This window comes from Dipodomys spectabilis, unplaced genomic scaffold, assembly GCF_019054845.1.
Source record: "Dipodomys spectabilis isolate Male_0828 unplaced genomic scaffold, ASM1905484v1 ptg000104l, whole genome shotgun sequence".
NCBI lineage: Eukaryota > Metazoa > Chordata > Mammalia > Rodentia > Heteromyidae > Dipodomys > Dipodomys spectabilis.
In genome coordinates this window covers 456,590-600,768 of record NW_024870781.1, presented here as the reverse complement: position 1 = coordinate 600,768, position 144,179 = coordinate 456,590, and the positions used below count along the sequence as shown (strand labels likewise).

Sequence of the window (144,179 nt, the reverse complement as noted above, 5' to 3'; positions counted from 1 at the left end):
GTTTGTTAATACTAATTGTGCATCTACATTTCAGTAACTCAGCAATCTATGATATTTGAGGCACTGTTGAAGAACAAGGTCTATGACTCAGTTTCCTTACCTTCTCCTGTTCTCAGATTAATAATGGTTAAAGGCACCAACATTGCTACATAGGACATACATGGTACTTATTTTGAGTGACTTCTAGAATAGTTGAGAGCTTGTTTAGAAGTCATGCCATTATTACTGCTTCAGTTACTATCTAGAAAGTTCTATGAAACCATGCAGGGCTTCTTTTTCTTTCTTTTTTGCTGGTCCTGGAGCTTTAACTTGAGGTCTGGGTGCTGCTGTTCCTGAGTTGCTTTTTTGAGGGGGATGTCAAGGCTAGCACCCTACCACTTGAGACACAATTCCACTTCTAATTTTTTGGTAGTTAGAGATAAGAGTCTCATGGACTTTCTTATCAAAGCTGGCTTTGAACTGTGATCTTGGATCTCAGTCTTCTGACTAGCTAGTATTACAGGACTAAACACTGGTGCTTGGCAGAACTTTTTTTTTTTATGATAGGCTTACAACAGAAGCTGTCAAAGATGATGCCTTTGTTCTAAGAACTCGTCAAAGAAATCTGCAAAGCAATGTATACAGTTTGTCAGTATCTCTCACTGTAAAAAATACCTGAGACGATCCATTTATAAAGAGAATGGGTTTATTTTGGCTCACAGTTTGGGGGTTTTAGTTTATGAGCAGATGGAACCATTGCTTTCAGGCCTATAATATGGGCATTGGTAGAGCAAAACTTTCACCTTATGGTTGCAAATGAATGAGGAAGAGACAGGATGAAGCCAAGGCCTCACAATCCTCTACAAGGCCACACTCCCAATGGCCTAAAATCTCCCAATAAGTCCCACTTCTTGAAGTCTCCACCACCTTCTAATAGCATTCACCACTCTGGGGCTTTAGCCTTTAACACAGACAGAGGCCTTTGGGAAACAATCCAGATGCAAACCACGGTGCCATTTGTTCACTGAAAGGAACAGTGAAACAGTTAATACAACTGTGAGATCTTCAAAACAAGTCCAGTCGCCTGGCTGTTCTCACCTGCCTTTCTGAATGACCAAACCTATGCTTTGAAAATAAGACTGTGTCAACCACAGAAAGGATGATTTATATGACTGTCAAATCTCGCCCTGCTACACAATCCTGTGTTTGTTTCTAAGAGTGACAGAAAACAAATCAATTTTCTCCTCAAGATGAGGTGGTGGCACTAACTTAAAAAAAAAAAAGCTAAGCATTCTTTACATGATCCAGAAATAAATTTCCTGGCTAATTTAAGGCTACTGTGTTAATGGCATGTGTGACTAGGAAATCACATGGGCTGGGCTGCTCCATCTCCTTTTCCTTGTCTGAGTCTGCCAGGCAGGGAGGTGTGGGGGTGGTCCCTGACTTCAGAGTGTGTCTGGCTCTCTGGGGCACCCTGCCTGTTATCTCTGTCTGGCAAGCCAAAGAACTTCAGAGCCTTTCAGAACACCGATGATAAGTTATTCTCAGCCTACCGTGCCAAGAGTTTTCTTGGCTGAGGGACTGAGGATGAGGAAGACCATTGTTGTGGCTGGATGTTATCTCCTGCCCCAACTCCACTTGGCAGAGGTGCAAGTCCATCTCTGGGGTGTGGAAACATGGCACTGAACGCTGGAGGAGCCAACACATTAATAAACAAGAGGCATGGAGGAAATAGCAACCAGTCTTGTAAAGAAAAGAAAGAAACATTTTGAAGTTTATTGGATGCTGAGATGTTTGTTCTTCATAGCTCAACTCGGCTGGGCCTTTATCGGACTCCACAGCCTTCCTATCAGAGAAATGGGGAAGTTGACAGTTTATCAAAAGTGAATTGGCTGTACTGTTTATGCTTGACTGACATAGCATGGAAAGTATTTTTTGGTGCTTGGGGGTACTGTTTTCACTCACTGAAAATTTCCCTCTTTGTCATCCATCTCTCTCTTGCTCTTTTTTTTTTTTTTTGTCGGTTGTGGGGCTTGAACTCTGGGCCTGGGCGCTGTCCCTGCGCTCTTGAGCTCAAGGCGAGTGCTCTACCATGTAAGCCACAGTGCCACTTCCGGTTTTCTAGTGGTTTATTGGAGATAAGAATCTCACGGCCTTTCCTGCCTGTGAACCTCAGATCTCAGCCTCCTGAGTAGCTAGGATTACAGACGTGAGCCACCCGGCACATCCATCTCTTTTTGTCAGACTCCATATTCTAGGAAATTCCTGGTCTGCCCAGATGTTTTGAGTGTCCCCAAGTAATTTCCCCAAGCCCTCAGAAGATGCTGCAGTTTCTCTCTCCCTCTCCCCCCTCTCTCTTTCTCTCTCTTTTCCTCTCTCTCTCTCTCTCTCTCTCTCTCTCACACACACACACATTCCTCTTTGTCACCCCCCCATCTCTTTATTGGGGTTGAACTCAGGGTTTCATGTTCTCACTCAGCTTTTTCCACTCAAGGCTTTCACTTCCAGCATTTTGCTGTTTGATTGGAGATGAGTCTCTGTCCCAGCTGGCTTTGAACTGTGATTCTCAGATCTCTGTCTCCCTAGTAGCTAGGATTCAGGCATGAGCTGTACCTGCTGTATGTGCAATTTCCACATACATGAAAACTGTATCTCCTAACATTCATGGAGCCCTGATGAGCATGTAGCTTTAGCTTCAAAGCAGACACCCTGGGTGAAGTGGGGAGCCAGCTCTACCAAGCATGAGTTATTGTAAACACCTGGGACCTGCACCTGCAGCTGCCCTGCTGCTCAGCCTTGCAGGCCACTGGTCTGGCCACAACACGAAGGCCAAATACAAGAACCAAGGGGCCCTTATGAGATGAGAACTCAACTGATGAGAAAGCATTAACACTGTTGGGGGGACTTACAAAAAGGCAGGGGAATTATTATATGGCAATTCTATCAGTGAGATACAAAGAAGCCACACTATGAGTGGTCAAATAGGGAGTCTATTACAAAGCTGGTGACTGCAAAAACCCTGCAGCCTCCATGCAGTTAATACAAAGCTTATAAAGGCAAAAAAAAACCCACACATGATTGGCATAAGGAACCTAAACCTAGCAAAAACATGTTTACAGAAGTAAAGCAAGTGAGGTGGAAGAATCAGTATTTAGGGCAAGAATTCCCTAGAGCAAGACTTGCCTGGAGCTTAACCACCCTTGACATACTGGACTTTCACCCAAAATGGGTGAAAAGTCCCCATCATCTATTAAGACACCAACATGGTGGTGAAGAAGGACAAGATGGCATTACTTAGACCCGGTATCCATATTTCAGAGGAAGCTGATTGCAGTTCTGGGGGCCCCTTCTCTCCCAATAAGAGCACGTCAGGACAATGCAATGTGTATATACACACTGCACCCAAGACTGGTCCTAGGAGAGATGGGCCTACTGAGGACGAGTCAAGGACATCTCATAACACTGCGGTGACAGTTGCAGGCTATGGTTTCTATCATGGAATTCATATTGGCAACCCCCTCTTTCATACTCCACAGTGTCTTCGTTGGGATGATAAATGGGCTCTTGGACAGTCCGTACCCTAACGGAGCTAAAGAAGAACTTAATCAACAGATGGCTGCACTATGTGGGCCACAAGCTACTATCTTGGGCTTGCTCTTAATATGGCTCCCATAAACACTTGTCAGTGTCATGAAGCATCATCCTGCCTGTGTGCTCCACAAAGAACATGAACATGATGAATCTCACTACCGGCCCCTGTGTAGTTAGAGAAACAGAGACATGGGTAGACAATCACAGGGATGTGTGATCAGGACCATAGAGAATGCATAAAATAAGTAGGTGCCTGAACTCACAATGCCTCCCTTAATGACAGTGTAGTGTAAATTGAGAATGCCATAAGGGGAGGTCCCAGGTATCACATGCAGGAGAGGTGCTGGTACTAGCAGTGAGAGCAGATTCCAACACACCATGCACAAGGCCTGCTGCTTCCTACATTTCAGGAAGCAGGGTCAGCCTCAGGAAGCAGAGCCCAGTGTAAGTGGGCTTTTCCCTCTAAAGAGAGGCCCACATTTTAATTGTTCTTATTCGGTTTTAGACGATATCTCATATGTAAAAGTAGATCTTTCTAAAGCTAAGATTCAAGTGTTCTGCTCCTTTCAGGTTTGCCAGAACAAACTACTTGGTGACTGTGAATAGAAAAATGACTTTTTCAGTTCAGGAGGCTAGAAGTTAAAAATGAAGGAAGGTGCTGGCAGAGTTGGTGTCTGGTGAGAGCTTGTTTCCCGGCCCCTAGTGGTGCCTTCTTGCTATGTTCCCACATGTGGAAGGGGCAGAAGGCTCCCTTGGGTCTTCTCTTTTATAAGGGCACTAATCCCACTCTTGAGGAATCCACCCTGATGACCTAATCACCTCTCAAAGCTCCCTCTTCCTGATTCCCTCATCTTAGGGGTTAGAATTTTCACATACGAGTTCTGGAGGACACAGACATGTGGTCCAAAGCACTAAGCTCTGAGTTTAGGATTAACAAGGAAAATGTCATGATTCTATGTCTAGGAGTGTATGCTGGAAACTGGCCAGTCTCCCAGAAGTCTTCTCAGTAGTCCTTAACGCTGATGTCATGTGTGTGGAGTTTTCTCATGATTTATTTAGTGGCTAAGTGGATGTGCCCGTGCTACCAGCTTTGTTTATGTCCATCTACTTTCCACCTACAACATCCTTGTCTCCATTTTCTAAGAGCCAATCATACTTCAAGCCCAACTCACATGGAAACTCGTTAAGATAAACCAATCCTATGCCTTCAGGTATTGATCCTTGAGACCTTTAGTTCTATGTTACAGAAGCTTGTCTATGCATCATTATCTATGGCTACACTGAGATTTCAGACATTCTACTCTCTGTGATTTGCCTTTCCATTTCATCTTCAGTAGAGGAAATGGTAAATGCTAGTTTGCTAGGCAGGCACTCTACTATGTGAGCCACACCTCCAGCCCTGTAAAATTCTAGTTAGCATAAACAATCATACTCTTTTTGCATCTTTTTGAAAAAGTGTATTTATCAGTAACTTATCTGTCACCAGATCTAAGAATTAGAAAATGATATACACTTAGGGATTTCCACCTCCCCAAAGATAATTACTATTTTTACTTCTATCACAACAGGCATTAGATTTGCTGGTTTGAACATTATATAAACAGAATCTGCAGGCCACTGGGGGCTCATAACTGTAATCCTAGATAATCAGAAGGCTGAGATCTGAGGATAGAGGTTCAAAGCCATCCTGGACAAGAAAGTCTCTGTGATTCTTAGCGTCAATTAACCAACAAAAAGCCAGAGGTGGAGGTATGGCTCAAGTGGTAGAGTACCAGCCTTGTGTGAAAAAGGTAAGTGACTGTGCCAGGCCCTGAGTACTGGCACAAAATAGTGGGAGGAGGCTCATATAATTTTATATTTAACTTCTTTCAACATTATGATTCTAAGAATACTGCTGGCTTACACCTATAATCCTAGCTACTCAGAAGGCTGAAATATGGAGAGGTTCAAGGCAGCTCAGGCAGAGAAGTTTGCTAGACTGCATCTCTAAAATAATGTGCAAACCAACAGGATAGGAGGTATGGCTCAAGTGGTAGAGTTCCAGCCTAACAACCACAAAGCACTGAGTTCAACCCCACTACTGCTCCGCCCCCCCCCCCAATGAAACTAACATTGATCATAAGAATCATCAATGCTATTGTAGGTAGCTGAGTAAGCTCATTTGAGGAAGCTGTAGAATATCCCACCATAATGTATCTTTCCACTCTACTGCTGATGGATCTGTGGGTTATTTCCAATTCGAGGCCCCTAAAAATGAGCTCTTACTATATAGTATTATAAGGGTCTTAAAGCACACACAAGGGCACACACGGGTGTACATTTCTGTTGGAAACAGTGGTGATAGGTCTGCCCAGAAATCTATGTTAAGCCTTAGTAAATAGTTCCAACTTCTCCCCAAAAGGTACCAAGTTATACTTCCAGCTATGCTATATAAAATTTTCAGTTTTTTTTTTTTTAGTTAGTCATGGGGCTTGAACTCTGAGCTTGGATGCTGTCCCTGCGCTCTTCAGCTCAAGGCTAGCGCTCTACTGCTTGAGCCACAGTGCCACTTCCGGTTTTCTAGTGGTTAATTGGCGATAAGAGTCTCATGGACTTTCCTGCCTGGGCTGGCTTTGAACTGTGATCCTCAGATCTCAGCTTCCTGAGTAGCTAGGATTACAGGCGTGAGCCACTGGTGCCCGGCTATGCTATATAAATTTTAAAGATCATTAAAAATTAGATTTATATTTTTAATAAAATCATTACCTCCTCTTAAAAAATCGGAATAGTTACACAGGAGGCTTCATTTCCATATATGCGTACAAGATACCTCGCCTACTTTACCCTATCACTTCTCTCATGTCCCTGACTCTTCTTCTTAATTTCAACAGGTTTAGTGATGTTTTCACATATTAGATGATGCATTTTGACCATATTCATGGTCATACCTGTACTATATAAATTTTTATTGCTCACATGTTTTTGTGGTTTGGGCTAGCCTGGAACTTGATAGGTAGCCTATGATCTTGAACTCTTCCTCTCCTCCTGCCTCAACCTTCTTCTTTCTTCTTTTTAAATTAGCCTCAAGTAGTTGTACAAAGGGGGTTTAACATATCCATCTAGGTATAGACATCTTAATCAGAGTTACCCCTCCACCATTCTCTCTCCTTCCCCTTTCCCTTCCCAGACTAGGCTCATCAAGTTCCCTTGTACCATTTTCACACATGTACAAGGAGTGTGTTAATTAGTCACCTTCCTTTCCCCTCTCAATGCATCTACCCCTAGTACCCACAGTACTTTCAAGATGTTTCAACTTCCTAATATATATGACATATAAACGATGGTAATTGCTAATTGTAGTTCACAATGGTATCTCCCACCTGTGTACATAATGCTTTAGTCAGATTGATACACACACACACACACACACACACACACACACACACACAAATATGAGCCCACTGATCAGGTGGAGAGGCTCAGGGCTCATTCTGGCAAGTGATGAAGACAGTAGACAGGAATAGGAAAAGTCATCCTGTCAAAGATTCTGATATGAGGAGGGGGTCTTCTGTGTCACTTAATATATGTGAACATATACTACAGTGACTACTACACTGGAGTTAGGGAGGCAGCCGACGATGCCAAGTGTCTGCCCATGTAGTAGTGAGACACAGGACAAGATGAGAAAGAATGGCCTGAGAAAGATGCTGCCCTAAGTAGTAAATCAATGTAATAGAAGTAAAACCTGTGTGGAAAATGGAGGGTTTAGTCTGGACCCACTGACTTCATAAGCACTGGGCACCCATTCATAGTAATAGGTGAGATTACAGTTATTTTACATCTGTTCTACCAGCCCAAGACTTTGTTACACATATTATATGTTGTATCATCTGTCTATTCATAACTGTCGGGTGGGCATTCACTCTAAGGAGCGAGGTCTCCAGTATTCTATTACCAGCTTCACTTCTGAGCCACTAATTCAGTCATGCAAGACAAGCACATTTAGCTCAGTGCCAGAGTCTCATGCCTGAGATCTGAGAATCGCAGTTCAAAGCCAGCCCAGGTTAAAAAATTAAAAAAAAGCTCATGAGACTCCATCCCTAAAATAATTAGCAAAAAGCTAGGCTGTGACCTAAGTGGTAGAGCATCAGTTCATCCATGAGCAAGAAAACCAACTGAATGAGTGTGAGTCCCTGAGTTCTAGCTCCAGTATTGGAAAAAAAAAACCCACAAAAAAAAGAAAAAGAGAGGGAGAAGCACTTTAAAAATTTACAGTAAGAACTAAGGAAATAGATAAAGGACAAGATTGCTGCTGCCGAGAAGTTGTTTGGCCTACCGTTGGAATTTCCTGGTAACCCCATGTATGTTGCTCTTGGCTTTGCAAAATTTAGATTTAAAAATTTTAGGTTACACCATTTAGAGAGAGGAAAAGATCTCATTCTGTTTGCAGAGTGAGGTTATCATCAAGGTATCAGGACAGTGTCTGAGAGACTGCTGCCATACAGAATGACACGCTGGTGTCATTTTTCCTACTAATGAGAGCAGCAAAACTATATTTTAAGACAATGGACAATGTTCTGTCCAGGAAGGAAGTATACGGTGATGTCACCTCTGAATGTTTGCTAGATGCTGGTGATAGCTCAGATGACATTGCTGTTTACAAATGAATTAACATGAAGTCACCTGAGACATTCAGTTCATTGGTCACACCAGCTGCATCCCAAGTGCTCAGCAATGACACATGAACAGCACTACCCCATTACTGGACAGCACATCATGGACATCCCTATCACTGCAGAAGAGTCTAGTGGATAACCTGGAAGCATAATGACTCTTCTGTAAAGACTAGACACAGAAACAATAGATTTTAGGCAGCAAAAGGAAAAGTTGTGACAAATTATATAAGTAAATGTAAGAGATTTTTTTTAAAGTGCAGTAAGTCAGACAAAAATGATAGAATCAAGCTAAGCACTGGTAACTCATACTTGGACTTAGAAAGTTGAAATCTGAGGATCACAGTTCAAAGCCAGCCTGGGCAGGAAGATCTATAAGACTCTTATCACCAATTAACCACTGAAAAACTAGAAGTAGATGTGTTGACTCAAGTGGTAGAGTGCCAACCTTGAGTGAAAAAGTTAAGGGACAGTGCCCAGGCCCCAAGTTCAAGTCCCAGTACCAACACAGACACACACAGACACACACAGACACAGACACACACACACACACACACACACACACACGATTTTCTCCTGGCACTTTGGGTGCCAAGATGGCTGCTCTGAATCATGTCTGTGGGACGTCCAAAATGTTGTGCAGCCTTTAGAAGGATAGCCAGAGACAATTGTATTGTCCCTGTCATTAGAAAAGGGGACATGGTACCCTCTACACAAATTTGTATGCACATAAACATGCCTATCTGCCCGCTACTGGTTTCCTTCCTCTCCACCCCCACCCCCACCCCCAGGTGCTGGGGCTTAAACCCAGCATCTGGGCACTGTCCCTTATATATTTTTCCCTTAAGGCTGGTGCTCTACTACTTGATCCATACCTCCACTTCTGGCTTTGTGGTGGTTAAAGATGAGTTTCTCAGACTTTTTGGCCTGGGCTGGCTTTGAACCATGATCTTCAGATCTGAGCATCCTGAGCAGCTAGGTTTACAGGCGTGAGCCACAATCATCCCAATCTGGCTTCCATTTTATGCAGAAATCTTTCTAAAAATAGTCCTCTTATTCATGTGGGACACTCCAAGGTTTTCCCTTGGCTTGGTCAGGTGTGAAGGGTGGAGGTAGGTAGGTGGCAGTCATTTTGCAGTGAGGGTGATCTTGCTGATGTTGACACTATGCTAATCTTTGCTCCATTTACTTGCTCAAATGCAAGTCAATTAAATACTTCCTCCAAACATAAGATACAAGAACATGGGTGCAGTATTTCTTGGGTCACAGGGATGAATGAGACCTGAAACCATGTCAAACCTATTACTAGGGCTAAATGAGATTGGTGCACACTGGTATGTTTCTTTTATGTCTTCTGCCTACCCCCTGGTGGAGGGATTCATTACTATAGTAGGAGCCAAAGAAAGAAAGAGAAGCATGAATAACTTCCCGAATGTCCATTCAGTCCCTCTGTAATCTACTGTTGTTTATATGAGATTGCCAACTCAACAGGAGAAGAACTGAAACCCACTATTGCACTTTGAACATATTATTTCCCGGGAGCGGTTGGAGAATCCAAGCAGCGGGAAGGCTGTCCTACTCAATCCTGAACTCTGAAATCAAGGGGCTGTCACTGTTGAGTGAAAAAAAGGTTTAAAAAACAAAACAAAAAAAAAAAAGCATGAGCTTTGCTGCTGGGGCAGGCCTGGAATTCTCCCCTTGGCTGTGGATCATACCTAGTGATTCAGAGCAAGGACTGTCAGCTCTTCAAAGCAGGCCTAACTCATTGTGTAATGTTATTCTGGGGCAGTGGGAGAAGCCAAAAAAAGAAGGGAGGCTGGGGAGAAATTCCTTCCGCTACCATGATCGGCATACATCCTGCACTATCAGATTTGATTATCCTTATCTTTTCTTGCATAACTACAAATGTTATGACTGGTCATAGTCACCAGACTTCCAAGAAAAAAAAATGCAGCCACAATATTTGACCGCCTGTGATGGCAAATTCCTTAGACAAGCGGCTCGCCGGGAACAAAGCTTGGCCCTCTGATGAATTCACTTACCAGCTCTCAACTCCATTAGGGACCCTTTGTGCTCACATTAGAGAGGCCAAGGAAATAAGGAAACAGTCTGCTTCGTTTGCATCATCCTCTTTCATTTAGGTAATTTAATCTAACCCTGTAACCTGTAGAGTAATAAAAAAAATAAACCCCTTTTCAAAACTAACATAAAAAATCCTGACCAAGTAATACAAGGACCTGACTCAACTATTTAGACAGTCTGATAAATAAAGTAAATATCCCTCTCGATTAGTGGCTCCAAGGCTGTACCCTGAGACAGTCATTAGTACCAGTATCCAAGCCCACAGAGGTGTTCATTTATCTTTTCAATCACTTTTTAGGGGACAGCAATGAGGTTTGAACTCAGGGCCTGGTCCACAGTGAGCAGGCCTCCAGTTCATTTTTTTTTGAGATAGTCTCTCCAACTTTTCTGCCTGGGTGGGTCTCAAATTGCAGGCCTTCTGCTTCCAAGCATCCCAAGTAGCCAGCATGACCAGCGGAAGCCACTGGCACCCAGCACGCCTTGATTTTTTCCATATATGAACATGCCTTAGAGATCATTCTGTATTACCTGGTACCTTAGGCACCTGGACTGAAGTTTTTTTTTTTTTTTTTTTTTATTTTAATTGAGAACATACTGTACAGAGGGGTTACAATTACATGGGCAGGAAAATGCATACATTTCTTACCAAGCACTGCAGCCTCCTCCTTTGTTTACCCTTGGACTGAAGTTCTTGTGTCCTAGATAATTAGCCGCCATCTGCATCAGCTACGCAATTTTTATAACCTCGCTAATCCAACCCATCATATATGAAAGGGGCTTGGGCAGGCCATCTGCTTATTCGTTCATTCCTTCCTTCCTTCCTTCTTTCCCTTCCTTCCTTCCTTCCCTCCCTCCCTTTCTTCTTTCTTTTCCTTTCTTCTCTTTCTTTTCCTTTCTTCTCTTTCTTTCTTTCTTCCTTCCTTCCTTTCTTTCTTCCTCTTTCTTTCTCCCTTCCTTCCTTCCTTCCTTCCTTTCTTTCCTCCCTCCCTCCCTCCCTCTCTCTCTCCTTCCTTCCTTCCTTTCTTTCTTTCTTTCTTTTTCTTTTGCCAGGCCTTTTTGTCAGGGCCTGCACACTGTCACTAAGCTCTGCTCAAGGCTAGCACTCTACCACCTGAGCCACAGTGTCACTTCTGGCTTTTTCTGTGTATGTGGTACTGAGGAATCAAACCCAGGGCTTCATGCATGTAGGCAAGCACTCTACCACTAAGCCACATTCCCAGCCCCAGCCACATTCCCAGCCCTCATCTGCTTGTTCTTGTTCTCCTATCTAGAATCTTCTACTGTTCCCTCTATAGGATAAACTCACACAACGAATGTATATAGACAGGGGAGTTTGACAAGACAGAGCTTTGCCTCTTGATCAAATTTTCTCTTTATATGAACTATTTTCAACATTTATTGAATGGTTACTATAGGCTATAGACTGTGCTAATTCTTTGTTTCATCAAATAGTTTGTTTGACCCACAAACCTGTGAGGTAGAATTTATTATTTTTCTTATTGTACAGATAAAAAAATCAAAGCACAAAGAAATGAAGCAAAGCCAAATCAGAAGAGCTGGATCCATGTCTCAAACTATCAAGAATTCAAAACCAATCAATAATGTTTTCTTATTTTGCACTACTAGGGATTGAAGCTAGAGCTGTATCACCAGTCCAGAGCCAATAACATTAATGGTTGTTTATTAGCATCATCAGTTGCATGAATTTGAGAAAGCTGCTTGATCTCTCTGACCCTTCATTGTCCCACGGATGAACAGAAATATAAATATCTACACTGCAGAATTAATGCATATATAATTAATATATGTATATAAAGCTACTATCAATGAGACACATTCAAAAGAGACTCCGTAAGTGTTTGTCTCCTTTCACTCTGTCTCCTTTCATTCCTGTCTTCTTTCATTCCCTATCTGCAATAGCCTATTTTAGCCTACATGATTTAACTTTAGATTGATTTCCAACTATTTCATTTAAGTTTTACCCTTTGCCTTCACAACTAAAGTGTTCCACCAGCCAGCAGCCACATGTCATATTTCATTTATGTCACCTGTGCATAGAAAACACAGTAAGAACTAGATAAATGTTGACTGGTTTAGTAATTCAGCCTCTTAAATGCAATTTAAAATATTCCTTCTTTTTGGGCACTATGGGAGTTTGAATTCAGGACGTATGCTTGTTTGGCTAGTACTCTATAGCTTGAACCACTCCACAACACTGATTTTTTGCTGTTTATTTTGGCGATGGATTCTCATTGACTTTTCTGCCCAGGCTGGTCTCAAACTGTGATCCTCCAGATCTTAGCCTCCTGTATAGCTAGGATTATAAACATGTACCACTGGCATTTGCCTAAAAACTATACTTCTTTAGAAAAATTTCATCTTGTGTTTAAAAATGCTTATAAGTATATGGTAAATACAGATTCATAGTCTACCATCTATTCAGAAAAAGTAAAAATGAATTAGGCATAAGGTAAAACATCTTAACTTTCTTGCCTGTGATCTACCTAGTTACTTAAGCTAGCAGACTCTTGTACTTGTTTATAAAGCTGTACTGTAATAAATTGTATTACCCAGGAAACAATATCTGTCCTGAAAGTAACGTCTAAACCATGGCAGCCTATTAAGAGTTAAGTTTCATAGACACATTGATTATTCATGGCTGGTATTTTCCCTTTGGTTAAGTTATAAAGTTATCCATATAATTGCTAATATGTCTATCATTTAAAGAAAGTGCTAATTATTGTTAAGTTAATGCCAATGTATGAGCCAACATAAGAAATCCAAAACTGATTCCAGTGACACAAATGAGAACCAAACAATGACAACAGATTTAAAGTCCAGACACAATTAGTTTTCAAGTTTTTAGCTGGGCCTAGACACCTGACACCTAGATCCAGCATATTCCACAGAGCAAGTGAAACACCAAGACTCTGAGTTTGGCCTTCCACTATCCTGAAGGACTACTGTAATCACAATCCCAGAAGTGTCCACTGTCCACTTTCTGTCCAATCATGTGTGGACACACAAAATCTACTTCTGAGTTTAGATTGTGCCACTGACTCTTAGATGTTCTCAAATTTACCTATCACTTGCTAAGCAAATCATACTGACCCATTTCCGCACACAGTTTCTCAACTTGAGTTTCTTGGGTTGAGAAGAGTGGATGGGAATCAAAATGTCAATATCAAATGGGGAGGAATTCTCTACTATAGACTTGTAGCCATGGTCAGATCAGGAAGAACCTGCCTAAATGAAGAGATCTTAAATGAAGAAACCTCAGGTTAACTATTGTGTTAGTTTTCTGTCCCCATAACAAAAAAATCTGAGACAATTCATTTATAAAAATTAAGGACTCAGTATGGAGGTTCCTCAAAAGACTTCACATAGAACTCCCCTATGACCCAGCAATCCCACTTTTGGGCATTTACCCTAATGTTTACAAAAAAGACCACACTAAAGCTACCAGCACAACTATGTTTATTGCAGCATTATTTACCATAGCTAAGATATGGAACCAACCCAGATGCCCCTCAATAGATGAATGGATCAAGAAAATGTGGTATATATACACAATGGAATTCTATGCCTCCATCAGAAAGAATGACATTTCCCCATTTGTTAGGAAATGGAAAGGCTTGGAAAAAATTATATTAAGTGAAGTAAGCCAGGCCCAAAGAAACATAGGTCCCATGGTTTCCCTTATTTGCAATATCTAGTATAGGTATGAGTCAAGCGGAAAAAGTCAGAGAATGTGATGTTAGGAAAATGAACCCTCAAATATGTATTTTAATGTTTTTGTTTCTTTCATGCATGTGTTTCTAACGCATTTATAAGATTATTTCTTGGTTGCTTTGTATGTCCCTCCCCCACAGTGTAACCCCTGCTTTCACTATATTTGATGTCAGTATAACATGTGGAGGAGATGGGGACAAACAAGTCGTTTAAGGATTCAGGTGGACCTGTTGCAACAATGAGAAGTACAAAATGTCATGTCAAAACCAGCTTTTCAATGTCGGAGGGGGGGGGAGGGGGGGTATGATTGGGTGGGGGGGAGGGGGGAGGCTGGGAAGGGAGGTGAAGGGTAAACAAAGGAGGAGGCTGCAATGCTTGGTAAGAAATGCATGCATTATCCTGACCATGTAATTGTAACCCCTCTGTACAGTATGTTCTCAAATAAAATAAAATAAAATTTAAAAAAAAAAAAATTAAGGACTATCTTGGCTTGGGGTTTTAGAGGTTCTAGTCCATAGTAGATTGACCGGGTCTCTTTGGTCCTGTGGTAATGCAGCACATCATGGCAGGCAAAACTACCACCCTATGGCCAGAAAGCAAAAGTGACAAAGAGATAGGGATCAGGATGCAGCCAACTCCCTCAGTGACCTAAGCACCTCCTATTAGGATCTGCCACCTAAAGGCCCCACCACCTTTAGGGGACCAAAGTGCCAGACTGAGAACCAAGCCTTTATAAAGCACTTGGTGCACCAAGTGACACTTATCCAAAACATAGCAATTATTTCCAAGACTTAGGAAGAACTGGCTAGTTTCCGATATAATCAGAAATAAACATTTTTAGATATCAATGTCACATAATACCTCTAAAGGTGATTTATCTCATTCAAGACATCAGGTAAGTTGATCCTGACAAATCATAATGAAAAGATATAAAATCAATATCTAAGCTTCCAGATATGGAGATTTATGACTAGTTCAGAAGGCAGACTGAAACCAATCTCTCCATGCAAGGACGTCAGTCTGTGGAGCTTCCCTAAGTAATACTGCAGTGTCTCAAGTTTATCTTCAATCTGGTTTAATGCCCCATCCTGTGATACTTACACAAAATATATTTATTTGGTCAACACAAAGTCAAATAGTCACATGAAACCTAGAACTGCTAGAAGTTCAACAACAGCTTTAATAGTCGGCATTGGAAAGACCCAGCAACCACATGACTGCTCCCAACTTTTTCCCCAAGGCATCAAGAAAAATCAGATGACCTGGTGTTGGTGGCTCACACCTATAATGCTAGCTACTCAGGAGGTTGAAATATGAGGATCCCAGTCTAAAGCCAGCCCAGGCAGGAAAGTCTATGAGCCTCTTATCTTCAATTAACCAGAAAAAGCTGGAAGTAGAGTTATGGCTCAAGTGGTAGAATGTCAGCATTGAGCAAAACAGTTAAAGGACAGCACCAGGCCCTGAGTTCAAACCTTAGCACTGGTACAAAACAAAAACAAAAAAATCAGATGAGAACTACAGAAGGCAATGTCTAAATATTAGTGATCTTGTTTTTTGCCTTGACTACCAGAGGCAGTCTTAGTGATATTTAAATCATGAAGGATCACCAAGAAGACAACATTTGGGAACATCAACTACTCTACACTCAAAAGCCAAAGAGTTAATAAAAGCTCTCAGAATTCTAAAACAAAACATGCTTTACCAAAATGGACCTTCATTTTTTTTTTTCTAGAAACTGTACATTTCTTATCTGAAATATCTGGAACAGAAGTCCTGAGTTTTCTTTAGGAACAATGGGAAAACAATGCCATAAAATAAGTACAATTTAATATACTGTAAGTCATCTCTGGAGTGGCAACTAAAAGTGGACAAAAAGGAAGTCTGGGCCTTCATCTCACAGAGCCACAAGGCAGCCACCTCAGCCAGAGCCCCTCTCAGTAACACCAAGTGGTTAGTGAATTCCTACCTCTGCTCACTGGATCCCCATGAAAGAGACTGGAATGTCATACCTTCATTCACAACACCATCTCATGGAATTATTTTTTCCGGATTCCTTAGGAAGTTAAAGTATTTGAGAAGAATATCAGGAACTGTTGTTTCAGCCTGTTTTGTGAGCAGATAATTGCCTTCCAATTCCATTATTTCAGGAAGTGATGTGTGCTGCTTTGTTCCTAGATGGGGGAGGCAATGTGTCTTAGCAGGACGCATACTACACGCACAGTGAAACAAAACAAAACAGTTTTAATTCCCTGCCCTGAAGTCAGACTGCTTGAATCTGGTCTCTAGATAAGAGGTTGGCCCCAGACAACCTGCCCACATACCAATCAGATTTTTCTCAAAGGGTGTAAGCACAAACTTGTTTTTAGAAATGAGACGTTCCACCAAAAGTACTAAATGCGGTCATAAATAACTTGGGTAAAGTAAGTGCTATTGAAATGAGTTCTGCAGAGATCTACTTGAAAGGCCACACGTTGCTCTAATTTGGGTCTGAATCAAAACCCAGCCTGGGTACTAGAAGTACAACACATTTCATCCTGAGAAGTTCCTTTGATTCCATGGAATATATTAGCCGATCTTCCTGAAAAGTGACATCATTTGTGGTGCCAGCTGGGAGGGTGTGCCATCTAAGGATTTACAAAACGAGTATTTCTTTGGCTTTCATGTGTATTTTAAGACCACAGAAAGCAGTCTAATCCAGCTAAGAGCTCCAAGGGGAACTGTTACAGATTTCAATTTAAGAAGTTTAAAGGTCTTACAATCATGACCTATCAACCGGTTTTTATGGTTGCTTATGCCAAGAAATTCCCACATGGACACTGAAAATCAATGGCGATGATGATGATAGTGAAATTGTGACAAAGCAAACATTAAATATAACACAATGTCTGGTCTTTTAAGTGTATTGTATATATTAACTCATTTAACATTCAAAACAACTTTGGTTAATTTTTGGTACTTTTACATCCCTACTTTACCAATGAAAAAATTGAGACAGCGAGAAGTTCCTTAACTTGCCCATGGCCAACCAGCTAAATAAGGAGCAGCACTAGAATGGGAAGTCCTAGCAAACACGCTTATCCACTCTGAGTGTCTCATGATTGTCAGCCAATTTTGTCTTGATTCAGCAATGATACAATTATCATATCTCCTCTCAATAGAGGGAACAAAATGAAAAGTACTTAATTTCTTCAGCATCGAAATATTTTTATAGAAACAGTTCTATTATGACTCAGCATTTCTTTTTCCTTTCTTTTCTTTTCTGTTTCCCTCCCTCCCTCCTTCCCTTCCTTCCTTCCTTCCTTGCTTCCCTCCCCTCCCATCTCTCCTCTCTTCCTCCCTTCCCTCCCCTCTCCTCTCTCTCCTTCCTTTTGCTGCTACTGGGCTTGACTTGGGGGTTTCACACTTTCACTGGACTTTTTACTCACAACTGGTGCTCTATCATTCGGGCCACACCTTCACTTCCTTAAAACTAATTTCTAATAATTGCTGTAGAGAAGTTTTATTTTCCCATTGACCAGTATGCCCTATGAAATGCTACTTTAATACAGAGAGAATTACTTTTTGGAATATTTATGTCTAACATTGTCACTCAATAGTTTAAAGCTGTATTATTTTAAACGTTTTTTAAATGCTTTTAAAAATCCATTAGGTGGACTATTGAGATCTGCTTCAATTCTATCATAGTATGCCTAAAAATACCAGGTGGAAAGCAATTCAGGTGGAGAGAGGGCTCAAATGCAGAATACTCCTCTCCCCATCCACCCACCTACTTGCCCAACCTCCCATATGTCCTGTCAGTTCCATGTGCCAGGAACTGAGAACAAACAAGGTTCTTGCTCTCATATAGCTTGTATTTCAACAAGGGAAACATTGAATAAAAATAAAAGAGCACTATTTTAGATGGAGGAGCCAGGAAAGATCTCTCCAAGGAGGTGACATTTGTAAAGAGAAGGAATCTTAATGGAGCCTGGAAGGAAAACAAGGGTGGCCCAGACTCCCAGGGGAAAATAAGCTGAGGTATGTTTGGAGATCAAGAAAGCCAGCGTGGTGAGCTAAAACTCAGGAAGTGTAGTGTGAGGTCTGCCCACAGAACAGCCCCTGCCTACTTCCTGTTCACCTGCCTGAAACCAGTTATCACTTGACTGTCAATCACCTTACTGTGAGTCAGCAAAGGACCCCAGACTCTGAGGTCACTTCCTCATCTCTGAGGTCATTTCCTGAACCTCCCTGATCACGCCTCCCTCCTGCAGTGAGAGGTTCCCCAGGTTCTGAGCTCACTTCCACATCCGATATGGTCCCACCTCTGGCCTTTCCCTATATAATCCAGCTCAACATGAGTTCCCCCTCCTTTTTCCCTCATTTTTTTTTCTTCCCCTATGAGCACCTCCATCTCAGGCAGGCAGGCAGTTTGCTCTGCCCCAATAAACTCTTTTCTGCCTGAACCATGTGGCTGGTTTCCTTTACAGCAAACCTTACATACATGGCAAGAGATGAGCCGTGAGATAGGACCTCAGAGGCCAGGACATGGAGTTTAGATTCCACTGGGTGGAAGAGGAAGTCATTTGGGCATTTTAAGCAAGTGAATGGCATGATATGCTTGGGCCTTCTAAAGGATATTGTATAAACATGGATTCCACAGCAAGAGTGAAAGCCAGGAGGCTGGTTAAGAGAGTTGGCAGGATTGGAGCCATGGAGTTGGTAGGAATTGGTGGTTCCATTTGGGAACTATGGTGAAGGCAAGGGCAACTTGGGTAACAGATGCAGATGCAATCAATGGGGATGGAGAAGGGAGAATCAGTAGGATTCCTACTGACCCAAGCAAAGGGTAAATGTTGGTGCTATCCATTGTGAAGGGGAAGATGGGCAGGGCAGGGTGGGGGAAGGGGACATAGAGTTCCATTTAGATATTGAAGCCTGACATGCCAATTTAGTATCTTAAGTGGAGATTTTTAATCAGGCATTTGCACAGGTGAAGGGGAAAGTCAAGGCTAGAGATAAAAATTGTAGAGTTGAAAAATCTGGGGACTGGCTTAAGAAGTACCTCTAGGGAGGAGAAGAGCTGACATATCAATACTTAAAGAGGTTATAAGCAGGAACACAGACTAGAAAGCAACCTGGAATCTCTGGCTAAGAGGAAGCCAAATGAAGGAAGTGTCTCTCTGGTGGTGGGGTGGGAGCAATCACTTGTGTCTACTGTGGATGTCTACTGTGGAGGTAGAGTAATTTCAGAAACTTGAGACTGATGGGTCCTCAGCTCCAAGGAGGCTGCTGGTGACCTTGACAAGAAAGGCTTCAGAAAGGAGAAGTATTGCAATCTGGGTTGGAAGGGGGTAATGGTTTTACATGGGGTCAAGGTTTCACACAGGGTGAAGGAAGTGGAAACAGCAGCAAATACCTGCAGTTCTTCCCTGGGAACTCTGTTGATGGTGGTGAGTTGGGACTGGAATCAAAGACCTGAACTTGCCCTGAATCTGTAGAAGCCTCCCCTAGTGACCAGGATCTAACAGTGACAAAAGGCTATGTAGAAATCTTACAGTAGGGATTAAAAATAATGTATATACATATATTATATGTATAGACATGCATTATGTCTATACATATATTATATAGTCTTTATGTATCTTTTTCTCTTTATAAATTATAAATCAAGGATAGTTCAAATCTTCCTTAACCAAATTCATGATCAACCTTATCATATGGTGAGAACTTCCCTTTTTAAATATATAGTCAGCACATGCCCTAAGCAAGGGATATTATTTTTTTTTTAAAAGCAAGCATAAAATATTCTTTGTCTTTGAACAATCTGGACATCTGGGAAAGGAAGCAGGAAATTCTTAAATAGGTAGCTGTTTAATAAAACGCTATGGCATTTTTCTCAGCCATTAAGGAAAGTGAAATTGTTTTCTCAAAGACATAAAGGCCCCTAAATGACTTTCTTGATGGTGTTTTTTAAAGCAAAATTTCAGTCACAGGGGTTAATGATTACAAATGTACATGAAAGGAAAATAGGGTCCATTATCTAAATCCAAGGCAGGGCCAGTTATTGTTGGAAGGAGTATAAACAATATATCATCATATCTAAATATGGATACTAAAATTCCCATTATTTTACATTCCAACGTAAGATCTCAATCTATTCCTAATCTGTCTAGACTAGGAATTGCTATTTTTGGCTACATTCTTAAAAATCCACGTGCAGGCTAGCAATTTCCTCCTTCCATCAGTTACACATTTGCATCCAGAATAACCTTCCTGTACCACTTTCACTGTGCCATTTACTTTCCACAAGTTATTGAAATTGGAAATGATGTCAAGCGATCGAAGTGATGTGTTTAAAGTCCCTGCATAAGTTTAGAGGAAGAAGCATGGTTAAAAATGCAGGGCTCTAACTCTGAAACCATTTCACATCTTGTCTTCCATGGTTTCAACATTAGAGAAGTCCAGGAACTATTGTCTGGATTTCTGAAGAGTATTTCTAATTGTGTTTTTGATAACTCAGGGCAGAAACCAAGCTTTAGTAATCCTTTAGGTTCATTATCTATCTAGGAGGACAAAAACCATGGAGATATCTGCCATCATATTGATTATCTAAATGTGAAAGACAGGAAAATTTGTAAGACTCTTATCTCCAATAAACCACCAGAAAACCAGAAATGGTACTGTGGCTCAAGTGGTAGAGTGCTAGCCTTGAGCTGAAGAGCTGAAGGACAAACCCCAGGCCCAGAGTTCAAGCCCCATGACTAACAAAAATATAAATAAAAATCATTCCCCAATCACAGTTCATAAAGATAGTGGCTTAGGATTTACTAATTCCAATCATGTACTGCTTACTTGTCACATTGTGGTCTTTCATATATTGCCATTTTGGAGGCTTTAAGTTTTTTATTTATGTTTATTTTTTATCAGTTGTGGGGCTTGAACTCTGGGCTTGGGCACTGTACTTGGGCTCTTCAGATCAAGGCTAGCACTCTACCACTTGAGCCACAGCACCACTTCCGGTTTTCTAGTGGTTTATTGGAGATAAGAGTCTCACAGTTTCCTGCCCAGGCTGGCTTTGAACCATGATCCTCAGATCTCAGCCTACTGAGTAGCTAAGATTACAGGCATGAGCCACCGGTGCCTGGCCAGTTTTTTATTTTTTATTATATGGATACAACCTCGATTGCAGGTTCCTTTATGATAAGAGCACTATTATTGCCTATATTTCTTCTGGAGCAAAATCTTTTCTGTGTGTGTGAAAATACTGTACAGTGGGGTTACAATTACATGGGCAGGATAGCGAGTACATTTCTTTTTTTTTTTTTTTTTTTGGGTCCGGTCGTGGGGCCTGAACTCTGGGCCTGGGTGCTGTCCCTCAGCTCTTCAGCTCAAGGCTAGCGCTCTACCACTTGAGCCACAGCACCACTTCCAGCTTTTTTCTTTTTGCTTATATGGTGCTAAGGAATCAAACCCAGGGCCTCAGGCATGCAAGGCAAGAGCTCTACCACTGAGCCACCTTCCCAGCCCGCGAGTACATTTCTTATCAAGCATTGTAGCCTCCTCCTTTGTTTCCCCTTCCCATCCCTTCCCCTCCTCCCCCTACCCCCCATGGAGCAAAATCTTGACACAGGATTTTCTCCAATGAACAAACGTTTATTCTACCATGGCTTTCGTATTAGATAGGAAAAACACCTACCTAACTTCCTAATTTCTATTATTTTCACATTTTTTTTTGTTTCTAAATGCTAACTAGATATTATGGTACGTTCTTAACTTGGAGGAAAGGAGCAATGGTATTTAAGAACTGTATTTTTATTTCTAATAAAACCTCTACATCAGTTACATTTTTAAAAGAATTTGAAGATTAGACATGAAGAGAAGGAAAAAAAAACCTCACAGTTTTCAAAGCACTCCTAACTACAAAGAGATGCTGTATAACTTATCTACTACGCATCCTTGTCCATAGATGTATGCCTGTGTGCAGAACATATGTGCATCTACACAAACTACGACTACAGCGACACCTACTGGTATTTAGCTATAAATTGTGTGTGTGTGTGTGTGTGTGTGTGTGTGTGTGTGTGTGTGTGTGTGTGTGTGTGTGTGTGTGTGTGTGTGTGTCTTTAGCTCTAAATTATAGTGTGTGGGGGGCGGGGGAGGGGGGTCCTTAGGGCTTGAACTCAGAGCGAACTCAGAGCCTGGGGGTTGTCCCTCAGCTCTTCAGCTTAAGGCTAGCGATCTACCATATGAGCCACAGCACCACTTCTGGTTTTCCTGTGGTTTATTGGAGATAAGAGTCTCATAGACTTTTCTGCCCAGGCTGGCTCTGAATTGCAATCCTCAGATCTAAGCCTCCTGAGTAGCTAGGATTACAGGCATGAGCCACCAGCACCTGGCTTAAATTTTTAAGTGAAGGATAGAACTTTTAGTAAAATATTATTTTTCTAGTTTAACGGAGTATATGGCATATAATTGATTCAAAAACAACTTTTACCCAGAATACTAATTTTTTGTTAGTCCTCTTAGTGTAATTTAATGAACTATTCTCTTAAGAAACCTCTTTTTCCAAAAAAAAAAAAAATGCTTAAGCATTTTGACATGAAGTTTTAGGAAAGTGAATTAGCTTGTGATTTCCCCCCTCCCCAAATTTTCTATAAATTCTATTTTAAGGAAAAGAGTTACTTTTTTTGGAAATGTAATATAGCAATACAGGCAGTTTTGTAAGTCAAGAAAGAGCAAAGTCCACAAAGAGCAAAGTGAAGCACTATCTAGCTAACCTCACATACCCATTTCTTCTACAAAGAGTTCACACTCAGAAATGGCATTACAAAGGCTCAATAGCTATGTGCATAAGATCATATAAAATATTTATAGAAATGAACTCCAAGATATGGAAAGATGGTTTTGGTTCCCTTTGTGGCTGGGTGGTTTTTTTTTTCTTTTTTGTCTTGCTCATCTGTCTTTGGGAGGGGGGGAACACAGAAATGGAGTAACAAAGGGTGAGCAAATAAATGCAGTAGTGATACTCACTAGACATTATGGCACTGTGGCACTTATTTGCCTTTTAACTTTGTCAATGTTCATTATGTTTGTTTCTTAATTGCCAGACCTAATGATACTTATGGATTCAATATCATTTCAGTATATGTATGTACATTATGGAATGACCAAATCAGGATAATTAGCATATCCATCATCACCTTATGTTGCAGTCTTGTTGTGATCAGCCTAACCCATAAATGATTAAAACAGTAATTTTATTTTGTCAGTTGTGGGGTTTGAAAGAGCCTGGGCACTGTCCCTGAGCTCTTTTGCTCAAGGTTAGTACTCCACTACTTTGAGCCACAGCTCCAACTGTGGTTTCTGGTAGCTAATTGGAGATGAGTGTCATAGACTTTCCTGTCAAGGCTAGCTTTGAACTGCAATCTTCAGATCTCAGCCTGAGTAGCTAGGATTATAGGTATGAGCCTCCAGCATCTGTCTGGTAATATCTTTGGTAATCAGGATATTTAGAAAAGCAGAATTTTACATTAACTTACTAATGTTTATAGTTTTAATTAATCCTTTAATAACTAGAACTATTTCTGGTAAGTAAATAGTCAACAATACATTTTAATTATGTGCTCTAACCCCTGCTTTCACTGTATTTGATGTTGGTATTATTTGGGGAGGGGAAGGGAAAAAACAAATTGTTTATATAGGGATACAGGTGGACCCATTGCAACAATGAGATGTACAAAATGCTATGTTGAAAAACGAACTTAACAACTTTGAGGGGGGAGTGTAATCGTGGAGATGGGAGGGCAGGTAGGGGAAAAACAAAGGAGGAAGCAACAATGCTTGATAAGAAATGTACTTATTACCTTGCTCATGTAATTGTAACCTCTCTGTACAGTATTTTCACAATAAAAAAACATATTTAAAAATCTTCTTTCATTTGATCATTATAATCAGTGCAGACATGCATAAGATCCATAGCATGTCTGTTCAACACAGCAGTATGTTATAATTTAGGCTTGAACTCAGAGCCTAGGCACTGCTGTCCCTTAGCTTTTTCAGTCAAGGCTAGCATTCTACTACGTGAGCCACCCCTCCACTTCTGGCTTTTTTTGGTGGTTAATTAAAGAGTCATGGACTTCCTGTCCAGGCTGGCTTCAAACTGTGATCCTCAGATCTCAGCCTCTGGAGTAGCTAGAATAACAGGTATGAGGCTCTAGCATCTGACTAATTAAAATAAATTTAAATGAAATAAAAGTAACAGTGATTTGGAAACTGGTAAACAAGTGACAATGTCCACTACTACAAAAGCCAAAAGTAAGGGAAACTGATTCTTAGAATATCTGACACAGTACAAAGAATTATCTCAATGCTTAAAGATCAAAAACCTTATCAATTAATTTGGGTTTAGGGCTCTTAAATTCTTTATATAACTATACAAACTTATAGGGAAAAACATTTATTATTCAAGTGAGGAATATGAAGGAACAAAAAGGATCAGAAATCTTCAGGACACAAAATTGAGTAAGCACAGACTCATTCCTGCTTATATATACTATCCCCAGGTCCTAGTTACAGCATCTGTTTGATGGTATGGTGGAAATTAATGGCATTCCAAGAGTGCCCATCATACAAAGGGAATTTTCATTTACAGTTCCCCTCCCTTTTCATGTGTGGGATATTTTTGGAAGTATTTCTTTTTCCATCCATGGAAAGAGAATTAAGAAAATTCCAACATGCCTCAGTGTCAGCAAGTACTCTTTTTGGTCCAGGTACCAGAGGATGATTGATGAACCTGTCAAGCCTACAGTAGCAGACAGAGAAAGTTGGCAGAAGTTCAGTGTTATTGAAAGAAATCTCAATACTTATTTCATCTCCTCTATTAACTTTAATCACATTTTCAACATGCATCCAAGAATGAAGCTTTGACAGTGGGCCATAAATTTACACAGGCAAGCATTGTCACTTTTCTCCAGTTGCAACACTGAGATAACACAGAGGAGCTGGACAGTTTCCTTCCTTGTACCTTTTCTTTTTTAACTGAAGAGCAATAAAAATATTATGAAGTTTTATCCAGACCTCAAATTAATTTACAATAACTCTATTGAAATTACTGCATGTAAAGCAGCTTAGGTCTTCAACTAGGTGTTCAATGTGTATTATTTTGTGCGTGTGTGCGTGTGTGCGCGTGCATGTGTGTGTGTGTGTGTGTGTGCGCACGTGCCAGTCCTGGAGTTTGAATTCAGGGCCTGGGCACCATTGCTGTGCTTTTGTGTTCAAATGTGGATTTGTAAAGATCACAGTGCTAACAGAATTGGTACTGTTTCATCATAATACACCTGCTTATGAGAACAGACATTAACACTAAAAAGGATTTACATTTAACACGGATCATTTGCCATGTGGGCAAACACTTCTGGTTCATTCACAGCCAGAATCTTTAAATGGTTCCCAAGAGACGACTTGGCAGATTTTGCTGATTACTCATTAAACAGCTGAAATACGTAGAGACATTATTTGCCTTATGAAGCTTACCCACAGCAAAACAGACACAAAAATGAGGTAAATACTATGGGCAAGACTATGGTTCTTGGAAAGGCTACAAGTAAAAAATATTTTTGGTAAGCATTTCCTCCTGTGTTTTGTAAGATGAAAATATTAAGGGTGAGAAGGCCACAGAACACAAATGTCTTGTTCAATGAAACACCAGCACTGTGCTGCACTGGAAAATCTGCAAGCTTCCCCAATAGGTAGTTCAAAGACCGTCACACCTTTGCCATGGGAGGGACAATATTTGGACTCTTTTATATGTGTTCTTGCTCCAAGGCCAACTTGTTTTTGCCCTTGTTTTGTTCACATTACTCATGAGCTAATACTTTTAAGCATTCTTATCTCTCATAGCAACGGAGGCAGTAGCTACCATACCTCATTTTTTTGCCCTTCCCATTACTCCTTTTGTGTATGTGTTGGTGCTTGGGCCTGAACTCAGTGCCTTGCATTCTCATGACATTTTCGCTCACAGCTGGCCATCTACCACTTGAGCCATGGTCCACTTCTGGCTTTTTGCTAGTTATTTAGAGGTAAGAGTCCCAAAGACTTGTCTGTGCCATCTGGCTCTGAACCTTAAGGTTTCAGATTTCAACCTCTTGAGCAGCTAGGATGACAGGCCTGAGCCACCAGCATATAATTCATACCAGCTTTTTAAGCCACAAATTCATATTAACCCTGTAATCCTGTGTGAGAATGGATTCTCTAAGAAGTCTATAGTTGCAGTTCTCTCAACTAATCATTGGAAAAGACCAATTCTGATTACCACAGAGTGAATCTATCCTATTTTCCCTCCTCCTTTGAATGATCATAGATAGGCACTTAGAACAGGACATCTGATTGGGCGCTCTACAGCAGTGTGTCCCTGAATGTATTGCTAAGCATAAGCAAAGGGTAGACAGCTGGTTGTGTATTTGAGGGAAAGTCAGTGTCTTCTCATTTGTTTGTCTTGCTGTTGTTCAAGTTCTTAAAAGGTGGAGAACTTTGTAAGGTCCTTCTCCATCTCGGCATATTGCTCTTTTAGCCTCTCCATGGCTCTTCTGTGCTCTTCGTCCACCTGGGTCTGTCTGTAAGGTTGTTCTTTCATGAAATCCTCCCATTGGAGTAGATGCTGTTTCTCACTACTTATTAAATGGTCATGATATATCTGAGAAAAGAAAATGTGAAAGTCATATCACATCTTCCAGGCAATCATTTCTATGAGCAGAAGACACAATCATATAACTTTATTCTCGATATTTTGTTCTTTAGCAATTATTCGTTAAGTCACAGTGATAAAATTGTTTACAGCAGGGAGTCAGAGGCTCCTACCTGTAATCCTAGCTACTCAGGAGTGGGATCTGAGGATTATAGTTGGAATCCAGCCAAGGAAGGAAACTGTCAGACTCTTATCTCCAATTAACCACCAAAAACCTGGAAGAAGAGCTGTGGCTCAAGTGGCAGAGTATAGCCTTAAACAAAAAAAGTTCAGGGACAGCACCTGGGCCTTGAGTTCAAGCCCCAGAACCAGCGCACACGTGCGCACACATGTGCGCGTGCACACGCACACGCACGCACACACACACACACACACACAAATTGCATAACAGCTTTTTTTCTCTTTTTTTGAGATACAATCAGGCTCCAAATTTGTAACTCTCCTGCTTGTCTTCAAGCAGCCAGTTCATAAAGTGTTCCTTGCTGAGTTCTCTCACTTGGCTTGTGATGATCATCCAATATGTTCTTAGTACCCACAGGATGCAACTGCTGCTAGATGCTGATACACATGATCCACCTCTAGGAAATCCCCTTACAAGGTTAGACTGCTCTCTTATTTCACAGACATAACTAAGGCTGAAGGACAATTCTTTACTGCTCCGTTGGCATTCATTTGATAGCGGGGCTCAATTCAAACTTTGGTCTTTCTAACACCTACACTTTTGTCTTTCTATCAAGGAGTAGATGGCAGGCACTTCCAGGAGAACTTATACCCAGGCCACTAAATGTTTCTTTCACAAGGCAAACAGCTTTGGCAGAGCTGTTCTACCAAGATGGTCTCAAGCACCAGGACACACTGAAGTTTGAGTTTAGTCAAAGTTTCCCCTAAAATAAAACAAAAACTAGGGTCTGAACAGATATCAGAGATGGGAAGGGGATGCCAGGAAAGGGGAGGCTCAGCCAATAAAAGTGGAAAATGGTTTACACAGACTTCAACTTATTATTCTCTAGCCTTATGGGTTATAACTCTCAAAGTGAATAAAACACGAGTTTATTAAATTCTTCTGACAGAATCTTTTCAAATTATAGTCTAAGAGAAGAGCCTTGGTCATTAGAAAGACAAGAAAATATAAATGTACTTCATCAAAATGATACCTTTGGGGCTGGGAAGGTGGCTCAGTGGTAGAGCACTTGCCTTGCGTGCCTGAGGCCCTGGGTTCGATTCCTCAGCACCACATAAGCAAAAAGAAAAAAGCCAGAAGTGGCACTGTGGCTCAAGTGATAGTGCGCTAGCCTTGAGCTGAAGAGCTGAGGGACAGCACCCAGGCCCAGAGTTCAGGCCCCACAACTGGACCCCCCCAAAAAACAAACAAAATGATACCTTGCTATAATTATTTATTTATTTTTGTCGGTCGTGGGGCTTGAACTCTGGGCCTGGGCGCTGTCCCTCAGCTCTTCAGCTCAAGGCGAGCGGCTCTACCACTTGAGCTACAGCGCCACTTCCGGTTTTCTGGTGGTTTATTGGAGATAGGAGTCTCATGGTCTCTCCTGCCCGGGCTGGCTTTGAACCGCAATCCTCAGATCTCAGCCTCTTGAATAGCTAGGATTACAGGCGTGAGCCACCAGCGCCCGGCTACCTTGCTTTAATTTTAATTAGATAACACAGGCTTAGATTTTAAACTTTTTAACTGAAAAATAACCATTGATATAGTTGTTTGTGTTTTTTAACTGACCAGGCCCTATAACAAGAATACTACAACTTGGGTAACAGCTCCAGTTCTTTTGCTTTTAATTCCTTTTTTATTTAGATAGGGTCTCGTGCAAATTTCAACATGGTCATGGACAGTGATCCTCCTGTCTGGGAAAGCAGAGACCTCCCAAGTAGTCGGGATGACAAGCATGCACCACTCAACCCAGCTTTAGCTGACCTTTCAATTAGGTTCACAAGACTTGGGGTTCTCCTTCCTATTTTACCCAGTGTAGCTCAATGAATTAAAAATAAAGACTTGGGAGTCATATAAACCTTGTCCCAAATTCTGGCTCACTCATTACTATTTGTACAACACTGATCAAATTAAAGTTTCTTTAGTTAAAAGAGAGGAAAATAACTAGGTGACTGTAATCCTAACTACTCAGAAGGCTAACATCGAAGAATCGAGATTTGAAGCCAGTTCAGGCAGAAAAGTCATGAGACTCTTATCTCTGATTAACTACAAGAAGCAGGAAGTAGAGGTGTGGCTTAAGTGGTAGAGTGTTAGCCTAGAACAAAAAAGCTCCGGGACAGATGCCAGGCCATGAGTTAGCCCTAGGACTGGCACCAATTTTTAAAAAAGGAGGAAAATAAGCCAGGCCTAGGTGGCTCATGACTGCAATCCTAGCTATTCAGGAAGCTGGGATCTAGTTCAAAGCCAGCCTGAGCAGGAAAGCCTATGAAACTCCATCTCCATATAACCAAAATCGGTCCTGCTTTTGTTGGAAGTATGACCAAAGTGGTAGAGTGGTACCTGAGCAAGTCTGCTGAGCAAGTGTGAAGCTCTGAGTTCAAGCCCTGGTACCTGCAAAAACAGGGGGCTGATATTTTACATTCATAAATATTTATGAAGACTGGAGACAATGCATGCTAGGTTCCTAGCTCAGTTAGGAGGCACTTAATAAAAGGTTATTATTATTATTGATATCACAAGTAAAGCATCTAGAAAACTGATCCCTTTTTATCACTCCCCTGTCAGTTAACTGTAGTAATACTTCATATGTATGTGTGTGTGTCTGTGTATGTGCTGGTGATAGGGCTTAAACTCAGGGCCTAGGCACTGTCCCTGAACATTTTTTGCTCAAGGCTAGTGTTCTACCACTTGAACCACAGCTCCACTTTCAACTTTTTTTGTTGTTAATTGGAGATAAGACTCTCACAGACTTTCTTGCCAGGGCTGGCTGCAGGCATCAGCCATCTGTGTTCAGCAACAACAGTCCTATAGTTCAAACAATACAGATAATTCAAATAAAAATAATAAGTCTTTTTCCACCCACATTTACATTCAATTCATTTTTTTCCTTGATGTATCTACTGCTAACCATTTGGCTATTACAAAAAGACTTCACTTAAGATGCTACTATTTGTATTTTTTTATTTTATTATTCTTTCTATTTGTATTTTATAGTTGCAGGATATTATGGTTAATGTTGGCATATTCACATAGTATTTCACACAGGCTCAAAATTTTCTTGGCCTCCAAATTTTTAAGTGATAGTAGCTAAGGCTGACAATTCCCCAAGAAAAATGAAAATCTTATCTTGCTTTCTGATTAAGAAGCTTTTCAAGGTCTACTTTGTCTTCCCTTTGTCTCCACCTTTATAGGTAATAGCTAGGCATTCATAAAGAAAAAGAAGGCATAGTGGCTGTACAATAATGTGTAACATTCACCAAGAAGTAAGATTTGGAATTTTCAATAATTCATACAAGAAAATTAACCTGTAACATTTCATAAGCTCAGAGACATGTAAGAACATGGAACATGTTTTTAAAGGTTAAACTTTTTATAACATAAGCAGTTATTTTAAAAAGATAAAAACTTGAGTTTTATAGAAATCCTAGCTATATGTAATACTCTGATATATATGCAGAAGAACTAAAGTAAGGATGTGAACAGATATTTATACAGCCAAACTCACAGCAATACGCTTTGTAATAGCTGAAAGGTAGAGACAACCCAATCCCAGTGTCCACAGATAAATGAGTATGTGTACAGACTATAGCATACATATACAATGCAATAATCAGCCTTAAATAGCAAAGGAAAGGCTGCATTACACCAAAGAAATCAGCCAGTCAAATACACACACACACACACAAACTGTACAATTTTTAAAGATACCATTTTGATGTTTCTAGAGTAGCCAATTCATATAGACAGGAAGTAGAACGGCAGCTACAAGGATGAGAGTAGGGGAAGATGAGGAGTTAGTATTTAATGGGTACAATTGTACCTGTTTTGAAAGTTTATCAATGATTTACAAGTGTCTAGTAAAAGTCATTAGCTGTATTGATGTGAATTTCTACATGGTAAATGTGCAAATTAATAACAGAGAAAGCAAAATAACATGCCAGCTTATATGTTTCATAAGACAGAAACTGAAGTTGACACCAGCTAATTTACATCTAGAACTAGTTCTATAAGTAAACTCTAGGTCGTAGAATAGAAGTATTTTGCATGTATTAGCTTAAATAAGTGACACAAAGGGTGAAGTTCTTCCTTGAGTGACTTTTGGTCACTATAACCCAAGTCAGAGGAGGTGCAAGTGGTAACTAAGAAGTAGAGGCTGAAGATCCTGTTAAATGACCTATAATAGCCAAGATGGCCCCAGAACAAAGAGTTCTGTCTCTGCTCCAAAATATCAGCAGTGCCAAGATGAAGAAATCCAAATTTAGGGGAAAATTCTGAATTATCTAGCTAAGTCTTAAAAGGTCTTTTGGGAGCCCGGTGTGGTGGTACACACTGAGGTCAGACTGGAATTTTCGGTGAGACCTCAAATAGACAGACAAAAAATTCTCCAGGAACACGTTACATATGCTGTTAATTTTACACGTGCCTTATGCAGGCATAGTAAAAACTTCTTGGGTAAGAAGTCAAGCCACTCTCATTGTTTCACACCTATACTCCCAGTTACTCAGGAGGCAGAGATCAGTAAGATCATGGCTCATCAGCCATCGTTACAAGTTAGCAAGATTCCCATCTCAACATACAAACCAGGTGTGACGGTTCACATCTACAATCCCAGTTATGCAGAAGGAATGGGTAGAAGGAATGGTTCTACATTGGTCTTGGCAAAAAGTGAGATTCTATCTAAAATAACCTAAAAGCAAAGAGCGTCTGAGGCATAGCTCAGAGCTCAATTGTAGTACAGAACCAAAAAAAATACCAGTACAGTCACTATTAAATAATTTTATGTTTATTACAATCAGAAATACAAAGAGACAGAATCAGTAATTACTGATATTTATATCTTGTTGTTCCTTGAATCACAGTTGTTATTACTAATCTATGTACTTTTTCAACATGGCTACTGAATTAGGGAAGATAGACATGATACAGTATCTAGATCTACTATGGGAAAAGTAAACAAAAGTGATGAAATCTGATAATTGACTGATGAGTACGTAAGAGCTCCTGACTGTGTATATTAATACCATACCTTGCACTCTAACATTCTCTTACAATGTCAGGCAGGGAGCAAAACCCTGAGTTCAAGTCCTAGTATCTCCCAATCTAAAAATTTAGAAAATATAAAAGAAAAGCAGCATGGAGTGAGGAATTTAGTTCAGTGGAAGAGTGCTTGCCTATCAAGTGCAAGGTCTTGAATTCAGTCCTTAGCACCCCCCCCCCAAAAAAAAGGGCAACAGTATTTATTTTCCAACCCTATCAAGATCACAGTTTTGCATGATCACTCTGCTCTCACAAGAAGCTCATAAAGGAGCATCCTAGCTGTGAGCACAATGAAATAAAAGCTTCCACATTTACTTCAGTGTTGTCACCAGTGTGCTTCAAAAGCTGAAGCATGCATGTGAGTTGATAGATACTATGAACTAACTCAAGTCTCTTGACGGAGTACTTTTAAAATCAAGTGATTCATTTCATGACTCTTACTGCCTGCCAGCACCCAACACACAACTTTGCCTTAGTGGTAATTCTTAAGACATGCCAAGTAACTGGGGAATGTGCATTTATTGTTCTTTTGAATGTACTTTCAGATCAATTGTGGGAAATGTGATTTGGATGAATGATGCTTATCAATTTACTTCCCACAGAATTCCACAAATTGTCTTGATATAAAAGAATTCATGATTAATGGCAATAGTCTATTTTATTCCAATGCTACTCCCATCTTTCTTTGTTCTGAAAGCCTTTCAAATATACACAAGGTGCCAGCAGGATAACCAAAACCAACAATTAACATTAGGTAGTAAAATGCAAACAGAGGTCATTTCTGCTTTGAACAAATTTGCTAATGAAAAATTTCAATTTTATCATGAAGTCTTAAAATCATTGTCACATCAAAATTTCAGAAAAAGCTAGCTTTGGCAGTAAAATTTTTTTTAAAAAATCCTTAAAGACCCATACTTCAAATGTTCTGCTAATTAGATTAGCACTAAAAGACAAAACAAACAAAAAAACACCTTAAGAATCACTACTATTTGCTGGGCTGTGAAAATGTTTCCCTCCAATGACTTTAAGAAGGCTAATTTTATTAAACTGCTTAAGAAGAGAAAAACCAAGGCATGGGACATGTCTCAAATCAGAGAGTGCTAGCAACCACAGGCCCTTAGTTCAAACGGTAAGGAGGGAGGAAGGGTGAACAAATGCCATTATGCTATTTAGTATACACTATGTAAAAAATAACCTGTGTAACTTGTGGGCAGGGATGGGAAGGTGAAACTGGGGGAAAGTAAAGGAAGAGGTGACATTGTCTAAAAAAAGGTGTACTCATTACCTGACATATGAAATGGTAGCCCTGTGTATAATACCTTAATAATATTTTTTTTTAAGTGAAGCCTGGTACTTGTGGCTCACACCTGTAATCCTAGCTACTGAGGAGACTGAGATACAAGAATCAAGGTTCAAAGCCAGCCCAGGAGAAAAGTCTGTAAGGCTCTTATCTACAATTTTTTTAACCATCAAAATGGAGGTATGGCTCGAGTGGTAGAGTGCCAGCCTTGAGTGAAAAAGCCAAGCAAGTGCACAGGCCTTGAGTTCAAGCTCCAAAACTGGCACACAAAAAAAGGAAAAGAAAATCAGAGTAGCTTCCTACAAGTGTAGGTTTAACAGACTGTATTAAATTCTCAGTGAAACAATATTTCAGTATATTGCAAAATAATTTTAATATTCCACCAAAAGGGCCAGGAGCAATGGTACATGCCTGTAACCTTAATTACTCAGGAGACAGAGATCAGGAAGATTGTGATTGAGGCCAACCCTAGTAAAAGAAACTTCTATCTCAACAAATATGTTGGGCATGATGCCCCATAATCGTACTCCTAGCAATGTTGGAGCTATAGGTGAGAGAATGATGGCTGGCTCCAGGCAAAAATCAAAGGCTTTAGCTGAAAAATAACTAAAACTGGACAAAGGGGTGAGGGTAGAGCTTCTGTTTAACAAGTGTGAAGTTCTGAATTCAACCAACCCTTAGATAATACTGCCAATAACAAACTAAAATGTTCTTCTTGATAGGGTTTTGTTTGTTGTTTTTTTGTTTTTGCTGGTCATGGGGCTTCAACTCAGGGCCTGGGCACTGACCTTGAGCCTCTTTGTAGTCAAGACTAGCACTCTAGCACTTGAGCCACAGTGCCACTTCCAGCTTCTTCTGAGTAGTTTACTGGAGATAAGAGTCTCACAAAGGCTGGCTTCTAATCATGATCCTCAGATCTCAGCCTCCTGAGTAGCTAGGATTACAGATATGGGCTGCCGGTTCCTGGCTTGTTTTGTTTTTTTGGAGACAGAGTCTTGATAGATTGCCTAGGAAGATCTTGAATTTCTGGGCTCAAGTAATTCTTCTATCTCAGCATCCCAAGTCCTGGGACTACAGCCCGTTATGTGCTTCTACACCCAATAAGGTTGTTTGTTAAAACCATAGGACAGCATGTTTTGAAATGAAAAGTCGCAAACTGGGTAGGGTTCCCAAGTGCCAACTCTCAGCCTGGAGCAGCATTCTGGCATACACAAAGGTAGTGAGCTAGTAACCAACAAATGCTGCCTGACATTTACAAAGCCTTTTTGTATAAAGTGTAGGACAGTTTACTCCACCTAGCTATGAGGTGAGTAGAACAGGTACTTATATTGTATAGGAGGAGCTTAAAGCCCAGGGACTTGTCTAAAGACAAGTACAATTTGCCAGTAAATGCAAGTAACCACCAGAAACAGAAGAAACCACCAGGTGATTTTACCCAAGTTGGTTATCTTCCCTACTGTAGACAGAGGTATTGCACCAGAGGTATTGTGAACATAGTCAACATGACAAGAACTATCCATACTGTAATGTAATAATTTTAGGTTCATTCTGCCCCAAAATGACAATAACTGCATTTACCAAAACTCTAACTGCTTTCTGAAGTTTACACAAGTTAACATGTGAGTGCCCACTCCCTGAGACTGCCTAAGTCATAAAGCATCATGCCAGGTAGGCAACAGGAATGCAGAATACTTTTTATGTGTATTTTGAAAGCCAAGAGATTTCCAGATGTTAGTATGTACAGCCAATATTCCACCTGACATTCTTTTTTTTTCTTCCAGTGGTATGGGGAATTGAACCCAGGGCTTCACGTCCAGGCAAGCACTCTACCACTTGAGCCACATTTTAGTCCTTTTCCTTTTATTTTTAGTTTTTCAGATGGGATCTAGGACTTTGGCACAGGCAGTCTTGCATTCCAATCTTCTCTCTTCTGTGATTACAAAATTATGGGTATGTACTTTTTCTTTTTTACTTTGAGATATCCTGTATTATTCTGCTTTTCATAGTCAGAAATGTTTCTGATATCCCCAGTAACAAATTATTTAATATTCCGCAGCCTCCACAATTATGCCCAGAAATATCAAAATATCCATACCCCAGCTTCATCAGAATACAGATTTTGCTCACCTTTTTACCCCTTGAACTATATTTTACCTTGTAGAATCTTTCTTCCTATCTTCCAGCAATTGCACTATTGTTTCCAAACAACTCAGGTTTCAAAGCCACAATTTTCCTAATAAGTGACTCCTCTTGCTAAGACTGTACCAAGTCTTTCTCACATAACCTTAACCTTCTCCTATATTCTACACTTCATTAGTATTAGTGTTTGGGACTCCTAAACTGTTATCTCTGGAAATGTAGGAACTGTCTTTAAATTAACAAATTAAAGTTCTCATACCAGTTGGCACCTATCAAAATATAAAGTTAGGAATTATACGCTTTCCAGCCTGGTAGGGCTGCTCACGCCCGGTGCTTTCCTTTGCAGTTCTCTCTGTGCACAGTAATGGTGCTGACTTGAAACCAGATGCATCCCTGGAGCAGTCAGCCTTGCTATTCCATCCATGTGCCTAGCAGGGCCCTGATACCTGACCTCGCCTGCCTGCTGCAATCTTCCAGCCTTCCCATCTGTCCATCTAAATGGCCAGAGTCTTTTCAGTAATGCTTAAATAACCAAATTGTTGAATTTTCACACTTTATATCAACATCTAGAATTGAGTGAAGGATATAGAAATTAAAATTCTGCAAAGGTTCACTCTATTATGTATTTATACAATGATAGTCTGAATTAACTATAACACACTTCCTTTTTGTGTGTATATTTATCAGCAAATGTTTTGGAATATTTCCAAAATGACTTAGTATTTTAACATTTGCTATTAGTAAAAGATATATCTTTTCTGCTCTAGAGCAATGAATAAATAACAAAAACACTTTGAAAACAGCAAGTGAAAATATCAAATTATCATCACTGGAACTTAAATTCTTACACTACTTTTCCACATCTGAATTTAGTTAAGATATAATTCAAATAAGCAAAGCACTGTCCAGCAAATGATTCATATACTCCTATGAGTATTCATTAAATAACCAATCCACAGTCATGAATGCTTCCTTTTCTAGAAGAAATATACATAATAGAGTCTATGCTTCAGGCTCAAAGGAAAGATTCATATTCCAGTCTGGTGGGTCTTACGTTTTTCTCCTTTCTATGAGACAAATACCACTTTCAGGGAAAAGATGGAAATGTTGAAAAGGAAAAAAAAAGAGATCTAAAACTTGAATTATAGAAATACTGATGGTGATGAAATTGCCATTTTAATATCTTTTAAAAGTACTGCATAAAAGAAAATAAATTTAGAATGCTGGGCTCACACCTGTAATCCTAGCTACTCAAGAGACTAAGATCTGAGGATCACAGTTCAAAGCCAGCTGGGGCAGGAAAGTCTGTGAGACTTTTATCTCTAATAAATCACCAGGAAACCAGAAGTGGCGCTATGGCTCAAGTGGTAGAGCGCTAGCCTTAAGCTGAGGGACAGTGACCAGGCCCAGAGTTCAAGCCCCACTACTGACAAAAAGAAAAGAAAAAGAAAAGAAAAAAGAAGTAAATTTAGAAAATGTTCTTATCCAAAGCAATGAGGCTATATGATGGTAAGTGCCAGGAGTTACCTGCCCTCAACCAACTACCTTCCTCACCTTTTTCCGTTCCTGCTCCCTCTGCTGGAGTCTACACACAGCTTGATTAGCAGCTTGCACTGAAATAAAACAGACAACAATTTTCAATCAGCAGCCATTTTCAAGGAGACTTAATTAGATTTTTTTAGTCCCTAAAAACTGCAACCTCTCCCCCCCAAAAAAAACCCTGATGTTTTGATGGCTGGTGCAGTGGGAAAAAATTTTGCCAATACAGATTCAGGAAAACTGAACAGCCATTGTTTGGGAGCTTGGAGTTGCAGGCCATAAGACATTTGTGTACTAACTTCAATGACAAGTTGTCAAGAACTCACAGTTCTCTAAACAGTCAACATATGTGGTTAGTCATGTCTTCACAAGTTTCTTGGGTTCATGCCCTCCCTTCCCTTTGTGCACTCGCACTGCTCTAGCTCTACAGGTAGCATTTGCCAGTAAAGACACTTCAACAGCTTTCTACACATCGCCCGGCCTCTGCGCTCTTGTCTCCCCTGAATCGTTCTAGCTGCTGCTGTAAGATTCAACTTTCTCTGGGTCATTGTCATTTGGGCATTTCCACTTTTTAAGAATCAAAACTGCTCATACAGGGGCTGGGAAGGTGGCTCAGTGGTAGAGTGCTTGCTTTGCATGCATGAGGCCCTGGGTTCAATTCCTCAGCACCACATAAGCAAAAAAAAAGTCGGAAGTGGTGCTGTGGCTCAAGTGGTAGAGAGCTAGCCTTGAGTTGAAGAGCTGAGGGACAGCGCCCAGGCCCAGAGGTCAGGCTCATGACTGACAAAAAAAACCCCAAAAAACAAAAAAAACTGCTCAGACAGGTTGAGCATCCTTCGTTTAAATAGCAAAATACTCCTGAATCCAAACCTTCTGAATACTGACATGATGATACAGCAGAAAATTCCACACCAGACTTCATGTGATGGGGCATGAGACGAGGCAAAATTCAGGCATACTAAAAATTACGTATAAGTCATCCAAAAAAATCATATACCACGATCAAACAAGATTCATTTTAGGGATGTAAAGCTGGTTCAATATACGCAAATCAATTAATATAATTTATCACATCAACAAGACCAAGGATAAGAACCACATGGCTATCTCAACAGATGCAGAAAAAGCATTTGACAACATCCAACACCCCTTTATGATGAAGACTCTGGAAAAACTAGGAATCCAGGGAACATTCCTCCATACAATAAAGGCTGTAAATGACAAACCTACAGCCAGCATTATACTTAATGGTGAAAAACTAAAGTCATTTCCTCTTATCTCAGGAACGAGACAAGGATGTCCACTCTCTCCACTTCTCTTCAATTTAGTATTAGAATGCCTAGCTACAGCAATAAGACAAGATGCAAACACAAAGGGATCCAAATAGGGAAAGAAGAAGTAAAACGCTCCCTCTTTGCAGATGACATGAACTTGTCACTCCCAAATTACTCAAGCTGATTCAAAACTTTGGCAAAGGGGCTTGGAAGGTGGCTCAGTGGTAGTGCGCTTGCCTTGCATGCATGAGGCCCTGGGTTCGATTCCTCAGCACCACATAAGCAAAAAGAAAAAAAGCCGGAAGTGGCGCTGTGGCTCAAGTGGTAGAGTGCTCACCTTGAGCTAAAGAGCTGAGGGACAGCGCCCAGGCCCAGAGTTCAGGCCCCACGACCGGACCCCCTGACCAAAAAAAAAAAAAAAAAAAAAAAAAACTTTCGCAAAGTAGCAGGGTATAAAATTAACCCTCAAAAACCAACAATGAGAAAAGCGTGGCTGAAATCAGGAAAGCAACTCCATCGTAATAGCCCCACACACAAAAAATAAAATACCTAGGAATTAGCCAAAGAAGTGAAGGACCTCTATGATGAAAACTTTAAAAACCTGTAAAAAGAAATCAAAACAGAACTTAGAAAGTGGAAAAACTTCCCATGCTCCTGGATTGGATCAACATCATGAAAATGGCAATACTTCCCAAGAGTATCTACAAATTCAATGCAATACCTATCAATATTCCAACCACATCCTTCAAGAAAATAGAAGAGGCAATCCAAAAATTCATATGGAACAATAAAAGACCCCAAATAGCAAAAATGATCCTTAACAGAAAGAACAGTGCTGGAGGAATATTAATACCAAATTTCAAACTCTACTACAAAGCCATAGTCATCAAAACTGCTTGGTACTGGCACAAGAACAGACCTCAGGACCAATGGAATAGAATTGAAAATCCAGAAATGAACCCACAGACCTATAACCATCTAATCTTGGATAAGGGAGCTAAAAAAATAGAATGGAAGAAAGACAGCCTCTTCAGTAAATGGTGCTGGCAAAATTGGTTAATCACTTGTAGAAAACTAAAGCTAGATCCTTATATATTACCCTACACTAGAATCAACTCCAAATGGATCAAAGACCTCAGACACTCTGAAAACATTACAGGATGAAATAGGAGAAACCTTAGATCTCCTTGGCTCCAGCCGAAATTTTCTTAATAGAGACCTAGAAACATAACAAATCAAAGAAAGGTTGGACAAATGGGATTGCATGAAATTGCAGAGCTTCTGCATGGCAAAGGACATAGCTAGCAAGATCAATAGAAAGCCCACAGATTGGGAGAAGACCTTCACTAGCCATATAACAGACAAGGGTCTCATATCTAAAATATACCTGGAACTCAAAAAATTAAATCCCCCAACAACAAATCTTCAAAGAAACAACTGCCCAATAAATAAGTGGGCTAAAGACTTAAAGAGAAACTTCTCTGAAGAGGAAAGAAGGATGGCCAATAGACACATGCAGAAATGCTCAACCTCCCTAGCCATAAAAGAAATGCAAATCAAAACAACATTGAGATACCACCTCACCCCAGTTAGAATGGCTATAATCAAGAACTCTAATAACAACAGATGCTGGAGGGGATATGAACAGAAGGGAAGCTTACTGCATTGTTGGTGGGAGTGTAAACGTGTTCAACCACTTTGGAAAGTAGTATGGAGGTTCCTGAAAAGACTCCACATAGAGCTCCCCTATGACCCAGCAATCCCACTTTTGGGCATTTACCCAAATGATCACAAACAAGACCATACTAAAGCTACCAGCACAACTATGTTTACTGCAGCATTATTTACCATAGCTAAGATATGGAACCAACCCAGATGCCCCTCAGTAGATGAATGGATCAAGAAAATGTGGTATATATTTACAATGGAATTCTATGCCTCCATCAGAAAGAATGACATTGCCCCATTTGTTAGGAAATGGAAAGGCTTGGAAAAAATCATATTAAGTGAAGTAAGCCAGGCCCAAAGAAACATAGGTCCCATGGTTTCCCTTATTTGCAATATCTAGTATATGTCTGAGTCAAGCAGAAAAAGGTCAGATAAGTTGACGTTAGGGAAATGAACCCTAAGATATGTATTCAAATGTTTTTTTTCTTTCATGCAATTGTTTCTAACACATTTATAAGATTATATAACCCCTGCTTTCACTGTATTTGATGTCGGTATAATTTGTGGAGGGGAAAGGGAAAAACAAATCGTTTAAATAGGGATACAGGTGGACTCATTGCAACAATGAGATGTACAAGTCGTTATGTCGAAAATGAACTTTACAACTTTCGTGGGGGGGGGCGGGGAGGATTAGGGGGGCAGGGAGAGGATGGGAAGGGATGGGAAGGGGAAACAAATGAGGAGGCTACAATGCTTGATAAGAAATGTACTCATTATCTTGCCCATGTAATTGTAACTCCTCTGTACAGTATTTCCACAATAATAAAAAAAAAACAAAACTGAATTCCAGAGAGGTATGTCATTCAAGATGGCAAAATAAGTACAGGAAACAGCATTCCAAACCAGATGCTTCTTGACTTTATAAACACTTGGCTCAATTATTTTCCTACTTTTATTATCTCATAAAAATATTTTTAATTCTTTAGTTCTCAAGTATTTTCATTTAACACATTAATTTCAGTCACTCCAACCAAGTAAGGATGTGCAGTCCTAAGAGTCAGCCTCAGTGAACCTAAGCTTGAGCCTCCTAGGGTGACTGCTCTGGGGATGTCCTCTCTCAGAGTCATTCCTAGGCACTGTTCATATGGCTGCTCTTGGGCCCACAGCACCTCAGTTCCTCATTCCTAAAATGAACATAAAAACTAATGGGACTCCAGAACAAGATGGAATAATTTAATGGGATAATAAATAAAAGCCACTTTCAGGCATTCTTCACACACACTGTTAAGGCATGTCACTACTATTGTTCTATGCAGTGTATTAGCTTGAGAGTGCCTTCAAAAGCTTTCCCTCCTCCAAAAGCTCGGCTCAAGTTTACTGCCTTTGGAGAGCCTTCCCTAAAAGATGACATTCCTTCATTAGTGGTGTGTGCACCTGTACCTCAACATGCACTTGCATTTGCTTAAACTGGAGGTTCACCAATTGTTTTACAGTTCTGTCTTCCACTCCAATCCAGGCTAGTCCCAACGAGGTCAGATTTCCACAGCAGGGCAGAGAATGTGATTTCTCTGTCAGAAATGTTAAGCCTCTGCTTCTGGGAAGAGGAGGATTTTGTTTTCAAAAAGCTGTGTTAATGGTTATCAGTAATCATTAATTTTAGTTGTATCAAGGATAATATTTAAGGACTGAAAATTAGGTTCCTGGTCTTTACTTATTTTTTCTAAGTGAAAACAAAGTAGGAGTTGATTAGCTCTACTTGCTTTCTGGCATGTTAGTATTACATCATTCTTCCCAAGTGCTGGTTCTATCATTTCCTGCTTGCGTTTTTTTCTTTTCTTACTGACTTCGTAAATGTAACTAAAACCCAATTTTGCTTCAACATTTTCAGATCATCCTGAGCTTATTGTAAAGAAAGAGCTATAGGACTGGGTTATTCAGTCAATTCTTCCAACCTTTAAGAATTCAGCTAGAACTTTGTTCCACAGGATTACATACTATGTTTGGACAGAATATCCATTTTTTTTTTTTTTGGAATTTCAGACCCTGTGAAGTAATTTGCATTTTAACCTCTCAGCCATATAATACTTTCTGAATTGGTAAACTAATAAAATTTGCTTCTCTAAAATCTAAAACAATCACGTGACTACGGAAAGCAAGCCTCTTCCTTTCTGAGTGACTCCCTGAGGAAGAGGCCTTCTTCTGCAATCTGGCCATCTGGCTAGTGTGGCATGCAGCAATGGCCATAAAGTGATGGCCTACTGTCTCAGGCTTTCAGCGGCCTATATGGACGACTTTCAAGAAAGTCGAGAATCTGTCAGATGGTTTTCTCTTAAGCAAAACCTTACTCCAGGAGCTCAGCACTCCCAGTTGTTGCGTCACACAGGCACATGCACATTCTAGTAAAACTGTCTTACTTTCTGCACATCTATGTGTAAACTTCAGATACATAAAATAACATCTCCCCTCTACCCAATCAGCCAGCACCTCTATAGTCTATTCTGTTTATCCTTCTATTTGGATATATGTAGAGATGTTCAGAATGAAGCTCACCAAAGCAATGATTACTTTTAGGTAATTATTTAGTGTGATTTTTTTTTTGTTTTCTTTCTGTTAAAAATGGCTTGACTGTGACTAAAAAGTGATAAAGTATCAGCCATGAGAAAAAAAGCCAAGCAAGAACACAGGGCCCTTCCCCAATACCAATATATACACATTAAAATTCCCTGGCTGGGGATATAGTTCAGTGGTGCACAAATTTGGACCAGTGGAGTAAGATTCACATCTGCAGAAGCACAGCATGCATATACATATATGTGTGTGTATGTGTATGTGTGTGTATGTGTAATTGTTCTACTGATAGGCACAAAACAAAATTCATCACTAGGCTTATGATGTGCTTTGATGAGAAGATAATCCATGAATAGTCCATGAATAATTTGACACAACTACCTGATCATTCAATAGAATGAGTTAACATATCAGTTAACATGTGGTTAAAACATCGTTTTAAACAAAAATAATTTGCTAGAAATGCTAGCAGACCAAGGTCAGTTTTTAAGCACTCTGAATCTTGCAGACAGTGATGCTCAGCAAAACAGGCAAGAAAATCCTCATGTTGGAGTTGTACTGAAGCTTTTCCTGTTCAACAAGGAAAACCACTCCAAACAGCATTGTCTTTTTCTACATTCTTTTTTCTACAGATGACAATAAGACTCAGATATTGCAGTGATGTTAGAATCCAAACTACTAACTTCATTATTTAGTGTTTTAATTGTTCTAGTCAAGAAAATATATTTTCAGTCTAGATTCCCAATCCAGTGATTCTTTTTGTTGCTTTTAAAGAAGCTAATGTTCATATAACTGGATCTTGAGAATAAAAACAGTCAAAATAGCTGCTCACAGGTTTATAATACATTTCATACTTTTTTTAATAAACAGTAAACTTATTAAAATCAATCATAAAATTACGTGCAGGAAAAAAACAAACAGCAGATAACTTCCAAGGAGGGAAAAGGACTTCTTTAAGTACTTGAGCTTCAGGTGGTGCTCAGTGGAGCTCAGGAGTTTCGAAGTTTCTACCTTCACACCCTAAATTGAGCTCCCAGTCTTAAACTGCAATCAAACTGGGATATATCTGCTGGAGCTAATTTGCCTTTGCATGTAAAGAGGGGTCTATATTGGACAGTCTGTAGAGCCTGCTAGATTTGTGGGGCAGCAAGAACAGTCACAGATTGGAGGTCCACTTGTCCTATATGACATGGGCAACACTTCAAGATTGAGATCAGCTGGAATGTGGAATGCCTTTGAAACATTGGCTACTGGTAGAAGAGGATTTTCTTCACAAGCAGTGCTTTGGCATCTGGTGGCACAGATCTGTGTCAGGTATCCTGAACTAGATCCTAGATCATCTTCTTGTGGCTATTCATCTTCTGACACAAGTACAGGACAGTCTGTATTGAATGCCGTGAACAAGAAATCCTCCAGCTACAGATCAACTGCCCTGTGTTGTGCCCCTTCAGCTGCCACTCTGTCCTCAAGTGGTGAGGACAAGGCAAATCAAGCATCATCGACTGTGCCCTGAGCTCATTCGTTATCATATGCCATGGGCACATGTACAACAACATGCTGAACTGCTCTCCCATGTTGTGGGATGATGCCTCTGTTGAAGCTGAGCATGTCTCAGCTGCTATGGACTGATCCATGTGGGTACACAGCAAAGATGGCTCTTCTGCAGGCCCAGCTGGAGCTTCTATCTATCTGAGATAAAGTGGGCATCTTGGCATCCATGGCAGTTAGAGCACATGCTGATTTTTCAGCTGCTGCTGTAGCCTAACACAGTTTTCTTTTCAGTGGAATGGGCACAGCCGACTGGGCACCCACCACTGTTGGTACCTAGGATTGGCTTGGAGGAGTCTGAGCAGTGTCTGGATCCCTGCTGTCTTCATCTGAGCTGCCAGGTGTCACTGCCAATCTCTATATGTAAAGGGTTAGAAACTTCTTCAGGGTATGGTTTGGGGTTAAGGTCTGGGTCCAGGGTGGATCCAATGTCTAGAGGCATTCTCTGCAGGATCTTCTGGAGTCTGAACCAGTAAAAAAAAAAACCAGAAAGCAGCAAGAAAATATGCCATTTTCTTTGCTATCACAGGACAAGTTTGCCAGTTGGGGCAAGCTCTAGAATGTGGCTGCCTGGATACCTGAATTCCAAGTTCTCTTTGGTCACTTCGTAGGGTCCTCTTACCTAAGCCCCTTCTCCAACAGCACTGCTACAAAGTACCCCTAGACTTCTGATTGCTTCTCATAATACGTTTACTATTTGTACAACTGGACACAGCTTTACAAATATACTCCACCATTCCAGAGGATGTGAATTCAGACTAATATCTAGAGCTTTCAATGTTATCATATACGCATGAGATCCCCAAGGCTTGGTGTTATTTGGTACAACTGCAAACAGTGATAAAATGACAACAGGACGTGATACATCAAAATCCTTCAAATTCTTAGAAGTCCTGTTGTCCAGTTGAGAGACACAGCATTCACCTATAACCCATATAAGAAGATCTTTCCTAGATTAAAACAAAAACCTTACATCCCATCTTGAAGCCAACAGATAAATTATAAGGAAAAGAGATGTATTTTGTTCATGGCTCTGCTCCAAGGTTGAGAGACACATCTGCATAGCCTTGTTGAGGGTCACGTCCTGAGGCAGTGCCAGGCATCCCATGGCAAGGGACCCACACTGTTTACTTTTATATACCTAATGTGTGGGAAAGACATTACAGGCTCATCTTGTTTCACACATAAACATTCTGATGAATAAAGATGAGAGTTTTCCTTTTAGTTTAGGATCTAAAATGCTTGTAAGGGTTAAGGATATGGAAGAATTAGAGAAAAGAGTATGTTTGTAATAAAATGCAAAAGCTTCAAGTCAATTTTAGATTTTTTGCTGTTCCACTCAAAGAAACCAAATATGAGCTGGAGCTTTTCCAGCCTCTATTAGCATTAGAGTACAAAAGACCATTAAGCTGGACTAACACACAAACTTAAGGACCATCATCACTAACAAATGTCCCTCTGCTACCTTCTTGCTAGTCAGTCTACTATAGGTCACTCTTGACATCCTCCTGCATTCTGCACTTCAGTAATCCATCACTATTTGCCAGTGCACAAACTGAGTACTCAATATAACATGAATTTCTGAAAACTTCTAATTTTGAAATCAGAAATAAAGCTTCTTTTACTCTGTGATGTTTTGATATTAAAGAACATTAACATTCTTTTAATCAGTTATCTCTTTGCATGAAAACATTTTGCTTAATGGCGTAAAGCAATAATTAATTATGAAAAGATTATGTTTTGGAAAAAGCTAAGACCTTTAATAGCTTATTTGAAAAAAGAAGCTTCATTTATGTCCTAATTCCTGCTCATCAAACACTTTCTTATAAATTAACTTCTTGAAGGTAAAGAGTTTCATTTTCTTACATCCTAAGGACTGTCTTGTGAACTGTGGATACACATATCTTGTTTTGAAGATTAATGTTCTTACCATCATTGGCAACATACAACCACCACCAGACAAGTACTTTCTGTGACTGGGCTTCCCTCCCATATAGTCCCATTTGGAATTTCCTCTTTCTATTTCCCACTGTAACAGTCAAGAAAATGTTTCTGGTATAGCATTCATTTCAAGTTAAAATCAAAATCAAAGAAGTCACTGGCTTACATCTCTGGAGAACTTCCTCCAAGTTGTCCTTCATTGTCTCTCTGCATTTGGGAAGAGTATGTTCTTTTGTTTCATGGATCATGTTCTTTAGGTTTTCAAGAACCCGCAATTCTCGCAGATTACGTTTTTCCTATTAAAACAAAGCAAATGACTAGTACAGATTGTGTCTTCAGTCTTAGTAACTACTTTCTGAGGTTCCCACCTAAATCTTGGTTATGTTACTATTATTACTGAAATTTTCACAGCTTTCTTCTACTTATTTGGCAATCAGTGAGGTTGCAACCTAGAGGCGTTTTTTTATTTTTATTATGAAATGCTCCCAGGAGCTGCAATATGACTAATATTTTCACAGCAATGTTTAAAAATGGGCAATAAAACATTAAAAGAACAGAGGCTTAAATTTTTACCTATTTCGCCAAAAGACACCCTTTCATTAAATCAGATGCTTTATCTGATTTCAAACTCCATTTGCTTCTATTATTATGTATTACATTTTTTGATTCCTTTTCTCTCAAAATAAGAGATGACAAAAGTAAATAGATTATAGATACTTTCCACACAGAAAAAACTGAACAGTGAAAGCCTATGCTTAGAAAGTTCAGGGCTGGCCCTAGAGGAGACTGGAAACTTGAGCAGTAAACAATTCTCTACACTGGTACAGAACTTTCCACAAATTATAAGGGGCTCACTATGCCTAAGCTGTTTGTACAAAGAATGTGGTTAGTGCTGAACATCTCTTTCCTCTGGGAGCATGGAATCCTGGTACATGTAGACAATGCCTACATTATTAGCCCTATACAAACACTGGCTTCCTAAGCTTGGGCAGGCTTCAGGCTTCCAGGTAGATTGCACTTTATATGGTCTACCACAATCAGTTTCTGGGGGTATGGTGCACTTCCTCTGGGATTCTACTGGGAAGAGCCTCTTGGAAGATCCCACTTGGTTTGCTCCAAACTTCTTCCATGTACCTCTCTTCCTTTGTTCATTTTGCTCTGAATCCTTCTTCCAGGATAAAACTTAGCCATGAATATGTCCATATGATGTGTCTTGTGCATTCTAGTGAGTCACTGAAACTGGGGGTGGTTGGGGAGACTCTGTCACAGCCCTCTCCCCCAAAAGTAAGGCTTAAGCACCCTCCAGTGTCCACAAACTTGAATGTGATCAAGAATTTGTGACTATCGGGCTGGGAAGGTGGCTCAGTGGTAGAGTGCTTGCCTTGCATGCCCGAGGCCCTGGGTTCAATTCCTCAGCACCACATAAGCAAAAAAGAAAAAAGCCGGAAGTGGCGCTATGGCTCAAGTGGTAGAGCGCTAGCCTTGAGCTGAAGAGCTGAGGGACAGCGCCCAGGCCCAGAGTTCAGGGCCCACGAATGGACCCTCCCCCCCCCCAAAAAAAAGAATTTGTGACTATTTTCAAAGAATATAACAAGAAAAGGGAGAAAAATCTTCAATTTATAGCGGGGAAAAAAATCTGGCAAATGTTATCTCAATTGTACAATTGACGGCTCACAGAGTTAGGTGACACTTCATTGATAACATGAGCCTCCAAATGAGATATGGAGAGATGTGTCTTTAATCTCTGTGGTATTTTCCCTGAAAATCCATAAACTTGATCTAATCCTAAGAAAAACATCAAATGCAAATTGGAGGCATCCTGTACGATATCTGCTGAGTACAAAACTGTCAAGGTCAAGAAAAGCAAGGAAAGACTGTGAAACCAACGCAGACCAAAGAAGACCAGGGAGCATGACAATTAAATGCAAAGTGGTACCCTGAGTAGAGCCACAATAGAAAGAAGACTATAATAGAAAAATTGGTGAAATTTAAATAAAATCTGGTATCTCATTAATAGTAACATACCAACATGAATTCTTTAGTTTTGACAAATGTGTCATGATAATACAGGACATTAATAATGGGAAAAATGGGTTAAAAGTATATGGGTACTCTGTACTATCTCTGAAATTTTCCTACAAACATAAAACTAATATAAAGCATTTTATATTGTGACAGTAAATTTGAAAATGTCTATTGCAAGCTTGGATTTTTGACTTGTTTTTTTAAGTCATTCTTATGAAACTGCTGTGGCTAGCTTCTTATACAATTTTTATAATGACAAATTTAGAATTTAACAAAAGTTCAGAGAATAACATAAGGGCCTCAAGGCCTTATCAGTAATCTTCAACTATTCTTAGTTCATGACTGATTTTGCTCCTTCTATAACACTATGCTCATCTCCCCTAGAGAATCTGATGCAAATCCCAGATACTATATCATTTTACTGTAATTATGTCAACATATGCCTTCCTCCTAGGAGGAAAAAAAAAAGATACAATAAGGCTCTTTCTCTCTCTCTCTCCACACACACACACACACACACACACACACACACACACACACACACACACACACACACACACACACACACACACACACACACACACACACACACACACACACACACACACACACACACACACCATGATTTTTTTTTTTTTTTGCCAGTCCAAGAACTTGAACTCTGGGCCAGGGCCTGTCCCTAAGCATCTTTTGCTCAAAGCTAGCACTCTACCACTTGAGCCACAGCTTCACTTCTGGCTTTTTCTGTAATTAATAGGAGATGAGAGCCTCATGGACTTTCCTTCCAGGTTGGCTTCAAATCTATATCCTCAGACCTCAGCCTCCTGAGTAGCTAGGATTACAGTTGTGAGCCATTGGAGCTCAGCCAACTTTTTTAATATCATTAAATATCAAAGCAGTATTTATATTCCCTCAAATGTCCTATAAATGTTTTTATTTCTACTAATTAAAATTCATATATTGCATCTGGTTAAGATACAATGGTTAAGATACTTCATAATTCTTTTTTTTTTTGGGGGGGTCCGGTCGTGGGGCCTGAACTCTGGGCCTGGGAGCTGTCCCTCAGCTCTTCAGATCAAGGCTAGCGCTCTACCACTTGAGCCATAGCTCCACTTCCGGCTTTTTTCCTTTTGTTTATGTGGTGCTGGGGAATCAAACCCAGGGCCTCAGGCATGCAAGGCAAGCGCTCTACCACTGAGCCACCTTCCCAGCCCCAGATGCTTCATAATTCTTAATCTACATATTTTTCTATCATGTTCTTTCCTAGCAATTTGTTGAAATGCCATTTATTTGTTCTGTAATGAGCCATAAACTGTTTTAATTTAACATACTCTTTTGTCTCTTCCATCTCCTGTACATCATCAGAACTAAAGATTCAGGATTTAGTTTCATTTCTGTTTGCATGTAAAGGTCAGAGGTGGGTTATGAACTCTCAACAAAATGTTGGTAGCATTTTATCTTTATTTATTAGAAGGAATACTTTGGTAAGAGAAACTGACCCTCAACAACTATATGATTACTCTGAGAAATGCTCACATATGGAAGGTGAAAGATGACACCTGATTTTTCCCTGAATTATTTCCCTACTAGTCCAAAGGGTGATGGGAAAGAGTTTTTGCTTGTGTACAACTTCACAGCTCCTAGCATTAAACTTACTTGACTCCCTCGAATTCATCACACTACTCCTCACACTGTCCTAGCTCTGGCTGGTGGGAGCCTGTTCAAACTGGCCCTGGGAGCCAATTCTGAGACTTCTCAGACAGAACTCCAATATTGTTAAATCTTTGCTTTCTGGTATGACCTGATGTTCCACATCATCCTGTACTCTGCTTTTGATCCACCACTTGTATTAAGAGATAGAATTCAGAGTTAACAATAAGATGGATGTGGTAATCCCAATACTTGGAAGGCAGAGGCAAGAGACATATGTGTTTGAGGCCAGACTGGGCTACATTGGGAGAGGCTGTCTAAAAAATTACCCCAAAAAACATGATATACAACTAAACATTGACAGTCAAACTTAAATTTAGGACTATAGAATTTTAAATTACTGTCTCTAGGGCTGGGAAGGTGGCTCAGTGGTAGAGTGCTTGCCTTGCATATATGAGGCCCTGGGTTCAATTCCTCAGCACCACTTAAGCAGAAAAAGATGGAAGTGATGCTGTGGCTCAAGTGGTAGAGCACTAGCCTCAAGCTAAAAAGCTGAGGGATAGCGTCCAGACCCAGAGTTCAGGCCCCATGACCAGCACAAAAAAAAAAAAAAAAAAAATTACTGTCTATTCTGTTTCTTTACAGTTTTCAAAGACTATTACAATTTCTCATTTAATTTATTGCTGACTAACTAAAAATATCAATATCAACATTGACACAATGATTACTGAAAATAGTTTATAAAGTATTTTTACAAAATTTTATTACCTTTTGAAGGTATATTATATTAAAAGTATATAGTAAAATAATTGTATTTTAATGTCACTTGTAATAATTTCTGAGTCACAATATTACCAACCAGAAACATATTTTCTTCATACATTTGACTTGATTTTTAGTGACTGTTTCTTAAATTTTGCTTTAAATTACATAAAATACTTACATTGCTCCAAAACTACATCTATAAGACAAAATATGCTGAAAGGTGTCTAACTTCTATACCTATTCGCACCCTATTTCCTCCATCATTTTCTTCTTGTTCAGGTAATTAAAAATGTGTCCAACAACTGTTTTACGTATAAGGATCTAAACCTGTATACATATATTTAGTACGTATAATCTCTAGGTGATAATGTGGTCTATTTGCTCTCTTTTTAATCGTACTTTCTAAAAAATAGAGAAGCTTATGATGAGGGTTACATCCCCCCAAACCAACGTTAAGGTGAAAACATTATAAATCAAATGCACACAGACTAGACCTAACCAAAGAGCTCACTAGCTTAGCAACCAGTCCTCTGCAGTTTTGATTGTTTCCTCCAGAGATCTCATAGCTGATTAAGAGCTGTGGCTCACTGTTCTGCCAATCAGGGCAGGGGAGATTGGGTCACCTATCACTAGCCTGGGAAAGAATCCAAATTCAAAATATTCAGAGGAAAGTTACTTCTGTGCCAACATAAAGGCAAACAATCCTAAATCAATTGTAACTTAAAGACTATATTTTCAGAAATGAGCAGTGTTGTTCTCATGGATATTTATACTAATAATTTATATTATATCCTTGTACATAATAACCTCCATGTTGGGGCCCAACATCCATTTATTCTCACTATAAGGAATATTAATATTAGGTGATAACTTTTTTTTGCTCTAATCTTTCCTCATCCCTCAATATCAGAGTTTTAGTATTTGAGTTAACTAGTGAAGATACCCTACTTTGCACACACCCCCTCCCCATCTGCTTCTAGTTTCTGATAAGTTATATGGTATGATCACTGTCAGTACAGTCACTGCACATGACATTCTCTCTTGACACCCTTCTTAAGTCTTAACTAACCACATACTAATGATTAGAAACTTTTATTAGGAAAGAGTATCTACAGTCAGTTCGGTTTTCTGAAACTATGTTCTACAATAGTCAATAGATTCCTCAGGAAAAGCTCATTTGTACAGCATTTCTACAGTCCTCATGTAACCTTAAGTGTTTGCAGTTCCTATATCTAGGGATCAGTTGGGGTAGATATAAAAGCTCTTATTGTTGCTCCCTTGCTTTCTAGCATAACACAAATAAGTCTGTTAACAACTGGATTTTCTTCCTCTAATAAAGAACTTAGTCATTTTTCCTGGATGCTTGGAAGACTCCTGTTTTCTTTAAAGCCCAGTAGTGCTAGTGGAAAATCCTTAGTGTTGGCTATTCCAGGTTAATCTTCCCAGAAAGCAGAATGCTCTTCAATATTTTTCAATATTTTTCTTTCAGTAATATTTTCTTGAAATTGACATGTTGGACTGAAATCCCTTTGTATATCAATTTAAATATAATTTTAAAAATAATAATAGTGGAAGAGAGTAAGGGAAGGGGTGACATTGTCCAAAAGAAAATGTACTCTTTGCCTAGCTTATGAAACTGTAATTCCTGTGTACCTCCATTATAATAATAAATTTTTAAAAATATGGAATAATAATAATTAATAAAACCTTTCTCCTTTTTTCCCTCTCCTCTCTTCCCCTCTTCTCCTTCTGTACTGGCAGTGGAACTAGAACTCGGGGTGTTGTGCTTTCACTGGGCTTTTTCACTCATGGCCAGTATTCTACCACTTGAGCCATAATCCCAGTCTAGCAAAATGCTGGTTAGAAATAAGACTCTTCTAGCTGGGCTAGCTTTGAACCACTATTCTTAGCCTCCTGATTAGATAGGATAGAGGTGTGACCCCTGGTATCTGGTGATTTGTCTCTTTGTTTTGCTTTTTAAAAGTGGTGCAGGGATTTGAAGTCATTTTTGTTAGGCAAGCACCACTTGAACTATGTCTCCAGCCACTTACTTGAACCTAGCCTCAAGCTCTTTTTGCACGGGTTATTTTCTAGATCAGGCCTTGTTTCCTGCCTGGAAAACTTCCTAGTACTGTAATCCATCTAGGTCTGTAGCTGGAATGATAAGTATGTGTCACCACACTCAGCTTCTTTCCATTGAGATGGGAGTCTTCTGAACTTTTCTGACTAGGCTGGTCTGGTTAAGGGTCTCAAGTAGATCCAGGGATGGTCCTGAACTTCAATCTCCCCTACATCTCAGCTTCTCAGGTAAGCTAGGATAGGGGCCGGCCCAGCTAAATTTTTCTATTCTCAATTTAACTTATTCTTGTTGGATTTTTCACCTTCAAAATAAATTTTAACATGTCTTTTTCCTGAATACTTTCACTTCAGCTTTAACTTTTTTTTTTTTTTTCTATACCCTATGGAGGACTTTTTTTTTTTTTTTTTTTTTTTTTTATTGTAAAGCTACTATACAGAGGGTTACAGTTACATGAGTGAGGTTATGAGTACACTTCCTCTTGAACATTGTTACCCCCTCCATTGTTTTCCCCCTACCATCCCCTCCCTCCCTCCCTTCCCCGAGGTTCTTTTTTTTTTTTTTTTTGATTGTGATTAAATGATTACATAATTTCAAAGTCACAAGTTCATTCTAACTTCCCTGGAGCAAATTGTCTACCACAGTCTGTAATATATAACAGTGTTCACATGTTATATACCATATTTGTGATCAGCAGCATGGGGATATTTAGTAGTGGTTCAACCAGATGAGCGGGAGTTCTTTGTTTCTTAAGTCCTGTTAGTTTTATCGTATCACCTAACCTTTTGGATTTAGCATCCACTTATCAGGGAGACCATGTACCGTTTGTCTCTTCGTTCTTGGCTTACCTCGCTCAACATGATTCCTTCTAGCTCCATCCATTTCCCTGCAAATGCCATTATTTTGTCATTTCTAATGGCTGCATAATATTCCATTGTGTATAGATACCACAATTTTTGGATCCATTCATCTGTGGTGGGGCATCTAGGTTGTTTCCATATCCTGGCTATTGCAAACAGTGCTGCAATAAACATGGAGGTGCACGTGTCCTTGTATATTGGTTCCTGTTGTTCAGGGTAGATGCCTAGAAGTGGTATGACTGGGTCGTAAGGGAGGTCAATCTTTAGCTTTCTAAGGACCCTCCAGACTGCTTTCCAAAGTGGTTGTATAAGTGTACATTCCCACCAGCAGTGTAACAGGGTTCCTCTTTCTCCACATCCCCTCCAGCATTTGTCGTTGGCTGATTTGTGGATGTGGGACATTCTGACTGGGGTAAGGTGGTATCTCAGGGTTGTCTTTATTTGCATTTCCTTCACCACCAGGGATGATGAACATTTCCTCATGTGTTTCTTTGCCATTTTTATTTCTTCATTTGAGAAGTCCCTCTTTAGTTCCCTTGCCCATTTAGTAATTGGTTTGTTAGGTTTGGGAGGGATTAGTTTCTTGAGTTCCCTGTATATACAGGATGTTAACCCCTTGTCTGATATATTGCTGGTAAATATTTTTTCCCAATTAGTTGGTTGTCTTTCTAGCTTAGTTGCGATAGATTTAGCTGTGCAGAAGCTTTTTATTTTAAGGTAGTCCCATTTGTCGAGTCTCTCTCCAACTTGTTGTGACCCTGGGACTCTGTTCAGGAAGTTCCTTCCTGTGCCTATTAGTTCAAGTGTCTCTCCTACTCTGTCCTGTAGTAGTTTCAGAGATTCAGGTTTAATGTGAAGGTCTTTAATCCATTTTGAGTTGATGTTGGTGCATGGTGAGAGGCTGGGGTCCACTTTTAGTTTTCTGCATGTGGCTGCCCAGTTTTCCCAGCACCAGCGGTTGAAGAGGCTGTGTTTCTTCCATTGTATGTCTTTGGCTCCTTTGTCGAATATCAGCTGGCTGTAGGCCTGTGGATTTATATCTGGATCTTCTATTCTGTTCCATTGGTCTTCGGGTCTGTTTTTGTGCCAGTACCATGCTGTCTTTGTGATTATAGCTCTGTAGTAGAGTTTGAAGTTCGGCATGGATAGCCCTCCCATATTGTCTTTATCCCCTAGAATTGTTTTGGCTATTCTAGGTCTTTTGTTGTTCCATATAAATTTTTGGACTGTTTTCTGTATTTCAGTGATGTACGTCATTGGGATTTTAATAGGAATTGCATTGAATTTGTATATTAGTTTTGGAAGTATCACCATCTTTACTATATTAAGTCGGCCTATCCAGGAGCATGGGAGGTCTTTCCATTTCCTAGTGTCTTCTGCAATTTCTTTCTTTAACTTTTTATAGTTCTCATTAAATAGTTCTTTTACATCTTTGGTTAGGTTAATTCCTAAATATTTTATTTTTTGGGAGGTTATTGTGAATGGGGTTGCTCCCTTTATTTCCCTCTCTTCCTGTGCATTATCAGTGTATAGGAAGGCAACTGATTTTTGTGGGTTTATTTTGTATCCTGCTATTTTGCCGAAGTGACTTATGATTTCTAAAAGTTTGGGGATGGAGTTTTTGGGATCGTGGAGGTATAGTATCATGTCGTCTGCAAAAAGGGATAGTTTCACTTCTTCTTTCCCTATGCGGATCCCTTTAATGTCTTTTTCTTGCCTTATTGCCCTGGCTAAGGGTTCTAGGACTATGTTGAAGAGGAGTGGAGACAGTGGACATCCTTGCCTTGTTCCTGTTTTTAGGAGGATTGGTTGTAGCTTTTCCCCATTAAGTATAATATTGGCTATTGGTCTGTCATAAATGGCTTTTATTGTTTTTAGAAATGTTCCTTCTATTCCTATTTTCTCCAGAGCTTTTAGCATGAATGAATGTTGAATTTTATCAAAGGCCTTTTCTGCATCTGTGACGATAATCATGTGATTCTTGACCTTGGCTCTGTTGATATGCTGGATTACATTTATTGACTTACGTATGTTAAACCATCCCTGTGTCTCTGGGATGAAGCCTACCTGATCATAGTGTATTATTTTTTTTATGTGTTTCTGGATTCTGTTAGCTAGAATCTTGTTAAGGATCTTTGCATCTGTGTTCATCAAGGAGATTGGCCTGTAATTCTCCTTTTTGGTTGGGTCTTTGCCTGGTTTGGGGATGAGTGTGATATTGGCTTCGTAGAATGAGTTTGGGATAGCTCCCTCCTTCTCTGTTTCTCTGAAGAGCTTGAGGAGTATGGGTATTAGTTCTTCTTTAAAGGTCTTATAGAATTCTGCTGTGAATCCATCTGGTCCTGGGCTTTTTTTTGTTGGAAGACTTTTGATAGCTTCCTGTATCTCATTATAGGATATTGGCTTATTTAATTGGTTAACTTCTTCTTTGCTCAGTTTGGGTAACTTGTATTTCTCTAAAAATGCATCCATTTCCGCCAGATTTTCTTCCTTTAGAGAGTATAGCTTTTGAAAGTAGTCTGTTAGAATTGTTTGGATATCTTGGGTACGTGTTGTGATGTTTCCCGTGGCATCCCTAATCCTATTAATATGGGTTTCCTCTCTTCTTTTTTTAATTAATCTTGCCAACGGGCCATCAATTTTGTTTATTTTTTCAAAGAACCAGCTTTTTGTTTGGTTTATTTTGGTTATGGTTTTCTGATTTTCTAATTGGTTAATCTCTGCTCTCAATTTGGTTATCTGGCTTCGTCTAGTAGCTTTAGGTCCCATTTTTTCTTGTTTTTCTAGCTGTTTTAGTTGCAACATGAGATTATTTACTTGGTCTGTCTCCATTCTCTTGATGTGGGCACTGAGGGCAATAAATTTGCCCCTCAGGACTGCTTTTGCTGTGTCCCACAAGTTTCTTTGTGAGGTGTTTTCATTTTCATTGAGTTGTAGGAAATGCTTTATTTCTTCTCTGATCTCTTCTGTTACCCAGGCCTTGTTAATTCAGCTTTAACTTTTACATTTCTATTCTATACAAAAAATGTGGATATGTTTTTACAATTCTTTTTTTTTTTTTTTTTGGGTCTGGTCGTGGGGCCTGAACTTTGGGCCTAGGCACTATCCCTCAGCTCTTCAGCTCAAGGCTAGCGCTCTACCACTTGAGCCACAGCGCCACTTCTGGCTTTTTTTCTTTTTTTGCTTATGTGGTGCTGAGGAATCAAACCCAGGGCCTCAGGCATGCAAGGCAAGCGCTCTACCATTGAGCCATCTTCCCAGCCCCATGTCTTTACAATTCTGACTTATCATTTCCTTCTATAATTTTCTCAGCTCCTTAAGCTCTTTTAAAATATTAAACTCTTGGCAGGCACTGGTGGCTCATGCCTGTAATCCTAGCTACTATTTAGGAGGCTGAAATCTGAAGATTGTAGTTGAAAGCCACAGGAAAGTCTATGATATTCTTATCTCCAATTAACCACCAAAAAACCAGAAGTGGCACTGTGTCTGAAAGTGGTGGAGTGCTAGCCTTGAGCAAAACAGCTCAGGGACAGTGCCCAGGCCCCGAGTTCAAGCCCCACAACCAACCAATAAATAAATAATAAAGTATTGAGCTCTTGTTTTATATTTCTTTATGGTCATCTTTGTTATTCTGCTTTTCATTCCTTTTATTCTCTAATAAATTTGTATGGAATTTAACTTCTCAGTTTTTAATTTTTTGTGCTGTCCTGGGGCCTAGGTGCTGTCCTTGAGCTTCTTTTGTTTGATCAAGGTTTACACTCTACCACTTGAGCCACAGCTCCACTTTCTGCTTTTTGGTGGTTTATTGGAGAGAAGAGTCTCATGGACTTTCCTACCAGGGATGGTTTCAAACCATGATCCTCAGATCTCAGCCTCCTGAGTAGCTAGGATTAGTGAGCCACCAATGCCTTGAATAACTTCTGCTCAGTTGTAAATGAAGTTACTATTTCTCTAGTTCAGTGTGGAGGGGGCAGGGGGGGGGGCAAATAACCTTACTAACTTCAAAGCAAAATTCAATTTCCTAGCTTCTCCACAGTGCAGACCTTGTCCTAGAAGGGAGTTGGGTTTGTGAGTTTTATACCCCCCTTTCATTTTGAGCCTCTCCTGGGGGCCCCAGCCCTCACTCATAAAATGGAGCCTGTGAAGGCTCCTCTATTGATCTGCTGCTCTTCTCTGAATGCCAATCAAGGTTTCCAAATAAGCTTTATGAGATTGGTGGTTTTCTAGCATTCCAGGCTTTCCCACGTTCCTCTTCCTTCTCTTCCCTTCCTCTGGTAGTTTCTGGCATCATAGAAGCCAGACCTAGGGCTTTGAACAGCAATCCTCAGTTTTCAGACTCCTCCTAAGTAGCTAGGATTACAGGTGTGAGCTACCAGTGCCCACTCAGTCCCATAAGTTTTTAAAACCACATTATATATCTATTAAGTTGTTACATACTATATGGAGTAGCCACTCTAATAATATAAAGTTATATTCTGATATTTAGTCTATTTCTCTAATAATCTAAAACTGTAATCAAATTGTCAAGTGAAATTCTAATTCTAATTTAAGGAATTTTCTGTTAATTTATACTACATTTGAATGTATTAACATGCCTCCTCTTAATATATTTACCATACATTTAACATTTTTTGGCCTCTAATAACCAATTTTTCTTTCTCAGCTCAAACATCATGGCTTCTCTGACAGTTTTCTGCAGCACTCTGCTAGTAGTTTCCTCCTATTTTCAAGTACTTTGGGTTTATTTATTATAATATCTACAGCAATAGATTCATTATATGTATTTCTTCTCGTAAATTCTGTAAGCTGGTAACTGTCCACACTTCCTGATAATGAGGAACATGGCTTACTCATTTTTACATACCTGGCTAGACAAACATTTCTGTAGCCATTCTACTCTTTCATCCACCACCATGTTGTATTTGGAGTACTAACATGCCCTAACCAAGCCTGCCCACCATTTCCCACCTGTCTTCCTGCTTACCACATGAGAAGCAATTATAATGTTGGGCTCCAAAAGCCACTTGTAAGCATGAGGGCAATATGCCAGGGAGACAGAAGGTAGAACTGGAAGAAGGTGACTTCAGGGCTATCATACCAGTTTGAAGCTAACTAAATCTGGTCCCTGGTGATCATGCAAGAAAACCAAACACTCATGGATACCACTATTTTCCAGTACTCCATTACTAATAACTAAACACATTCCTACTGATTTATTCTGGTATTCCATAACTATTCAATAAAGTAGTTAATGAATGAGGCTTGTTAAAGACTACATAAGGAAGTTTTACAGGAATATTTACCCTATGGGCACATCATAGATACTGGTTGATTAACTAACATATGTGTCTCTTTGGCTCCATGCAGAAAAGGTCATAATGGAGGTCATTCTATAGCTAGAAAGAAAATGGATCAGAAGACAGTGTCCATCCTTACAAGTACTGAAGTACACTACCTGAAAAGTAAGATTCTTCTGAATCTCTTTATAATTTTCACTGGAATTTCACTGGAAGGACAAACTATGTAATGTCAAGAGAAAAACTGTTCTTAAATACTTCTGAAAACAAACAGTAATTCAGTAAGTTAAGAAATGCTGCCACCATGTGGCACTTACTGTTTTATAAATGGAATTTTTATAAAGAAAAGAGAATCCATTGCCATTCACATTAAATCTTTTTAATATATAAACAACTTTAGTTTTTAACTGCTAGCCCATTTTTTCCTGATGAGAGCTTCACCTGAATAGTACTGCCTTAACATTGCTGCCTGTCCAGTAAGCTTTCCTGGGAAAGGCCACTTCTATTAACACGGGGCAACAGTGGGACAGAAGTATAAATATTGAAAGTTAAGTAAAGTACTCAGAGCTGAAATCTCTAAAATACTTTCAACTTTTCCCCATCTAATAGGAAGGGAAATGGTACAGGGTAACATTCAGAAAAGGGTGCTAATAAGCTTGATGTATAGGAAAGTTCTGCCAATTGTGGAGATCATAGCATAAAAACGGTGAAGGGAGGCTCTGTAGTTAACATCTCAGTCACAAAAATATCTTTAGTTACTGCTTTACATAAACAAACATTTAAATACATTTTTGCTATTGTTATTTTCATACAAAGCCTTACTACGTAACCCATTTTTGCTATGGTTATTTTTAGACAAAGCCTTATACGTAACCCAGGCTACACTGACCCCTCTTGCCTCCATCTCCCCAGTGCTCCCATGCCCAGCTGACCAATACATATTGTTTGAGTCTATACAGTTATGATTGAGTCTATCATGCCCAATGGGGAAATTTTATTTATTTACTAAACATTTTCTAAGATAATGCTTATGTTACTTGTTGAGATAATATTTTACCTAGAGATATAATAAACTGAACCCAAACTCATAATTATTGCAAATTCTGACTTATTAAACTTTTATTTGCTTGTATTTACTGCCACCTTTCTTAATAATAACTTTTTAATGCCTATATACCATGAAATAAAATGTCAGTCCTCATAAAGCTCAAAAACCATATGGTTACTGTTCTTGCTTTAATGATGAGGAAACTGAGCCTTGCATAGCCAGTAATCATGCCAAATTAGAGGTGCCAGGACTTGAAAACATGTCAAGTACTGAGGCTTGTGTTTTTCATACCTTTCTGTATTGCCTCCTTTCCAAAAATATTCTTGGAAGGCTTAATGGTGTAGCAATGCAGAAAATACTTCAATTCTCATTTTCTCTTGGCAATTATCTTTTATCTCATTTATGAGGTTTCTTCAAGCAGGAAGTCACCTTGAATGTAACATACTCAAAAGCATAAAAGGAAAACTTACTTTATCATCATTTTTGAAAATCAATTTCTCAATATAATGTGTTTATAGAATCCAACTACAATATTTAAAGAATGCCATTGTATCTATATAATTATACTTGTATTCTAGGGATGACTCAGCCAGAAGTTAGCCATCTGACTTACTGTGTTTGTTCTCTGCACTCAGTCTCAAAAAAGAAAGAGGGTTGAAATAACCCAACTTTAATTCCCAAATCCTACGCTTCTCTTAATATAAACTGGATCTTTGGAAGTATATTTATAAATATTGTTTCAATAAAAACAAACATCTGGGTATTTCAAGTTGACCACACTAACAGAAATGGGCAGTAGATGTCAGAAAATCTAACTTTTAATCCAGCTCTGCTACTTATCTCTTGAATCATTAAACATCTACAATACCAGACACTGTTTTGGGCATTTTTACCACAGAGTATGAAAGACAATCCCTACTGTCAATAAACAAGTAACAAGAACACTATAGGTAGTCCTAAGTACTCGTGGAGTAATTCCAAATGGCCTCCTCTAAGATCCCCAGGATGCACATATACCTTTTCCTAGTGAATTCAACCAACATCTAATCTAGGTGTGCAGTGAAGGTATCCTAAGGATGTAGTCAAGTGACTTTTAGAAATACAGATTGTTTTGAAAGGAATTGTCTATAGGGAGCCTGATTAGTCAGGAGAGTCTGACGAGCTCTCTTCTGTCCAGAAAGCTCTGAAGTAGAAAAGCACATGAAGAATTAGAGTTTCTCCATTATGGCTTTGAGGACAGAAGGAGCCTCATGACAAGGATTGTGGGTGTCCCCTGGAAGCTGAAAGTGGCTTCTACAGTTGAGGAACTGAATCTTGCCATAACCATGTAAGTTTGGAAGAGGACCCTGAGCCCTACATGGCCAACACCTTGATTTTAGTTTTGTGAGATCCTGAGGTAAAGTCCTAGTTATGCTGTGCCTAGACTTCTGACATACAGAACTTTGAGCTAATAAATGAGTACTGTTGTAAGATATAAAATGTGTGGTGATTTATTACACGGCATTAGAAAAGAAATATAGTTCTATACAGAGCATCACAGAGGAGAACATAAATAAATGTATTGGTGACTATTTACTTACCAGAAATAGTTTGTTTAATGCTATATATAGCTCTATTGTGAGTACTCTGTACTTTAGCACTTCTGTAGAATTAAAGGATTAAAACACTTTTAATTAATCCTTTAATAACTAGAACTATTTCTGGTAAGTAAATAGTCACCAATAATTTAATTATGTTCTGTAACCCCTGCTTTCACTGTATTTATTGTTGGTATAATTTGTGAAGGGGAAGGGCAAAAACAAATTGTTTAACTAGGGATACAGGTGGACCCCTTGCAACAATGAGATGTACAAGTCCTTATGTCGAAAAATGAACTTTACAACTTTGGTGGGCGGGGCGAAGAAGGGGGGAGGGGAGTATGGGAAGGGGAAACAAAGAGGAGACTCTGAAGCTTCAAATGACACTGTGGAAATCTGAAACGAGGGGATGTCATGAAGGCAGCTTTTCTTTTTCTGAGGAAAAAAAAATAGGCATGGGCTACAGGACTATTTAAAATGTCTCATTTACAGTATAAAGCTCAAAGGTATATGTAATTTTTACACCTATGAGTATTCAATTTCTGTCTCTTACCATTGGGTAACCTTTATATGTAAATATGATAAGGTAATCTGATAGCCTTATTCATTCTCTTCATCATTTCATTCATCAAAGATTGTTCCCGTGTAGATTATTGGACATTTATTGTAGCACTATATAACTGATTTAAAAATCTGTAAATGAATTAGCACTTTCATATTGAAACAAGCCTGCTAGCCTATGTATAAAAGCAAAAATGTTTGCTGTTTATAAGAAGGGATATAATGGGGTGGGGGTGGGGTAATTTCAGGTTAATTATTAATTTAAAAATGAACTAGCAATTTTGTACCTGGTAACTTTGTGGTGCACTCACCTCTGATAGTGACTTGAATTCAGTATGTAAAAAGGGGTTAGTGATATTCATTGCTGCTAAAAATGGGAACTCCCTCTGTGTCCTCTTTTTTTTTTTCTTCCTTAAAGCTCTCAGTGTACAAGTGGATATTTGGATATAAGACCTTACTGTAACAAATAGGAAAGGTAATATCTGAAGCGTGTAAATTGGATATATGAAGTTCTACTCTTAAAGAGGTAATCTTAGAGTATGGCTAAACATCTATATATGCAATCTATTAAAAGAACTTAATTCAGCTAAAAAAAAAAAAGAAAAAAAAAGAAAAAGAACTTTACAACTTTGGTGGGCGGGGCGAAGATGGGGGGGGAGGGGAGTATGGGAAGGAGAAACAAAGAGGAGGCAACAATGCTTGATAAGAAATGTACTCATTATCTTGCCCATGTAATTGCAACTCCTCTGTACCGTATTCTCACAATTAAAAAAAAAAAAAAAAAGATTTTCACATCCACTTTTGGTGAAGCCTTATTTGAAAATAGAACCTCATGGCTTGGAATGTGGCTTAGTGGTAGAGTGCTTGCCTAGCATGCATGAAGCCCTCAGAAAAAGCCGGAAGTGGCGCTGTGGCTCAAGTGGTAGAGTGCTAGCCTTGAGCAAAGTAAGTTCAGGAAAAGTACCCAGGCCCTGAGTTCAAGCTTCAGGATTGGAAAAAAAAAAGGTAAGAAAGAAGAAAAAACAGAACCTCATTCTGCTCAAAATTACAAAACTGTGTAATACTATTTACCACCAGTAACTTGGAAAGTTCCTACACAACGCAGAATGAAACTATCATACAAGTACAAAGCCAGAGTAAGATCAAAGAGGATTGCATGCTGCAGAACATAGCATGCAAGGTAAGTAGTGGCAGAGAGCAGACTTGAAAGGTAGGGGCTGTTCACAGGGTTATGTTGAGACCTTACCTTATAAGATATTCTGTAAAGGCTTCAGGGTTAAAAACTGATCTGGCTTAGGCGATAGAAGAGACACAGTGGGAAGAAGAAATAGAAATCCTCAGATGAGGGATCATCTAACAGACTTGGTCACTAAATGAGAGCCTTAAAGGAGATGGAATGGCCAAGTTTCAACTTGAGTGCTTGAGTGAGTACAGATGCTCTAACAAACCGTAGAGAAAATAAGTCTGGAATATTCATATCCCTTAGGCCCTAAAACTGCTCTCCCCGCCCACCCCCACCCATCTTATTTCATAAACCAAAAACAAGCAGCAGCAGCAATAGCCACAGCCACAAAAAAAAAAAATTGTGGCTGGGTGCTAGTGCCTCACACCTATAATCCTAGCTACTCAGAAGGTTGAGATCTGAGGATTAAGGTTCAAAGCCAGCCTGGGCAGGAGTATCCCTGAGGTTTTTCTCTCTAACTAATCAGCAAAAAGCCAGAAGCAGAGCAGAACTGTGGCTACAGTGGTAGAATACTACCCTTGAGCTAAAAAAGCTCAGGGAAAGCACCCAGGCCCTGAGTTCAAGCTCAGGATGGGCAAACAAACAACAGCAACAACAAAAACCTCACTTGTGATCAACAGATACTAGACTAAGAACCAGAATTTGAACTGAAGTATCCTGCTATCTGGTTTTCCTCTTATCCTATTAAGAATAAATGCTTTTACCTCTTCATAATTTTTACTTTGTGTGCTTTACAAACACTGAGATGAAACAAGATTTGAAAACTGATTTTTACCTTCTGTATATTAGCAGAATATGTGTGTGTGTGTGTGTGTGTGTGTGTGTGTGTGTGTGTGTATGGAAGAGTTTTTATAAAATAAATTTTAAGTACTCACTTCAAATTCTTTTACAAAATAACGAGTTTCACCTTGAATAACTGGTCTGTGATCCAAAAGCCTTGAATGAATTTCTCCAAGATCTGGAAAAATACAATGAAATCTAGGGTTAATCCATGTTGAAAGTCATAATTACTAGCTTGTTTTATTCTTTCCCTTCCTCCTGAAAACTAAAATCCAGTTTAGACCACCGATGAGGAAGAAATCACATACACTGCCAATGAATGTGTAATTAGTATTAGTACAACTATCTTTGATGCAGTATGCAATCAAACTGAAGACATATATATATATATATATATATATACACTTAATAATTTATATGCCTAATAATTTCTTGCCTTGATTTATAACCTAGAAATGAATGTAAGACCCCTGTAAATTTTTACTTAAGTATAAATAGAATGTCAAATTAAAATAAATGCCCTAAACACATTCATACAGTGGAATACTGCAAATCAGAGAGTAAAAATGAATTCACTAGTTATACTTATCAACACAGATAAATTTCAGAGTGTCAAATAAAAAAGCAAGTTTCAGAAGAATTAAAGCCATATATTTTAAAGATACACTTCCTATTGAAATACATACAGAAGCAATAAAAATATAAAGAAATTCAAAAGAATAATAAACATCAAATTCAGGATCCTGGTTACTAATAAAGAAGGGGGGCAATGGCTAAAATTGGAACAAAGTGCAGAGCGAAGCTTTTAATGATTTATTAAGGTAGTTGATGAGTGTTCATGAAGGTTATCTTTACTTCTTGATAGGTCCAAAACAGTTAAGGAAAAAAAATGTTCTTAATTTTAACTGGTTTAATTTAATTTCAACTAGTTCAAATTTTGAGGTAAACTCACCTCAAAATTTCTGCAGAAATCAAATAAAAACATGTATAATTCATTGGAAATCTGTTCCTCCAAAGTTTATGTCTTTACACATGTAACAGAGAATTTTTTTCTTTTCTTTCTTTCTTTCTTTTTTTTTGCTAGTCGTACAGCTTGAACTCAGGACCTGGGCACTATCTTTTTTACTCAGGGCTAGCATTCTACCACTTGAGCCACAGCTCTACTCACAGCATTTTGGGGGGGGGGGGGAGGGCGAGTTGAGGTCATAAGAGATAAGACTCTCACTGACTTTTCCAGACTGGGCTAGCTTTGAAACATGATCCCCAGATCTCAGTCTCCTGTACAGGTATGAGCCACCAGTGCCTGGCTTTATTTTATTTTTTATTTTTTTGGCTTTTTAAATTGGAGATAAAGAGTCTCAGGGACTTTACCTGCCTAAGCTAGCTTTGGGACATGATCCTCAGATCTTGGCCTCCTGAGTAGCTAGGACTACTGTACAAGTGACCAGCTTCATTCAATTTTAGTAAATTTCAAGGTATGTCTTGATAATATGCTAAAGTAGAAAAATGTAAATAGAACTATATTTTCTTAAATCCTTCAATAACTTACTACCCAGATTGTTTTTGTAAGATACAAGGCTTCCCTTTCCCTTAGACCTCTGGGAGTCTTTACTAACAGGAGTTATAAACGCTCAAGCAAGACCTAGTGTATGTGCAAGTTTATGGACTTTATCAGAGCACAGAAGCTACTTTGCAAAGAATACCTCTTTACATCTCAAGGATCACATGAGTCTTTGTAGTGTAACTGGCCAAAGGATATAGTCTGAACTTCAACCTGACATTCCCCATGACTGGCTCCAGCCTCATTCTCCATGTCAGCAATTATGAAGCATTTGCTGCTTTCCAAACATACTATGCTGGGCTGGGAAGGTGGCTCAGTGGTAGAGAGCTTGCCTTGCATGCCTGACGCCCTGGGTTCGATTCCTCAGCACCACATAAGCAAAAAGAAAAAAGCCAGAAGTGGCACTGTGGCTCAAGTGGTCGAGCGCTAGCCTTGAGCTGAAGAGCTGAGGGACAGCGCCCAGGCCCAGAGTTCAGGCCCCACGACTGAACCCCCCCCCCCCCCCCGCCCCGGCAAAAAAAAAAAAAAAAAAACATACTATGCTGCCTGAAGTGTCCTTACTACAGCTCACACTACTATCACTGCCTGGAACTCTTCTCCACCAACCCTACCTTATTTAATTCCCTCCTCCTTCAAAACTGCTTAGATACACTCTTCTTTGAAATCACCATCCACTGCTTCCAGCTTCCTCTGGGATAGAATCTTTCCCTTTCTTTGGGAAAGAGGAGTATGTCCATTTTTATTTCATGGATTGTCCTCTATGCTCCCAAATCACTTGTGGCATCTTCTTTTATCACATCCTTTATCACAGAGCCCTCAATTATCTCTTCCTCAGTGTCTCAGAGACCACATTGTACATGTTATTCTTAGGTGATATAGGGTTAACAAGTATTTTTCTATATGGCTTGAGTAGTGAAGGTTTGCTGATTTGAAGACATCTATGAGGCCAGATTTAAGAGAAAGTCACAGAAGCTCTGGAGAGAGAATTCAGTTCTGCATAGAAGTAGTTAAGGATCACTTCTAAAACCCCAGTTGTGCTCTGAAGTTTAAGATAGGAAAAAAATACACACACACACACACACACACACCCGGGGGAAAAGATTGTGAAGGACATATTACTATAGAAATAGTTTCATTATAAAGATAAGACAAGTCTACTAACAATAATTCATTTGGAGGAGCTCCAAATATTACACATAAATTCTATTTTAATAGTAGAAGGTAATCTACAGATTTTCACAAATATCCAACTCTAGTCATGCTACATTCATTCTTTTGTTGTTTGACAAACAACATAATTAAAATATAAACTTTTCTTCCCTAAATGTTCAAATTCTAAAGTGAGAGACCTTTCACAAAATATACAGGTAAGCCCTTTAATGGGAAGTCAGTGTGATTATTGCACATGAAGAAACAGTGAACTGCAGACCTCTCATTATCCTATAAAGAGAAAATTAGGTCCCAGTGGCTCACACCTATAATCCTAGCTATTCAAACGGCTGAGATCTGTAGATCCTAGTGCCAAGCCAGGCCTGGCAAGAGAGAGATGAAGAGAAAGGAGGGAGGGAGAGACAGAGGGAGAGAGGGAGAAAGAGACAGAGGGAGGAAGGGAGGCGGGAAAAAGGGAGAGAGGGAAAGAGAGAGAAGAAAAATTTTCTTTTGATGTTGAATGCAGAAACTTTTCAATAAAATATGTCAATCTCTGCCTATCATGAAAAACAACTTAGTAAATAACATTTTTCTTGATAGTACTTTGCTATAGTTTGGATGTTAAATATTGCCTCCAACGTCTTAAAACTCCTGGGAGGTGGTAGACTCTATAGCAAGTGGGACTTGAAGTCATTAGATATTCAGGTGCACACTCTCAGAAAGGATTAGAGGCCTACTGGCCCTCTGTCTCTGTTCATTCTGCCTCCTGGCTCATGATGTGAGTTCCCTCTGTACTGTACTACTGCAGTTGTTGTGAGAGGCCCAGAGAAATGAGCCACCTGATTGTGAACTGGAATCTCCAGAACCATGAGTCCTCCTTTATAAATTGTCTCAACTATTTTGTTATTGTAACAGAAACTTAAGTGTACATCTACATTATCGCCACACAATGATGTTCTCTTATGTTGGCTATTTCACACAGATAGTAACACCTCTCTATAAACCATGTCATTTACTCACAGTTCTCATTACTTACAATTGCTATATTTTACAGTGTTTTCCAAGAATGTTTAACTATAGCTGAACTATATGCTCATATAGAAATGCCATTTGTGCCACACACTTCCTTAACTAACTTCTTTGTCTTACTAGAGTTGAAAACCTGCTCTTCCACAGAACTCTGTTCCTCTGTAACACCTAACAGATACTTTAAAAATTCTTTAGTAGCCTCCTTATACTCAGAACCTGATTCTCTTGCAAGTTCAATGACTTTCATATCAGCCAGCACTAACTGAAGTCTTCACATTGACCCTGGCAACCTGACCATGCCTTCCTTGGCTTTCCACTACACAACAATACTCTCCTTTGGTTTTCCTTTTCTAAAATAAGCTCATGTCCTTAATATACAAACAGCTTCTTTCCCAGTGTCCTATGACGATGTATCACACAGTACAAACACTATTCTAGCATTTTCCAGAGCAATCTCTCATTCATATTGATGATTCTGTTCTTCACTGTAGACTCACAAATATTGAACTGACCACCAAAAGCATAAAGGCTCATGCTGGCATAGTTGTATAACATAGGTATTTTCTTTCACCAAGTACATATCTACTTCCTGCTCTTAGGACACTACACAACATTTCAGTACCATGCTTTTAACAGACACAAAATAATTACACATATTTATGAGATGCAGTGTGACTATAATCAATACATACATATAATAATATGTAATCAGATCAGTAGCATTTCTCTGACTACACACTATCATTTCTTTGTTTTGAGAACATGAAAAAAGTTCTCTATTGGGTATTTCTAAATATTTAATCAATTTCTAATATTTGGAGTTATTCCTACAACCCAAATGTATAATAACTTCCTCTCTCCATTCCTGGGGACTATTTTAAACAGCAAAGTCAGTGACAATAAGCCTTTCGCTTCATGAAAAACATGTCACTAATATAGAAACTGAAAAGGATACCCATAAAATGAGAGCTGAGACAAAGAAGCAGGTACTCCTTGTCTGACCTCAGATGGGAATGTGCATGTCAGGTGTCTCAAACATCCTTGTACTGGCACATGTGCAAATGATTACCACCACTACCGAATCTGGGCTTATAAAGGCATTTTAGTGAATAAGTGAATCCACAACTCCAAATCTCCAGGCAAGGAAGGTAACCAGACACCCCATTCTCCAGGAAGCCATACCAGTTTTCATTCTACTCCTCCTGACACCCAGCCATGTGCCAGACACTTCAAAGACCAAGGGTATAAATATTAAAATGAACTATTTACATGCTCACTGAACCATGGCAAATATTCAGCAAATATCTGTTTATGCTTCAAGCCTTAAGATAAACTAAAAAGTATTTTAACAATGAAAAGAATAACTAATTCCAGCAGGGCAGTTACATAGGAGACTAAGATTGGGAGGATCACAGCTCCAGGACAGCTAGAGCTAAAGGTTTGCTAGATCGCATCTCAAAGGCTGCGCGTGGTGGCGCACGATCTGTCATTCCATTGACCATGAGAAAGAAGGCTCCTGGTGCAAGCCAGCCCAAGCATAAAGCAAGCCCTACCTCAAAAGCAGCCATGGCAGAAAAGGCTGGAGGAGTGGCCCAAGGAGTAAAAGATGTGCCTAGCAAATGCAAAACCCCAAGTTCAAATTCCAGGACTTAAAGAAAAAAGTTGAACTCATAAAAGAAACCAATAGAAGCCAGGGCCAGGGGTTCACACCTGTAATCCTAGGCAAAGGCTGTGATCTGAGAATCATAGTTCAAAGCCAGGCAGGCCAGGAAAGTCCATGAGACTCTTCTCCAATTAACTACCAATAAAAGCTGGAAATAGAGCTGTGGCTCAAAGTGGTAGAGCACTAGGCATGAGTATGAATGCTCACAGACCGCACTCATGCAGGACAGGCACCAAAAAATAGAAAAGAAAAGAAACCAATAGTGCTGAGGATATAGCTCCACGGCAGCGCTCTTCCCTGGCATGTGTGAGGCTCTGGGTTCAACCCCCAGCATAGGAAGTGGGGAGAGCCAAAGGTGCTCTAGATGCACTTTCACTTACAACTCAATTTCAGATTAACTTGAAAAACATCCATGGAATTCCCTCTTTTTTTCTTGTCTCTCAACTTTCATTTTTAACTACACCCACCACAGTTTTATTGAAGAGTATAAGCTAAAAAAAAAAAAACTATTCATTTAAGGTGCACAAAGTGATGTTTTATAACATATTTAAATTATTATTGCTGAAAAACATTAACTCTTTTCTTGGACCCACAATTAACAAAAAGCAGAAGAAAGGCTTTCCATCCCTGCCTCCATGTTGTATCTGTGTTCTTTGCTCTGAGCTGGTCTCTCTGCAGATGCCTTGCAGATACCATGGAATCCAGAAAGAATGGATTTATCAAGCACATGTTTGTAGGGAGGAACACAGGAGAATATGTCCAAGGAAAGGCACAGCAGAACTTCCTTAGATTACCCACTAGCCAACAACGCCTAGTTTACCTTGATTGGGAAAGACTTCAAAAACAGAACTCTCTAGAATCCCTCCCAAAATAAGGACTGAGATAATGACCAACCAGTCCAGCTAAACTGGACTGTTTAACTGTACCTCTTACCTCTGCCCCCAATTCTATTTAACCAAAATCTCCTTTATCTGCCTTTTGCTGTTATGTTTTCATTTTTTTGGGGGGGGGGTATACAGAAAATTGGCCAGACCGGACATGTGGAACCCCGGGATTCTGGGTCTGAGGCCTTAAATTCCAGCTTCTGCTTGATAGATATATGTATTATAGCATAACTACAATTAAGCTAATTAGCATGTTGCCCACTTCATATACATAGTTACTATTCTCCCTCATGAGAACACAATATCAACTGGCTTAACAATTTTAAGTGTTTATATTTGGGGGGGAACATTCTTAAAATTCTATCACTCATTAGACTGAGAAAGGAGGATCCAGAGTTTGAGACCAACTGGATTACATAATAAGTTCAAGGCTTCCTAAGTATCATATCAAGACCCTGTCAAAAAGAAAAATAAAAAAAGTACTATCTATCTCAAAATAAAAAAAACTTCTGTAGAACAAAGGACACCATCAACAGAATAAAAAGCAACCCACAAAATGGAAGAAATATTTACAAAGTCCTTTTCAGGGGAATTGAGACCAACATTACAAAGAATTACATACAGTACAACAAGGAAACAGCTTGATAAAGAAACGAGCAAGCTGGGTGCTGGTGGCTCACACCTGTAATCCTAGCTACTCAAGAAGCTGAGATCTGAGCATCATGGTTCAAAGCCAGCCCAAGCAGGAACATCCATGAGATTCTAATCTCCAATTAACCACAGAAAACCAGAAGTGACTCAAGTGGTAGAGTGCTAGCCTTAAGCTGAAGGGCTCAGGGATAGAGCCCAGGCCCAGAGTTCAAGACCCACAATTGTCTAAAAAAAAAAAAAAAAGCAAAAGAGGCTGGGAAGGTGGTTCAGTGGTAGAGTGCTTGCCTTGCATGCATGAGGCCCTGGGTTCGATTCCTCAGCACCACATAAGCAGAAAAAGCCGGAAGTGGTGCTGTAGCTCAAGTGGTAGAGTGCTTGCCTTTAGCTGAAGAGCTGAGGGACAGTGCCCAGGTCTGGAGGTCAGGCCCACGACCGACACAAAAAAAAAAAAGCAAAAGAACATTATAGATACTTCTCTAAAGATTTGCAAATGGCCAACACAAACATGAAAAGATGATTAAGATCACTAACTATGAGGGAAGTACAAATCAAAACCACAAAGAGAGACCATTTCACTTCCATTAGGATGGCTAATGCCAAGGACAGAAAATATCAAGTGTTGGTGGGAATTGAGAAACTGGAAACTCTGCACTGCTAGGGAGAATGGAAAATGGTGCATCCAATCTGGAATGAGGAATGCTGATTCCTCAAGAAAGTTAAAAATAAGATCGTCATATAATCCTGCAATTTGGATACATACCCCACAGTACTAAAAAATAAGGCCTCAAAGGACATTTGTATATTCATGTTCATAGCTGCATTATTTACAATACTCAAGGAAAGAAGCTACCCAAGGGTCTATGGACAAGTTAAACAGTGTGATGTACACATACAACGGATTACTTCTAAGCTTTAAAAAGGAAGAAGTTAGCCAAACCCAGTGGCTCCCACCTGTAATCCTAGCTACTCAGGAGGCTGAGGTCTGAGAATCTTGGATAGATGCCAGCTCAAGCAGTAAAGCTCTTTAGAATCTTATTTCCAATTACCCACCAAAAAAGCCAGAACTGGAGCTGTGCCTCAAGTGGTAGAATGATAGCCTTGAGTACAGAAGCTCAAGAACAGCACCCAGGCCCAGAGTTCAAGCCCCAAGACTGGCACAAAAATAAAAACGTTTTAAAAGAAAATTGTTACATGCTAGAGCATGAATGTACACTGAAGATATCACTGAAAAGCCAGCTACCAGAAAAGGTACTAATCACAAGGTACCAGAAGCAGTCAGATTCCTAGACAGAAGTAGGGATCTGGTGGGTGACAGAGTGGGTTGCAATGGGCAGAGAATGGAAAGTTATTGTTCAATAGAAAGCTTGAGTTGGGTAAGATGAAGAATTCTTGGATGGACCGGGATAATGAGGGCACAACAACGTGAATCTATTGTTATACTAAGTTATTAAAGCCACTAAAATACGGCATACTTGAAAACACTTAAGGTGGTAAATACATTTTTCTGCTGTAGTGGGGGTTTTGTAGTGACCACTTGAGCCACACCTCTACAGCCTTTTTTGCTCTGTTAATTTTTAGATATTGTTTGGCTTTTGCCTAGGGTCACCTGAGACAGATCCTCCTCATCCTCCCCAGGAGTTGAGATAACAGGAAGGAGACACCATGCCCCATTTAAGATGATAAATTTCTAATGTTTATTTTTACCACAGTTATAAAAACGAGTTAAATTCTTCACTGGGTGTACATATGAATAATCCTAATTTAGTTGTAATACCCGCGCAACGTTTCTGAGCTCCTAATTAGACTTACAGGACAATTGTAAACACAGTTTAAACACAGCCAGCTATGCTGGGGCTGCCTACCAATCTGATAAATAACATTAAAATGAAGCAGGCACCAACCAAAGGATACCATTCCCTAATAGTACCAAAAGGGTGTAGGAGGGTTAACAGCTTCCACATTGAACAAGGGTGAAGGTGGACAGGTTTAGCACTGTATTCAAGGTGGTTGGCGATGAACTCGGCAGTTTCAGCGGGGATTTGGTGAATTCACGCCTGTAACCCTGGCTAGTCAAGAGGCTGGGCTGAGATCTGAGGCTCGGGGTTCGAATCCAGCCTAGGCAGGAAAATCTGTGAGACTCGTTATCTCCCATGAACTACCCAAAAACCAGAACTGGGGCTGTGGCTTAAGTGGTAGAGGGCTAGCCTTGAGCACCGGGCCCAGGCACCGGACACATGGCAGTTTCCCTCAGGAAGCAGGCTCCCTGTGAGCTCAGGGAACTAAACCTTCTTGAGGTTCTGTGGAGATCTGGGCTGTGGCCTGCTCTGAGCTCAAAACTAGACAATCGGGCATCTGCAGGTGGAGGGAGGGGGCTTTTCTCACCCTAAAAGCTAAGGTCTGGTAGTCCTGGCACGACCCAGGGACAGACGAGGTCAGGAGAACGGAAGCCCCGGGGCTCCGCGACCCCCAGGGCTCTGGCCTCCCGCCGAGGTCCAGCGCTATGGGCGGATCTGGTGGTTGGGCCCCGGAGACGGGCCCAATGGGGGAGGTGAGGAACGGACCCGGGAAGCGGCCCAGGAAAGCTCAAGGCTAAAGAGGAACAGAATCCGGAACTAGAGGAGGGAAGGCGGAAGCCGGGCGGGGGAGGGGCGGGGGAGGAGCGGTGGGCGGGGACGGCCACGCCCCCTCCCACTCCACGCACTCCCCGGTCCGGCTCCGCCTGAGGCGAGGCCCAGGTCAGAGGTCGCCGCCTGGGAGGTGGGGCTACGCAGGAATTCCCCCGGGGAACGACGGCCCTGCCACTCCGTACCCTTAATAATGAGATGTGCTGAGCCCGCAGTCCCCAGCGAGTCCCTCTTCTTGCCGCTGCCGCCGCCGCCACCCGTGAGGGTCTCACGACCCACAGGGGCCTCCGTCCCTCCGCCACTCATCCCGACCAGCTCCGCCCACCGCCTTGCCGCGCCTGCGCAAACTGTGTGGCACGCTTTGTAGGCGTGAGGCGTTGCGTCATCACAAGGCGTCTACTCGGCCGGCAGTTCTCGGAAGGTGCGGTGGTGTAGCCGATGTCGCCATGTTGGATTAGGGCAGATGTTCCCAGAGGCGAAAACTTCTGAAAAAGTAACTGACCATTATTCCACCCTAAACCTGCTAGAGCTCATTATGGCTTAGGGAGACTGAAGGAGGAGGTGAAGGAGTATTACTAGTATAAATATTTTATTAAATATGTATTCATGTATAAGACATAGGTATTTAAATATTATACTTATTATTTTAGAAAGCATAATAGAATTAAAGATTAGGTAACTTTTTCTTTTTTGAGAAAGGCACTCGTACGGTAGCCCAGGTTGGCTTCAAACTCGTGGTGCTCCTGCCTCGGGATGACAGCCACACAGCACCACACTTGCAGAAAACTACTCTTCAGATTCACTTGTGTCCGTGTGAAGGAAAAAAAAGTACCTGCTGACCTTTGTACTTATAAAATTTCCACCTTATATTCACTAATAAAACACATGTGATTGCAGAAAACTGCTTTGCTAGACTGTCATGGAGAGACAACAACAGGGCTGCCATACGGAGTTTTAGTAAACTCCATAACTTCATCTTGTGGTTTAACACATCTTCATCCTCTGCGGGGAACCATGGCCTCCTTTACCTCCTATGTGCATGCAATGTGTTAAGACTCATCTCTGATCTCTCTTTTTTTGTCTTCTGAAGAAGGACTTTAAAATAAAGAGTCTCCAAATGAAAGGATGGAGGAAGGTGCAGCACTCCTGACTGCCTACCCCTAACATGGTCAGGAGAGACCTTCCTGATGGCAGTTTTATCCCCAGGTCTAAAATGAGGAGACAGATGGAGTAGAGTGGGGTGGGATGGGTGAAGAAGGAACTTGGAGATTTCTAGCAGAGGAGATAAATCCAAAGGTAAAGAAGCATATAACAGATGAGTTAATAAATACAATGTAAGGTTGGTTAATTCCAAATAGGCCTGACTTCCAACCTTTCTAGTCCTACTTTTGTTTTATTATCAATTTCTAGAAAACAAATTTTCTCTTTGCCACTTATTCCTCTTACTTCTGAGCACTTTACTCATTGAAGCTTTTTTTTTTTTGTCTTTATAAATCTAAATCTACCATACGCTTGTCTTCTTAGTGTTTTTGAACCACTGAAAAATCTGAGAAGGCTGACTATCATACAGTAAGGTTGCCTATATTAATATGGATTAAAAAAATACATATTCAGGGTTCTGCCTCAAAAGTTTGCCAAGGTACTTTGGCCAAGTGTCAGTAACTCATTCTTGTAATTCTACCTATGCAGGAGGCTAAGATCTGAGGAGTGAGGTTCAAAATGAGCCCGGGCAGAATACTTATATGACAGTTAATCAGAGCCTAACACATAGTACATGGCTTAGAAATATCTTTATTATAATGGCTTCCCTAACTGCTTTTTAAGTGCTGTTTATTCAAGACATGAGAAACAAAGGACCTCCATTCATCTGGTCAAATCATTACTAAATGACCCCATGCTGCTGATCACATATATGGTATATATGTGCACATCGGAGGGAAACTAGGAGGAGGACACAGAACTAGAGGGAAACAAGGGAAAACATACAACATTGGGACCCATCAGCTGCACTGGTCATTGATCAAAACGAACTAAGCAACCCCGTGGCAATGATGGGAGGGAAGGAATGAGTGGGAAAGAGTGAACAGCTGACACTATGCAAAAGGAAAGGAATGTACATATCACCCAATGTGAAAGAAAGAACTGTATAGCCAAAGCCCATAGAACTCATAAACTTTATAGACCACAATAGACAATTTGCCCCATGAAGGTTAGAATGTGTTATGACTTTAACCTTAGTTATCCCACAATACTATGAAATATGTGAAATTATGTAATCACTTAATCACAATAAAAAATTTGCAAAAAAATAATAAAGTGCTGTTTATTGTGCTTCAATTCTCTAATACACTCTTACCACTAAAAATCACCACTAAAATATCTTCTACTTGTTTAGCACTTTACCTGTGTGAATTTTTCCACATTTTCTTTTTTTTTCTTTTTTCTTTTTTTTTTTTTGGGTCCCGTCGTGAGGCCTGAACTCTGGGCCTGGGCGCTGTCCCTCAGCTCTTCAGCTCAAGGCTAGCACTCTACCACTTGAGCCACAGCCCCACTTCCGGCTTTTTTTTTCTTTTTGCTTATGTGGTGCTGAGGAATCGAACCCAAGGCCTCATGCATGCAAGGCAAGTGCTCTACCACTGAGCCACCTTACCAGCCCCCCACATTTTCATTAATACATATTAATTATACTTGTTTAGCACTTTAAATTTATCGTTCATCACATACTATGTACCATCCTCTCAATCTAACTGAGAATCCAACCAAGGTGGGTCAGTTGCAGATTTTCCCTCAATCAAAATATAAGTAATCTTTTTTGTAAAATGATATATTTGCATAGAAACTTTGCACATCTTAACTGTAACCTCTCTGTACATCACCCTTATAATAAATATTTTTTAAAATGCTGAACAAAAACTTTGCACAACTTTTTGTAGACTTGAAATACTCTCTAGATTGCCTATAGTTACTTACAAATATAAATACCATGCCAGTAGTTATACTTTATTGTTTGGTGAATAATAAGGAAAAATATAAAGATTAAGTACAAGTGAAACCATAAACCTAACTAGAAGACAACAATGTGCGATGTAATTTCTTATTTATTTTTGGTGGGACTGGGTTTTTTTGGGGGGAGGGGGGTCCAGTCATCGGGCCTGAACTCTTGGCCTGGGTGCTGTCCCTCAGCTCTTCAGCTCAAGGCTAGTGCTCTACCACTTGAGCCACAGCGCCACTTTCAGCTTTTTTTCTTTTTGCTATGTGATGCTGAGGAATCGAACCCAGGGTCTCATGCATGCAAAGCAAGTGCTCTACCACTGAGCCACCTTCCCAGCCCAGGTACTGGGGTTTGAACTCAGTGTCTTGCACTCATTCAGCTTTCTTGCTCATGGATGGCCCTCTGCTACTTGAGCCACACACCTAGCCCAGCTTTTTTTTTTTTTCTAAAATTTTTATTTTTTTATTGTGAAAATACTGTACAGAGGGGTTACAATTATATGGGCAAGATAGTGAGTACATTTCTTATCAAGTATTGTTGCCTCCTCCTTTGTTTCCCCTTCCCATCCCTTCCCACCCCACCCCCACCTGATCATAATGACTTGTACATCTCATTGTTGCAGTGGGTCCACCTGTATCCCTATTTAAACAATTTGTTTTTTCTCTTCCCCTCCACAAATTATACCAACATCAAATACAGTGAAAGCAGGGGTTATACCCTGGGGGAGAACATTTCTTTTTTTTTTTTTTTAAATTTAATTTAATTTTATTTGTGAACATACTGTACAGAGGAGTTACAGTTACATGGGCAGGATAATACGTACATTTCTTACCAAGCATTGCAGCCTCCTCCTTTGTTTATCCTTCACATCCCTTCCCAGCCTCCCCCCTCCCCCCCTAATACCAATCCTTCTCCTTCCCCCCCCCCCCCCCCACCAATGTTGTAAAGCTCGTTTTGGACATGACAACTTGTACTTCTCATTGTTGCAACAGGTCCACCTGTATCCTTAAACAACTGGTTTTTCCCCATCTCCTCCACAAGTTATACTGACATCAAATATAGTGAAAGCAGGGGTTATACTGTGGAGGAGGGACATACAAAGCAACAAAGAGATAATCTTATAAATGTGTTAGAAACACATGCATGAAAGAAAAAAAACATTAAAATACACATCTAAGGGTTCATTTTCCTGACATCACATTATCTGACCTTTTCCGCTTGACTCATACATATACTAGATATTACAAATAAGGGAAACCATGGGACCTACGTTTCTTTGGGCCTGGCTTACTTCACTTAATATAATTTTTTTCCAAGTTTTTCCATTTCCTAACAAATGGGGCAATGTCATTCTTTTTGATGGAGGCATAGAATTCCATTGTGTATATATACCACATTTTCTTGATCCATTCATCTACTGAGGGGCATCTGGGTTGGTTCCATATCTTAGCTATGGTAAATAATGCTGCAATAAACATAGTTGTGCTGGTAGCTTTAGTGTGGTCTTGTTTGTAAACATTAGGGTAAATGCCCAAAAGTGGGATTGCTGGGTCATAGGGGAGCTCTATGTGAAGTCTTTTGAGGAACCTCCATACTGCTTTCCAAAGTGGTTGAACAAGTTTACATTCCCACCAACAATGAAGTAAGGTTCCTTTCTGTCCACATCCCCTCCAGCATCTGTTGTTGTTAGAGTTCTTGATTTTTGCCGTTCTAACTGGAGTGAGGTGATATCTCAATGTTGTTTTGATTTGCATTTCTTTTATGGCTAGGGATGTTGAACATTTCTTCATGTGTGTATTGGCCATCCTTCTTTCTTCTTCAGAGAAGCTTCTCTTTAAGTCTTTAGCCCACTTACTTATTGGGCAGTTGTTTCTTTGAGGATTTGTTGTTGGGTGGTTTAATTTTTTGAGTTCCAAGTATATTTTAGATATGAGACCCTTGTCCATTGTATGGCTAGTAAAGATCTTCTCCCAGTCCGTGGGCTTTCTATTGATCTTGCTAGCTATGTCATTTGCCCTGCAGAAGCTCTGCAACCTTATACAATCCCATTTGTCCAACCTTTCTTTGATTTGTTGTGTTTCCGGGTCTCTATTCAGAAAATTTCGGCCTGAGCTGAGGAGACCCAGGGTTTCTCCTATTCCATCCTGTAATGTTTTCAGAGTGTCTGCTTTGAGTTCAAGGTCTTTGATCCATTTGGAGTTGATTCTGGTGCAGGGTGATATATAAGGATCTAGGTTTAGTTTTCTACATGTAGTTAACCAGTTTTGCCAGCACCATTTACTGAAGAGGCTGTCTGTCTTCCATTCTATTGTTTTAGCTCCCTTATCGAAGATTAGATGGCTATAGGTCTGTAGGTTCATTTCTGGGTTTTCAATTCTATTCCATTGGTCCTGAGGTCTGTTCTTATGCCAATACCAAGCTGTTTTGATTACTATGGCTTTATAGTAGAGTTTGAAATTTGGTATTGATATTCCTCCAGCAGTGTTCTTTCCGTTGAGGAGCGTTTTTGCTATTCGGGGTCTTTTATTGTTCCATCTGAATTTTTGGATTGCCTCTTCTATTTCCTTGAATAATGAGGGTGGAATTTTGATAGCTATTGCGTTGAATTTGTAGATAGCCTTGGGAAGTATTGCCATTTTCACGATGTTAATCTTTCCAATCCAGGAGCATGGGAGGTTTTGCCATTTTTTAAGTTCTGTGTTGATTTCCTTTTTCAAGATTTTAAAGTTTTCATCATAGAGGTCCTTCACTTCTTTAGTTAAGTTAATTCCGAGGTATTTTATTTTTTGTGGAGCTATTACAAATGGAGTTGCTTTCCTAATTTCAGCCACACTTTTCTCATTGTTGGCATACAGAAAAGCCATTGATTTTTGGGGGTTAATTTTATAACCTGCTACTTTGCCAAAGTTTTGAATCAGCTTGAGTAATTTGGGAGTGGAGTCTATGGGATTCTTTAAATACAAGATCATGTCATCTGCAAAGAGGGAGAGTTTTATTTCTTCTTTCCCTATTTGGATCCCCTTTATGTCTGCATCTTGTCTTATTGCTGTAGCTAGGCATTCTAATACTAGATTGAAGAGAAGTGGAGAGAGTGGGCATCCTTGTCTTGTTCCTGAGTTAAGAGGAAATGGCTTTAGTTTTTCACCATTGAGTATAATGCTGGCTGTAGGTTTGTCATATACAGCCTTTATTGTATTGAGGAATGTTCCATGGATTCCTAATTTTTCCAAAACCTTCATCATAAAGGGGTGTTGGATCTTGTCGAATGCTTTTTCTGCGTCTATTGAGATAACCATGTGGTTCTTATTCTTGCTCCTGTTGATGTGATGAATAATATTAATTGATTTGCGTATATTGAACCAGCTTTGCATCCCTGAAATGAATCCTGTTTGATCGTGGTGTATGATTTTTTGGATGAATTGTTGAAGTCGATTGGCCAAAATTTTGTTGAGAAGTTTTGCATCAATGTTCATCAAAGAAATGCGTCTATAGTTCTCTTTCTTTGATGAGTCCCTGCCTGGTTTTGGGATGAGGGTTATGATGGCTTCATAGAATGTGTTCGGTAGTGAGCTTTCTCTTTCAATTTCATTGAAGAGTTGGAGGAGAATTGGTGTGAGCTCTGCTTTGAAGGCCTTGTAAAATTCCGCTGTAAAACCATCTGGTCCTGGACTTTTCTTAGCTGGGAGGTCTCTTATTGCTGTTTCTATTTCAATGCTTGATATGGGCCTGTTAAGCTGGTTTAACTCATCTTGGTTTAGTTTTGGCATGTCAATATTTGCTAGGAAAAGGTCCATTTCTGTCAAGTTCTCAAACTTATTAGCATAAAGTTTTGAGAAGTATTCCCTTATAATGTTCTGAATCTTGTTGTTTCCGTGGTGATGTTTCCATTCTCATCTCTGAGTTTATTAATTTGGGTGTGTTCTCTTCTTTTTCTGATAAGATTTGCTAAGGGTCTGTCAATTTTGTTAAGTTTTTCGAAGAACCAACTCTTTGTTTTGTTGATTCTTTCTATAGTTTTTTTGGATTCTAATTCATTTAATTCTGATTTAATTTTGATTATTTCTTTCCATCTACTGGATTGGGGTTTATCTTGCTGTTCTTTTTCAAGGAGGTTTAGATGTGTCATTAAATTGCTAGTTTCAGATCTCTCCAATTTGTTGATGTAGGAGCTCAGAGCTATAAACTTGCCTCTGAGTACTGCCTTTGCTGTGTCCCAGAGGAGCTGGTAATTTGTGTGTTCATTTTTGTTGAATAGCATGAACATTTGAATTTCCTTTCTAATCTCTTCCATGGCCCACTCTTGATTCAGCAGTGTGTTGTTCAGCCTCCATGTGATACTCGACTTTCTTTGGTGGCTTTTGGTGTTGAGTTCTAATTTTATTCCCTTGTGGTCAGAGAGAATGCAAGGTATAACTTCAATGTTTCTGAATTTAGACGTTTGCTTTGTGGCCTAAAATGTGGTCTATTTTAGAAAACCTTCCATGTGCTGCTGAGAAAAACGTGTATTCTGATGCTGCTGGGTGAAATGTTCGGTAGATGTCTGTTAAGCCTAGTTGATCTATGCAGCTGTTTAGATCTGCGGTTTCTCTGTTGAGTTTTTGCCGAGTTGATCTATCTAGTGGTGAGAGTGGTGTGTTAAAATCCCCAACAATTAATGTCTTTGGATCTATATGGGATTTGAGGGAAAGTAGTGTTTCTTTGATAAATTTGGGTGCTCCATTGTTTGGCGAATAGATATTTAGAATTGTAATATCCTCCTGAAGGAGAGATCCTTTAATTAGTATGTAGCGACCTTCTTTATCTCTTCTCACGAATTTTAATTTGAAGTCTATTTTATCTGATATTAAGATTGCAACTCCCGCCTGTTTATGGGGGCCGTTTGCTTGGTAGATTTTGTTCCAGCCTTTAACATTGAAAATGTGTTTGTTTTTACGGGCAAGATGTGACTCCTGAAGGCAGCAGATAGAAGGGTCTTGTTTTTTAATCCAACTAGACAGTCTATGTCGCTTAATTGGAGAGTTCAGTCCGTTAACGTAAAGAGATAGGACTGAGAGGTATTTGGGAGTTCCTGCCATGTTATCCACCTTCTTGGGGGCTGCGAAAACTGGGTTCTTCCTATGGTTCTTGGATTCTCAGTTTGGGTGCAGTTTCTTGGCCTTTGTTGCGGTCTTGTTGGTTTTCTATGTTTAGGACATCTTTAAGAATCTTTTGTAGGGCTGGTTTGGTGGAGATGTATTGTTTCAATTTTTCTTTGCTATGGAAGGTTTTTATTTGGCCTTCAGTTATGAAGGAGAGTTTAGCTGGGTACAGTATTCTTGGTTGATAGTTGTTTGTTTTTAGGGCGTGGCATACATCATTCCAGGCTCTTCTTGCTTTGATTGTCTCTGCTGAGAAAGCTGAGGTGATTCTAATTGGTTTCCCTTTATAGGTGATTACCCTTTTCTCCTTGACAGCTTTAAGGATCTTTTCCTTGGTCTGAGTTGATCCTGTATGGATTATAATGTGACGGTGGGATGTCCTATTCTGGTCTGGTCTATTTGGGGTTCTAAAAGCTTCTTGTATCTGAATAGGCCTATCTTTTTGTATGTTTGGGAAGTTCTCTGCTAGGATCCTGTTAAACAAATTTCCTAGACCATTAACTTCTGTTTCTAGGTGCTCCTCTACACCCATTATCCTTAGATTAGGCCTTCTGATGGTGTCTTCCAGGTGTTGGATAGATCTATCATACTTCTTGGACTTGTCTTGGATGGTTGTATGTTCTTTCTCTATAATATCTAGGCTGTCTTCAATCCCTGAGATTCGATCTTCTGCATGGTCTAACCTGCTGTCAAGACTCTCTACTTTGTTTTTTATCTCTTTTCCTTCTAATTGGTCAGCTTTGATGGCTTCAAGTTCTTTGTTGAAGCTCTGTTTTAGGTCTTGTATGAATTTCTTTACTTCCTTAATTTGGTGTTCAGCGTTTGTTCTCAAATCACTTAGTTGATTGGTTATGGTTTCTTTGGACTCCCATTCCTTCTGTTGGGTTCCATTCAGCATTCCCTTTGTGGTCTCCCTGACTTCCTTCAGCTCTTTGTTAATGGATTCCATGAATGCCTTTAGTGATCTTTGTGTGTTCTCTACCTGGTCTCTCAATTCCTGAATTACTCTTTGATTAGCTTCCTCCCGTTTGTGGGATTCCTGCAGTTCTCTTTCCTCCCGTTCGTGGGATTCCTGCAGTTCTCTTTGAGTGTTCTCAGCCTGCTCACGCCATTCCTCCCTTTCTCTTTGAGTATTCTCAAGTTGTTCACGCAAATCCTGTATCAGTTTTTGAGTAGCTTCCTCACGCTTATGATATTCCTGTATAAACTTTTGGGATGCCTCCTCTCTCTCCCTATCACGCTCATACAGAGTCCTTTGTAAGTTGTCAAACTTCTCATTTATCATGTTTGCCACCAGTGTTTGTAGAGCTATTTGGGAACTCTCCTCTGGATTGTTCATTATCTGATCTGACCCCTGATTATCAAGATTGGGAATTGAGATACCCGGATTTGCCATTTTTCTTGTGTTTTTCCGGCTTACTCTGCCCATTTGAGATGAAAATAGCACCAGTTTTGTGCTAGAACACTATCTTAAGGCAACCATCAACCAACGTTTGCATTTATACAGTCAATAGTCTACAAATACAATCTAGTTCAACAGATACATCTATTCAACATCAAACAACTATATGTTAATGGGCTTCGAACCGCAGAGAAGAATTTGGAAAACCAGAAATTTTTAGGGTTAGGGAGAGATGTGGGTAAAAATTAGGAATAGATTGGTGTGGGGAGGCACAGGGAGAGTTAACTATGTCCTAATCTCAATGCAGGAAATAGGTTGGGTAGGATGCAAGTAGAGAGGGAGAGAAAAAGAAGAAAGGGAAAGGGAAATGAAAAGAGACCAGAAAAAAAATTAGAAACGTAAAAATTAATATAGTTATAGAGATTGAAAGACCATCTATTTAGTGAGGAATGTGAATATAATGAGAAAACAGGAGGGAGATAGAGGAGATGTGAAAAACTTAAAAAATGCTTAAAATATTATATAGATATAAGAGGTAGTACTGCTATTAAGGAATTTAAGTCTCAGAGGTTTTGGATTGAGTAATAAATTTGTGGATTAAGTGTGTACACAATGGGGGATAGGGTCTACTAGTTAACTATGGGTTTATCTGATGATGTGCAGGGCAAGAGTTAAGTCACATACAGAAGAACAAAAGAAAGGAAAAGGTGAAAAGGATAAGAAAGGGAGAAAAAAAAAAAGATCAGAAGTTCAGTAGAGCTAGACAAAAAACAAAAAGATAATTAAGAAAGAAAGAAAAAGAGAGAGAAGACAAGAAAAGAAAGGAAAACGTACATTCACGTATTCCTAAAATAAAAATTATAAGAGGGAAAAAAAAGTTACTGGAAAACAATTATTTTTTCAAAAAAGGCAAAAATTAAAGATTAATAAAAGTTTTAGAAAAGGAAAAAAAATTTTTATATATATAAGGTACCAAAAAAAAAAAAAAAAAAAAGAAGAAAAAAAAAGTTCTTTGATTTTTTTTGTTTTTTATTTTTTTGGGAGGGGTGGGAAGAATCCTGTATCTCCCTTTTGTCTGTAACCAGCCTCTTGTTGGAGTCTCTGGTCAGCTTGAGGTCCTGTGGCTTGATTGGTTTCTTGAGTCAGTTTGTTCAAACAGGCAGAAAAATGCTCTGCTTTACCCAAGATTTTGAGATCCCCCTCCCAGGTTAGTTTAATGGGAGGGTGATCTGCTTAAAGAATCACAAAAGAGGGGTGATGAGGCTAGGTTCTGGTAGAGTTGAGGCCTTTCAACAAACAGTAGCTTTTCCCTGGGGCTATTTTGTGAAAAATTCACAGAGCCCACCCTGGAGCCATTCTCAGGGTTTCTGTTTTTCAATTGATTGTGGAGGCTGCTAGAGGGAGGGGCAGCCTCTGGCTCTGGTTACCCAGTGAGGAAAGCCACTCCAAGGGCTGGTGCCTGAGCTGGGCGACCCCTCCCTGGATGGAACTGAGTCTGTGAGGTCACCTCGCCGCCAAGTTCCTGTGACCTGCCAAATGACTAGCTCTATTCCAAGGCCTGAGCTGGAGCTAGCCGCTCCTCCGAGCTTTGTCGGTATCCAAGATGGAGATCACCGGTGCTGGGGGGGGAGGGGTGGCCTTCCCTCCTCTGCTCCCGGAGAAGGAGTGAGGATGTCGGGCTTCTACTCACGCCGAGTCTTGGATCCTGGGTCGTCTCTGGTCTGCAAACTGCAGGATGAAGATGTCCGCTCCTTGTCGGTTCTTGCTGGTGTTGAGTAGAATCCTCTCACCCGCTGCGTCTGGCTCCTTCGTCCCGGACTCTCTGTGTGAGCGCTCAGGTATGGCCGCGGCGCGGTCGCCGCCGTGACCCTGCCGCCGCCGCCGCCGCCGCCGCGGCTGCTGGCAGGCGCTCAGATGTGTTTCCTTGTCTTGGCTTCCCCTCTCTTGTCTAACTCTCTGTCCTGTGATGGCACACTTGGTGTGATTCTCTGGCTTAGGACTGTTCACTGGAACTCTAAACCTGCTTTCTATGCGAGAGCTTGTTCAGATTCCAGCTTCTCTTCCGCCATCTTCCCGGCCCTAGCCCAGCTTTTTGCTGGTTAATTAGAGATTAAGTCTATCAAACTTTTCTGTCAGGGCTGGCTTTGAGCTGTCATCTTGACTCCCGCCTTCCTGAGTAGCTAAGAATTACAGGTATGAGCCTCTAACACCTGGCCTAAATATGTATTTTTCAATCAGTCCTGGAGATGTGAAGACAGATTTACCAGGACCTATCAGCCCAGCTATCAGTCAGCTGAATGTAGTCACATGAATGTGGTTCCAGAAACCCGATGTTATCAGACCTAAGTCTGCTCTTAATCCATTGTGTGTGTGTGTGTGTGTGTTCCTCAGATCTCACTCTCCTGTGTAACTAAGATTACAGGTGTGAGTCACTCTATATTTACCCTATTTGTTAATAAGATGGTACTCTAATAAGAACCAAGGTCAGAACTCTGATCATGATTGATGCTGATTTATCTCAGTATGGCAAAGTCAATTAGCAGGAGGGAGAAGGCCTTCCTACTAGGTCAAGACTGTGCTAGACATATTCTTGACTCTTGTTAAACATTCCCTTTATGGAATAGTTTTCTTGCTTCCTCTGTCTGTTCACAGCAGTAAGCTTAAATAGTATGATAAAGAATTTGACTAGCCTTTCTCCCTGGGTCCTAAAGGGTAACCTCTAAAGTCAATTCTTCTTGGATTCCCCAAGTAATACAAACAGTGTTATTAACAATGTGCCCAAGACCACATCAGAGTGCATGCTAAAAAGGTGACTCTGGATGGGTTCCAAGGTAGTTTCAGGTTATTTGGAGAACCCATTGTGACTAGAAAGCTAAAGTTTTGACTCACAAATCAGTCCTACCTCTAGATAAGAGAGGGGAATAGGGATTGAGTTCAAACACATTAGCAATGATTGAATCAACCATGTCTACACAATGGGATGCCAAAGCTCAAGTGAACTTCCTGACTGGTAATCAATCATATATCCACATGACCAAGAGGTAGAAGCATTCCAGATGATACACAAGTGTCATGTTTGGATCCTCTCAGACATCCCCCTATGGGTTATGTCTTCTTTTGGCTGGCCTGGTGTAAATTCCTTTATAGAAGTGAAAGTGGCCTGGGAACCTTGGAACTTGTGCCTCACATCCAAGTAAAGGAAATCTGTGTCTTTAACTTCTGAAGTCTCTGCTGACTCTGGACAGTCAGTATCAGAATTTCAGCTATGTAGCCAACATTGACACAGCACATGCTATGTGCCAGGTAATATGTTAAATAGTACAAATATGAGTCTGCTAAATCATCATGGCAATCCTTTTAGTATTGATTTATAGTATTGTATTTGTCCCCATTTACAAATGAGGAACTGAGGCAGAGAAGTTAATTGGTTGCCCAATTTGTGTATGTGTTTAGGTGTAGGTGAAAGGAGAGAAAGGAGAAACTTCTTTGGACTTTTTTTTTCTTTTGTCAGTTGTGGGGCTTGAACACAGGGCCTGGACACTGTCCCTGAGGCTCTGGGTACTCAATGCTGGTACTTTACCACTTGAGCCACAGCACCACTTCTGGTTTTCTGGTGGTTGATTGGAGATGAGAGTCTCATTGACTTTCCTGCCCTGGCTGGCTTTGAACCACAATCCTCAGATCTCAGCCCCCTGAATAGCTAGGTCACAGGCCTGAGCCAACAGTACCTGATTAATCTCCCTATTATAGCCTCACTTACTTTCCTCTTTGCCCCCTGCATGCATCATTCCCTAGCAACCTGTAATCTGTCCCATACTTGTTAAATATTATGTAAATAGAGGGCTTTTTAGGGAAGCTAAGAATTTTTATATCCTTTAGTTCAGCTGTTTTCACAACACTCCATATAAGATCATTTTTCAGAGAATCAATATGAGATAAAAATATCACCACGAAATTATAGATTTTTCCAATTATTGTTCTCTCTGGAAGTCAAGACAGCTAAATTTTGGTAATACCATCAGTTTAGGAGAAATGAAATTCTGGCTTCAGGGGAAAATATTTGGCATATCCCATAATGAGTTGCATGAAACTGAGAAAATAAAAATATAATGTGCTTGGAATGTAGCAGTGGACCTACTTAGCATGCTAGAGACCCTCAATTTCAATCCTCAGCACCAATAAACCAATATATTAAAGACAAGTACAGCAGCACACACCTGTAAGACTAGAAGAATAGCAATTAAGAGTCAGCATCAGCAGAAAGTTCATGAGACTCCGCACCCCCCCAACCAATAAAAGGCTGATACGTGCCTGTATCCCAGCTGTGTGGGAAGCATAAATGGGAAGACTGAGCTCCAGGCTGACCCAGGCAAAAATGTAGTAGAGCATCTGCCTGGAAAGTTCAAGGCCCTGAGATCAAATCCCAGTACTACTAAAATAAACAAATTACATGCACACTGAGAACAATTTAAATTCACTCCTTAGTATATGACCATTAAAAGATAAGCTTAAATGACAGAAGAGCAGGCGACAGTGGTACTCATGAGCGGAGACAAGAGAGCAGCCACCATGCAGCCCAAGCTGACTTTCATTCTGCCACGAGCCTGGGGACTAGGGATTGATTCCCCCTTAGACTTTCTGCCTCCAGAACTGACAAAGAAATCTGAGAAGAGAACAGCAATGGTAAGAAGAGAAATAAAAGAAACTGCAAATCTACTGGAATTATACAATTATAGAAAAAAAGATGATCGGATCCATATAAAACCTGCAATATCCTTGGAGAAAGAGGAATTCTGATTTTCTCACAAGATTCCATGCTGTAAGGACATTCAAACAGCCTGCAGAGAGGTGTATCAATAGGTGAGGAACTGAGGAGCCATGACAGAAGCAAAACGTCCGGAGTGACTACAGCTTCAGTGGGCCCCTCCATTGCAATTGCATTAAAAACCTTGAGGCTGAAATCTGGTAGCTCAAATCTGATCCTAATCACTGGTGAGGCTGAGATTGGGGGATTGCAGCTTGATGTTAGCAGACATATAAAAATGTGTGCAAGACTCCATCTCAACCAATGGCTAGGCCCAGTGGCCTGCACAGATTACGCCAGCTACAGGAGAATCATGATGGCTTGATGCAGGGTTAGGTGCCTGCTTATCCTCTGTGATTCAGTAAAGTGCAAGTAGGAAGGTCACAGACCACAGCTAGCCAGGGTATAACTCAAGATTGCCTTGAAGGTCACCAATGGAAAAGAGCCTGGAAGCATCTTCAGGTGGTAGAGCCCCTGCCTAGAAAGTGAGAGGCCCTGAATTCAATCCCTAGAACCACCAAAAGAAAAGCTGAGGACTTATAGGTGTGAGGTGGCTCACATCTAATAATCCTAGCTACTCAGGAGGCTGAGATCTGAGGATCATGGTTCAAAGCTAGCTGGGGTAGGAAAGTCCATGAGAGTCTTATCTCCAATTAATCACCCCAAATCCCAGAAGTGGTACCAGGGAGAAAGGGAGGGTAGAAGGGAGGGGGAAGGAGAGGGGAGCTAGAACTACCTAGCCAAGTTGTTTACAAATTCCCCACAAAATATAAATATGAAGCAACATGTAATTAGTTGATATGCCTCATATTATCAATAAGGAGGAAATTATTGCTTAGCAACTTAGTTCTGATGATTAGGATATCTCCAGAGACTGTGGAGTGAAGGACATGAAGAAACCAAATGGGGAAGAGAAACTTCTTTGGCATAATATTTGCTTGGAGAGTTTCTGTTTAGAAAAAGATGCTGAGCAAATTCCCTTGTTTTTAGGCCAGGATTCCATGAGGGACATAAATTCACTTGATCTTACCCTCTCTGGTCCCCAAATAAATAGAACAACAACAAAAAGGAATGATTTTCTTGATTACTAAGTATATCACAAGTAATGATTGAAATAGGATGTCTTGCTGGGTGCCAGGGCCTCATGCCTATAATTCTGGTTCTTCAGGAGTCTGAGATCTGAGGATCATGATTCGAGGCCAGCCTGGGCAGGAAAGTCCATGAGACCTTTATCTCCAATAAATTCCCTCCCAAAAGCTGGAATTGGAGCTGTGGCTCAAATGGTAGAGTGCTAGCCTTGAGCAATGGAAATTCAGAGACAGTGTCTAGATACTGAGTTAACTGAGTTAAAGCCCTAGGACTGACACAAAACAAAAAGTGGGATGTCTCTCCAGAAAATGACTGTGCCACTTTCTTTTTACGTAAAAGAAAGTATACTGAGCGTGGTGCTAGTCGTTCATGTTTGTTCTTTTTTTTTGGTCATGGGGCCTGAACTCTGGGCCTGGGCGCTGTCCCTCTGCTCTTCAGCTCAAGGCTAGCGCTCTACCACTTGAACCTCAGCCCCACTTACAGCTTTTTCTGCTTATGTGGTGCTGAGGAATCGAACCCAGGGCCTCATGCATGCAAGGCAAGCACTCCACCACCGAGCCACCTTCCCAGCCCCAGTGGTTCATGTTTGTAATCCTAGCTATGCAGGAGGTTGAAATCTGAGGGTCATGCTCAGGGACAGCACCCAGGTCCTGAGTTCAAGCCCTATGACCACCACCACCACCAACAACAAAAAATCAATTACCCAAGGTCAACTAAATTCTGAAAATATTAAATGGAAAAAAAAATCTAGAAATTTTATATTGCAGTCATTATACTTGTTATAATTGTTCTATTTTTACTACATTATTAACTGTGTCTAGTATGTAAATTAAACTTTATCATAAGTATGTTTATATAGGAAAAATGTCTAGGATTCAGCACTGCTATAGTTGTATTTGGAATGTCCCTCATCTTTACCTTGGTGCTCAACTTGGAGCTGTTGGAGATGGTGGAACCTTTAAGAGGAGGAGCCTGGTGGGAGGGCCGCAGGTCATTGAAGAAGCGTCCTTGAAGGGAATTGTGAAATGCTTGGTTTTTATTGGCTCTTTTCCTGCTTTTTGTCTGCCTTGAGGTGAGCACCTTGCTTTATCACATGATCTTGCCATGATCTGTTGCTTCACCACAGGCCCCAAAGCCATAGGTCCACTAGTTCATGGACTCAACCCTGCAAAAGGATGAAGCAAAGGATCGCAGACAAACTGTAAAGCTTTTTTTTTTTTTTAAAGTTGATTTTCTCAAGTATTTTGTTAAAATGAAAAGTTGACTAAAAACTTTTAAGCATCCATTAGAGTTCTCAGAATGTGGATAAAGGACACTATATAGAGAAAGTTTAAAAATTTTTTTTTGTTTTGTTTTGTTTTTGCTGGTTCTGGGGCTTGAACTCTGGGCTTGAACTCTGTCCCTGAGCTTTTCTTTCTTTCTTTTTTTTTTTTTTTCTCAAGGCTATGCCTCTACCCCTTGGGCCACAGTGTAGCTTTCAGCTTTTTCTGACTGGTTTATTGGAGATAAGAGTCTCAGACTTTCTTGCCCAGGCTGGCTTTGAATTGTGATCTTCAGATCTCAGCCTCCTGTAGATAGGATTTCAGGTGTGAGCCACTGGTGTCTGGTAGTTTCTTTTTATGTTCTTTTTTTTTTTGGTATGTACTGTTCTTAGAATTCAAGTGCTCATACTTGTTAGACACATGGCCCACCACTTACTCCCTGCCCCCAACCTTTAGAATTCTTTTATCCACATGACAAGGCTCAACTCAAGTGCTGGAAACAGAAACTTGGAATCTGGTGAGGCCAACGTGAGAGTTAAAAAAATCTCAAATAAGTTGTACAATGTTGCAGAAGGTCAGGAAAAATGGAGGCAGTCAAGGAAGGGCTATGTAGATTGTATGAACAGTCTACTTTCTGGGCTGCACCAAAGGAGCTTCAGATTTAGTAATCAAGTAGTTGGACATTTCTTGTCTTGGTCAAAGCAAGAGCCTGTAGCCTTATTGTTTCGAGCTGTGTCTTGTCAAATTAGTTGTAGGGCTCCTGTAACTTGGACAGACAGGCCTGCCAGGCACAACTTTCTGAAGCAGATGATGTGAGGGAGGACAAAAATGATCCACGGCAAGACTGTGAGGACAGATGACACTCAGCAGGAACGGCAGGCCAAATCTGCAGGATCCATAATACAACTGGCAAGCCCTGAGGATCCAGCCTTGTTGAAATGGAAGAAACAGCAAGGATGAGCCATCAGATTAACTCACTGGGCTGGAAAAGCTTTCATCCCACACCCCCACCCCCTTCAGGAAACAAACACTAAAAAAATGAAAATATTCCTAAAATGTGCTCATGGAAGCACAGATCCCTGAGATAGAAGAGCAAAAATGTCCACCATCTCACGTTCTCCTTTAACTTTCCATCTACCTTTTCTTGGCCTCTCTCTTACAAGTGAAAGATGAGCTTTGCTAGATTAGGTAGCAGTTGGAATTAGTTTTATTCACCAGCAGTATTGGGAATAAAGGCAGAGCCTGCAGGAATGCAGGTTCCACAACAAGTAATCATTATTGCAAAATCAAATTCCCCATCTCATCTCCGATATGCCTGTTTGTAACCCTAGAGCTGGGCTTCACAGTGTTATAAATCCAGCATACAAGACACGGAACAGTGGGATATCCAGCCCCTTGTGTATCTAAAAGCTCTGCCCAGCGTGAGAGATATATGATGGTAACTTTCTCCCCATCGCTTTTGCAATAAAACTCACCCAGAGCTCCAGGAAGAGTTAGGAATGTATTTCAGCTTCAATAAATCAAGACTAAAATTAAGATGGTCAGATATATAGCAGCCTGCTCAGGTATATGGAGAATTTGAAATTTAGTGCCCTGGTAACGGGTAGCAGCATATTATCTAATTATGGAGAGAAAGAAGAAATATTATACTCTGGGGTAAAAAGCTAAATGTTCTAATCTATTAAACTACCACATCCCTGCCCAAGCTAGATTAATATTAAAGTTCACGTAACATCTGAATTTTTTTTTGAGCAATGAAGTCAAATGTTAGTGAGAAATACAAATGAAAAAGCTATAATTCACAATGATTCTAATTTGACTACTTGTCAAACACGTGTATATTTTATCTTTTGCTATGATGTCCATGTAACTGATTACAACAGAGTTCCTAAGAGTGTATCTGCTTAGCTCTTCTGGAGAGACTTTTAGCAAAGCTCTCTTTCACGAATTAGCTCTGCATTTTTGGTTTTTGTTATTTTTTTGTGTGTGTTTTTTTGGTCATGGGGCTTGAACTTAGGGCTTGGGTGCTGTCCTTGAGCTTTTTTGCTCAAGGTTAGTGCTCTATCACTTTGAGCCACAGCTCTACTTCTGGTTTTTTAGTGGTTAATTGGAGATAAGAGTCTCACAGAGACTTTTCAGCCCAGGCTGGCTTTGAACCACAATCCTCAGCACTAAGACTCCTGAGTAGTTAGGATTGCGGGCATGAGCCACCAGAGCCCAGCTGAGATCACCTGTGATATTGCTCTGTTTGTTTTAAAGCAAGTATATATTCTAATTAATGAATAAATTTATAGATCCTTAGCTGAAGGTTGATCCCTCCCAATTTGGAATTTTTTTCCCCCTGAGACATCATTCACCATATAGCCCAGCCAGGCCTCAAATTTATGCTTTGTTTCCTCTGTGCCGGGATTACAGTACCACACAGCCTCCCATTTGAATTTTTGGTCTGATCCTCAAATCTTCATGTGGAATAGGGATATGCAACTAATTAGGATGACTGTCCTAATTACTATTGTTCACTCCAATAAACAACAGGGTGAAGTCATACAATTCCCATACATTCCAATGAGGGTATCAGTGAAGTGTTGGTTAGCATGTAGTCTCTCTTCTTCATAGTTCCTAAATTAATCTGGTAATGTAACACACTCTGAAGAGAGCTCAGAGTATAGCAGACACAGTAATGGCAACCAATTACATTTATTTACTTCAAAAGAATGCTTTATATACTCCATAGAATTTGCTCACACACCATTGGGTGTGCTTGCATAATTCACAGGGCATGTCTGGCATATAGTAGGTGCTAAGTAAACATTTGGGGAGTCATTGAATGATCAATAAAACAGACTTCTGGGAGTTTGCAGGAAACAAATGGTTGAATAGCTTTGCAGAAGTTAACAGCCCACATAGATGCTGTGATTTTTTTGTGTGTGTGAGTTTCAATATTTTAAATTTTAAAAAGCAGTTTGAAATACATGAGGATATTTTTTCTTTGAAAACCTGGTTTGGACTCAACCTTGTATAGGCATTCTAGCACTTGAGCCATGACCAAATGGGGAATTAGAGTGTGTGTGTGAGTGTGTGTGTGTGTGTGTGTGTGTGTGTGTGTGTGTGTGCGCGCGCGCATGTGCGCGCGCGCGTGCGCATGCGCGCATGTGCGCGTGTGTGAACTCAGGGCCTTGTATACTTTTTTAGCTTTTTTGCTTTCAACTGGCATGCAACCACCTGAGCCATACTTCCAGTCCAGTTTTTTGCTGATTAATTTGGAGATGAGGATCTAGTGAATTTTTCTGTCTGGACCTTGAAAGTTGGTCCTCTAGATCTCAGCCTCTTCAGTAGCTAGGACTACAATGTAAGCCACTGATGCCTGGCTTGGAGAATCAGATTATTTTTTTTAAAGTAGCATCAATGCGTACAAGGTGGTTTCATTTTAACATGTTCCTTTATATATACATCTTGATGACATTCTTCACCTCTAGTCACTCACTCTCCCTTTCCCCTTCCCAAACCTGTTCTATGAAATTTACTTTGCTAATGTGATGGTTTCCAGATCTACCATTTCCCTGCAAATGAAATAATTTGTCATCTATCCAACTACCTTACTTAGGCACCTGGCCTATTTCCCAGCTTGTCTATTGTGTAGTGCTTCAGTGAACATGAATGTGCAGATGTGTCTACTATATCCTGATTTACATTCCTTCAGATAAATGTCCAAGAGTGATATTGCTATATCATAGGAACAAATATAGGTTTTACATATATATACATATATATATGTATACATATATATATATATACATACATATATATATATATTTTTTTTCCTTTGGTGTGATGGTCCTGGGCTTGAACTCAGGGCCTAGGCACTGTGACTGAGCTTTTTTGCTCAAGATTCACTCTACCACTTGAGCTACAGCTCCACTTCAGGCTTTTGTGTGTATGTATGTGTGATAAGTCTAACAGACTTTCCTGCCTGGGTTGGCTTCTAACCTTGATCCTCAGATCTCAGCCAGGATTATAAGTGTGAGCAACTGGTGACTGGCCAGGTGTTTTGTGTTTTTTTTGGTCAGGGCCTGGGCACTGTCCCTGAGCTTCTTTTGCTCAAGGCTAGCACTCTACTTGGGCCACAGCACCACTTCCAGCTTTTTCGTTTATGTGGTACTGAGGAATTGAATCTAGGGTTTCATGAATGCTAGACTAGCACTCTACCACGAAGCCACATTCCCAGCCCTAGCTGTTCATTTTTTTAAGGAACTGGTTACTCTAGTTGAATAGTCCCACCAACAGTCAATTAGGGTTATTCCCCTCCTCCCATATCCTTGTTAAAATGTTTTTGTATCCTTATTTTAGAATAGATAGAATCTCAATGCTGTTCTGGTTTGCATTTCCTTTCTGGCCAGGGATGTTGTATTTACTGGCCATTTGTTCTTCTTTGGAACAATATAAAACGTATAGTTCATTTGCTTTTTGTCTTTTTTTTTTTGGTTGGTCGTGGGGCTTGAACTCTGGGCCTGTCTCTCAGCTCTTTAGCTCAAGGCTAGCACTCTACCACAGTGCCACTTCCAGTTTTTCTGGTGATTTATTGGAGATAAAAATCTCATGGACTTTCCTGCTCAGGCTGGCTTTGAACAGCAATCTTCAGATCTCAGCCTCCTAGTAGCTAGGATTATAGGTGTGAGCCACCAGCACCTGGCTAGTTGTGTTTTCTTTAAATATTTTTAAAACTTCTTGCATAGCCTTGTTATTAGTCTAACACTGCTGGCAAAGACTTTCTCCCATTTTGTCTTTTCAGCCCTGGGACTGTATGCTTTGCTGTACAGAAAGAAGCCTTTTATTTTAGCATGATGCAACCCCATTTGTCAATCCTTGATTCTGTTTGCTGGGCTCCTGGAGTTACTGTAGCCTATGCTAGTAAGTTCTAGTGTTTTCCCTATTCTTTTCTGTAGTAGTTTCAAAATTTCAGGTCTAACAATAAGGTCTTTGGAGGGTCAAATTTTCAGTAATTTCATAATTCATCTGAGTGAAAGGATGCTCTGCTACCATTTCTCTTGTCTGAAATGGTTTCATGTTGAGTACATTGACATCTCAGGGACAGCAGGTAGGGAAAACTTGACTATAATAAATTGTAGGTCATGGTTTTATAATCTTTTTATTTGCCTCAGTCCTCAGCACCTAGGCACTGCTTAAGGCTAGTGCTCTTCCACTTGAGCCACAGCGCCACTTAGGCTTTTCCTGTTTATGTGGTACTGAGGAGTCGAACCCAGTGCTTCCATTAAGCCACATTCCCAGCTTTACAAGCTTGCATACAATCTGTTTTTATTGATCACTTTCTGTGAGCTAGGCACCTTGCAGGTAACTTTTCTAGTTCTCATTGTACATAAAATAAGATCAGTAATATTTTCACTCCTATTTAATGGGGAATTTTATACAGTATCTTAGAATGTATGGTGATTTCAGTGTGTTTAACTTCACTTTTTCCCCCCAATCTGTTTTATTTGGCTATCATTCCTATATTACAACAATTTCTTATAAGTACCCGCGTGCTAACCAATTGTACAACTGGAGCTCCTATTACAACAATTTCTATTTAAAGTGTAAACCAGGCATGGTGGTGAATGCTTGTAATCCCAGGTACTTGGGAAGTAGGATTGTAGACCAAGGCTAGCCTGGGAAAAAAGTACAAAACTCTATGGAAAACAAACTAAAAGGATTGTGGTCATGGCTTAAGTGGTACAGCTTTTGCCTAGAGTTCATGAAGTCTGTTGTTCCAACAGGCCTCAAAACAGAAAAGGAACACTGACTCAAGATGAATGTATCATATTCTCCCTGGGCAGGTAAGTCGTTAGGTTCACCCCAATGAATGAGGACTACAGGAAATAGGAAGCACACAAAAGATCTTTTTTCAATCACATTTACTAGTTTCAATCACATTTACATAAATACTTGAAAACAAATAGATCTGTCTTCCCTTTCTGTATTCTTGGCATAATTTACTGAAGCGGCTAATAAACAAATGACTGTAGATATACACAAAAGGAAAATAAAGTTTAAAATATGAAAGGGGTTAATAAATAGCCAAACATTTCAACCTACTGAAAGGATTACCTATTTTTAGGATTAAGTCACTGATTTGCAACTATCATTAAAATAAATCTCATCTGTAAAACAAGGTAATTTGTAACTTGATACCAACTTTTTGATAGCAATTTAATTTCTACATAAAAAAATTGCAAAACTTCAACTAGAAAAATAAAGTACTTAGACACCAGTTTGTACTTTAAAAATTAAACCAGCTTTAACAGACAACGACTACTCATCAATTTATGTTAGTAGTGAGGTCCAGAATCCATTTTCCATTAAGCGTTTTCAATGTTTTTGTATCTTTCAGATGAGGGGTGCTTCTAGTGGGAATTAGTATACAGTCTGTTCTTGATGAAGACAACACTAGACAGTTGTTGCCTGATGCCTGGGTAATGCTGAATGTGACAAAACCAGCGGGATACATTAAGATATTTCTCCTTTTCTTGAACTGTCAGGTCAACCTAAGTAGAGATTATAAAAACACACATATAGATACTATGTAAGCACAGCTATCAATACCAGGAGATATTTCATAGAAATTGAAAACTAAAACACCAAACACCAACAGTTCCCAAAAGCCAACATACTCAGATAGGATTAAAAGTTTTAACCATTATCCATTTGTTTAATGGTGCAGTCCTGGGACTTGAACTCAGGGCCTGGGCATTGTTCCTGAGCTTTTTTTCCTTAAGGATAGTGCTTTACTACTAGAGCATCTCCATTTCTGGCTTTTGGGTGATGAATTGAAGACTCACCTGGAATTTCTTGTCTGAGCTGGCTTTGAACCAGGATCCTCAGCTCTCAGTTTCTTAAGTAGCTATGATTATAGGTATGAGCCACCAGTACCTGGATCATCTGTTTAATGCTTTTTTTTTTTGGTCGGTCATGGGGCTTGAACTCTGGATCCTGGGTGCTGTCCCTCAGCTCTTCAGGTCAAAGCTAGTGCTCTAAAACTTGAGCCACAGCACCATTTCTGGTTTTTTGAGTAGTTTATTGGAGATAAGCGTCTCACTGCCTTTCCTGCTTGGGCTGGTTTTGAACCACAATCCTCAGATCTCAGCCTCCTAAGTAGCTAGAATTACAGGCACGAGCCACCAGCGCCTAGCTTGTTTAATGCTTTTTATGTTCTGTCCAAAACCAGATTTGTTTTCTAGGAAATACCCATTTTCCACAAAAGCAAAGTTTGTATTAACCCAGGATTTGGAAGTCCAAAGAATTTTTTTATTTCATTAGAAAGGTGATAGGGGATAAGAAGTGAATAGCTTCCAAAAAACTCAGCTCTGGTTCTTTCTCCGGTAAGTTATCAGTATCTAACATACCTAACCAAGGTATATCTACATCTAAGTGGCTTGAATATAAATATAGACTACTACTACCACCTTTTTATTCAATTTTGGGGGGAAACCTCACTCAAGAAGACAATTGACCTCTTTAATTTTAAACTATTATTATATAAACACATGAAGGAAAGAGTAGATAAAAGCTCAACTCCATTTTTTTGTGAAGGTAGCATCACATCTACTAAAGGCTTACTATAATTTATTTTAAAGCTACAAGAATGCCACAAATCATAAAGCATGTGACTCAGATTTCTCTAAGTCAAAAAGTTATCAGGTAAAGAGAAAGCTGCAGGGCAGAACCTGGCAGCCAAGATCCCATGTATGAGTTGTGCAGTTCCTTATCTTGATCTTCTTGTTAATTCATCATTTATTTAAAAGATACTGCAAGTCTTCCTAATACACAGAAAATACTAAGAAAAAAGAAAATGATGCAGGCAGTTATCCAGTAGGTAGTCCAAACCCATTTTTAGTGATCTGTGTAGCTTGTCAAAACTTATACTTGTGTCTTCAGAGAAATAGTCTGTTATATAACTAACCAATGTGAAGGATAAATCACTTTTGTATGTGCTATTACAGAATATAAACTAAAATTAACAACACAAAGGTTGATAGTATTTTGTTAATGTTGAATTGAGCTTTTATTTGTTGGCTCAAATTTCTGTTATATAGAAATGTTTCAGGTTTAGTAATATCCAGTAACAGAACAACAAATAATAAAAAAATAAGTCATGGACTTTTCTAACCATTCATGTCTGAAAAAATAAATAAGGTCTAGTTCCCAGCAAGATGCTACTTAAATTTTTTTAAAATCAGTAATATAGTAGTGAGTCAAGGACTTAGAGAAAGAAAACTCATGTATTAGTAAAAAACAGGAGAAGAAAGTTTTTTCCCCCACGTATAAGATGCAACTAAGAAGATTCATAATTTCTAACATATTCTCAATTAGTAGGTTTAAAATAAAAGGATAACCTGCCTGATACACTTATATAGCTGGCACTTGTGGATAAACTATTAGTGTCCATTCTAAAATATTTTGAGAAGTATTTTGTAAAAATCCTAATGTTTGGTTTCTTTTATTGGGGGTGTGCATAACTAAGGTTTGAACTCAGGATTTTCCAGTTGCTGGGCCAGTGCTCTAACCACTTTTTGTTCCATTAAAAAATTTTTGTTTTTTAATCAAGGACTTTAAATGAAAGACCTTTCCCATCAGGGAAAGACCTGATGCCTTGCAAATGTTAGGCAAGGTTGCTTTACCACTGAGTTACACCCCTGAAAAGCTTGAGGGTGGAGGTATAGCTCAGGAGAGACCTCCTGTCATGTGCAAGGTCATAGGTTCAATCTCTAGCACTGAAAATAGACAAATATTCAAATCTGACATAGCTTTTTTTTCTTTAATTTCTAGCCATTCTGTAGGATGTTATTTTTTCACAATGAACTAAAATACAAAGAATAAAGCATTTCTAAACAGTAAGTACAGGTGAAACAGATGGATGGCATGGGAAAAGTACATCTAATGTCCACCTTTCAGGTAGTATTTGGCAACAGTCCTAGTACTTGTTGCTACTAGGTCTATTATAAAAAACAGTCACAACAAAAGAAAAACTCTCCAAGTTTGGAATCTCTAGTAGATACGGAATATGCACAGGCAAAGTCCAAAATCACTTTCATTTAAACCTCTTAACACTTTAAAATTTATTCTAGGTGATGGATTGTACAGTCTTTTATTTGTCTACTTCAGGGAATATAAATGCATGCAATTTTTTTTTTTTTTTTTTTTTGCCAGTCCTGGGGCTTGAACTGTGGCCTGGGTGCTGTCTCTGAACTTCTTTTGCTCAAGATGAGTGCTCTACCACTTGAGCCACAGCACCACTTCTGGCTTTTTTGAGTCATTTATTGGAAATAAGAGTCTCACAGAGCTGCCTGCCTGAGCTGGCTTCGAACGATGATCAGATCTAAGCCTCTTGAGTAGCTAGGATTACAGGCATGAGCTACCATTTTGCTACAAGGTTTTTCTGGAAGGATCAGGTATCACTAAACCACCTTGTATACTCAATTTTGCAGTTTTCCCCTTTGAGTCTAAAAAAATGATAACTTATGTTATCTCTATTTTTTTTTCTTTGAACTCAAGGTCTGGGCTCTCCCTGAGCTTTTGTAGTCAAAGATAGTACCTATAACTTGAGCTACAGCTCTACTTATTTGCCTTTTTAAAAAATGAATCTGGTGGTTAGTTGGAGATGGACTGATGGACTTTCCTGCCCGGGCTGGCTTTGAACCTTGATCCCTGGATCTCAGCCTCCCAAGTAGCTAGAATTATAGGTTGTGAGCCACTGGTGCCTAGCACCTCTGCTACTTCTTGGTAGACATTTTATATCTAAAATTATTGTAAACAAAATAATCACCAGATTCCCCCCTCATTAAATTTCTCACTTTTTAGAACATTTCTGATGGAATCTCTGGGCTATTTCATTTATAGCATGGGTTTTCCAACATCCTTTCTAGCTGGCTAATGTGTTCTTTTCCTTTCTTAGAACAGGAAACACAATGCAATTGTTCTACTTACCATTTCCTAGTTTTTATTGGTCTACATGCCAGAGTGTTTCTAGTGGTGCCTGGCTTTCTCCCTAACCACCTTTTCTATTTGTACTGGCATTCTATAATTACTTTGAACCTCAAAGTATAACACATAATATCTGAACCACTAGTTTTCCACTAAGACGAGGGACAAACTTCAAGACCCAGACCAGTGTGCCATACTGCTTTGCTGTCCTTCCAGGTGGCACCAGGCTGCCTTTGGGACATTTTTTATAGTCAGTGTTCTTGACTGTTCACAAACATTTCTTTCACTTTCTTCTTAAAGAATCACACATTTCACTGGCTCTGCTAACTTTAGAACATATGTATTTAGGCTGATAATAACTTGTGAAAGCTATAATAATCTGAGTCACAGACTGTTTAGAGGGACTCGATTTACTGATGAAATCACTCAAGAAAGCCGTGAATCACTGGCATTAAAATCAACAGCCACACTAACGAGGACTGTAACAAAGAAAGCACAACATAATAGTCCTCAAATGGATTAAGGCAGTTTGGATCTTAAATATCTGAGCTATACCTGCAAATGGGCTCACAGTGGAATGAGTTACAGAGGATTATTTGCCGAGCTGAAGGTTCCCTGATGCTTGTTTTGTACACTGACATGATTGCATAGTTAAGTAGTAAATACCATGCGGGGAGGAAATAAGTGGAGGAATGAATGAGGGCAAAATAAATATGCTGCCAAAGAACCTGAAGAATACAAGCAGGTGGCCAATCTGGATTTTGCTTCTCTCTACCTGAATTTAATACCTAGTAATCGACTTTTTCATACTTTTGTATATTTGTATTCAACTGAACTGACATGTTATTTAATATTGTAGCACAATCCTGTCATTGTGGTCTGTGAGACTTGTTCTTAAAAGTCTTTATATATTCATTTCTTTGCCTGTCTTGGACTAGGGTGGGAAGGATGCTTTGACTCAAGGTAAGAGCCCCAGGGAATGATTAACAGAGTAATTTACCTATTATTCTATTTAGCACTGTCTTGAATATTCTCCAGGCAACCCTAATTTTAACCTGCAAGACTGAAGGAAACATTTTTAACCTGCCTGAAACTAAATACCTTCCTAAGCACTAAGATTTGTAATTATAAACAAATTTGCAGCTTAGACTAGATTTTGCACTATGGAACTATAACTGTGTTCACCCTGCTGATAAACAAATGTTACCAGCTCCTTGACTTTCCTTTCCCTAGCATATGACCAACTACATAAGCCAGTTAGAGGGGCAGACATAAATATACAGGAGGTTGGTAAGAGCTGCATTCATATTATTAATAAGAAATGCTATCCTTAACAACAACTTGATGCTGCAAGCCGGACCTTTGTCTTGATAGAAATTCACTAGCCTGCTGTTGGTCATAACACATTTCTCCTAACATTAAGCTTCAGAAGATTACATAAAGCCAAACTATGGGCTTAAAAAATGTGTTTTAAAAAAGCCAATCAAGCTCGGAGCTGGTGGGACATGCCTGTAATCTTAGCTACTCAGGAGGCTGAGATCTGAGGACTACAGTTCAAAGCCAGCCAGGCAAGGAAAGCCCCTGAGACTCTAATCTCCAAGTGGCTACCAGAAAACCACAAGTAAGGTTGTGGCTCAAAGTAATAGAGTGCTAAGCTTGAGCAAAAGATCAAGAACAGCACCCAGGCCCTGAGTTCAAGCCCTATGACTGGCAAAAAAGAAAAGCCAAACAAGTTTGTTGCTGTTCAGACATAAACTGCTCTTGTTCTCCTTGGGAAGGTAGCCATAATCACAGCAGCATAGCTTTGCTCAAGTCAATTCATAGGCCCTTCCACACTCAAAGACCATAGGTTTGCCACCAGGAGAGACGAGCTTAGATATCTTAACAGCAAATCCTCTTTACCTTGGAGGCTTTTTGGGTTTTGAAATGAGGTAAGCTGGATTACATCATCATTCTAAATTCAACAAGCTACTAAAACATTGAACCTAGACTGGAATAAAAAGAAGCTAGTGTGATCAATGTATTTCAGTTCTAATAATATTTTCTTCACACTAAATAAAATTATTTTGATTTAATCATATTGAGATTGTAATAGAAAATTACACTTTTACTACATATACACAACCTAAGATAGGAATTGCAATTAGATAAAGAAAGTTAAGTGTGGTAAATCACAATAAACATGTACAAGCTCCTGTGCTGAGAAGTAGGAAAGACACAAGAAACATGACATCATGATCTTCCCTTTATTTATTTTAAATGGAGTCATTCCTTGTAAGTATAGAAGCTTTCATATCATGCCACTCCTATCATAGTAAAATGATTAATAGGTGTTCTTTCGTAGCCAAAAGTTGTATTGAATGAGAAATCATATAGTTATTACTTATAGGTAAGGCATAAGCTTTCTGAAACTATGAAAACTCCCTTGAGTAGTCATGGCCGTTTTCTATGATGATTCACCAAGTAATCAAATTATACTTGGACTAGAAATGAGTTCTAGATTTCAGTTTTTCATAAGACAGTTGATTCTGAGATGAATACTTCCTTGAAAATAGTTGTTTAATTCTTGTGTTCCTCAAGCATACGTGGTAGGCTCTCAATAAATGAGGCCATTACACTACTGTTAAGAGAAATTAACACATTCACTTAGGGATCTTTGAGGAATGTTCTTAGTAAAGTCAAGTAATTCCAAATTAAGGGATGATGGCTTGAGTAGTGGGACTCAACAATATATTGGTGCCTATGAGGTTCCAGGAAACTTCTCAAAGCCCCTGTGGATACAGAGGTCTGCAGACGCTGAAGTTCTTTGTATAAAATAGTACAGCATCTGCATAATACCTGTATATTTGTCTCTAGATTTTAACACCTAAAACAATATAAGTGCTATAGAAGTAGTTGAAACATTGTGTTGTTTAGAGAATAATAAGAAAAAAGTCTGCATAAGTTCAGAACAGAAACAATGTTCTGTTTTTTAGTTTGTGATTGGTTGAATGTACATATATGGAACCTGAAGATGTGGAGGGCAGAACGTAACCACATCATACATACATCATTGCAGAGGCGTACAGTTTACAAGGGCTTCTCCCCACATCAAGACACTAAGTCAAAGGCTCTGGTGGGTCTTAGACCTCATAAAACCTAAGATCTGTGCCTTTGTATAACATACTCAACATTCCTAAGGATTTCCTTCTCTGTAAAAAGAGAGCAACAACACTAATACTATCACCTTCATTGTTATAAGGTACAATGAGAAAGTACATATAAAACTCTTTATAATATACACACATGTGCCAGGTGTCAATGGCTCACATCTGTAATCTAGCTACTCAGGCAGCTGCTATCTAAGGATTACAGTTTGAAGACAGCCCAGGCAGAAAAGCCCTTGGGAGACTCTTATCTGTAATTAACTACCAGAAAACTGGAAGTAGAGCTGTGGCTCAAAGTAGTAGAGTGTTAGCCTTGAGCAAAAGAGCTCAGGGAGAGGACCCAGCCCGAGTTCAAGTCCCAGGACTGGTGCGCACGCAAGCACACGCGCGCGCGCGCGCGCGCGCGCGCGCGCGCACACACGCACACGCACACACACACACACACACACACACACACACACACGTTAAAATTTGTTCAATGTTATGGAGGACCTACCATATAATGTGCCAGGAATTATGGCAGTGGACAATGTTTCAAATACAAATTGCCACAATCTGCGACTAAAGCAGTATATATAATTGGGAGATTTAAAAAGAAAGGAGCACTTGGAAGGCTGACAGGGCTTCAGCCAAGGAATCAATGCCAGAGACACTTAAGAAATACAAATGAATTTGGTAGAAAGATGACTAAAACCAGGATATAAAAGAGCAGAGAAACGCAAGGCTGCTATGCAGGGAAAGTTCAGTAGTCAGCAAGCCTCAGGAAATATGGTTCACAAATAAAAGCAGGAACAAGGATAAAGAGTTGGGAGTTGGAAGAAGAATCTTCAGGGCAGGTATATTTTACTCATAGGGAATGTGGAGGTACTTAATTCTGAGAAAGACAAGACATGGTCGTAAGACACACTGGTTCAGTGGCCAGCAATATTAAAGACTAGGACAATGCCATGTGTGATCTCAGGAAGGAACACATGAGCGAGATGTGTCCATGAGTTGGAAATATCAGGTTGAGAGGACTGAGTACATCAGGAGTAAAATACAGAAAAATGTGTATGTGTGTGTGTGTTAACCCCACATCCTTACAGGGAAAAAAGTTGGTAGTGGCAAAGGATATATTTCACGTGGGGTGAAAGATGAAAGCACAAACTTGAAGCAAACTGCTACGGTTCTAGAAGAAAGCACCTGCCCTCCCTCTGTCTCAGCAACCTATCTGTAAAAGCAGCAGATAATAATAGTCCTTAGCTCTTGGATAAAAAGTCAACACTTATACGGTATAAATAGCAGTGCCAAGAACACAGTGAGCAGCATATAATTGTAAATAAATTTAAAGTAAGGATATTGACCAAGTAGATCAAGGGCAAAATTGTAGGTAAGAGAAAGAAAATAAATAGAATTTGGGATAAGATCCCATAGAGGGTTAGGAGATGAAGGGGGGCTGAGGTAAGAGGCCAAACTAATGTATCAGGCTGTGCACACAGGTAGGAGCAGCAGCAAGAAGAGAGGATTCAAACAGAAAACCTATATCCTAGTGAATGAGGAAGAAGGCTCTGGTTGAATAACAAAGGAGGACATAGGATGTAGCCTGGGAAAATTGACAAAGGCATGGAAGTGTCCTTGGAAGGAAGGAGAGACTAATTAGTATGTGAACTTGGCTGTAATAGGTAGTCAACCTTTTTTTTTTTTTTTGCCAGTTCTTGGGCTTGAAAACAGCGCCCTGAATTCTCACATGGCTTGCCTGCTCAGGGCTGGTGCTCTACCACTAGAGTCAAACTCCCCTGTCTGAAACTTTTTACTAGCAGCAATCTTTAGTTTGGAGATTTCTCTAGCAAGAGTTTGGTATGGCTATAGAAATGAGGACATTCACTTGGACTGATCAAGAGCTGGGAAATTATAGGGAAGGGTGACTACTGCACAGTACAGTAAAGAAGCCAATAGGATGGAGATGAAGTTAGCAATGGTCCCCCTTAGATGGAGAAGGAAGTATAAAGGTAGTCAAATTACCTCAGATATGATTAAGAAAAAAGGAGTTAAAACAGCTAAGAGAAAAAGAGTACAGAGAAGATAGGTTGCTGAAATCAAGACCTGGAGGTGGAGTGGGATTAGTAAAGTCAAGGAAGGTTAAAGAAGTCACAGTTGTTGAAGGAATCAAGAAACCAGTAGTTCAAGGAAGAGGAAGCATCTCTGCCCAATGGATCCATACAAAGTATTTCTGCATAAAGGACCTTGTCCCAAAGAAGTCCTTTCATTTTTTTTTTTTGTAAACTGAAAATACATACCTGATTTAAGCTCAATAGAAATGAAAAACAAAAAACCTAAAAACAAAAGCCAAAAATGATTCAAATACTTACTATAAAGCGATGAAGTCCATAATACAATAGGATATCTGCTAAGGTGAAATTATTTCCTGTAATGTAGACTTTATCTTCAAGATATGAATTAAGATCCTACAAAAAGAGTAAAATATTAATTAGGAAAAAAGCAATGACAAACTACCATATCATGACTTGAAATATTTAGGCTATCAGAAAGCAAATATGAATGTTTAATTTAGCAAATCTAATTTTTGATATTAATAGACAAAAAAAGTCATAAATAGTATGCCAACCTGAGGCTGGGAAAGTGGCTCAGTGGTAGAGCGCTTGCCTTGCATGCCTGAGGCCCTGGGTTCGATTCCTCAGCTTCATATAAGCAAAAAGAAAAAAGCCGGAAGTGGCGCTGTGGCTCAAGTGGTAGAGTGCTAGCCTTGAGCTGAAGAGCTGAGGGATAGTGCCCAGGCCCAGAGTTCAGGCCCCACGACTGGACTCCCACCCCCCAAAAAAATAGTATGCCAACCATTTCATTAAAGACTAACCATTATCGTCATTTTAAGGAAAAAGAAAATATTAGAAAGTACTATCTGATTATTTCAGAGTCCAGTTTTTTTTTATTTAAATCATGTTCCTGTTAGAGACTTAAAAATAGAAATATATAATTATTGCATGTGACAATACATATTATATAATAAACAATTTCCATCTCTTAACAGAATTCTAGGGATCTTTCTGTACCACATTTATTTAAAGCAATGATTCCCAAGGGGAAGAAAGGAATACTTTCTCCAATCCAGGCAATTTTTCCATACTACAATCTGAAAAGACTGTGATTCCCTCTCGCCTCAGAGAAAGTGTTATATCCTTCAGGGAATAAGGACTGCTGTATGAGACAAGTAAATGTTAAAGCATCACATTAAAAAAAATTAAATCATACAAAGCCAGGTGCTGGTAGTTCATGCTTATGCTCATAAAGCTGAGATCTGAGGACTGAGATTCAAAGCCAATCCAGGCAGGAAAGTTCATGAGACTCTTCTCTCTAATCATCAAAAAGCTAGCAGTAGAGCTGTGGTTCTAGTGCTAGAATGGGTGCTAGCCCTGAGCATAAAAGTCCAGTTCAAGCCCCAACATGTATACATGCTTGTGTTCACACACACACATACACATATACACATACACACTCATACAAAACTAAGGATAACAAGTATTGGAAGGAAGGACACAGGACACTAACTGCAAACAGAACAAGGAACTACATGTGGCCGAGAGCAGAGGTATCTGAGCTGAGATCTGCAGAAGTGTAGAAAAAAGCAGAATGGAACAGTACAGATAACCAACCGAAGTAGGAACAGAACCTAAAGAGAAGACTGCTTATTAGTTTGTGCATTCCACTCTATAAAGACAATCATGATACCTTTAACAGACTGTGGATATCTTCTTTATTGGAATGTCCATCCACACGAGTGACTCTGTATTCTAACCACTGCTGAACTACTGCTTTTTCTTCTGCAGTACTCCCCAGCAAATACTCTTTGTTGGCTTGCTTGACTAGGTGAGTTGCTATAGTGGTCAATCCTGTTAGACTTGGACCATTGTTTGTTTGAAGAACTGGAATCTTAAAAGGAAAAAAAATTCTCCATATGAATTACAAAAAATAAAAGCCACCATGACAGTGCACTTAGTCATATTCCTAAACTGTACTTTCAAATACTATAGTTTTTTACACTAAACACTAAATTACATACAAATGAAAGTAAATAAAAATAGCGGCTATATATTTTACAATTTGGTAACAGATTGCTTGATTACAATAATGGTAATTTTACTGCCATTTACAGCTATATTTATAGCTATGCTGTTTATAACTATGTATGTACCATATGAAAAAAATGGAAATCCTAATACTGTATTAATTCCAAGCCAGGCATGGTGGTGAATTCCTGTAATACCAGCACTCACAAGGCTGAAGTGGAAGGATCATGAGTTTGAGTCCGGAATCGTGGCTTAGTACAGTTAAATTTCTTCTCCTCCACATCTTTTTTTTTTTTGGTGGTACTGGGGATGGAACACAAGGTCTCGTGCATGCTAAGCAAGTACTCTACCCCTGAGCCACATTCCCCATCTGATAAAAGTTTATTTCTTACTGAAAGTTTGCTGATGTTTGGGGAGACCATCTGGAGAGGTGGCCCAGAAATTCCGGCTGGTTTCTTCCATCTTGGGGCAGCTCTTCATGAAGGGCCTGCATAATACCAGAGCAGGACTTAGGCTACTAGAGTTATCTGTACCAGCTATCCAATGTTCCTGTGTGGAAGTGGAATATGTCACTTCTTCACACAACTCACTGGCCAGACCTACATAGATGCTTCACTGTAAGGAGTCATACTATTATTTCATATCAATCTTTGGGTTCTATGGTCTTCAAAGTTATCACTTTTTTATGGGTATTGGGGCTTCTACCCTAAGGCCTGGGACTTGTCAGCAAAGCTCTACCACTTGAGCTATACCTCCTACCTTTTTGTTTTTGACATGGAGTTTCAACTAAGAGACTTCAAATTCAGCTAGTCCTAGTAATTCTGAATAGTTGAGAATAACTGAGATTACAGGTATGTCCTACCAAGCCTGGCTCAGTCATCACTTTTAATAACTACACTGTAACAATCCAACATGTTGATATGTCATAATTTTATTTATTTATTTTGTTTGTTTATTGAGTAATTTACTGGGAATTAAGTCTCACAGACTTTCCTGCCTGGGCTGGCTTGAAACCATGGTGCTCAGATCTCAGCCTCCTGAGTAGCTAGGATTACAGGTACAAGCCACCAGTGCCCAGCTGATGCATCATAATTGAAGAAATCATTCTTCCAGCACTGGATGAGTGCACTGATCCCTATACCCATTCAAACAGAAACTCATCAGCCAAGCACTAAAATCTCTTAATTAAAACAAAAACGAACAAAAATACTCTTGCTGAGTAGATGGCTCACATCCATAATCCTAGCTACCTAGGATGCTGAGACCTAAGGATCATGGTTGGAAGCCAGCCCTGGCAGACATATCCTTTAGATCATCTCCAATTAACAACTACAATAACAACAAAAAAACCTGAAAGTGGAGGCATGGGTCAAGTGGTAGAGCCCCAAACTTGAGGGAAAAGGTTAAGGGAGAACATGAGGCCCTGAGTTTAAGCCCCAGTTTTAACAAAACAAAACAGAACAAAATAAAAACCAACAACAGCTAAGTAATTATCATTAAAAAAAAAACCCACAAATACCACATTCTGAATTCCCAAATCTCAGCGTTGGGCTTCATACTAGAACTTGGGTTAATCTTCCATTGTCCCACTCCTATGTTAGTTTACCTATTACCCCCAATTTTACAATAATTCATTGGTTTTATACATCTTTCACGGCCCTCAACCCTACACCTTTTCTACCCACTCTATTAATGACTGTTTCTCATATTAGATAATAGCCAAATCTTGCAGTGTGTCCTAAAAATAGTAATAATCTAAAGCAGAGAGTGGTGTCAGGTAAGAAAGAAACACCAGAACACTGGAAAAAGCACAAGCAAGCCATCTGGGCTTCATGCATAAGAGGGCATATCTTAGACAAGTCATTTTTCAGGCTTTGAGTCATCTTATGTGTAAAACTCATAATACTATTTTGTGCTGGTTTTTCCGGGCTTGAACTAAGGAATTGTGTGCTGTCTTTGGACAGGTCAGCACTCTACTAGTTGAGCTACAGCTTCACTTCTGGCTTTTTTGGTAGTTAATTGGACATAATAATTTCCTGGGACTTTGCTGCCTGGGCTGGCTTTGAATGGCAACCCTATGATCTCGGCCTCTGGAGTAGCTAGGATTACAAGCATGAGCCACTGGCAACTGCTCAGAACAGGATTTTAACATGGACTAAATAAAGAAAAAAATGCCAAAAACTTAAAAGTCACCAAAACAAAACAAAAAACTCCAAAACCCCCGAAAAACCTAATACTGAAACAATGTCAGCTAGACTGAGTTGAAATGACTGATCCCAGACTCAACGAACAGCAAAGAAGCAGGCAAGCAAATTTTATTGGGAGGTTACAATACAGCTCTCACAACAGAGGGACAAGAGGGAAACTCAAGCCCAAGTGGGTTCAAAGACTAGGCCATTATATTTTTATCCTATGGTAGGAGTGTGGACACGGTTAAAGACTGTTGGAAAGCTGGGAATGTGGCTTAGTGGTAGAGTGCCTGCCTAGTATGCATGAAGACCTGGGTTCGATTCCTCAGTACCACATAAAAGAAAAAGCCAGAAGTGGTGCTGTGGCTCAAGTGGTACAGTGCTAGCTAGCCCTGAGCAAAAGAAGCTCAGGCATAGTGTCCACGGCCTGAGTTTTGAGCCCCAGGACTGGCAAAAATAAAAATCAATAAAAATTATTGGCTTTGGTCGGTTAAAATTTCTACAACTGGATTGGGTCAGAGGTGAAACTGCTTCATTCTGAAACATTTAAAATGGCTATTTTTTTCCTAGGATACAGTGAGCCCATCGGTCTGGTTTTCCTGGGAAATAGCTTATGTCTTAAGACCTAGGACGTGTGTGTGTGTGTGTGTGTACAGCTTCTCGCTCATATATTTTTCTAGCTGGCAATTAGTTGCCGAGATGGAAGGCACGTGATTTGATTTTATTTCCATCGAGGCCTTCCATTCTCCTTTCACAGGGCAAGGTAGTCGTCCTACAACCATTTGCTTTCTTCCATAGATTTTTCTAAACGTTCTTCCATGCCTCTGGGTGCTTAGTCCTTACCCGTTTCACTCCCTCATTCTCCGCACAATGCACCCCGCGCTGGGTATCACACGGCCCCAGAAAGCCCTGTCCAGAACGCCCCGGGTTTAGCCTACAACCCATCCCGCCACCTTGGACCACACTCTTTCCTATTGTAATTCAATTCGATGCCACGGGGTCCACCGGAAGGTGGGCTTCCCGGGGGGGGGGGGTGTCCCCTGTGTCCCCGCCGAGGCCCCCGGGCCCAGGGCCGAGCCCAGCACCCGGGAGCCGGGCCGGGCGTTCACGCAGCGCCGGCGGTGAGCACTGTACCCCAGGCGGGCGCGGGGTCTGCGGGGGGCTTGTCCAGAACAGGACGCTGACGGATCACCGGACGATCCGGGGGACCCCGACCTGCGGGGCTCCTTCCCGGTCCGGGCCAGCGTGGCGGGGAAGGCGGGGAAGGCGCCACCGCAGCGTGGCGCCCACACGCGGGGGCCGGGGCCCCGCCAGCCGGGCCGCGCCGCCTGGGCTCCACAGACCCCACTCCAGACCACTGGCTGCCCTCCGTGCCGCCTCTGCTTCTCACCTGCCGCTCGCCCTGGGCGCTGTATTTATTCTCCTTACTCAGCCCCAGGGACTTCTCCAGCAGCTTCAATTCCGCGGCCGCCGCCATCTTCCGGTCCCAGATGCTGACAGGGGCGGGACAGAGGCTGCCAAGACTTCCTGCATTGGCGGAGAGAGAAGCCCAACCTCCGCAAACGCCGGCTGTGATTGGCTGAACGGAGAGAGGCGTGACGGGCGGAGCCTGCGCGCCAGAGGCGGGGTCAGAGGAAGGGGCGGGGCCTGAGGAGGAAGTGGGACAGGTGGAGCGGTGACGTCAGAGTTCCACTGCTAATTGGAGGATTAGAGTCTCAAAGGCTCTCCTGCCCGGGCTGGCTTTGAACCTCCGTCCTCAGCTCTCAGCCTTCTGAGTGCTAGGATTACAGGTGTGAGCCACCAGCGCCCTGCTTTTGCAAACTTTCCCACAGCAGATTGGTTGACAGTTTAACTTGTTCACTTATTTGGCAGGCTGAGACTTTATAATGAGAAGAGAAATTTCACCTAGTGTGGCTCAGGCATCTGGGTTCTGTGAATTCAAACAGACTGAACACTGAAGAGTTCTCAATCCCTTAGAATTTCTAACATGTGGTGTATTTTGTGGAGCCTTTAAATTGTGATATGATGGTAATTTGGAAATGTATTTCTTAAATGTCACATCTGCACCGGGCCTTTTTCCTCACAAGATTGAATCACATATTTTAAGAATTAGGTTTTGATATAGTTTAGGGGCCTTGGTCAGCTTTCAATAGCACGTGGAACATTTGTGAAAATTGTATCTTAGAGCACGAAGAGAAAAAAAATCTAAGAAACAAAAATATGACTTGGAGGCATAGCTCAAATGGTAGAGCATTTGCCCAGAAAACACAATGTTTTGATGTTGAACTCCAGTATGGCGAACAACAACAAAAACAAATTTAAGGGCTTAGAAAAATCTCAAGAATGTAAAAATAAATAACTCGGTTTAAAGAAGAAAATTTGGGGTGAAACTGCAGGATCTATAAGTTACAGTTGCTGGGTGCTGGTGGCTCACACCTGTAATCCTAGCTACTCAGGAGGCTGAGATCTGAGGCTTGCCATTGGAAGCCAGCTGGGGCAGGAAAGTCTGAGTCTCTTACCTCCATTAACCACCAGAAAAGCCAGAAGTGGAGCACTGACTTAAATGGTAAAGTGCTATCCTTGAGTTCAAGTGTCAGGACTGTCAAAAAATATTTAAATATATTTTATAGTTGCAGATGGAAATTTATGAAATAGTTACATTAATAAAATGCAAATGAAGTTAAAATCTAGACAAAGATTTACAAAGGAACCCAAAGAGAGCTAAAGTGAAGAAGTAATTGAAGGGTTAAAGTTTTGAGGCAGTGACCACTTGTTGCTTGTTTAAACTAAACCTAAGAAATTCTGTCTAGCCCAGCAACACGTGGTGGTAATCCAAACACCTGGTTTGTTGTGTGCCTTTATAACCCCTGCAAATCTTTAGCTTGGGGCTCTCCTCCTAGGCTCTGCTGTGTCGGAGTGTAGGACAAGGCCCGAGCTGCAGCCCGTTTAAGTAAAACCTTAAAATAGCTGTAGAGTCTGACTCTCGGTGGTCTTCTTGGTGGGGGGTCCTGTGACCTGGGTATAACAGTAATAATAATAAAAGAAATGTATAAGCAAACAATACCAATTATGTAGCACAGTAATAAATTCTAATGGGTAGAGAAAGAACTTTTAGGTATTGAGACATTGTTATAGTCCAGGAACAGTGGTTCACACCTGTAACCGCAACTACTTGGGAGACAGGGATAAGGAGGATCATGATTTGAGGTCAGCTGGGGAGGGGGCATGAGGCACAGGGATTGGGAATTGAGGATTGGGCATCTGTTAGTGAAATCTCTATCCTAATCAGCAAGTCCTACATGGTGATATGACTGTGATCCTCGGTATTCAGGAGGCCAAATGTAGGAGGATCACAGTTTGGGGCTGGCCCTGGGAAAAAACCAGGATCTCCTATCTGAAAAATAGAGCCAAAAAGGGATGGTCATGACTCAAGTGATAGACAACCTGCACAGCAAACGTAAGATCCTAAATTCAAGCCTTAGTACCCAGTACAAAAATAACATAAAATAAAAATAAAGGCACTTTTAACTGGAGGCAAACAAAGTTTTTGAATGGCTAAAATAAAGTTCTACTCCAAGTAAAAATGTAGATGAGAACTTGGTATTCTTTACAACTTATGACATTGTGAATGGACTTTTAAAAGAAAAGAATAAAAACACCAGACCAACTATATAGAAACTATACAGATGGCTGGTAAGGTGGCTTAGGGGTAGAGTGTTTGCCTAGTATGCATAAAGCCCTGGGTCCGATTCCTTAGTACCACATAAACAGAAAAACCTGGAAGAGGCACTGGGGCTCAAGTAGTAGAATGTTAGCCTTGAGCAAAAAAAGATCGGGGAGAGTACCCAGGCCCTGAATTCAAGCCCCAGGACTGGCAAAAAGTATACCGAAATATGGAATAAATTTCACAAAAAAGTGACACAAGTGACCCTCAAAGCTATTTTAAAAAGATTGCCAAACTTACTCAGACATGCAAATTATGACCCAACCTATACAATTTCTCAGTTATCAAATTCTTGACAATAATCCAGAATTACGACAACATACTCAGGTACACTACTATGAAGAAAACAACTGTGCTCTCATACATTTCAGGTAAGGAAAAATGTTGCAGTTCCTATGAGGGGAGTTGGGTTATGTCTAGCAATATTAAGTACATGTTTACCCTTTAGTCTAGAAATCCTACTCTCCATTCAAACCTAGAAAATATAAAAAAAAGATGTGCATGTAAAGCTAGTGTATACTCTCCTGTTTATGATAACAAAAACTGTAAATGTTCAAATATTCCTTAATAAAGGATTGAAAACCCTTGGTACCTTCATTCCATGGAAGGCTATGTAACTCCAGAAAGGAATAAGAAACATCCCTGCATAGTGGTCCAGAATGATCTCCAGGATATATTGTTCAGTAAAAGAAAGAAAGCAAAGAAAGTATTTAGTGCAGGCAATTATTCATCTAATAGAGTCAAGGGTGGTGCAAATATAAAGACACGTTTATTTTTATTTTCAATCAAAAGAAAGCAGATTACCTGTGCTGAAGGAAACAGTATGTAGAGAACAGGGATAGAAACAGACTTTCGTAACTAGTTATTTTCTTAATTGATGTGGGAGGAAGATACATATATTGTACAGAATTATGAAAAGTATTTAATTAAGCTAGATATTGGAGTCTCATACCTATAATCTTAGCTACGAAGGAGGCTGATATCTGAGGACTGAAGTTTGGAGCTAGGCTAAGCAGACAAATCAAGATACTCCAATCTCCAATTAACCAGTCAAAGGCCAGAACTGGAATCAAGGTTCAAGTGATAGAGTATCAACCTTGTGAAAAAGTGAGTGATTGAAAAAAATAAGTTCAGATTCCCAGTTTTAGTGTGTGTGTGTTTGCACGTGTGTGCATGCCCGCGCGTGTGCACGTACACACACACACAAATTAAAAAATTGAAAGCAAAGCAAAACACACACTATATATTAAGCCCACATGATATGGCCGCTTTGAAGTGTCATTATTTAATAATTACTTATTTATGCATTCTTTTAAATATTTAAAAAATATTTATTATCTTTAAATAGTTGTACAAAGGACTTGTCACTCAACAGTTTATGAATACAATGTATCTTGATCAGTTTCACCCCTTTCATTATTTTCCCTGATCCCTCCTAATCTTGTCCCTTACCTCAATTTTCTTAATGAGTTAATTAATTTAGTCGAGATATATTCTGAGGACAAAAATTTTTGAAAAAATATTTTGGAGTTTTGTTGTTATTTGGCTAGCATTTTAGAGTATTAGCACTGGCATTGCTATTCAAACACAGTTGCCTTTGTACCAAGGGATGAAGCAAAGGGAGCATTAGGCATAGTTGTAACTTAGGGCTGTGGCATTGCAGAAAAGAGAAGTTTAAGATAGATGAGGTTTAAAACACTATTTTGCTGCCAGGTACTTACTGGTGGCTCCTGCCTATAAGCCTAGCTACTCTAAAGACTGAGGTTGAAGGTTTGAAGCCACCCCTGGCTGACAAATCCTGGACTCTATCTTCACTTAATTAGCAAAAAGTTGGAAGAGAAGATATGGCTCAAGTTGTACAGAGGCAGCCTTGAGCACAGAGACAGTGCCTATGCTCTGAGTTCAACCCCAGTACTGGGAAGAAAAGAATAATCACAACATATTGAAATATTTCACATATATTTAAATCTATGAGTTTATAACAATCCTTATTGAGTACTTTTGGAACATATTGGAGATATTGTTTATTATTTTTAAAAATGGAAAAAGATAAGGAAGTTGATTCTTTGTCTTGATTATGTTATTACAGACAATCTCAGGGAAAATACTACTAAGGGAAAGTTTCTCTTTATAGAAGTATTATAGTTAGTAAATGAAAACAAAGAAGCAGGATATCATTGTTTTTACATCCTCCAGTATCAAAAAAATGGACATAGGTAATGATTATCAATAGCTGTTCAATTGTAACTAGAGACAAACCTATGTGCTTCTGAGCAAAGTGCCTGTCATCTTCCATGAAGTACTCTTGCCAATTGAATATGAATTTGATCAAGCCTGAAATGATCTAACAATAATTTTGCAATGAATAACAGCATAAAAAAAGAACATGAGGTAGGTGCCACTGGCTCACACCTGTAATCCTAGCTAAGATCTGAAGATTATGGTTCAAAGCCAGCCTGGGCAGAAAAGTCTGTGAGACTCTTATCTCCAATAAACTATTTACTCAGAAAAAGCCAGAAGTGGCACTGTGGCTCAAGTGGTAGAGCATTAGCCTTGATCAAAAAGAGACTCAGGGATAGTGCCTAGGCCCTGAGTTCAAGCCCCCAGGACCACAAAAAAAAAAAAGAACATGTTAAATAAACATGCTGAGTGATCCCTTAGAGACACAATCAACATCTCTATCCTATAAGACAAATTATCTAGTTGGTTCAATTAATAAACTGCAAGGAAAAAAGTAAAAAGCAAGAGGTAAACCCTATAAATTAAGAGTAATAAAAGATATAACAAATAGCAATGTTAAGAGATCCTTATCAATTCCAGCTTTATGTATTTTGGGGCCAGATTCTAACACATTTAAATTCTTTTTTTTTCTCTTAAGAAATGTTGATAGCCAAACTAGGCGCCTCTGGTTCATGCCTGTAATCCTAGCTGCTCAGGAGGCTGGAATTTGAGGATCATGGATTGAAGCCAGCCTGGGCAGGAAAGTCTGTGAGACTCCTGTCTCTAATAAACTACTCAGAAAAGGTCATGGTGCTATGGCTCAAGTGGTAGAGTGCTAGCCCTGAGCAAAATAAGCTCAGGAACAGAGCCAAGGCCCAGAGTTCAAGCTCTAGGACCAGTAAAAAAAAAAGTTGATAGCCATGTGTAGTGTTAGTTTTCCATCACTCTAATGAAATACTTGAGACAATTAACTTGAAAATTTTTGTTTTTATCTCATGTATTTGGAAGATCCGGTCTATGAGCAAGTAAATAGGTCTCCAGTAAAACAGTGTATCATGAAGGAGTGTGTAGCACAGCAAACCTCCCACATCACAAGACAGGATGCAGAAGTAGCAACAAGAGGAAAAGAGCAGGATTCCATAATTCCCTCCCAGGCCTCCCCGCTCTCTGACCTCCCTTCCTCCCACTAGGTCACACTTCTCAAAGGTTCCACCTTCTCCTAGGAGTGACCCTTGAGGACTAAGGGGGTTGCTTTTCAATATCCAAACTACAGCACCAAGACTACGTAAACATTTATTTACTCTCTGTCTTCCAGGTGCAGCACATGTTGACAGATACAGTCAGCTGTTGGGTCTGCTCCAAAATGAAAAAGCCATCTAGTTCATGTTCAACTTGCCATATTCATTTTATTTGATATTTTATTTGTATCCTTAGATAATATAGATTTGAAACAACCATTTTAATTTTTTGTCTAATATCTATAGCTAATACATGTGTGCATAAATTGCCTGGAGTTTCAAGAACTACAGATAGCATTCCATCCTGGAGCTCCCACTTAATTTTTCATAGAGTAGAGCTAGACAGTGGCAGTAAGAAAAAAATCCTCACTGGTCGCTGGTGGTTCACACCTTGAATAGTAGCTAGTCAGGAGACTGAGATCTGAGGATCATGCTTCAAAGCCAACTCAGTCAGGAGAGTCTGTGAGACTCTGTTCTCCAATTAACCAGCAAGAAGTGGAAGAAGAGCTTTGGCTCAAGTGGCAGAGCACTAGCTCTAAGTGAAAATGCTAAGGAAGAGAGCTCAGGCTCTGAGTTCAAGCCCCAGTACTGGCACTAAATTAAAAAAAATTAAAATTCCTTACTGATTCTAATGTACAGTTTGAGTTGAGGTGAGACCCTTTATGATAGATGGAATACCTAGAATTTCCGCACAGCTTTCTGATTCCTAGACTTACAGAGTTCTAATTTCCTGTTACTATTTTTCTCTTCTGTTATGATATGATGATACACATTTTGTTTCACTCAACATTAGTCTTCAGAGAGAGAATACTTACATTTTACTGAAAAGAATTGATAAACGTCATTTTTAGGTAATCTGTATGTTTGGTTTGTAGATATCTTTATCGAGGCAGTTTTTACTCCCAATAAAATAATTTAAGGAATTGAGTTTGTCACATAGAACATTTCTCTAATCTGCTGTGATCACAGTTATGTTTTAAATCCACACTACCTTAGGATACAAATTAAATGTCAGATGAAATTAATTTGGCAAGTGGAACATGAATTGGATGGCTTTTCTTTTTGGAGTAGATCTGACAGCTTTCTGGATGTCATTCTAGCATCTGTTAAAATGAGCTGCATATGCCAGAAACGGTTACTGTATCAGATTGCTCTTAGCAGTGCCGTCATCTGAAAGCATTTCAGTTTTAAGGGAATTGATTTTTCTATTCCAAAATGTTGTGGTTTAAAATTTGGGTTTAAATGGTAACTGAGTGTGGTACCTAGGATTGAAGATACAGGTGCTGTGCATGCTATTATTATTATTATAATTTAAAAAAAATTTTTTTTGGTCCGGTCGTGGGGCCTGAACTCTGGGCCTGGGCGCTGTCCCTCAGCTCTTCAGCTCAAGGCTAGCGCTCTACCACTTGAGCCACAGCGCCACTTCTGGCTTTTTTTTTCTTTCTGCTTATGTGGTGCTGAGGAATCGAACCCAGGGCCTTGAGCATGCAAGGCAAGCGCTCTACCACTGAGCCACCTTCCCAGCCCCGTGCATGCTATTATTTTAAGGGAATAGGTTTGTTATTACAAGAATGGATCTCTTACAAAAGCCAATTGGGCCATCTCTCAGGAGCCTTCTCATCATGAACTCTACAGGGAATCACCACCAGCAAGAAGGCCCTCACCAGACGCTCCCTTCCTGCTCTTTGACTCCTTCCCCCTTACCTCCCAAAATGAGCTGACTAAACCCTCATTCTTTTTTTTTGGTGGTTAGTCATGGGGCTTGAACTCAGACTCTGGGCACTGTCCTTGAGTTCTTTTGCTCAAGGCTAATGCTCTAACATTTTGCACCACAGTGCCTCTTCCAGTTTTCTGGTGGTTAATTGGAGATAAAGTTTTAGGGACTTTCCTGCCTGGGCTTGCTTTGAACTGTGATCCTCAGATCTCAGCCTCCTGAGTAGCTAGGATTACAGGTGTAAGCCCCCAATGCCCAGCAAAACCTTTATTCTTTATAAATCACCTGGCCTGTGGCATTCAGTGGTAACAACAGAAAGTGGACCAAGACAATAAAGAAATGCCATAAGTCTTACAATCTCTCCCAAACATAGGTTGGATGCTATCTGTTATCCATGGGTAGATCACAAAACAGGCTATGTTATACGTGAGCAGTTGACCAGCCAGGAATGATAATACTCCTGGTAGTACTTGAGGCCTTCTACATTCCCAGTTGATTCTATTAATCCCATCCAGACCATTTCTTTCTGAACTCTACGTTGTCTTTTTATTAAAGTTTCTTGAAGAGTCAGACCCTGTTCCTTATTTCTGCAAGGATTCTGACACCAGGAGAAATGGCTTAGTGAGCATTTATTCAGTCACATTGTAGTTAGTGTTAACTTTCAAATTCTATCAGCAGATATGTATATTCCTGTGTGTGTATGTGTGTATGTGTATATGTTTTATGTCATGATTTTATGTATATACAAAAATGCATATATAACATATATATAACATATATGTACAGAATATAGTATATATCTGCATATACCGACAAGATGGAATTTTACAAAGACATATAGCAGAGAGCATCTGTTTTCATATATTTGGCATTAAGTGGCACAGAGTGACACTAAAGTGGCCTTTTGCTTTAAGGAACTTTTGAGATTAGGACATTTGGACATGTATTGTGATAGGAACCACTCATCTGACATTGGGCTTTGGCTAACAGGACACAAACATGTTTTACATAAATCTTCAGTGTAGGGCCTGCATTAGTCAGCTTTGTGTTACTCTAATGAAACATAACAGAGACAATTAACTAATAAAGAGAAAAGTCTTATTTTGATTCTGGAGATTCCAGTTCAGAATCAGGCAGACTCATCGCTTTGGGACTCTGATAATAGTGGGGAGCATGGGGTGGAGCAGACAGCTTAAATCCATTAGTAGCCAGAAAGCAGAGAAAGAGAAAGAATGGACCAGGCTCCCATACTTCTGTTCAAGGGCACTTCCCCCAATGACCTAAGAACCTTCCTTTAGGCTCCACGTCTTAAAGGTTCCACCACCTCCTGCTCCACCAGCAGGGCTAAGTCTGTAATATGTGGATGTTTGATGGATACTATTTATAATCAAGCCATCACAGGGCCTCAAGTGATCCTTAGTGAGAAATTGCTGCTGTAAAACCGGTCTGAAAACCAGACACAAGTTTCCCCTTCACCCATCCTAAGATGCAAGTGATGTCTGTGTCTTAGAAGCAGCTGGTGCTGGGATTGAATCCATTGTAATTAAAGAGGGGATGCTAAAAAGAAGTCAGGAAGACAGGCCTGTGTTCCCACAGCACAACTTGGAATGCTATAGGCAACTTGCCTGCCTATATCTTTAACTGGTTTCTGCATTGAAATTAGGCAATTGAAATCTGTATTTCTATACTCTATTTGGCCTCCTATCAAACATCCTCCAAATTGAGGGGCATTTTTCAAATTCCCATAAAGTTTGTGAAGCAGAATCTCCACGGAGGTTTCGCCATCTCTGCTTCTGATTTGTGAGCTCTCTCTGGCTTGCAGCTCTTTTCAAGCTCTCTGGTGTTGAATTAATAACAGCTGATGTGGAGTTGACAGGTAGGTGAAGATGGAGAGCATCATGATATTAAAACAAATCTCCATCTATTATGTAGCACAGCGTGCAATGCTATGTCAGGTTTTGCCTGTAGGTATCTTAATTTTACTTAAACATTTTGCTCACATCTTTTTAACCCAGAGGATGGGAAACATAGCCCTTAGCATCTCTCTAGCAGACTTTGTAGCATATGTTAGTGTGATACAGAAAACCAGACTTTGCCAGTTATTTGGAAAGGCATAAGGTAAAATATAAAAGGATGAAAATATTTTCATGCAGTAGGAATTATCTCATTCTCACTCAAAGTTATAAAGGGGCATATTTTGGATCAATATAAGTATTATTTTCTCACAAAGCAAACCCATCCAAGTATGACTGCCTCAATATTAGCGTGTGCCTTTGCATTGTAAGCATCTAAGCAATTGTACATCATCTGCCAAGAATTCCTGGGAAATGATTCTTAGTAAGCATGCAAAATATTGGAAGAATAGTTTGGCAGTTTTAAAACTACACATCTACAATCTGTTCTTTTTTTTAAAAAAAATCACAGCTCAATGTAGTATTTATTAAAAATATTTACCATGGAAAATTTCAAACATACACACAAATTGAGGAAATAAAATAATGAACCCCTATTGCAGGTCACCTAGGGTCAACAATGATAATATTTATTTTAAGGGAGATGCTACTGCTAAAAATAGATTTAGAAACTACTGGACTGGGTGATGTCTAATATCTCAAGTCCAATACTATAGAAAACATAAGGGTCAACTTCTCCATCTTGAATGGTCATTATTTTTCCATTTTAACCTATACTTAATAATTGTTGTTATTTCTGGGGTGTACTATTACTCAACACTTACAAACAATATATAATGACAAAGTCAGAATAATTAGCATTTCCTTTCATTTAGTGTTTTCAAACTTCAGTCTTCTCTCTTCTGGTTCTTCATCAAACACAGGTTACTGTGAACTATAGTCACCCTACTGTGCTATAGAAGAGTAAACATTATTAGTTAACTTTTTTTTTTTTTTTGCTATGTATCCCAGGCTGACTTTGAACTCTCAATCCTTCTGCATCAGCCTCCTGTGTGCTGAGACTGCAGGTGTATACCACCATGTCAAGCATGGAAGATATTTTGGTTGGTTTCCCTCCTGAGCTCTTGATCACTGGTCATCTTCATCTATACTCTAAGCTTTGCTATGGACAGCTACTTGCTTCTGGTTTCTATCTGGAAGTCTTGTATGTAAGTTCCTGGTATATATGACTCTGTGATCAGGGGGAGATGGAGCTGGCTCCATATACCTTTTTCATTCTCTTCCTTTGTTTTCTTCTGGTAGTCATTATTAGTGAGTCAAGGCAACTCCATGAAGTGACAACAAAGGAAGAAGCCTAAAGTGATGTTTCAAAGTTGACTGTCTTCTTAGTTCAATAACTGATTCCATTCTATAAGCTGTACCTTTCCTTCAGGAGAGAGACCCTTCCTAGATCCCCGTCTCATTCTTCTATCTACAGATTGATGACACAGTTCCACGAAGGCATTTCTGTTCTTTAACACCCACGATGTCCTTACTACCCATTGATCTGACAGAGAATTCCATCTTTCACTCACTGGGATTGGTTCCTCTCTTTCAATCTGCCTATTTTTCCAAGTCTGAATCTTCAGTCTGGAAGAAGGTTCTAGGATGACAGTCAACTTTGGCCTGGCATTACTAAATGCCATAGGACAGCTTGAGGAAATCTTGAACCTTCCTAGTCCAACCCTGTCCAGTGTGGCGCTACCCCCCTTTAGTCTCTATTTTCAGTGAGTGTTAAAGGAAAAACCCATTCCCTAAGAATAAACTCCAAATAAATCTCAGTTCAATCCGAGTAATTGGAAAGGAAGGTCCTGGCTTTGTAGCCAGTGAACCATGCTCACTTGCAGATGTGTTTTGTTTATCCAGCACAATATTGGCCTAGATAGTTAAAAATTTTGAATTAGTTGAAATCTTCCAGGATCAGGAGATTCAATATAAAAACACAGATATCTGTCTTTCCTTGAAGAATAGAAAAAATCTGGCAAGGTTGAGTACTTGCTTAGGAGCTAATGCAGGAGCTGAATAGTTCCAGCTCCCTTTGAAGGGAGATTATTCTTCCTCCAGTTCAACAGAGACCTTATCCTCTAGTTAGCATCCTTTAGGACTAAGGAAGTGAGTTAGGTACTGACTTTAGTCTTGCAGTAGCCTATTTCTCCTATTTCTCTTTTTTATCTGGCACTTGAATTTGTGATTCCTGCTTTAAACCCACAAAGACCAATCTTCTCCTTCTTGTTTTGGTCATGGGGCTTGAACTCTGGGCCTGGGCACTGTCCCAAGGCAAATGCTCTACCCTTTGAGCCACAGCACCACAGTTTTCTGGTGGTTAATTGGAGATAAGAGTCGCATGGACTTTCCAGCCCAGGCTGGTGTTGAACCGTGATCCTCATATCTCAGCCTCCTGAGTATCTAGGATTTCAGGCATGAGCCACTGGCCCCCAGCTAGACCAATCTTCTGATCACCAACCTCAGTGCTACTCTGTATTTACTATGAAGAATGTTGATCTAGTTTCACACTCTCTCCATGCACTCAAATTTTTCTTTCCCAGTCCTGCAGGAACATTTTAAAAAGGTTCATGATAAGAAAGTACATTCTATTCTCAAAGTTTTCTCTTTCTTTCCTTCCTTCCTTCCTTCCTTCCTTCCTTCCTTCCTTCCTTCCTTCCTTCCTTCCTTCCTTCCTTCCTTCCTTCCTTCCTTCCTTCCCCCCTCCCTCTCTTCCTTCCTTCCTTCTTTCTTTCTTTCTTTCTTTCTTTCTTTCTTTCTTTCTTTCTTTCTTTCTTTCTTTCTTTCTTTCTTTCTTTCTTTCTTTCTTTCTCATCTTTCTTTCTCTTTCACTCTCTCTCTTTTTCCTTTCTTATTCCAGTTTTGGGCTTGGACTCAAGGGCTGGGCATTGTCCTTGAGCTCTTTCCTTTCTTTTGGTCAAGGCTAGTGCTCTATCGCTAGAGCCGTAGCTTCAGCTTTTTGGTGGTTAATTGGAGATAAGAGTCTCATAGGCTTTCCTGCTCAGGCTGGCTTTGAAGTGCAACTCTCAGATCTCAGCCTCCTGACTAGCTAGGATTACAGGAATGAGCTACCAGTACCTGGGTAAATTCTTAATCATTTTTAACAATTAAATTATCAACTTTATGTAATTATTTCCTTTCTCCTTCACATCGCATGGATTTGTATTTTCTAGATTATTTTTTTCAGTATTGGGGTTTGAACTCATGGCCTTGTGCTTGCAAGGCAGGTATTGTACTACTCTATGTCTCCAGCCCTCTAGAACTTTTTATACTAAGCCATATCAGTCATTTAATTTATCCTGCCTCCTCTGCTAGTGAACAACATAAGTAGAGAGTATCTTTGTTGTTTATCTGTGTGTATCCTGCTTGTCACAGTGTTGGGTAAAGATTAGATACTCAATGTTGACTTGAACTTGCTCTTTCTTTTTTTGTGTCTGTTACATTTCAAGCAATGGTCATGGTTGTGTGTTTTCATTTCTTCTCTTTTCTGGTGAGGTTTACTGGAGTAATGTTAAAGCTTTATGCATGAAAAGACAGTTGCAGCTTTCATACAGATAAATGACATTTTGAAAAATGTACTTCTAAAATTACTCAGACTGGAAACTCTCGCAGTGACATTTCTATCATAGCCTATTTATCAAGGCCACCCAGATTCTAGGAGAGGTGAAATAGACTCCACCTCTTGCAGAGATAGTGACAAGGTTCTGGAAGGGCATGTGGGACTAAACTTAATCATTGCAGCCATTTTTGGAAAATGTGATCTGCTATGGTAAACCTTCAGACCCTAACAATGCATACTCCTCTCATGTACAAAATATACTTTCCCCAAAGTCTCATTTTAGGAATGAAAAAAAAAAAAGCAAAGAAACAATTGAATGAAAGAAAAGAAGCTCCAAAGAAAAAAGCTCCAACTCCATGCACAACATCCTATCATTTAAATCAGGTTTAGGTAAGATTTCTTTGGGAACAAGTCCTTGAGAACTGTGAGCTGTGACTGGAAGATCCCTAGACAGTCACGAATTGTCTGGACTCCACTTTCTCAGTGGTAGAAGCTTGGAGAGGCTACTACAGACATGGTGTTTCTGAAAAAGTGAAGGACCCCTTTAAAAGAAATGTTAGAACTTCTGTGTCTAAAGCAATCTTAGCAATCTCAACTTAATTTTTTTTTTTTTTTTTGGGTCTGGTCGTGGGGCCTGAACTCTGGGCCTGGGCGCTGTCCCTCAGCTCTTCAGCTCAAGGCTAGCGCTCTACCACTTGAGCTACAGCGCCACTTCTGGCTTTTTTCTTTTTGCTTCTGTGGTGCTGAGGAATCGAACCCAGGGCCTCAGGCATGCAAGGCAAGCGCTCTACCACTGAGCCACCTTCCCAGCCCCCTTAACTTAATTTTTTTTTATAAAGGAAAAGTTTGTTTTTTCTCATTTCCTTTTCCTTTTCTTTCCTTTTTCTTCTCTCTCCCTCCCTCCCTTCCTCCCTCCTTTCCTCCCTCCCTCCCTCCTTCCCTCCCTTCCTGCCTCCCTCCCTTCTTTCCTTCCTTCCTTCCCTCCCTCCCTCCCTCCGTCCCTCCTTCCTTCCTTCCTTCTTTCTTTCCTTCTTTCCTCCCTCCCTCCTTCCTTTCTTTCTCTCCTTCCTCCATCCCACTACTGTGGGTTGAATTTAGGGCCTTGCACTTGCTAGGCAAATATACTGCCACTTAAGCCTCATACCCAGTTCTTTGCTTTTTAACATAATTCTTCAGATAGGATCACATATACTTATCTCTGAGCTGGCTTGGACTGTAATCTTCCTATTTCTACCTCCAGAGTAGCTGGGACTACAGGCCTGTACCACCATGTCTAGACTGAAGAAAGCGTTACTAACGTTTTTTCATCCTAGCCTTCAGTTGCAACCTAAGTCTCTATTGTCAGGGAAACTCCTGTCTAGACAATAACAGAAAGTAATTGAAACCTAGTCCCTCCCCTTGCTTCTTGCTACCTTTCCCAGCACTGAAGTTTGGATCTGCTTGGATGAAACTATGGGAAGAAAAGGTTATTTTTAAATTGGGCTTCTCTGAAGAAAGGACATGTCCTTTGTGGTGCATGGGTGAAGGACAGAATTAAGGTGAACTTCAGCCAATAAGTGGTTTTAAAGCTCCCTCACCAAGGAGCTGAGGTCTTAACTATATTTTCTTGGAAATAAAACCTGAGCTGATTTGAAGATATAGATGTATTCCTCAATTTACAAGAGGGCCATGTCCCACTAAATCTATCATAAATGAAAAATACCAGAAGATAAAAATATTATATCTCAAAAATGCATTGAGTGGGGAGCTGGTGGCTCAAGGCTATATCCTAGCTACACAGGAGGCTGAGATTAGAGGATAGTAGTTTGAAGCCAGCTTGGGTAGGAAAATGTGTCAGACTCTTATCTCCAATTAACTACCAAAAAAAAAAAAAGAAGTGGAATTGTGGCTGAAGTGCTAGCCTTGAGCACAAAAGCCCAGGATAGTGCCCAGTTCTGAGTTCAAGCCCCAGGATACACACACACACACACACACACACACACACACACACACACACACACACACACACACACACACACAAACACACATTACATTGAATAAACCTGCTGAGTATCCTAGCTTTAATGAGCATAGGTCAGTAGTTTTGTTTTATGACTGCAGAGTCCTGACTAGGAGCAGTGTGGGAGACAGGGAATTGCTATGGGCTACTGTTCCTCAGCATCATGAGAGAAGATTGAACAGGAAGAGATCCAAATTCAAACTTGCAAGTGTGGTTTCTTACTAAATGACTTTCGTATAAGTTGATGAATCTTAAACAGAACCATGGTTAGTTAGGGACCATCTACTTAACACCTGCATGGCTGGGCAGGGGGCAGACATGCTGAGGAGACTACTACTTCACCTGGGCTTGTCACTGCAGCATCGCACCTGGAAGCACTTCTCTGGTAGGCAAGAAGGCTGAAAAAGCTTTTGCACATGGATAGGAAGGAGACTTGATCTGGTTAGAGGGATGATGATTGCCTGGACCAGTGTGGAAGGCCTGATGAGGTTTCTCTGGATATCTCAGAAAGATACAGATGATGTCTGTCCTGGGAAGGGGACAATGTGGTATCTTAGTAATGAAGACTCATTGGAGACCATGCTGTGTGGTATGATGATGTTCATTATCTTGATGATGTGATTATTTCATAGTGGCTGAAAATGTACAATTTAAATATTGTTGTCTTGTCTTTGTATGTTAATTGTAACAGTAGAGTTTGTGTGTGTGTGTGTGTGTGTGTTGGTCCTGGGTCTTGATCTCAGGACCTGGACATTGTCTTTGAACTTTTGTGCTCAAGGCTAGCACTCTACCACTTGAGCCACAGCTCTACTCTATTTCTGGCTTTGAGTTTTTTTTTTTATTTTTGGTAATTGGAGTCTCATGGTCTTTCCTGCTTGGGGTGGCTTTGAACCATGATTTTCAGATCTCAGCCTCCTTACTAGATAGGATTACAGGCACAAGCCAGCAGTGCTTGGCAGTAGTTTTTTTTTAATTTTAAAATTAAAAGTGATAAGGGCCAATGGCAGTTCTAGACACACAACACTTGTGAAATCTAGTGTGGGTTGCCAGTCTTATTGCTTGGGAATGATTCGCTGTGCTTCTTGGCTCCGTTCTCTGAAACATGTTTCCCTTTCCTTAAAAGGTGGCCCCTGTTTGTAGCTAGTTTCTTATTTGTACAAATTTAAGAGTTCAAAAGCATTATTTCATTCTTCCTTTTTAATCTGAGCTGAAACTTTGTATGAACATACTCATATGAAAAGTATCCTCTTTAGGGCTGGGAAGGTGGCTCAGTGGTAGAGTGCTTGCTTTGCATGCATAAGGTCTTGGGTTCAATTCCTCAGTACCACATAAGCAGGAAAAGCTAGAAGTGGAGCTGTGGCTCAAATGGTAAAGTGCTAGCTTTGAGCTGAAGAGCTGAGGCACAGCACCCAGGCCCAGAGTTCAGGCCCCATGACTGACCAAAAAAAAAAAAGAAAGAAAGAAAAAGGAAAAAAAAAGTATCCTCTTTAAAGTATCTTAAGCTATATTGAAGTACAATGACATACCATAAATTCACCATGTTTAGAAGGTGCAATTTGATGAGTGTTGACACATGAATATTTCCATGAAACCATCATCATATCAAGATAATGAACATATCTATCAGTCCTGAAGCCTCCTTATCTGCCCTCTTCCCCATCCCCCACCTCTTCTCTCCGCAGGCTACCACTGATCTGCTTTCTGTCACTATAAGTTAGTTTAAACTGTCTGTAATTTGATGTAAATAGAATCACACTGAATATACTCTTTTTTGGTTTTTATGCTCCCAGAGATTGAGATTCCCATGCGATTGTGCAAATCATTAGTTTGTTCCTTTTTTTAAAATTATTGGGTAGCATTCCATTATATACATGAAGCACTTTTTTTTTAAAATCAACTCACTTTTTAGTAAGTACTTTTTGGCTTCTTCTTTTAGTTGCTTCTTTTCTTTTCTTTTTTCTTTTTAGGGCCAAGACCAAGACTCAAACTTCAGTGCCTGACCCTTTCGCTCATTGGCTAGAGCTCTACCAACTGAGCCTCCAACTCCAGCATCTGGCTTCTTACTTGTTAGGAGAGTAGACAGGAGCAAGTTACTCCACAGTTCTGCATTTCAGGTTGTTCAGCTGTACAATGTGGCAGGGGTGTGTGTGTGTAATTTCTAAAATTGTATTATCCACTTTCTACCTTAGTCAGGTGAATTCAGTAGTATAGGGGGAGGGAAGATTGGTTCCAGGATACTGTACAGATGCTCTTGTACCTGAAACCCAAGTCCCTTGTCTAAAACAATCTAGTATTTACATATAACCTATGCACAATTCCCTGTATATTTATAATCATTTCTATATGGCTTATAATACTACCATGTAAATGCTAGGGAAATCATTATGCAATTGTTATACTGCAGACTATAACAATATTGTTATACTGGAGAATAATGACAGCAAGTATGAACATGTTTAATACCGATACAATTTTTTCTTAGTATTTCAATCTGCTATTGTTGAATCTGCGGATGCAGAACCCTTGGATATGGAGGCCAGCTGTAGAGTAGAGCACTTAGAGCAGAGCCTGGCACCTAATGAAGTGATAGACAATGTTGGCAGTGATGAGTGAGGTGAATCAGCTCAGGCTGCCCCACTGTGGGCCCCGAGGGTGGATCTGGGTAGCATGCATAGCCACACTGTGCGACTTCAGATGCTGTGATGACCCTGCCATCTCATCCAGAGGTGTGGCTGTCTGGATTGACACCAGGCCCATCTGCAACGGTAACTGACCTTCAGTAATTCTCCCTTTATGGTATTGCATCAATTTGTGATGGCTTTTCCTCTTCTCTTTGCTCCAGTTGGATAGTGTCTTTGTGACCTCGATCCTGTCAATAACAACAATGGGATGAGTCCACCCCCATTAGCACCAACCCAGGCAGTTTCTCATTTTAAGTGTATTCTTCCACAGATCCATCTGTCCATCCAAAAAATAGTGGGGCGCATCCTCTGTGCTTGGTGACTGCTAGGCATCAGGGTATTCTAGGAAATGATGTACAATTTCTGACTTTATAAAGCTTGGAACCAACATTGCATTAATGTATAAGAAATTACGGTAAGTATTGAACTGTTGGCATTTTGATAGGCTACTAAAAAGAGATATTTACTTTTTTTTTTGGTGCCAGTCCTTAGGCTTGAACTGAGGGTCTGGATATTGTTCCTGAACTTTTGTGCTCAAGGCCAGTACTCTATTACTTGAACCACAATACCACTTCTGTCTTTTTTGTAGTTGATTCAAGATAATACTCTCATGGACTTTCCTGCCTAGGCTGACTTTGAACTGTATCCTTAGATCTCACCCTCATAAGTAGTTTAGGATTACAGATGAGCCACAAGTACCAGCTACATTTTTACTTCAAAGTGTTTACATGGTTGCATGTAATGATTCATCTACTTTTTTTCCCTTTTTTGGTCAGTCATGGTCACGGTGCTTGAACTCGGAGCACTGTCCCTGAGTTCTTCTGCATAAGGCCAGCATCCTACCACCTTGAGCCATCACTCCATGTCTGGTTTTCTGGCAGTTAATTGGAGATAAAAGTCTCACAAACTTTCCTATCCTGGCTTCAAACAGTGATCCTCAGATCTCAGCCTCCTGAGTAGCTAGGATTACAGGTATGAGCCACCAGCACCCAGCTCCTCTATTTATAAGATATACTATTACAATAGAATAGATATGTAAAAGTTGAAGAGTTGGGATATTCCGATAGTCAAAAAGTTAGAAAGTCAGAGGAGAAGTAGATACTGTGAATAAAACTTGGAATCTGGTATAAGAATATTATGTTGGCAACTTTGCAGCCAGGACTTGTCTGCCTTGTCCAGAGTCACTGTATAGTAAGAATCTTTAGCTCAGCCTGAGGGTCTTAATGATGTGATCCCTTCAGTCCTGGCCGCTGGACTCACGATTTTCTTGCTGCCCCGGAGAGGATGGCTGTCGTCTTGTATAGAACTCCCCATGAGGCCATACACCTATCGATAGCATTACATTGCTAATTCTACTTCTAGTAAGTTATCAGAGATCAGAGACACTTGTATGATCTCACTCATTTGAGATTTCTGAGTTAAACCCAGGTTCCCCCGGGTTTTCCTTTGCTCCCTAGAAACCTGACCACCTGTCCCCACTCCATTCAGTCAACATCTCCTACAACTTCCCCATATGAAGCTCAGCATCTGCCAAGCCCTGTACTTGCATATTCTAAACAGCCTCATTTGGCTTCTGCTCACATTCTCCCCATGGTTAAATATTTCTTTTTACCTCTTGCTCGTAGTATTTTTTATGTGTCTGCGTGTTGTCCTTGGGGCTTGAACTCAGAGCCTTGTGCTTTTGCTCAGCCTTTTCTGCTCACAGCAGAAACTCTACCAGTTGAGGCATACCTTCATTTCTGATGTTGTGCTGGTTCATTTGAGGTAGGAGTTTCTAAGGATTTGTCTGGACTGGCTTCAAATTTCTGGCTGTTGTTTGGAATCTGACCAGCTGATGTCACTATGGGACCATGAATGTAGACATATCCAGGACCTTTGGATCAGAAAGACTTCCTTTTGGTGTTATAGCCCTGGGAAACAGAACCTCCCTCCTACCCAGTACCAGCCTCTCATCTCTCCCCTGCCTGCATAGTTTATAAAATTGAGCACTAGCTGACAGATTTAATTTTGATGGAGAATTACCTGTAGGCAAGAGGGCAATCAAACCCATAACTGTTAAGGAGGGGAGGGGTGAGATAATGAATCTATTATCTACATTTAGCAAATAAGAGACTCAAGCTAATCATCCATCAGTTTCTTTTTCCTATGCTATAAATTTTCATTTCTATCTTCTTAGGTACCAAGAACTCAGAACTATTTACAAAGGGGCTGATTAATGAATGGCGTATTTTCCAGGCTTCCGATTCCCCTTTTTTCTGCCATCGATTTGACATGCATAAGTCATGTGCTGCCTTAGGTAGCCCTGTATTTACCATTGAGACTAGAAGTGAGGGAGGGCCTTATGTAGCTGTCCTTGGCCAGATGTTACTTTTGTCTAAAGAGGGTATACACAAACACCATGTTGGTGCTATTACTGGAGGATAGGGTGAGTTGGGGTGCAGCTGCTGCTGGGGACAGAATGTGAAGATGCCGCTGGGGGACAGAGAGGTGGAATGGATAGATAGTGAGCCTGTGATCCATGTGTTGCTGCTTATGGATAAATCTGTGAACAGTAGATCTTGTGAACACAAACATGACTTCTGCTGGTTGCTGGTGGCTCACACCTAAAAATCTCAGGAGGCTGAGATCTGAGTATAGAGGTTTGAAGCCAGCCAAAGCAGGAAAGTCCATGAGACCCTTATCACTAACTAACCAGTAAAAAATCAGAAGTGGAGCTATGGTTTATTTATCTTTATTTCTCTCTGAGTATAAAGATATTTTATGAAAAAGGATATTGTTTTGTAATACTGTTTTCATGTGTGTGTGTGTGTGTGTGTGTGTGTGTTTGTGTGTGTATGTGTGTGTGCGTGTGTGTGTGTGTGTGTGCGCGCATGAGCACACACACGTGCATGCGTATGCACGAGAATTGAACCCAGGGCCTTATGAGGCTACTAATATACTCTACATCCCCTTCACCAGCTCATAACTACTGATGTTTTTTAACAAATAGAAAAAAATGAAAACAAAAAGTTGATCAGCAATTTAATGGAATTTATGAATTAACTAACTTAATCAAGTATTCAGTAAGTGTTGATTGATAGGTTAGCAGGTCAGCACTGTTCTGGGGTAGGACATATACTGTTGAAGAAAATAGACCAAGTCCTTGAATCCACATTCTTATGGGAGACAGAAATCGCAAATCAGTACATACTACATTTCACTGAACTTGCGCATAGATTTTTTTTTTTTTTTGGCCATTCCTGAGGCTTAAACTCTGGGCTGGGGTATTCACTGTCTTTAAGCTTTTATGTTCAAGGCTAGTGCTCTACCACTTGAGCCACAGCTCTACTTCCAACTTTTTGGTGGTTAGTTGGAGATAAGAGTCTCCTGGACTTTCCTGCTTGGGCTAGTTTCAAACCACAATTCTCAGATCTCAGCCTCCTGAGTAGCTAGGATTATAGGCATGAGCCACCAGCATTTGGCCTCAAAGGATTCTTCAGACTTATGTAGATATAAATCAGAATTTACTCAGGCACTGATGGCAAAACCGCTTAGGGATAGCACCCAAGCCCTGAGTTCAAGCCTCAGGACCAGCACAAAGAAACAATAAAACCTAAAAGCAGTATAGATATAAAAATATCACGCTCTTCATTCTCATCTCTGTTGATTCTTTTTTTTTTTTTTAATCGGTCGTGGGGCTTGAACTCTGGGCCTGGGCTCTGTCCCTCAGCTCTTCAGCTCAAGGCTAGCGCTCTACCACTTGAACCACAGTGCCACTTGCAGTTTTCTAAGTGGTTTATTGGAGATACGAGTCTCACAGACTTTCTTTCCCAGGCTGGCTTTGAACTGTGATCTTCAGATCTCAGCCTCCTGAGTAGCTAGGATTACAGGTGTGAGCCACCACATTGAGCTTTTGATTCATTTTATTAAAGAAAAAGAATGGGGCTGGGCACTGGTGGCAGTGGGAGGCCTGGAGGGTGGAACTGCCCAGGCTGTTGGGGAGAAAGCAAATGGACCACAATCCAGGCATTGAGGAGGGTACAGCAGACAGGGAGAAAAGTGACAAGGAGCTGGGCACTGGTGGCTCACGCCTGTCATCCTAGCTACTCAGGAGGCTGAGATCTGAGGACCATAGTTCAAAGCCAGCCCATGCAGGAAACTCTGTGAGACTTTTATCTCCAATTATCCATCAGAAAACTGGAAGTGGAGCTGTGGCTTAATGTGGTAGAGCACTAGCCTTGAGCAAAAATAGCTCAGGGACAGCTTCTAGGCCCCAGGATCAAGCCCCATGACCACTACCACAACCCCCTCCAACCACAAAAAAGTATGGGATTTCTTTAGTGAACAGTGTTTTTTCTTAAGTTTTAGAGAAGTTCTGTGTGCGTATTTGCTATTAACATCAGCTGACAGCCTTCTAGCCATCAGGCAGTGCCTGCCATCCTGAGGAACAGCTAGAGACACTTGCGATAGCCCAGACTTAGCTTCTATTATCTGTGCAAACTATGCTTTTATCATCGTCAGCTTAATTTGATGTGATGTTTTGGGAAAGGACGTTCTCAGTGAACTGTGGCCAAATAAAAATCACTTCCTTGTGAACTGGGCCTCAATCAGTTGGAACATCAGTACTGAATCTGCTGCGCTGTCCTGTATTATAATGGGTTGTGTTCTGTCTCTGGCCTTGTGTTATGCTTCTTGCCAAACAAAAGAGATATGCAACAGTTCTCACTCTTGGAAAGCTCCTGGAGAAGAGCTATGGTTTTAGTTGGAATTCTGTGGATGTATCATGATGAGCAGTGTGTGACAGAAATGGTCCAACTTTGCCGATCATGCAGCTAAAGAGGGATGAGAGCAGGGAAAGAGAATCAAGAGTCATTGGGCCAATGGCAACCAACCATTTGGAACATCCTGAGCAATGCAATGGAGTGGGATGGAAGAATTGTTAATTGGTAAACAATCCACCTCAATCTGTTTCAGGGTAAAGAGACTTCTGGCTCCTTTATTATTTACAATGCCTCAAACACTTCCTTTGATATCAATATCACTTCTTTGACTTTACAGAAGAGGAAGTACCTGAGCCCAGAGTGGTGAAATTATATGCCCAAGGTCACTTAGACATTGCTATAGTTTAGATTTGGGAATGTTTGCCAAAAGTGCATCTGGTGCTATTGAGAGACGTTGGGACTTTTAAGAGGTGGAGCCTGGTGGAAGGAAGTTAGGTTATTGGGGCATATCCTTGAAGAGGAGCAGGGGGCCTAGGTCCTTTCGCTTTTTCTTGTTGCTTTCTAGGATCCAGGAAGTGAGCAACTTTGTTCTGCCATATGCCCCCTCCACGGTGTCCTGCACTGCTGCGGGCTCTAATCAACAAGACAAGCAACTATGAACCAAAACAGTTGAAATCATAAGCCCAAATAAAACTTTTCACCTTTTCAATTTATCTCAGACATTTTGACACAGCAACAGAAATCTGACTAATGCAGCTATCAATAGAAGAACTAACAAGCTTTTGATTCCTAAAATCAGAACATATTTCTGTCATTGTGACACATAGCTGTCATAAACGATGGGAGAAGGATTTGCTTTGGCTCATAGTTTCAGAGGTTTTAAGCCATGGCAAATTGGCAGTGGGAGTGTGTAAGGGAGATTTCTTGCCAGACAGTGTGTAAGAGCACAGAGTTGAAGAACAGGGGGGTGGGGAACAGGGCCGAGATACAGCCCTGAAAGACACTCCAGTGACCCACTTCCTCCAACCAGGACCCACCTTCCACAGTTCCACCATCTTCCCAATCATCCATTCAAAACTTGCATTCATGATTCCATTCATGTAGTCAGAGCACTTATGAGCCAATTAATTTCCCAAAGTCCCACCTTTGGGCATGACTTGCACTGGGAATCAGTATTTCAATACATGAACCTTTTTTGGGGAGGAGGGGCTTCATGTCCAAAGTGTAACAATATTTTTGCAAGATATTATGCTTTTTACTAGTATAGATGACACCCTCTCTACAGAACTTTATGTCTTGTATTACAGATTTACAAAAACCTCCATGATATAGAATAGAAGCTCCTATTACAGAGTTATAGAGAAGTAGGGCATGCATTGGCTTTGTATGTGATTAACTTGTAGCACAGTGCAAGTGCTGTGCCCTGTGTGTTGTTCTTATTTATTCTCCACCTCAACTCAGCTTCTTCATGTATAACATGAGAATTCTACCGAGGAAAAGGTAGACACTCTATAAACATCCTGTGGGTAATTCGCAACGTATCATATGAGTAGATCATTATGAAGGAATTTTGCTAAGGATACTGAGTATTTCTTTACCCTTCTCTTCCTTTTTTCATTTAACATTCTGTGGTCCAGAATGACCTTGAACTAGTGATCCTCAGGCCCCAGCCTCCTGAGTGCTGGGATTACAGGTAAGTACCACCATGTCTGCCCTAAGGATGGTGAACATTTCTTAAACTTATTTAATTAATACCTAAACATCTATCATACTCACATATACTAATTTGAACAGAGATATTGAAGTGATATTTTTCCTCATTATTAAAGCTGGGTCAAATTTAATACTATAATGATGAGGTACCAAGTAAAAAACCATATTTTCCTTATGGGGCTCAGATATGTATTACTCTTGAAACTTTCTTCAGAAGTAATTTCACAACCCTGGACAAGAACTTAAAATAGTTCCCTTTTTGGTAGGCAGGTGCTCTACCACTTGAACCATTCTTCTAGCCTATTGGTCTGTTTTAGATAAATTGGGTCAGTTGAAAAACTGAATTCCCTACTCTCTTTCTTCCCTTGGGAAGACATGTGGAAAAGAGAAGTGTGTGAGTCTCTTGAGAACCAAAATGTCTTGATTTTCGTAGTCATTTTGTATCCTGGACAGAGAAGTGCTGAACTGCAGTAGGTCCTGCGTGAGTTCTGCTGGGGAAATAGCAATCTCCCTGACATTTCAGATCCTGGTGGACTGCTCCTAGGTGTCCTACACATTCATTCCCTTAGTCCTGTCATTGAAAAGTCTGCTGAATGATGAGATAGTTGAATGAGCAATGAACATAGGGTGTAGAAGTGTTGAGACAGAAGTATGTGGGTAGCATCAGGAAGTGCCATTTTTATGACATGGAATCTCTGAAAACATTCATTAATGTGCTGTTGTTGCACCTTGGTGACTTCTGGGTAAAAATAGATGTTTCTCAAGTGTCAGGGTGTATGTCAGAAGTTGTGACCTGAGAAGTTCTGAGTTCTGTGGCTACTGAGAAAGACTTCCTGTGAAGCCGCTCTGTAGCTGCAACTGAAGGATGCGCAGAAAGGAGATGACCAGGTTAAGGATGCTTTTGAGTGTTGGAGGCAGAGTGGAGTAGAGGAATGGATATGGTCCCCCCCTTACTCATGGGAGATAATTGCCAAGACCCCTAGTGGAAGACTGACTGCAGTTATTTCTGAGCCTGTATGTGCTATTTCTTTTTACTATGTTTCTTTTCTTTTTTTCTTTTTGCCAGCCCTGGGGCTTGAATTTTGGGCCTGGGCACTGTCCTTGAGTTTCTTTTTTGCTGAAGGCTAGCACTTTACCACTTGAGCCACAGAGCCACCTCTGGCTTTTTCTGTGTATGTGGTTCTAGGAATTGAACCCAGGGCTTCATGCACACAAGGCAAGCATTTTACCACTAAGCCACATTCCCAGTCATCATATTTTATTTATTTATTTGTTTATTATTTTTGCTAGTTCTGGGTCTTGATCTCAGGGCCAAGGCTCTGTCCCTGAACTCCTTATACTTAAGGGTACTGCTCTAGCCTTTGAGCCACAGTGTGACTTCTGGCTTTTTTTTGAGTGGTTTATTGGAGAAAAGAGTCTCAGGGACTCTCTTGCTGAGGCTGGCTTTGAACTGCGATCCTCAGGTCTCAACCCCTAAGTAGCTAGGATTATAGGCATGAGCCACCAGTGCCTGGTTTTCATGCTTAATTTATAAACTTGAGATTAATAATCTGATAATAAAATAGATCAATCATAAAATACTACCCTCCCACCTACCCCTTTGTCCATCAATCTCAAGTCCATCACTTTTCCAAGTTCCATTTTCATATGTGTGCGTTGAGTATTATGACTGTATTTGTCCATGTTTCCTCTTTCCCTTCATCTACCTCTCTCCTATTAACTTCTATCCCCACCCTTGCAGTTAAGACACATTTCATCTTCCTAATATTCCTTTTGTTAAACTGCCTACTAACTGTTCATTGGGGTTACATCCCATACTCTTCATGTATACCATATACCATACTTACTTTGATCATATATGTATATATATTCATGCATATCACCTGTATGTGTTTATACATGTGTTTATAACAAAATATTTTATTGTAATGTAGATCTTAGCAACATAAGAATAGAGGTTTTTGTCAATAACTTCAAGCACTTTAGCTTTCTCTTTTGTGTATTTGCGTTTCTAGCATTCTTACTATTACAATTGAGGGTCCTTAGTAAGTAAGTAAAATAATGGTTACCTGAACACAAGCGCTGCAACTGTATGGCAGTCAGTCTGATAACAGAGATAGCTACTAAGTAGCGAGTGGATAGCTTGGATAGCATGGATACATAGCACACAGGGATGGCTTAGGTCCCAGGAAGGAGAGAGTACCACAGGGTGAGATTTCCTTATGCTGCTGGGGATGTTGTGCAGTGTAAAACTTAGGAGTTACATATTTCTGAATTTTTCATTTAACGTTTCCCAACAGTGATTGTCCTTGGGTACTTGAAACCATGGAAACTACAAATAAGTGGGGACTGATACAGAGGATCAGGACCCAGGGGCAGGTTTTTCTTTTGGCGATTCTGAAAGGTAGAGTAAGGCATGTAAATATAGGTGAGGCAGGAACCATCAAAAGATGAAGCTGAAAAAGGAAGCTGGGACCAAGCCAAGAAAGGCTATGTAGTCGTAACCCTGGTCACCATAGCTAGTCACTGCTAAGAGCAATGGGAAGTATATTAGTTAGTGTTCTACAGAGTGACAGAACCAATAGAATGTACATAGATATAAGAAGGCGTTTATTAGGTTGCCTTACCTGACCAGAAGCTGGATAGTCCCATAGTGGGAATCTACAGGCCAGGGAAACTAGTATCGGCTCAGTCCAAGAAGCTAGAAGCCTCAGATGAAGAGACTAATGATGAAGTGATGAAGGATGGAAGCACACTGGACAATCTCTTGTGCAAGCCCAGATTGAAAGGCCAGAGAAGCTGAAGTCTGATCCCTCAGGCAGCAGCAGCAGCAGTGAGAAACATACCTGCCCATGAAGATTCGAGCTTATACAAGTGCAAGCCTTCTACCACTTCTGCTTTATGTTTCTCTAGGCCTTCAGCCTATTGGATAGTGCTGCCCACCTTCAGGGCAGATCATTTTCCTTATTTCGCGGACCCACATGCTAATTATCTCTAGAAAGCCTTCATGGACACATGTCGAAGTGTGCTTGACCAATTTCTGGATCATCTCTCAATTCAGTCATGTTCACCATCCCTTAGGAGAAAGGACAAAAAGTTTAGAAACAGTAAAACAAGTTTAGACACATGACTAGGCTGCACTAAGGATGAATCAGAGTGATTTTTTTTTTTACAATAGACTAGAGATTTGTAAAAAGAAAAATATGGATCCAGTCCTTCCTCTATCACTTGCCCCGTTCTCTCCATAAAAAAATAGAATTTCCATATGCTTCTTGGAGAAAGGGGCAGAAGTTCTGTCTCTGTTCCTCCTAGCATTCTTTACAATCAGAGATGAAAGCAGATGTGAAGAGGCCTTGTGGGTTTCCCTAGAAGACAGGAATAGAAAATTCATTTGGTTCTGTTACTTGAACAACAAGGAAATCTTAGGAAATCTTTGAGTCTTTTGGGGACACCGTCTACTTCAATTAGCCATTTTTGTAGTTTTTTTTTTTCTTTTTCTGGTCCTGGGCTTGAACTCAAGACCCAGACACTGTCCCCTAAGCTTTTGGGTTAAAGTCTAGTATTCTACCACATCAAGCCACAGTGCTATTTCTAGCTGTTTGGTAATTAATTAGAGATAGGAATCCCATGGACTTTCTTGCCTGAGCTGGCTTTGAACCATGATCCCTAGATCTTAGCTTTTTGAGTTGCTGGGATTACAGATGTTTGCCATGAATGCACAACTATTTTTATTTTCTTAAATATCTCTTGCAGGGAAAAGTTTACATGGTTTAATGTAGACACAGAGAAAATTCCTTACTTGAAAAAAAATTTGCCCCTCAGTGTGTTTGTTAGGGTTAAACAAGACAAACTGAAAAATTTAGCAGCATCTCAAACTTACAGCAGTTGTCCTTTAAAAAAATTTAATGTCTTGGGGCTGGGAAGGTGGTTCAGTGGTAGAGCGCTTGCCTTGCATGCATGAGGCCCTGGGTTCAATTCCTCAGCACCACATAAGCAAAAAGAAAAAAGCTGGAAGTGGTGCGGTGGCTCAAGTGGTAGAGCACTAGCCTTGAGCTGAAGAGCTGAGAGACAGCTCCCAGGCCCAGAGTTCAGGCCCCACGACCGGACAAAAAAAAAAAAAAAAAATTTAAACTCTTTCCAGTGCTGAGTACTGAACTTTGTACTTTGAACTTTGGCTTTGTATTTGTTAGGCAAGTATTCTTCCACTGGGCTAAATCCCCAGTTTCACAAACTTATGGTAATCACCCAATGAATACCCGTTCTTCTTTTTCCCCTTTTTCTGACAACCACTTTCCTTTAGGAAAATCTTGAAGTCTATTAGACAGAATGAAAGAGAATGGAAAAGGCAGAGGGAAAGAGAGAAAAAGAAAAGGAAAACAACACAGATATAAAACCAATAGACTATGAAAATTAGTTCAGAACCATAACTTTAGTTAAAATATACTGATGTTAACCAAGGTAAAGGACTCAGGCTTTAAAGAAAAATGTTATGCATCATTCATTCAACATCAACAAAGTGCCAGATACTGGGGTAGTCACTAGGGATTAAAAGGTGAACATATGGGCTTCAGCCCTCTTAGAGCTCAGTATTACATAGAGTGATTGACACAAAACCAAATATGTCTAATAAGGTGCTCTGAGCTCTGCATAAAGAAGAGGCTGCACATTGGTAGATAGATGAACAATGTTGGGAGGCTGAGACTAGGTAGGAAAGTCCATGAGACTCTACCTCCAAAATAACCAGCAAAAAGCCAGATTGAAAATGTCATCCAAGTGGTATAGCACCACCTGAGCAAGCAAGTAAGTGGGAGGCCTTTATTTATTTTGCTGCCATCAGCAAAATAAATAGATAGATAGTTAGATAATATATGAATGATTTAAATTCAGCCTCATGAACTCCACTTGTCTCTGGAGCATTATAGAAATTTTGACACAATGCTTTTATCCTTGTGAAAACATCTTGTCATTGGATGGACAGTTGAGATCATTTTTTGTTCACATTTAGAATGATTTATTTTGGTTTCTGTAAAAGTTATCAGGGCCAGGAGGCAAACTGCCTCTGTTAGAGGAACCCAGGTATACTCAACTTCCTTAAGGGTTAGAAAGTTTTATCAAAACAAGTGAATAATCTAGAAGACCCAAGTGAAGCGGCTCACCACTCAGCATTCTGATACAAGTTGGCATTTCCAATGAGATGGCACAGGTTGGAATGAAGTTCCGTCTCTCATAGCTTTAAGCAGATCTGACAGTCTCTTATTTGGGAAGTGTGTGCATTTTAGCTGACATGAAAAGTTCTGATGACACATAACCCTAATTATCCTCCACTCTCTGGAAGAGCTGAATCCACAGCCGAATTCTTCGTGACATGTTTTCGCCTTTCTAGCTATGGGAAGTCTCCTCTAACTGGTCATTAGATCAAGTCAACCTGCAAGACCGTGTCCTCAACCATTTAATGAGACTCTTATCTATAGCCAGCTTTGAAACCACTGTTGAGTTCTCTCCCATCTTTTCCTCCAATCAACAGCATCAAATAATGCTTCCATTAGATTAGGTGCCTCTTCCTTAGAGATGTCACGTTTAGGGGTGGCTAGCCTTTGAGCTAGCTAGACTTGTTTCTTTGCTAAGATAAACAAGGTAAGGGGCTCACTGGAGTGATTATAGCAATTATTCAGAGCGACCCGTCATGGTTAATCAGCTTGAGATCATCTGATGGGAAGAGGTAACCCAGACCTGCCTTTTCAGACTGCGCATTTGTTACTAGATGGTATCTTTGCTTCCAGATAGGTTCCAATTTCAAACATCTTTTGGCAAAACTGAACTTCCTTGTGTTGATTTTTCTATACTAGTGGAATAAGCCTCTTATTTAAGGATGGTCATCTTGGACATGTTGATTTATTTTTCTTCTGAAATTTCTCTTTCATCCTATTTGAGGTGTTTTGTTCTTGAGTTCCCTTGTGATAAAGCAGGAGTCCTTCTGAGTTATGGACAACTTCTGATTTTCTTTCACCCTACCAAATCATCTTGAAGAGCAGGTAAAAGCCTTTTAATGAAATTTGATATTATGGAAGAAGGAAAGAAATGTGAAAGCCATGAAAAAAAATGGCTTATCTCTGATAGTAGACCCTAGAGTTATCATTAATCATTGTGAGTTTCACCATCATCTTTATCATACTGATCAACATATTCTTTACCAACATTATCTGTGTTTTACTCTCATCAGGAACTGTATGCCAGGGTAATGCATGGAATGGCATAAAATGGAATTAAACTAAGAGTTCTGCCTCTCTGAATTGTGTAATTCAAGACAAGTAGGACTCAAGCATACATTAAAAATAACGTTTTGCTAGGTCCATTGGTGGCTCATGCCTTTAATTGTAGCTACTCATGAGGTAGAGCATTAAACTTGAGCTAAAAACTCAGGACATTGACCAGACCCCAAATTTAAGTCCTAGGACCAGCATCCCAATAAAAAAGTATTTTTTGCTGGTCCTGGGGCTTGAACTCAGGGCCTGGGTGCTGTCCCTGAGCCTCTTTTGTACTCAAGGCTAGTGCTCTACCACTTGAGCCACAGTGCCACCTCTGTCTTTTGTCTAGTAGTTTATTGGAGATAAGAGTCTCAAGGACTTTTCTGCCTGGGCTGGCTTTGAACCACGATCCTCAGATCTCAGCCTCCTGAGTCACTAGGATTACAGGCGTGAGTCATCTGGCTGCATATTAAGTTTTGAGTAGACAAGGAATAAGAATCCAGCTTGTTAAAATAATTGAAAGCCTGTCTTTGCATATACCTCTTTCTAAAAAGGGAGTAAGAAGTGAAAGGGGTAAAAAGTGATGGAAACCCTCCAGTTCTGAGTAGTTGTGTTGAGGCAGAATTAGGCAGATGTTTGTATCTTTTTTCCTGATTTCTCAGAGACAGAATTAGGAGAGAAGTGGAGCATGACCGTAGGAATTAATTTAGAAAAAGGACTCAAGTGTCTTATTTTATAGGACATTTCAACCACATAAAACCATACTAAATGCCCTTATTAAAATTATTCTAGTAATTGTTACAAAAGTGAGATTTTTTTTCCATTGGCTAATCCTAGATACTAGTAACAATAAGATTGAAATAGTCATCTCCTTGGTGATCGGAAGTGGACTTTTGTATATGCCATGGTATTTAACTTGATCTGTGTCAATGAAGAGTTCCTCTCCTCTATTGGTGGGAATGTAAACTAGTACAACCACTCTGGAAGGTGGTTTGGAGAGTCCTCAAAAATTAAACATAGAACTTCCAGCTGTTCTACTCTTGGGTTATCTACTCAGAACATTGTACATCAGGATACTGTAAAGACACTTGCACATTCATGTTCATTGCCCCACCATCCACAATAGCCAAGTTATAGAAGAAACAGCTCAGAAAATACGGTTAAGAAAATACGGTACATACACATCTTGCAATTTTACTCATCCATTAGAAAGAACAATACTATGTTATTTGTAGGGAAATGGATGGACCTAGAACATGTTAAGTGAAATAAGCCAGGCCCAGAGAGACAAATGATGCATGTTTTCTATCATATGTAGAAGCTAGGTCTAAAATATAATTAGGGATAATGACATTTACAGGGCTCTGTGCCTTTACAAACAAATAGACTGACTGAAGGAGGGGAGAAATCCAAAGGCATCCCTCCTCTGAACAACTAGTTATCAAGACGAATACCAGGAAATGGAAACTTTTTTGGAAGTGGGGGTAATGAAGAACACAGGAATGGAAGGAGGAAGGGTAAGCAAGTACAGTCATTGTATTCAATATAGACTATGTAAAAACTGAACTATGTAACTTGTGGGTAGGGATGGGAAGGAGAAATGGGGGGAAATGAAGAAGGGGATGATATTTTCCAAGAAAGAAGCATTGCACTCCTAATCAGACTTATGGAATTGTAATTCCTTTGTGCAACTCTTTAAAAGCAATACAAAATCTCTCTCCTCTAGGTTTCTGTTCATCGTAAGTACTACCTCACTCTACAGCCCCATTGGCTATCTCTTTGCTATCCAGAAAAGTATTTTCTTTCCCAAATCAACATGTTTCCAAGTAGAACTAGAAATAAGATCCTTTGATAAGTATAGACCCAGGAAAATGATAATTGCTCATGAGAACTTTTGCTCACATTGCTTATGCAACGTGTACCTCTTTGAATAATCAACACTTACTAGAACTCAATTCCTTTCTGATCTGGTACAACTTCCCCTTAAATTTGGAGATACTTTTTCTAGCTAATGTTGTTCCAAGTGACATTTGAGCATGTCTAGGGGTATTATCAAATTCTTATAGCATTTTTTTTGTTGGTCATGGGGTTTGAACTCAGAGCCTGGGTGCTGTCCCTGAGTTTTTTTACCCAAAGTTAGCATGCTATCACATTGAGCCACAATTCCACTTCTGGTTTTTCTGGTAGTTAATTGGAGATTAGAGTCTCACTGACTTCCCTGCCTGGGCTGGCTTTGAACTGCCATCCTCAGATCTCAGCCTCATGAGAAGCTAGGATTACAAGCACCTGACATAGTATTTCTTGTCTTACAAAACAGATATGACCATGTGTTCTTATGATTGTTACCAATTGTCTAAAGCTATCCATATGTAGTCCCTTCAGAGAGATGTGGCCTGATAGAAGTAATGTAGTCTCCTGAATGTGAGCTTTAAAGCCCCTATTGAACCATGTAGGGTTTATAATGCTGTCTCTCTGTTGTACCTCACAAACTGTTTTGAAGCTAAGATGGAGAAAATGAGTGAAAGAAAATGTGTTGAAAAGTACAAGATGTTGTATGAACGTAGGTCCCCAAAACATAGAATGATAGGTCTCTTCAACATCACTTCTTCTAGTGCCAGCATTTAAGAGGTGAGTAAATGAAGCTCCTTATAGGTAAGTCCTATTGTTGTTTCCTGGGGCTATCGCTGGCCTCAGGTTCAGGACTCTCAGCCCTGTTCTTCACCACATTGCTCTTCATTCAGCCAGGACTTCTCTGTGATGGGTGCCTTAATAATCATTCAGTCATTACAGACAAAACAACTCGGTTTCATATTGGGATGTGAAGACCTAATGGTGCATTTTTTTTTCAAAGTGTGCAGTGATAGAAATCTGAATGCTTATCAGAAAGGCAGTGAGAGTTCTGGTGCCTGTAGGAGTAATGAAAGAACCAGGGATTTAAGGATGAAAAGGAACGTGAAAGAGGGTGACAGGTTTTGGGAATGACTTTTGTGACCTT

General features: G+C 40.1%; 2 protein-coding genes across 3 annotated transcripts; both read right to left on the bottom strand.

The window, feature by feature from the left end:
- Positions 1–24,983: 24,983 nt before the first annotated feature.
- Positions 24,984–73,698, bottom strand: Bloc1s5 (biogenesis of lysosomal organelles complex 1 subunit 5). Its single transcript, XM_042687158.1, has 5 exons — positions 73,564–73,698; positions 63,913–63,995; positions 46,101–46,230; positions 36,951–37,009; positions 24,984–26,706 (listed from the first exon to the last, which is right to left on the bottom strand). Exons 1-5 carry the CDS (start codon positions 73,682–73,684, stop codon positions 26,527–26,529), a joined length of 573 nt encoding a protein of 190 aa, XP_042543092.1. The 5' UTR covers positions 73,685–73,698; the 3' UTR covers positions 24,984–26,526.
- A 22,272-nt stretch (positions 73,699–95,970) lies between these two features.
- Eef1e1 (eukaryotic translation elongation factor 1 epsilon 1) lies at positions 95,971–110,953 on the bottom strand. 2 transcript variants are annotated; one of them, XM_042687147.1, is made up of 5 exons: positions 110,827–110,913; positions 107,640–107,734; positions 106,910–107,110; positions 105,535–105,630; positions 95,971–96,604 (listed from the first exon to the last, which is right to left on the bottom strand). In XM_042687147.1, the coding sequence occupies exons 2-5, from the start codon at positions 107,667–107,669 to the stop codon at positions 96,464–96,466; spliced, it is 468 nt and encodes a 155-aa protein (XP_042543081.1). In that variant the 5' UTR covers positions 107,670–107,734; positions 110,827–110,913; the 3' UTR covers positions 95,971–96,463. The 2 variants fall into 2 exon arrangements, with proteins under 2 accessions (XP_042543081.1, XP_042543080.1); XM_042687146.1 differs by lacking the exon at positions 107,640–107,734 and having other exon boundaries at positions 95,974–96,604; positions 110,827–110,953.
- Positions 110,954–144,179: the final 33,226 nt, after the last annotated feature.

Excerpts from the sequence above, each read along its gene's own strand:
- Bloc1s5 (XM_042687158.1), bottom strand. The coding sequence starts at position 73,684 with ATGAGTGGCGGAGGGACGGAGGCCCCTGTGGGTCGTGAGACCCTCACG. Across the intron at positions 46,231-63,912 it reads ATTTTGTAAAAGAATTTGAA|GAAAAACGTAATCTGCGAGA; the intron begins GTGAGTACTTAA and ends TTGTTTTAATAG. Across the intron at positions 26,707-36,950 it reads GGGAGCAGGAACGGAAAAAG|ATATATCATGACCATTTAAT; the intron begins GTGAGGAAGGTA and ends TTCTTTTCTCAG.
- Eef1e1 (XM_042687146.1), bottom strand. The coding sequence starts at position 110,913 with ATGGCGGCGGCCGCGGAATTGAAGCTGCTGGAGAAGTCCCTGGGGCTG. Across the intron at positions 105,631-106,909 it reads ATATCCACAGTCTGTTAAAG|GATCTTAATTCATATCTTGA; the intron begins GTATCATGATTG and ends CTCTTTTTGTAG. Across the intron at positions 96,605-105,534 it reads ATGGACTTCATCGCTTTATA|GTTGACCTGACAGTTCAAGA; the intron begins GTAAGTATTTGA and ends ATCTCTACTTAG.